Raw genomic sequence first — 144,179 nt, 5'->3', positions numbered from 1 at the left:
ACATCCTACCGATGAGTTACTGTCGCCTGGGTTGCACTCTTCAGATTTCCCCATTCGCTCCTCACATCTTTCACTGTGGTGCATCTCCACGTTTTCACGTGTCAGCTCAATCGCATTGGTCAAACTGTCACTCGTCTTGTGTCTCCCATTGCTGCTGTCTTTTTCCATCTTTTTCTTGGCAGTGTTGTGTTTCAGGTGCCTTTTTTTTCTCATTTCAGTCTCAGTCTCATTCTGCAGATTGTCAGGTGATGGCAGATGACAGAGGGCAGGCGAAAGACAAGAACGAACAGTGAATTTGTGAGGAAGGAAACTGGGAGGACAGAGAGATATAAAAAGGAGAGCATGAAGATTGGAGATATTAACTGAAAATTGCATAATGTGCGATAGCAGACTTCTAGTTTAATCCATGGTTATGCATGATCATCAGGGATTCTCCTGTCACCATGAATTTCAGAAATGAAGGAAAAACCTGTAGCCCTATCACACCAAAGTAAAAATAAGACAGCAACGTGGAAAAAATCAGTGGTTTCCCAGTGATTGCAATAACTTTTTTGTGGTCTGAGAAATGTTTCAAGTAGTTGTGTCGACAAACATCACCCAGAGATTTGAGCGACCTCTGGGTGACCACTTTCAATTGTAATGTGATTACACAAGTTGCCTGATGGTAGCAGTTGTTTTGTCCTACTCGTTCTGACTGCAATCAGACAGATTGTCCATCTAAATAGCCGTAATTTATAAACAGACAGGTTACAAACACATTGCAATCATTTGCAGCAGCCGGCATCAGATTTTTGAGTATTGCCAATTCATCGAAATTAATCTCCATATTGTTACAAAAGATTGCATGTAGTTTCCAACTTGACCCCATTCAATCCCCAAATGAGGCAAGCGCTTTTCCACGCTGTCAATCTCATTACTTTACTGTAATGTGTGCTTTGGCACTTAATTGTAACTGAATTGGAACAACTAAACATGCAGGAAAAATAAGGGACTTAAAAGAGCAGAGTAAATTAAAACTTTAACAATATAATAACGAAAAAGGAGCGATGCACGGAAGGAAAGGAGCAAAGTAACAAGGACAGAACAAAAAGATAAATTTAGGATGAGGTTGAAAAAAAGAAAGTGAGAGGTGACAAAGTGAAAGTTGACTAAGGGATTCTGGGTAAAAACAAAAATTGAAGAGAAGGAGGAAAGAAGGAAAGATGGATTGGTGGGTGTGTGGTTGAAAACGAAAGATCGTTACAGTGTTTTGCCCTCTGAGAAGGAGAGCGTCATTCATCAGCTTCTCTATTAGTCTATTTGTGTGTGTGGGTGTGTTTTAGTAGTGCTGAATTCCAGCAGGCGTTCCAGTTTCAAGAATGCATATGTGTTTGTGCAAACACTACTGGATACTTTTTCATGTATGTGTACGTTACATATGACATTCACTTTGTGTTTACACCAAGATCAATAGAGTATTAGAAACTGTAACTCACCAGACAGGTTTGGAGAGTGCTGCTTATCCGGAGGTTCCTTCTTCTGTGTGTGTTTGTGTGTGTGTGTGTGTGTGTGTGTGTGTGTGTGTGTGTGTGTGTGTGTGTGTGTGTGTGTGTGTGAGTGTGTGTGTGTGTGTGTGTGACTGTTATTACCAGCCTGGTTGACAATGATGTGCTTGTCTGTTGTTTATGTGCTCACTCTGACGGTGCAGTTTTCTCTCTGCTGAAGGTCATTCGAGGTTTGATATTTGGATTTTCTGTTGAAAAGCTCTAGAGCTGAAAGTCAAACCCTGACTACTGCATGTTGTCATATCATGCTACATGTCCTTTTATATTAAGACATATATAACATGATATGTGTGTGTGTATACCATGGTTAGACATCTTTGTGAAGACAGAAAATTGACATGCCACTATACGTACTATACCAACAGGCCTTATTGGGACTAAATGCCCATCACCACAAGTTTGAAGGCATTTTTGAAGCTCAAAATGTGGTTTTAGTGACAGGGTTACAATTAGTTTGTGGTTAGATTTAGGGCTGATTTAGGCTGAGGGTTAGGCATTCATCTTTGATGGTTAGGATAAGCAGCTAGAGAAAGCATTTTGTCAATTAGATGTCCTCACTAAGATATGAAAACGAGACTGTGTGTGTATATTCAGTTCTTGGTCACTTAATTAGGTACACCTGTTTGTTGAACACTTATTTAATAAGCTCAGTGCCTATACACATGGTCAAGACAAGGTGCTGAAGTTCAAAAAGAGCATCAAAATGTAGAAGAAAGGAGATTTAAGTGACTTTGAATGTGGCATCCGTGTTGCTGCCAGACGGGCTCGTCTGAGTATTTCAGAAACTGCTCTCCTGCTGACATTTTCACACACAACCATCTCTATGGTTTACAGAGAATGGTCTGAAAAAGAGAAAATATCCAGCCAGCGGCAGTTCTCTGGGAGAAAATGTCACGTTTGATGCCAGAGGTCAGAGGAGAATGGCTGAGTAATTACTCGAATAATCAGTTGTTGCAATCAAACTGTGTCGCAAAGAATCTCTGAACGCAGAACACATTACACCTTGAAGCAGCTCGGCCACAGCAGCAGAAGACCACACCCGTATCAGCTAAGAACAGGAAGCTGAGGCCACAGTTCACACAGGCTGACAGAAATTGAACTGAAAAATGAAAACATGCCACCCAGTCTGCTGAGCTGTCAAAGCGTCTGTCCACCGTCCCCCAGTGTGTAATTCTAGTAATTTAACAACTCTCTGTGTAGTTCAGAGGTTTCAGTTTTTTGAACTTTATGGTCTTTGCTTTTGTCCATTGGATGACCTGCTTACATCCTAAAAAATGTTAATTTAATTGGCCTGAAGCACACTTTTGGAACATGACACTTCTTTATGTTTTTTGTCTGCTCCACCATCAGCTTGTCGGCCCCTCTGTAGGAGAATCTGCAGTGACATTTGTATCGGGCTCTTCAAACGGTGCTTTATGTTGGGGCTCCTCGTTGTAACATGAAAAGGCTCTGCTGAGCTGTCCAGCTTTGTGTTGGATTAGGTTTTGATCTTTAGTCCCTTTATGGTGGCTGAGCGTGAGCCCCTCGTCCTTCCTACATTACTTCAATCACAAATTTCTCTTTTCCCCCCTGATTACCCCTTTCAGTATTTTTCTTACTCTCTCCTTAAAACCTCCTTTCCTTTCTTTGTCAAGTACCTTTTATCACCTGTTGATTCCTGTTATAGGATGCATTCATTTCTAATTCATTTATTTCCTTTCCTACTAAACTTGTTCACTTGTCCTAAACATTTGTTTCCTTCCCCGTTTGCTCTCCTTTCCTTCGGCCTCCTTCCTTCTTTCTGTCTAGACAGACTCAGCAGTAGATATTCTGTAATCAGCCTCACATGTTCCTCGGCTCACACAGGGCTGCTGCTGTCCCCACACAAACTGACTGGACCCGCGTATATATGTGTGTGCGCACCTCCTTCCAGACCTACTTTTTGATCTAAGTGCCAGTCTATTTCACATGCAAATGATTTAAAGTGTATCTCTCTCTCTTTTCCTCTCTTCTGTCATCCCTCCCTTCGTCCAGCTGCAGCGTGAAGCAGAGAGAGGATGCCTTTATGTTTGGAAAGGCTGTCACCCCAGAAATTGGGCCACAAGATTTTCTGCTCTGTGTCAGGTCAAATATCTCTAGAAATAATTGTGTGTGCTTCTTAGCAGTTCGTGAAGTGTGACATCCTCATAGTGAGGTCACAGGGAGGTTGTTTGGGTGGATGCTGCTGAGCATACAAATCACGTGTTTTGAAGGTTCAGGTGAATTTGTGTTTGAACCACGCGTGTTTTGAAACTTGCCTTGGTAGAGTTATGTTAACTAAGCACAAAGGTATCCAACTGTGCCCAGTCATGGCAGGATCTTTGATGTATAGTGCTGTCAACTAAACCTAATAACTGATATGGCAGCAACAACTGTTTGTGATAACAGGCAATGAGTCTTTTACAGCGCTGTGGAGGAGTTTTGGCCCACTCTTCTTTGAGAAATTCTCTTAATTCAGCCACGTTGGAGGGTTTTCTACCATGAATGACCTGTTTATGGTCAACTGTTGGTCTGATGTTCACTAATGAAATGCTGTGTTGGTTGTACGCCAGATGTAACAGGACTCAAACCTTCCAAAAAGTCCCGTTTTGGCCTCATCAGTCCACAGAATGTTTCTTCTTATTCAGTTATATTATTAACCTGCAGTAACTGTCCAGAGCTGTTGCCAAATTGGACTGAGTGGCTTCTAGTCTTACGTCTTAGTGAGACTTTAGCAGCAGTTATAACATCAGAAACTGCTTCACGGTCATGATGCTAATTTGCGTATCACAATTGTTTGGTATTTGTTGCTTAAATGTTCCAGAACAGAAAAACACTTAGAAATCAGACTGTCACACTAAAGTCTTGTTTCCATTACCCAGAGAAAGATGCAAGAAGTTCCTAACTAACCAGCCCCATCCTAATAAATGTATCTATAAAAAGTCATTAAAAGAATCTAGAAATATATTTCCAGTTCATAAAAGCAGGATTAGAGCATACATAACACCACTTATTAAACCAGGCCATGCAAAAATATATCATTTTAATCAGTGACAACTGAGGAAAATTATTGATGGGTCAACTGGCAGTCTTGAGGCAAACACTATAACAGGACAGATATTTTCTATTGTGATGGTGAAAAATATAATCACGGAATGAAGCCATTTGCTACAAAATATTTGCAAAATAGGTTTGTTGCTGGATCTTTTCACAAAATACTTGTGAAGCAGTTAGGTGGAGCACAAACACATTTCGCAGCTACAACCTCAGAGGCTGAAATCAGTCCTCAGAATCACATTATTACAGCACAGTCTGTGTGCGCGCATTCACAGGTAATTATGTTTGGTTTTAAAGTTGATTTCAGTCTCTGGTGACTTTTTATTTTTAAACTAACTGGGACAAAATTCTGTTGCCAAGCAGTTCCAACCAAAATGCAGCTTTCTGATTGGCTGAGCCTAGACACTTTTGCCTGACAACACTTTTTTCTCAGGAAGGAGTAGGAAGCCACTGAGCCTCAAGGGGAATTTTACTCTACAACTCTTTTAGCAAAGTTGGCGCAGCACCCGGAAAAACAAAACCAGAGCAGTGCAGGCCCCCACTCTAATTTTTCTCTCTTCATTCCTCATGCTCTCCGCCTCTCTGCTTTCCCAGTTCACTCTGGCAGCTGTGCCTCTTCTTCTGTTTTCTCTTTTAATTTTTCCAATCGTAAATAACACTGTCACTCCCTAATTTTATCTCCACCCTTTATGTTTCTCACAGCTGTCTGGTGTCCATAAATGAGTCTAGGGTGATACACCCATAAAGGTACAGTTAGTCATTTTTTGAGGTTATATAATTTACAAAAAAAGGTGTTGTGGCCAGAAACTGACTACATATGTAATATGCCTTATAAGTTACTTTCATTTAAAGATCACAACACAAATAACTCGTTCAAATCACGCATGAAACCTCCCATCTCTGAAGAGCTGACAACAACCAGGCAATTCAACAACAGTAATACACTGAAAAAGGGCCATGTTAGATTTACTTAATTAGGTAGTGGACATTGGTTGCACACAGATGTTTTGCTTTCGCAGCAACTTAAACAATTGAGTTAAATTAACACTTAACTTTAAATCATGAGGCAATTATGTTAAGTACACAAGAGATGGCCACTCTGTGTTTTTCATTGTTGCTCGTAATAAGCTAATGTTATGCCAGATAATGTTAGGGACAAGTTTTCTAAAAATCCTACTTTCAATCTGAAAAAGGATTATTACAGTCTCATATTGTATAAGAGTTTATTTACTAAGTGTCCCTGTCCAAAATTGTTAGATAAGAAACTTTTATTTACGCCAGCTAATAACAGCTAAGAGAGGCCAGCAGCCGCTAACAGCAGCCGCTAACAGCAGCCGCTAACCAAGAGAAAAGTTCTGAATATTCTCAGCAACTCACCTCATTGCTGTCATGAGACAGAAGTTAGCTTCACTGATGATTTGTATCACACTTCTTTTAAAAAGTTTTACAGTCTCCTCCAGAGTAATGGATACATATTGACAGCTGAGGTAAACAGCTGACTGAGAGGCTACAGTCACTTAAAAGCAGGCAGAGTTGTTCTACTACAGCTCCCACCATAGCTACTATTGTGCACTTGAACTAGAATGAATAAGAAAACAGAACACAGCTGACTGCAGTTTGCAACTATTGACATCTAGTGGTGAGATTTTACACACTGTAGCTGTAAATATTCAAAATTGACATTTGGCATTTGCAGTTATAAGTCAGCCAGAAATGACCATAATACAGTAAATTAAACTGGGAAAGGACAAAGCCATTGAATTTGTATTTAAACGCATAGCGATTTGAATCTTTGTTGGGACAGAAACAATAAATCTACTGAATTGTCAGAGACACAAAATCAATATAGTGGATTGAGGATTCTTTCTGGTGGCTCATATCAGGATTTAAATCTCAATGCTTTTGCCTGTGCCTCCCCATCTTTCATCTTATCTCACTTTCGGGCCCTCATTTTTAATCATCTTATCTTACTTTCCGTGTCCTCCTGATTCTGATGTTATCAACCCATTCACTGGCTCTTATCAGCCCAATCACCAGTAGAAGCCCTCCTCTACCTGCTAACTCAGCTCAATGGGTTGTTATCATCCACTGTGATCAGTGTTAAACAGAGAGCAGCACATCTCCAAAGGTTGATTCTGTTCATCTGGACGTAACGTTTTCAGTGGGAGAAACGTTTCGTCACTCATCCAAGTGACTTCTTCAGTCTCAGTTGACTGCAGGTTTCCCCAATCTTATAAACCAGCCCACTGAAGGAACAATGGGCTGCAGGTCAGTTCCTTCATCATGATTATGCAAATTCTCATGACCACTGATCAACAACCACTGATCAACAACCACTGAGCGGAGAATACGAATCTTCAACTTGATGGTAAACGTAGTAAGCTAGCATACATGACTTTTTAATGTATAGTCTTGTGAAGGAGAAATAAATGTAAACATGTTGGTTCCTAATCCTAACCAAACAACAAGGAAAACAATAGCAAACATTAAATAGAAAAAAACAAATGAAAAAATATTAAACTTTTCCCCTAAAAAAAGTTGAGTCCAAATGCTGGCTGTCAAAGTCCCGTCCACTGTTAGCTAACCCTCCTGCTTCCAAATGTAAAGTTGCTATTTTTGCTGCGAGTTTAATGTGGAAGCATACCACACATTACTGCTTCTGTTTAGCAGGAAAAACCACCATGCACTGAGGTGATAAGGACCTCCCAATAGGCAAAGGAAGAAGTCTTGTAGTGATAACCATGGGACAGATAGCTGATAACATCCATTTAGTAAGCTAGCCTTTAAAACAAGAAACAAAACAGGTTGTTTTTTTCCCCCAGTACTCTCCTCAGAATTTCCCCTCTCCTTCTGTTTTCTCTCTTTAGGACCATTAACAATAATATCTTTCAATACCTTTCAAAAGAAACATTCTGGTAGAATTTTTAAAAAAGTATAAAAAAGTTGGAACTTGACTCCAGGCTATAGAGTGTTTTCTTGCCTGCAAGTAGTTATTTTAATTTCCCATAATTTCTCCATAAATAATTAACATTCTTAAAGTGTGGGATTTAAAATGTATCCTTTGTTAAAAAGTGGGCCTCAAAATACATTTTTAGTGCAACTCATGAATCTGTGAGCAGAGTGGTGTTGGCGTGAAATCAGAAAAAGATGCCAGTGAATTTACAGTACTGGACTATGTGTGTGCGTGTGCAGATCTTAAGTTGAAGCTGCGGTCAGATTAGTTCAGGAAGTCTTGCTTTGGATCCAGGAAATGAGCTTTTATGTGCAGCTTATCCAGCTCCTGCACTGCTTGGATATTATTTTGAATGAAATTAAGACCTTCAAAGTAACACTATAAAGGTCTATTAGTCAAATCTCCGACTCATCTGTTGCAAATATCTGTTTAGCCAATCATATGGCAGCTACTCAGTGTATTTAGAAATGTAGAAATGGTCAAGAAAGGTGATTTAAGTGACTTTGAATGTGGCGTGGTTGTTGGTGTCAGACAGGCTGGTCAGAGAAAGCCTCCACAGTTACAAGGTCTCAATCCATTAGAGCAGCTTTGGGATGTGGAGGAACGAGAGATTCACATCATAGATGTGCAGCCAACAAATCGGCAGCAACTGCGTGATGCTGTCATGTCAACATGGACCAAAATCCTTGAAGAATGTTTCCAGCAACTTGTGAACATCCATAATTTACAAACTAATAAGAATTATTAGAAATAAAAGTCATACCCAGCTCAGAAGAGAACTTTGTATTCCTAAAGTTTTTACTGTAATTTCATCACTCAAATGATGCACTTTAAGCTCATTTCGCTGAATGTTTGCTGCTGTTTTCTGTGTTACATTGTGTCAGCTTGGTATCCTTTTATTAACTCAACTTCAGCTATAAATCTGACTCGTAATGTGTCTGCTCATCAAGGTGTAAAGCTGCCAGGAGGAGCCCACAGGAGAAAGACTACATGTACCCATAAAACAAGCAAATCGTTTGTGTTTGTCACTAAATTGTTTCAGTGTTTAAACACACAGCAGCAGAAAACTGTAGAAATAAGCCTGCTTCCATGTAAATTCAAACATAATTCTGCACCTTTTTTCACCAAAGCCATGAATAAACTTTTAAACATTTCATTTCAAACGATTAGAAATACAAAACGAAATCTTGGTCTGTACTATGCATAAACAGAGTTATATTTGTCTAGACTAAAGATGCTATGCGTGTTTACCAGCAGTCAAGTTAGGCCTCATTTGTTCTCATTAAGCAGCTGAGTATAAATTCAAAATAGGTGAAGGAACAATGTTGGCTGACAGTTTGAAGCGGAGCTCTGAGTTTACAGTTCGGTTAAATTTAGCTCAGACAGGCAGAGCTGAAATGTGTTCTGGCTGCAGAGAACGTCTTCCTCGCCTCTCTTTACGTTCTGCTGCTGCCTCTGCTCACGTCCTCTGTCAAGGAAACTCTGGATTTGGCGATTTATCCATGCATATTCATTCTCACAGGTGTTCTCTTCTGCAGCGAGGAGGCTCTGAAGTGTAACTTCATTTACTGCATGTTTCTGTTACTGTGACACGTACAGCACAGCTGTTCTGGAGCTTCCCACAGGTCATATATCTAAATGGTCATGCAGTGTGTGTACAGTGTATGCAGTGCAATGTGCTTACCTTGCTAAGCAGATATGTCAACTTTTGATTTTCATCCCCTATTTTTTCAACTTATTCCCTCTTAAACGGAGAAGTTTTGTATAGTCTCCGTTATTTCAGAATAAAATCTCACTTTTAATACCTGCTTTTTGCCTCGTGGTAATAATTCAGTCACAGTATTCTGTATTTCTTCTAGTACAATAAGTGTAATCTTGCTTTTCACACACCTATCTTGTGTTTATCACAGCAAGCCCATATCTTGGCCCTTAATTTCATTTTTGTCTCATCTGTAAAAAAGTCAAATTATCCAGTGCAAAATAAAGCTGTCAGTACTTGTTATAGCCACACGGGGTCGCTAGAGCTCAGATATTATTATGAAGCTGCCACTGCTTCCTCACTTGAGTTTGAGTGTTTGATAGAGGCAGAATATGTTACACGTTTTACGTCACATCTTCCTGCCTCTCAGTGTTTCTCACCCCCTGCTTTGCGCTTTGAGTGTGGCTCTTGTGTCTCAGTGGGTGAGAGCTGCAAGATCAAGTCTCTGCTTTTGGCACGTGTCGTCCTTTAACTGCCTGTTTGAAGTCTGCAGACAGCGTGTTATAAGGCCCTTTAACCAAACAATGCCTCTATTACATTAAAATATTATATATGTAGTAGTGGTGCCTATTATACTTATTATAAGGACCTAATATAAAGCACATCCGTATTATGTTTAAAAATGTGAAAACCTGGTAGCATAATGTCTTGTTTTAGCCTTCTTTTGCGATCACATGCTCGCTTATGGTCACATTCCCCAATGTGGAAATCGTTCCTCTTGTTATACGTGATTTAAAGTTGGAATATATTGAATGATTTTTAGATAATGTGCTGTATTTTATTCCTTCAACTCAATGCTGTTCTCTATTGCTCAATATATTGCAAATAAATGTTTTTCCTGACTAACCTAGGTCAAAGGTTACACCCACATCTAAACTTTCTCTGCCTTTTAAACTATTCCTCCAGCTTCAAGAGGAGGTGGAGTGTTCCCTGGAATTTTTTCAGTTATAAATAAATTTTCCAGTTGTTGCTCATGAATGCACAATAAAAACACAAAGTTTTTGTCTTGGACATTAGACTACAGGCGACAGAAAAAACACTTTCTCCACTGAATGGCGTCTTTCTACCTTGAAGATGGAGATTTTGCACATGCATTCCTTTAAATCTCCGCCAAAGACCGCAGAGCGAGTGCAGCGTGAATAAGATGAATGCTGTGCCACCTGTTGACTGTTACTGAACGGAGCTCCTCACAAAAGCAGCCTCAGCGAGCCGGATCAGCCGTACTTTTAATTTGATTTGAACCATTGATGGGCACTGACTGCAAATAATTCAGCAGTGTCTGGCTTCTCTCAGCCAAATGCGCTCTGGCTGAGTTTCTCTCAATCTCTCAGCTCAAGGAAATGACTTTGATGATTGCTTTGTTGAATACTGCATCAGGGTGAGAGGTTCAATTTCCTCCCTGACTCACAGTCAAACTGGAATTTTCTCAGGGAGTGAAAAAAGACTAAAAAGTCTGAAAAGCTTAAATTAACACGAGATTTTTAGATTTTTACTGTCAGTCTTTAGATTTCAAGAAAAAATCAGCAACTTCAAGCAGCCTGAGGGACAAAAGGAGATAAATTGGTACTAACAGAAAGAAAAGGAGCTGGTCTCTTCCTCCCTTCCTTCTTTCCACTCCTTTTAGGGATGACAGTGTGGCTGCTCTCTGCCTTCATTATCTACTCCGGGATGAAGCTTTGCAAAGCCATAACACACTCACAGAGTCAGGAGTGTGTGTGCAAAAGTGTGGGAAAATGTGTATGTAATGTGTGCGTGTGTGTGTTGGTCGGCGGTGCCGCTAATAGTTTTATGCGTGCTGTGTGTGTTTATATGCAGTTTTCTTATGTGTGTGTGTGTGTGTGTGTGTGTGTGTGTGTGTGTGTGTGTGTGTGTGTGTGTGTGTGTGTGTGTGTGTGTGTGTGTGTGAGTCCTCCAGGCAGCTAAAGTGTTTACAGGGAGAAGAGGATAATGATGAAGGAGGGAGTGGGCTGCGGCTTAGAGAAGGAGAGAGAGAGACAGAGAGACAGGCGCTATTAGAGGCTCCCTGCAGAAGAGGAAACCATGGAGTGAAATAACAACAAAAAGGAGTAAAATAAGAGCTATGTGGAGTTAAAAAGGTAAACGAAAAAGAGACAGTAAGGAAGGGAGAAGGTGGGATGAACGAAGATGGGAATGAGACAAGACCAGAAGAAGAAGCGAGGGAAAAGAAATATAAAAATGGTGAAATGAAGGGAAAAGGCAAGTATTAACAGGAGAAATCCAAAAAAGAAAGAAGGGAAGAGAGAGGCGAGGCACGTGGAGAGTGAGGAAAGGAAACAAAACTGGGTAAAAATGATTGATTGCATAAAATATTAAAGACAGCAGGTGGAAAATGAAACTAGTGAGACAAACCTTCCAAGCCAAAATAAAACTTTATACCTAATAATTGTGGAAATAGTTCCGATCCATGCCAAGCTCCGACCTTGGCACTGTTTTTTCTACTCCGACATTACTGAGTTATACTTACCGGTAACTCCAGTTGATAACTTAAAGAAAACAGCCATTATTGACTTGTTGAATTTAAATAAAGAAGGAAAGTAGACTGTCAGCTGTAAATGAAATGCCTTTTAGACAGTGGCGTTCCTAGAGTCTATTAGGGCCCTAGGCAAAAACTTCACAAGGGGCCACTGCAACTGCAATTTATCACCATTATGTTTTAAATTATCGGCTACCAACAACAGCCAAGAACCTTTCGAAAAACAAGTAAAAGTTTACTGTAGAAATGGGCGAGACTGATTATTTCAGTAACAATACATATGACCAGGTTGAGCGTTTGCTATGCTACACTCTGAGCTGCTCTGCTAGCTAAGTCGACTAATGTTAATGTCAAAGCAGATAGTCTAAGGAGTTTGGGAACAAAGCCACCGGACTTCATCAAGTTTCTTCAAGACATTTCAGCTCTCGTCTGAGAGGCTTCTTCAGTTATAAAACCGTCTGCTGGAGATACGGTCTCTCAATCACACCACCACACAGTACTGACCCACACATACAGTTCTTACACACACACTGGACTTTCTGGACTTTGGTTTTGCACAACACTGGTCACTATATTCTTCATTTCCGGTTAATACTTGTACAGCTGCTGTTATTGTGTATATATTTATTTATATTTAGATTTCTTCATACATTCTTATATAGTTCTATATTGTGTATTTTGTTGTACAGTTATTTTATTTTCAACTTTAATTTATATATTTATCTTTATCTTATTCTTCCCAGTTAAATTTACCCTTCATTCTAATTTGTGTTGTACAGTTATTTCATTTTTAACCTTAATTTATATTTTATTCCTTCCTAGTTAAATTTACCCTTTTTAATTTTTCATATTTATTTCCTATCTTATTCATAGCCTTTTCCTTTTTTGTTCTCTTTAGGTCACGAGCAGTTGTTCAAGCATTTCACTACATATCGTACTGTGTATGACTGTGTACGTGACAAATAAAATTTGAATTTGAATTTGAATTTGAAAAAGAAGTCTAGTTGCTTTTTCCCAAGTTCCTTACACTACCATGACCTGGATGACTGAGAACCTACACAGTTAAAGCAGATAAAGAAATAATGTGATGCTAATTGGAGTTATGTAGTACATGTGTCTCTCTGCTACATTATATTTAACTGCTGCCTTCTCCAGTCACCGCTGTCTTGTTTTTTCCTTCCTTATTTTTCCTCTTTCATTGCCAACATGAATTTTCTCCTGCTATCACTGCACATTGCCACTGTCGTGGTTTAAAGTTTGTAAGCCCTTGTCCCCTGACCCACTGGCCTGGGAGGCCCCAAGTAGTGACCCACCTAGCCTGATGGCAAGTTGTACCTCTGCATTTAGACATACTACTAAACTGTTCCTTGCTAAAGTCAGTGTAGAAACCATATACACCTATGTGTTTTGGTGTGTGTCCATGTTTGTCCAGGTGGTTGTTTTAGTGGCCATGTGGAGGGAAAAAAAGATGAAGGAAATCTTTATAGCTGAGCTTTGGAGCTGATCTTATACTTTAGGATATGTGTGGAACATCAGCGCTTCAGGCTTTCCTGCTTTTCTTTGTACACTGGAGACGTATGCTTCTTGTCTAGGCTAGTAGATGTCACTGAAAATGTTGCTGAAAATAAAAATTAAACATGATTTTAATGTTTCATTATGTTCATTAAATTATATTTAGAGGTGGTTTTAGAAACACTTTAAAAACTTACAATATAAGATAAGATAAGATAAGATAAGATAAGATAAGATAACCTTTATTAGTCCCACACGTGGGAAATTTGTTTTGTCACAGCAGGAAGTGGACAGTGCAAAAGTTATGAGGCAAAAATTAGGATACAATAAGAATAAATACAGTACACAACTGTACAGAATAGAATAAAATAAAATACTATATACAGTAGAATATAAAATAAAATAAATATACAATAAGATAAAAATAGAATACAAATACAAATACTATATACAACTGAGTAAAAATACAACGATGACAGAAAGGATTATTGCACTTAGTATTATTGCATATGTATGGATGTGTGTGTTTGTTCAGTTAAAGTCTTTATTATGGAGTCTGACATATGTCTTCAAATGAAGAATAAATACCTCTAATATTTCACAGTTAGCGTTCAGTGTTGGTTTGCTTTGTTTACTCCCCTTTTTATTTTAAATGTGATATTCGTTGTGTCCTGTGTTAGTTTTACTTCCTGTTCGTCTCCCCTGATTGCCCTGATAGTCATTACTTGTGTCATCACCTGTGTCTTGTTACCCTACGTGTATAAATAGTCTTCGTCAATTACTATTGTGCTGTTAGTCTTTCTTCCAGAGTCCTATGGTTGGGGTGTTATGGTTTCTGTTACTTTGTTTTGCCCTAAGTAATACTTGTCTTTATTTGTAGATTTTGCCAGCATTGTCCTGGATTAGGGTCCTCCCCACATTCAACCATGACAAATTTAAAACCCCACCACATTTTAAGACCCACAAAGTTCCCATTGAAGAAATTAAAGATGCAATCCTGAGTTTTCAAAATAAATTTCAGGGCTTCTGCTGTCATTTATGTATGTTGAGCACTGGCCAATTCAACTTAAGCACCACAGCTATCTGTGGCCTTTTGTTACCGAACCAAAAAAACACAACTTTAGGGAGTCCATGCTTTTGATAAATCCGTTTGGAATAGGATGGGCTGATACCCTGTGATGGAAGTTTATTATGTTTTCACTATATTTGTGTGTAAAATAAACAGTGACTGAAACTGGATTTTACAATGGAGCCATAATCATGTTCAAATATAATGCACAGATGTGTAAGTCTGCTTGATTTATTCGACTTACTCCCCGTCTTCTTCTGAGGAAAACAACCAGTGCCCCTTCTCTCAATCCATCTCCATCACTCTGTTTTCCTTGACTCTCGAGTCACATCTGAACCAAACATGTACATACAGAAGCTGCTATAATGGCTTGCTAACGTGTATCTTCCACTCTCGTTTCCACTCCATCCACCCTTTCTTTTTTTGTCTTCCAACTCTCATCTGTTTTTACTTAAACGTGTCAGATCTCATTTTCTCGTGCCCACCCCTCGTGCTGCAGTGGGAAGGAGGGAGGACTGGGATTGTTATTGTCACACTGTGGAGAAACCAAATAGAAAGACAGCAGCAACTGCGGTTTGAATTGCAAATTTGCTGGCGGATTGGATTGGACAGCTGCTTTTCATCATCCAACACATGAAAAAATTCGACTGCCTATCATATCTGCATTTTTCTTTATTCATGTCTCCTATTCCAGGTTTCATACAAACAGGCTGTGAAATGAGGTGTATGAAGTGAGGGTTTTATTTGTGTGCACACATGCATGTAAGTCTTTAAGGCACAGAGGAATGCAGCTCTAATAACAAGAGGAAGATTTGAAAACCTCTCTTCTTTCACCACCCCTCCTTCGTCTGTCACCTTCAACCTCCTTAATCCACTCACTATTGTCAGGAAGCAGCTCCTGCAACAGGAAGGTGACGCAGAGACCCCGTGTAATTTTCTTACACTGGTGTCTTATTAAACCAGGTGTGGCATCATGTGACATTATTTGAGAACTAGTCACTTGCACTACAAAGGGAAGATAAGGATAAATACCAAGAGGACAGAGGCAGATAACTGAGAGGAAACTGAAAAATGAAAGTCAAATAGTTGACACAAAATAAAAGAAGTAGTAGAAATTCCATTGTGTGATGTGTTTCTATAGTAAAAAGAAGTTCATTTAAACAGCCACTTAAGTCAAATATCAAAGGTCTAGTTGGAAAAAACATCTCAACAAACCCTTAAAAATGAAAAATAAACAATATCTGTGAGTGTATGGGCTTATCACATGTGCAAAACCCTTTTAAAGGAAAAGGTTCACATAAAAATGTTTAAAATGGCATTTATATTGACACATGCATTTTTCAGATATTTCACAGCTAATATGGGACAAATTAGAGCAGTCAATCAACAAATGTCTAAAGTGCAGACTTCCAGCTTTACTTCAAGGAGTTCAACTCAAGTACTGATTTAACAGTTTATTGCCATTTTTATTCAGTTTATTTATATATTTATATAACGCCAAATCACAACAGCAGTCGCCTGAAGACGCTTTATATTGTAAGGTAGACCCTACAATAATACATACAGAGAAAAACCCAACAATCATATGACCCCCTATGAGCAAGCACTTTGGCGACAGTGGGAAGGAAAAACTCCCTTTTAACAGGAAGAAACCTCTGGCAGAACCAGGCTCAGGAAGGGGCGGGGCCATCTGCTGCGACCGGTTGGGGTGGGAGATTTTTATACATAGTCCCCCATCAAAAGTGAACTGATGAGTAGTTTCATGAGCAGGTGAGGCCCATTCCCTTATTGAGCAATGAATGAAGCAGACATAAAATCTGAAGTTCATTCAAGGTGTCCAAACTATCGTTGTAATTACAGGTTTGCACTGTGCTTCTACGTGCGAGTCCCAAAGAGATGTCAGTGCAAGTGAAGGAAGTTATCAGGCTGAAATGAACAAAATAAAGAGTATCACATCATCTGTCGAACATCTTGGAGGCAGTGTTATGGTACGGGCGTGTATAGCTAATGGAAATGGTGTCTTTGTCCTGAAAAGTATGAAACCTCTGCTTCTGCTTCTTATTTAGCATCTTTTGTCCACAGGACAGTGTTTATGAATAAACTGACAAATTGTTGTAAGATATTTTTGTTGTGCTTCGCTTGACGTTTACCTGCACACACTAAAGCTCACTCAGGTGGAGAGCAGTTATGGTAATATTCACATCTGGGTTTGAGGCATTTAGTTGTGAAGTAAGTAAATATGTATTTAATGTGTGCGGTCTTGTAGGTGGAACGAAAACCCACAAAATTTAAATGAATCAATGTGACTTAAACAGGCAGTGTATTATATCAAGATTGATATAAAAAGGTCAGGGAGATTTAATATATTTAAGAGATAATTATAGCAACTTAACAGCCATATGAAGTGTATCGTTTAAGTGCTCAAAAATTACACTTAAGGCCTCCAAAACATCCCAGTAATGAGAAATGCAAATATTCACCTCATTAAGCTTTAGAAAGAGACAAATTGGAAACGTGTAAACTGGGTAGAGAGACGAGGAAAAAGTGAATACACTGTGTTTCTGTGTGGCAGTTTGAGTTTACCTACTGTGGCTGAAAAGTCATTTGCTGTACACTGTGAGGGAAATGTGGAAAGAGAAATGACAGAAGACGAGCTGAGGGAAAGAGAAGATTGATGGAATTAATCTTTCGTCTGTGCTGATGTTTGTGACTCTGAGACGATAAAGATATTCAGCTTGTTTAAAGGATAAACATTTTCTTTAGTTTGTGCTTTCGTTTCTAACAAGGTTTTAATCCCTTTATTGAGTTCTAGTATTGCCACTGTGAGTAAATCTAAAATCAGTTCAATGGGAGAACAAAACCAACCAACTTTGTTTCATTTTTTTCCTACTCTGGATCTGTATGATGTCAAAGAGACATCTCAGGGATACAGCTCTAACTGTGTGCACATAAGCTCCTCCCACTTGTTTTGTTTACAGCCAATTGGAAAAAGGTTAGCATTAAAGAGAGGCAAATGGTAAAAATGGTAAATGGCCTGTATTTATATAGCGCTTTACTAGTCCCTAAGGACCCCAAAGCGCTTTACATATCCAGTCATCCACCCATTCACACACACATTCACACACTGGTGATGGCAAGCTACATTGTAGCCACAGCCACCCTGGGGCGCACTGACAGAGGCGACCTGAAACTGCTTGTTTGGAGGGTGATCTGAAGGGCTGCAGTTCCTTATTTTATGCTAAATAAGGATCATTTTGAATTGTGAAACTGCAAAGCTACTCCAAAAATAAAAATATAGAGTTGAAAATGAGTACAACAGCTCATCTTTAATGACTACATTTTGTTTGTCCTGTTGACATATTGTGGACTTCCTCTCAGTTATCTGAGATACTACCTTATCCACCACAACCTTATGCACCACCTCGTTCCTGCTGCCTCTGTCTTAAAGTCTTGTTGATTGAGATCACTGTTAACTGCTATTATCACTGTTTAGGCTTCTTATCTTCTTATGGTTACATGTAGTCAGAAATGAGATAATATGGCTAAAGTGCTGTTAAGGGTCCAGGTGCAACAGCCTAATATACATTGATAGATAAATATGTACCAAACTGGAACTTAGAAAAAAGATGTAACAAATACGATTTGGATTAAAAGTGCCTCGAATTCAAACGTGAAACCATAAAAACTGGGCTGCTTTGATGCTGCAGTGTTTGGAATAGCACACTCTGTAAGACTCTTTAACATTTGCTGGTAAAATGTCACTTGATTTATTCTGACTTGAAAAAGACTGAGTGCGTCTGGGAAAGGGGAACGAGCGAGGCAGATGAAGAAAGATGGAAGAGGCCGGAATGACAGAAGCTGTTATTTAATAATGTCACAGAAGGAGTGACGCGAGGATAGCGGCAGAAAGTGGGAGAGAAAGCAGAGTTTAGGATAGAGGGACAAAGGGAGGGAGAGTGAAGCGATTGCAGAGTGACATGGGGGGGAATGAGGACAGGGAGTGAGACAGACAGAGAGAGCCCTCCTTTTCCCCCAGGGGAGCATGAAAATCTGGCCTGAGTTAGCCATGCAGAAGAAAAAGAAGAAGAAGAGGGACACACACAAAGTCAATCCATCACTCTCGTCCCCTCCCACCCCAGCACCCCTCTCCGTCCTTCTCCCTCTGTTTGGTACCTGCAGGGAAAGACGGTGCAATTACAGCTCCTCTCCTTCTTTTCGGTCTATCCTGCTGCTTTTGTTTTGTTTGTTTGTGCTTGTCTGCAGCACAGTCGAGTTGAACCGCACTCAGGTATGTGGGAGGTTAAAGTAGGAGAGGAGGCAGGTGGAGGAGGAATGTTTTTTTAAAGCCTTCCTCCTTCTGCTTGTGTTCGTACCCATCTGTCTCTGAGAAGACATTAACATGAATCTTTGCATTTTTCGAAACTTTACTGACTCCTGTGAGCTGGAAGACGGTCAAATACAGTTAAAAATGTCAGTGGAAGGATGTTTAAAAGATACTCGGCTTTATATCAGTGACTAATGTTCCACTAATCTGTCTCAGTAAAGCGAGGACATGGGTGTTCTCTACTGTGTCCTTACAGTGGTCTGACTTGTCAAAGCAGTATTCTCATCTGTGGTTATAATCTTGTTGATTTTTAGGAAGCTGCCTAGTGAAGCTTGAAGGAGGACTGGATTGTACTTCAGTCGGGCTAGGAAGTTATAGCCCACGGGTGACTTGAACCTGCACTCTCTTTGTCAAGTGTACATAAGATGTACACAATTTTTGGCAATCTCCAGACAGAAGCATTGTTATATGTTATATATTGTTATATATGTAGTCAACAGTATCACTTATTCACTTAATGTCAAGTTGTAGATGTTACCCGAGAGCTAGATCACATGTTTATCTGCAGGGACGTCACATAATAATTGTAGTCGGTGCCAACGGCACTGAAATATCCTGATTCTTGATACAAAAAGAATTAATCAAGTACATTTATTTCAGCATTTCTGTCTCCTTTTCACACGCATGCAGGCATTTCAGCAGATATCCGTGTATGTCACCGCAGATCTCTGCCGTTCACTGCGGTGACATAAATGTGTCACTTTGCATTTCTTAACTCCAAGGCACAGTTACATACACACACACGCAAATCTTCACTTTACCCTTCAAACGTACAGATTTGTATTTTATACGTAGGGTAAAAAATGTCTCTGATTGTTCTCAGTGCATCTGCAGGCCTCCACAGTCCACAGTGCCTATGTGTAGTATTGAATTTGTGCGTGCGTGTTTAACAATGCATTTATGCGAACAGGCTTCTATTTGGAGCTAAAATGGGAATCCCAGAGGAGAACTGTGTCAGAGCTCTCTGTCTCGGTAAGATTCAAAGTTCACAAGACTGCCTCGTGTTTCCCCAACTAGCCTGAAACTCTTTACGCTAGAGCGAGCAGTCAAATCTGAACCGCTTTATTCATCGAGCAGGATAAGTTCAGACAGAGAGCTGCAGAGATGTATTGATGAGCAACGCTTACAGTTGCACACACTGACTCTCACACAGCCTGTTAGATGCATCAGGATCAGAGCTAGCGTTGTTTAAAATGAAGCAGAGCTCAAGAGTGTTTAAGACAGGCAAAGATACAGTCTGAGCCAGAGTTCACTTTGATGAATATATGTTATCAGTTTTCTGTCTAACACCCTTTCAACATCAGCAGAAAAACTGTTGAGCTAAATGAGAACTTAGAGCAAGCACTGGGAATGTCAGCGTCGAAAGCAGAGGTCTAACGGCTTAATTATGTTTTTGATGCTCCGCAGTGTGCTCATGCTGTAGCCACTTTTAAAATGCTACTGTGTGTGTGTGTGTGTGTGTGTGTGTAGGTCTGCTACGTTGGGTTATATGTATAAGCAAACACTTTCTGATCTGAAAAATATGAAAGCTAGAAAACTACAGTTTAAAAAGTAGTCACAGTTATGTATTTTAATTACACATTATTTAATTTGAAGAAGATATTAGAAGGATGAAATCCAGAATGTCCCGACTTAGCAACTCCTTCTTCCCCACTGCTATCAGACTCCTGAACAACTGCAATTTGCACATCAGGACACTTTGCACACTAAGTTCATTTTGCACATTCAACTCCTTTGTACATCCATCTACATCTGCACACCTCACTTGTCTTCACTTACTTATTTTTGCACTTATTTATTTATCTTTCATTATTTTTATCTTTATATATCGTGTCCTTTCAACCTAACTTGGCATTTGTGTATGGACAGCAAAGGAAGAATTTCATTGCACAGAGAAATGCTATTTCTTCTGTACACATGACAATAAACACTTTGAATCTTGAGTATTTTTAATATAGTAACAAACACCAACCACCTCATTATGTTTGCCTTTACAAACGTGCTGTACTGTATTAGGATGCCACCGTTAAACAATTCAGATTGTGGAATTTATTCCCTCTTTGATTTTCCACGATCATCTGTATGTGGCAGTATTGCAAAGATGAAGCTTTTAAGAAGAACCATGAAGAGGCAGAGAGTTATAGAGCGGGGTCAGTGAGTGCCAAGGTGCACAGCATGTAAATGTTGCTAAAGTCTTGCTGCAAAGACAAACTCTAACTAATATTATAACAACAGCTAAACAGCACATAATAATCTGGAATAAAGAAACCCCAAATCAATCAGTCAGAGTACTGTTTGACAGCCCTGGGAACAGACGGGCATTGTGACAAGTTCATTTACAGGGAAATAGCCTCTTTGCAGTTTGTTCACTCGATGCATGATATGCATGGACAATATGTGACTTAATAACTGCTTCTATAGAAAGTTGTGCACCGTTCCTCCGTGTATAATTCCTCAGGCTTTCTGGTTTTTGTGTCACATTAAGCGTTATTTCGGGATCCCGCTGGCACTCCTGTAATTATTCTTTCTACGGTGGGCTAGCTTGTGATAAAAGTTACATGTTGAGCTGAGCTCATAATTATGATGTCACTTTTATCCTGCTGCTTCTCAAAGAAACTCCGCTCTTTCATTTTTTTTTTTTTTTTTTTTGGGGGGGGGGGGGGGGGGGTTCTTGAAGGTATTTTGTTATTTAAGTGTAGATTTGCGTCCCATCAGCGTGTCTCAGCACCTCCCAAAGAGATCAGGGACAATTTCACAGCCAAGGATTAGGCTTCATCCCTGACTAAACTCATTTTTCCCCCCAATGGAAAGCCCCATTGAGACAGAAAATTACTCCTTAGCATTTGTCCGCGATACCTCCTAACAGCCGTACACATAGACACACTCTTTTCTTCATAAGTTTGACAATGACTAATCATCCTTCAGCTTTTCCCGCAGCAGACTTAATTTAAGAAAGTTTTAAAAGTGTTCATAACTGCTTGCAAAATGAGAAGTCTACCTCGAAATTTTAATGTAAGAAAGTATACATATGACTGCTATTATTATTATTATTATTTACAGTAATAATAAGCAATAATATTAAAAGCCAGCATGCACATGGAGGGCTAACATATGCTGTGGCACTGTTTCCTGAAGCAAATCTGCACTGCTGTGGAAGTCTTCTTTAGTTCCAGAGTTCAGCCCAGAACGTCTTGTCCCCGGCGTCGGACCGTAGCGTGTCCAGCAGTATTAGGTTATCAGCTCTCGTTGGATTAGTCGATTTTCCCTGGGCTGGAGGAATGCGTGAGAGTCGAGCTGCTCTGGTAGAGCAGAACAGGCTGTGCTTGGCCCGCCTGAGGAAACTGTGATCAAGTTTACATTAATGGACATAAATATTCAGCAGTGATGTCTCCACCCTGCAGAGGCATCAGAAGTTTAGGACTGTCTTATTAGGAGATAACAGATGCACAGTGCAGCACTGAAGTAACATATTTTTATGTGATTTTTAAACAATCAGCATGTTTTCTGCATCTGAATAAAACCTGACGATTAATAGTTCTTGTAGTGGATCCTGGAGTGGTCTAATGGTCCCATTACACTCTCTGGAAACAGTGAATGCAGATGTTTACTCTCTCAAAGTAAACATCTGAGTTCACTTTATTCTCTCTCTCTGCAGGAATAATGGTGTTTTTCAGAGTATGAAACAATGATCTATGTTTAGTCACCTTCTTGTATTCCTGTAATTTGGAGATTATGATTTTGGTGGTTGAGCAGAAGAGTTTGGATCAAGTCTGCATAAATATTGGTTGTTCTGTTATCTGCAGGTTCAGATTACAGATACACATAAAAGATATAAGAGCGATGAATCTGGACCTGTCTCTTAATTAGCTCTGATTGATACAGTTAACTTTTGAAATAACGTTACTCAAATAGGTGTCGATCACCACATCTCTCAGCTGAATGAAGGACATTTATGAGCTTCATAAAAAATATTTTTATAAGTATTTTAGAAAGTTTAGTCTCACAAAAGAATTGCATTAAAACAACCCTCACTCTTTATGGCGGCTCCAACATAAGGGTCGGAAGACTGGAGCAAGAAATTAGCTGATCCTGGCTTTAGTAAAGCGTACTTATCTGAAATAGCCAAACTGCTTATACACTGTCTTCAGTCCAGCTGCACAGCCAGGAGGAACGACACTAAACCACACCTCGTTCCACCATCTGTGATATCACTTTTGGCGTGCACTGCTGTTCGTAGCCGAGGGGTCGGCAGACGTTACTATTAAAGGAGTCGTTTTTGACTTGATAAAGAATTACTTTGAAGAGTTGCTGTAAAGTCATGCAGGTATGAGTTCTGCCCACATGATAACACCATGGGAACTGGCTTGACTGTTTTCCCCTGATACTTTTCAGCAAATGCAATATGCCTTTATATGAAGTGCATTTCCATATTACTTATTTTTCTTTGCTGACTGCTTAACACAGATCAAGCATGCTATTAATCCAGCAAAAATGTCTATTTGTTGCTGATTTTTCCTTTTTTGGATGTGGAATTTGAGTACCAGGGGACTCAAGACTAGCTATTTATATGTATACAAGTACTCGCCACCACTCCTGAGGTCCAGCAACACTAAGAGGATAAGGCACCAGGTTACAGAAATAACATATGATGCATATATTAAAACATTTGTTTTAATTGCTGCACATTCTTACAGCCAGAAAATATAAAGAATCACTTAATCCTGTAGCATCGACGCTACAGGATTTCAAACGTCTACACCAACAGTGTGATTTTTTTCTTATGCATTTCTGTTTGTTTAGAATACAGCAATAATATTGCTGTAGTAAGATGATACAGATTAAAACTCATTTGCAAACTGATATTTAAATTCTTGCTTGTTTGTTTTTTCAGTAAGAAACTCTGGTTTAAAAAAATTGAATTCTTTACTTCACAGTTCAGGTTTTTTAGTATTAAAGAAATGAAGCACTGAATAAATACATTTAAAAATAGATCCCTCCTAACTAATTTCCAGAGTTTTTTCTAGATCAGAGCCACATGGACCCACTGGAAATGTGCAGAAGACGCTCATGTGGCTCCAGACCTGCAGGTTTGCGACCCCTCACATAGCCTAATGTCCCCATAGGACTGTTGTTGTTGTGAGATAACCTTTTCCTGCCTTTTTTCCAGTATTTATTTACCAAACTAAAAAAAAGAAAATAGTGTTCACAGAATGTCTTGTTTCCCTCAGTAATGGGTGCAGATTTGGCCTCAGTCTCCTGCAGCTGGACAGGATTACTCATCTCAGCTAAAAGCTTTTATCAAATTACACCGTGCGATGTGGTTTCCCACGCTTCTCATCTGCGCTTGTTATGATGACATGAAGCAGCAGCGCTGCATCTCAGAGTAATGACATCATGTTGTTGTTGTTGTTGTAGCTTCGGGGGCTCCCTGAGGGCAAGTCTTCAGGGTGCACTTTACAGGCGACCAGCACCCGGGGAGAGATTACGTGCACTTTCCAATGTTGTGACATAGCTGGTGAAAGCTCGGCTGGGATCAGTGACGTTAGTGTTGAAGTTTTCAGCCGCCAGAAACAGAAAAATTAATGTGCTTCCCAAACATCATCAAATCCATGTCCCGATCATCCAAAACACTCATTTGTATGCTTCCTATTCCCCTCTCTAGGTTTAGGAATTAAATGTTGTTTACTTTTATACAGTAAACAACATTTACTGTTGATAAATGACCTTTAAATGGCGCCTTCCATTCCTAACCTTGCTTTGGTATTACAGTGTCCCCAGTGGCTTTAAGCCTTAAATTATCTCTTCATGCCACTGTTTGAGTAAACCACGAGAAAGACTTGGTTCCGAACTCCCTCCCGAAGTTCGTACTTTCAACATTGTTCCAGATTCATAACTCGTTTTCTGTGAGAGCTAGCTGTTCTTTTCTGTAACTAAATCTAAACAAAAGTGACCCCGGTGCAGACATCGCTGCAGACTCGGCGTCCCTGTTCTTCGGAACGAATTGATGGCGGTTTCTCTTCTTCGTGTATTTGCATTGTTCTTTGGCTTTGAGGGGAGTTAAATGTTCTAACCACCAGCTAACAGCACTGATTATTATTTGATTAAGGGACTACAGGGTAAGACAGCAGGAGGCAAATGAAATTAAACAGCATAATAGAGCAGAACTAAACACCAACACACTGGGTAGGCCTAATCAGCAAAACAATGCCGAGTTTAGCTTGTGTCGCTGTGCTGCTTTATATGTATGTAAGGGTAAAAAACGTCTGCCAGGAATTTACAGCAGAATATCTTCTGCCCTTCTTTGCGTTATCAAAGAGATGATTAAAGGTTAAGGACTTGGTCCAGGGGTAGAATTAGCTTCACAGGTGGCCTTTCCCTAATGGGACTATTATTTAACAACAGGGGTTGAGCTGACTTTGAAAGCTTTGTTTAAATACCCTTTATTATCTCACATCCCTGTGATCCAAAGTGTTGCCGGGGGTACTTAAAGTGATAAATGTGGTGAATTAATTTCTTATTCCCTCCATTTTTATTTTAAACAGGGGTCAATGTGAATATAAACAACCACTTTGTAAAACAGTCCGTCTTTTCTCGCTGCTTGTGTTAATGCATTCCTGCGTCAGGTCAGTTTTGAGTTTTTGTGTGTTTTTAGAGCAGATTATATTCCCAGGCTTTATTATCACTCACTGTCGGCCTCTCTCAGTTTTTATTACCAATATTCATTTCAAAGCTCAGTTTGATACATATGATGTAACTACAGCCCAGCCCATGCAGCAGTATAATAATGACTAACCTCGTATTATGGATGGATTATCTCAGTTGTTCTCCTGAAGTTTGAAGTTTCCGTTTACAGCATCCTGCCATGTGACTGTATTTGTCCCTAAGCATTGGGAACCCTCACATTAACTTCTATCCAGTGGAAAAATGTTAGCATTCATCCCCCAGCTTCACTGTGTTTATGTTACGCTAGTGATCATGTAGCACATCAGTATATACCAGCTAGCCTAACTTCAGCAACTCTACAAACATCACTGCTGTTTAATTTCCTGTCTACATTTATGTTGGAAGTGATAGCAGAGCTGTACATCTTAATTTGTTTCAGAAATCTCTCAGTCAGAACATGCTATATTATGTTTAGAAGGAAACTAGTGAGCTAACTCCCTGCTAACTTCTAACTCTGTTAGAAATTGGAGTTTGGGGTCCAGACACGGCTAATGGCGTCAGACTGGATTGCTTTTGGACTCTGGGTTTTGAAGACTCAACAACTGCCGTGTGTTTGTTTGTTTTTTGGTTTGTTTTTTTTAAACCAGAGGCGATGATAATCGGGTGAGAGGGTGGAGCGTCAACATATCAGCTCAGACTAGCCGGCTTGCTAACCTGTAGCTTCCTGGATGGTCTGCACTGTACAGGAAGCTGTAATACTGGTTAGATAGCGCCATTAAAAATGCTCCAAATAGCACCAGCAGCACAAATGTTGACCCCAAATGTCTTTTTAGGTCTATTTCTTACCAGTTATTTACATTGGCTTCAGCTCTAGAGGGTGCTGTTGGTGTCTGTGCGTGTGTCAGGCTTAAGTACAAATCTTTTATCTTTTGGAAAACTCTCCAGCTAAACACACATGTTTTTTTTTGGTTCTTTGTAATCTGCTAGGTGCACCAGCTATGAAGTAATCCTAGTGCATTCTTCCCCCTTATTGGCTTACAGGAGACCCACCCAGAGAGAAAAGAACACCATCAGCTGTTTGCTCAAATTCCTAAAGGCCTATTTATTCATGTTTAACAGAAGTGGACTTGCGGTTGAGCGAGTTATGTACATGTTATTGTTGGTCACAGTTCATTTCTGAGTCAGGCAAACACATGCATCATCTAACAGCTCAAGCAGATTGCGTTTTCTGGCTAGCTGCAATGTGAGGCCCATCTTGTCTAACAGTTTAAACTGAGGAAGGAAGATGTTCTGCTGCCTGTTAGTTTAACCTGAGGGCCATAAACTGAATAATAAATTACAAAAGCTGCTCTCAGCCAAATAAAACATGTGAGAGATTTGATACTCCCAGCTGAAGTCAGCTTTGTTTCTACAAAAGCAGAATGAAATCCCAAGTCCAGCGTCTGGCTCGCAGTCTTTGAGCATATTAGTAACAATCTGGACTGCCCGGCTTTACCAAAAACAGGACGACAGCAGTACCAAAGTGGGATCTGCCATTGCATAACAATCTGTGTTATAGACTGAAAGATAATAATACAATTGATCTGTTTTCTCTGTGAGACCTCAGCTCCAGAAGAAACAGATCTGCTGCAGATGTGAGCTATATACAAGGAAATGTTAGAAACCAAAAGCCATTATAATTTAATCCCAACCACAAGCTTTTTCTTGACATAATCCAGGGTTTTATTGGCAAAACACAGTAGCAACTAGTGATCAGTATAAATTAAAATTGTAAAACTGAAGGGAAGCTTCAGTTCTTCAGTTTGACTTCAAACTAGTGACCCCATGAAGCCACCAGAGAAAAGGAAGGTAGGGTTAATTAGCCCTCCATCCAACCAGAGGAGTCACCTTGTGCAGGTTTAAGACACTTTGGCCAAATCCAAGTGTGCTGTCTACAGTAACAAAGATTAGCATGTGTATTATTAAATCTGTTTTGATTAAAATATGTCATCTTCATTAGAGTGTGTAGGGACCTGTCAAAAACGCAAATTTATAGACGTTTGAGATTAACCTCTTGACGCTCTAAGATTTCAAACCCCCCCAAAAAACAAAACAGAGAAGATCCTTTTGTGTGTACTGAGCCTATGAAAACAGTTATGTAACACTTCGTGGGGATCTGGAGGAGCTTTGGGAAGTCACAGTAAATCTATCCCACCCTGATGATGCCACAGTGATGTCATTAGGGTTATTCTGGCACGTGTTGGGGAAGTGCAGTTTTGTAATAGCTGTACAGAGTGGGCTGAGGAGGGTCTGATGCATTAGGTGGAGTGTGGGATGTGGAGATTTGGGAGCTTGGTACTACAAGCCAATAATCAGATGTACTTTGTGATGTAGTTTGAGTTTAGGAGAGTGGTCTATCTGAATCGAGGGTAACAGTGTGCAGGCGAACAAAGTGTTTCACAGTATTTAGATGTTGTGTGCAGTTGTTGCATCAGGGTTGCCTTTGGGACTGTTACAGCTTTAGGCAGACGTGGGAACACTGTGAACTGGGTGATTTAATTTTGAACTTTTAGGATTCTACATCATCAAACCTTCTTGGTTGTTTGTTCCCAAACTGCCACAGTCCTTTTCTCCTTTTTTGTTCATTCTCAATGCTTTCATTCTCTGATTTTATACCCTTTTCTTCTGGTTTCTGTCTATATATGGATAGTTATGCGAGTTTGACAGATGTAGGGTGGGATGAATAAACACTTCTGTGAGAAGGAAAGAAAGGAAGATGGAAAGAAAGAAGTAGGAAACAGTTTGCTGAGCTTGAGGGATGAATTTCGGGGGGATACAAGAGGGTTGGATGGAGATGTAAAAAAAAAAAGAAAAGAAAGAAAGGGTCAGAGATCTAGAATATCTGAAATGTTCCCGTGCCCCATGAACCCCCCCCAACCCTGTGGAAATTTTTTCTCCACGGTCCCCCCACCCTCCACCATCACCACGACCACATTTATCTCTCCCAAACCAAAGTTACGTAACCAGATTGGGGTTCGGAGCCAGAAATGTCCTTACATAACCCCCCACTCTCTCACACTGCACTGTAGCAACACTGGAAATATTTAGTTCTGGTAGTAATTGAAGGATTTTATTACAGTTTTAATGAAATCGAAGTCTTTAAATCTCTTAAAATGATTTTTCTTTGACAGTTTTTAGTATTTATGTTGCTCTTTAGTCAGACCAAATCAACCAATAGAGGCAATTAACTCCGAGCAGCAAGTCCTGAGTGATGCCGCATTTATGTTGAACCATGGAGACAAATGTAAACATGACCAGCTGGGAATAATTTACATTACAGATTTGAGGCATGTCTGATGGAGTCTTCCTCAGTTCTTGACAACAACTACATTTGCAGTATGATATTTGCAGTTTTGCCATGTGCAAATTTAGGCAGTTCGATATTTTTTTCGAACTTCTGTCTTTTGGGTGAGTGTTTCCAAAGAACTTTTACCAGGTTTACACCTCCTCATCTGGTCATTCGAGGGCACTATGCTGCACATTTAACAACTGGTGCTAAAGAGTTGCATAATGAGTCAAATTATAAACATGACCTGGTGTCCAGCTGTTCCCAAGCTTAAGACAGCTGCACTCCTTTCGGACATCTGAAAATCTTTCATTGCAACTCTGAGGCTCAAACAAGTCAAAACTAAAGTATTTCCTTTTTGTGTGTGTTTTTGTGCATTAATTTCGACCTTCTGGTGATTTTCTTGTGGAGGTTGAATATCCATTAATAGCAACTGAAAGCCACGCCTCCCTTTTGGTTCTTTCCCACAAATCAGTTGAGCCGGTACTTGTGGACATCTGTTCTACTATATAGTCTGTTAAGCAAATTGACATGTTATGAGTGGGGTTAAAGTTCATGTCATGTAACTCAGTGGTAATAAAGCTTCCAACGATGAGAAGGTGTGTTGTCTTACGAGGTAAAGGATGTGTTGTGTTGTTCCTTCTGTGGTGAGCTCATGATCACTGGTATATTTTAATGTCCGGCACATTTCATTATTAAACTAGCAGTAATCTGGCTCTGTGGGTGGTGGATTAGCAGATTAACAGCCCCGTATAGCACTCATACACACACAACATACACACACAATGACACACATATCTGCTTACAAATTAGTGCACATCTGCTGTGGGATTAATTAAGGCTGCAGGTGACAGTGGTCAATCCAGGTCCCTGTCAACGAACGAAGATAAAGAGGAACACGTTGTGGCAATGTGCTGTCTTGGAGCTGTTCTGTGATGACACATTGTGATGTCACAATGGAAAAACACGAGGATGTTACAAATGTGAAGACAAATTATTTATATGGCGTTTGAATGTTCCCCCTGTGCCTGCATGGGTTCTCTCCGGGGAGCCTGGCTTCCTCTCTCATTCCAAGGACTTGTTGGGATTTGGTTAGTTGGTTTGGTTGGTTAATTGTGAATTGGCTGTATCTGTATCCGAATGGAAGTCAGATACACATATGTGTTAATACTGTGATAAATTGGTGACCCTGTCTGGGTTGCACCTTGCCTTTTCAACCTGTAACAGCTGGGATAGGCTCCATGCCAAACCAAAGAGGACAGAGTGCTGGAATGAATATGGAGTATCCACAGTTGTGATAGATCTGGCAATCCCAGCAGATAGCAGCATCAGGAAGAAAGACCACGAGAAAACAGAAGTACCGGGGACTGAAGGAACAACTAGAGTAAATGTTTAAGATGAAGTCAAGAGTGGTTTCAGTGGTAATAGGAGGATCAGGAACTGTAACCCAGACATTGGAAGCAGCTCCAGTAGATTCCAGGCACAAGACCAGATGTACTTCTTATTCTTAGTATCTAGTTTTTTCTGTTTAATCACTCTATGTTTCATTTTTAATTTTTGTTACCTGTCTTGAGTGTTTAGAAGTGTGTTCCTGCATCTTATTGAGACTTCACCTCTGTTTTTTTTTTTTTTTTAAATATCCTCTGTCTCATGTGCTCTTTTATAGTTTTCCTGTGTTTTGTGGGCTATCGTGGCTCAAGAGTTGGGAGTTCGCCTTGTAATCGGAAGGTTGCTGGTTCAAGCGCCGGTTTGGACAGTCTCGGTCATTTTGTCCTTGGGCAAGACACTTCACCTGTTGCCTACTGGTGGTGGTCAGAGGGCCCAGTGGCGCCAGTGCACCCCAGGGTGGCTGTGGCTACAATGTAGCTTGCCATCACCTATGGGTGAATCACTAAATGTGTAAAGTGCTTTGGGGTCCTTAGGGACTAGTAAAGCGCTATACAGGCCATTTACCATTTTACTTCCTTTGTTGTCTTGAACAGTTTCAGCTGATGTTTCCGATTTCCCCGATTTCCCTCATGTGTCTGTCTAAAGTTTGCATTAGCTTGTTGGTGAGTCACCCTGTGCTTCCTTTCCCTCAGTCGTGTGTGCACTCATTAGATTTATGTTCTTTCCTGTCTTTTGTAATAATTTCTTTCACTACAATGAAGATTTGTTGCATTTAAGAAGTCTGCCTATGAAGTCTTCATTTGGGGCCACGATCTTCATATTATGACATATCTGTATTATACATTTTTATGCTACCTTCCTGTTAAAAAAAGCAGAGAACCAAGATAATTTGCAGCTACATATTTTTATATTTAACACATACTGAAACAAAGCGCAGGTGCCTTACACAGCTCTCAAGCACAAGTGCCCCCCTCCTCCACCTCCCCTCCTGCTGGTCTGCACTTATGCTGTGCTTAACAGGCAGGGGCCAAGTGGCCTCCAGTTTGTGTCAGCTCCTCTGTTACATGCTCTCTACCCATCTCTTTCACACCCACAAGTGCCTTTGAAATGTTCTCTTGTTGTGGAGTACAGGTTTAATTGGGGGAGTGGTAAAACTCTTTCCTCTAAAATATTTAGCAAAGTGATTTTTACAGAGGCCGTTGTCGTTGGAGATCTATGCTGGGCTGTGGATAGTGACTGCATTACATACGTACTGCAACAGGGTCCATACTTTTAAATAGGTCAGGGCACGGTTTGCTTATTTGTTCTTGGCAAGCAATGATCACACTGCTTATTATATTATTATGTATTTCAGTGGTCAGTTGCACTTGGGCATGGTGTAGTTTATGCCCTTAGCTGCTTTGTAGCTTTGCATAACTCACAGTTCAAAGAAGCCCTTGTTTATCTTATTCCGGGCTTTGGTACTGCCCCCCAGTTCATCCTCTGTCTGAAACAAGAGTTGTAGCTCCTCTCTATCTAAAGCCACCTTCCCTTTAAGCCAACTTTCTTCTTAATTGGCTTTCCCTCACAAACAAATGATTTGGGAAACATTTGGGCTTCCCAGCTTGTGCTTGACGATCCAATCTTCTCTTGACCTCAAACCTGAAAGTTGGAGAAGTCCTACCAACTCTGACTTTGCAATTTACTGTGGTAACATCAAGCATAAACAGCAGTAAAGCTGTAGAAGCTGTAATCTGTGTTACCACTGTTGTGCTTTTGTGACTTTCTGAATAAGCTATAGAAAGACCACTGATAATGTGCTATCTGTGAACACAATACCCAGAGATTCAATAGCAATACCTGGTATTGCTATTGAATCTCTGTACCTTGCTGGGAGCAAAAAGAAGTCTGTGATCTTGACTCAGTGTGATGGCACTCTCAGCTACAAGACCCAACTGCTGAGGTAAAGCCAAGCATTGAATAACCACCGCAGATACATAACAGCAGTCTGAAACTTAAGCTTTCGGTTCACAGGAATTTCTTGCACATTCACTGATCTCACTGATACTTTACAGAGAAAAAAGCCTAATAGCATAAAAGATTCATTTAACATCCGTTTTAATCATTTCTTTTGACAACAGGTGCAACTGTCATCAAAAGATAATAAAATAAGAAGTCATCCTCGAGTGCTTGTAAAGAAGGCAGCTTCTTTTTGATTCACAAAGACTTTTTTGTCACTCAGGAGGCTTCTTCAGTTCTACAACCTGGAGATTCCCATGTATTTAACCTCCTGTGTGTCCTAATCATTGATCCTCATCATTGATTGTAGTAAAAAAGTACTTTGAGTGCTAAATTGAAGTAGAAAAGTGTTATGTAAGCACCAGACTGTTCACCATTTACCATGACCTGGATGACTGGAGAACCTACACAGATGCAACTAGAAGTTGTTGTAAGGATTTGTTGATGATTTCAAAGCTGTACTGAGCTGAGAGCTGCCAAACCTTTTTAATTTGGAGCAGCTGGTGAGTTTTCTTTGAAAGCCAAAAGTCACATTTTTGCTGGTTGAAGTATTTCAGTCTGACTGTAATCAATCAATCAGTGAACTTGTTGCATCAAGCAGCTGAAAAACTATTGTGACCTTTGTTAAGGTTGTTTATTCAGTTTAGTATTACATGACTTTTTCATGCCATTTTTTAAAAACTAGATAAAGAGATTTCTTTTCTATCAGATCGTTTATTTTTTTAATAATGACTAAATGAAAGACATGAAGGTGAGCAAAGCTTGCAGTAGGATATGAGCTGCATTATTCTGCTTTTATTAAACTATGACCCTGTGCACCCCGTGTTTAATTAAGCTTTTGCATTTAATAGATGAACGTCACTTTTCTTTCTTTCTTTCTTTGCTCACTTCTTCCTGTGCATTGCCAGATAGGTAACCATATCCATGCCCCGCCTTCATCTTTTCCCTCATTTGCTGCCTCTCATTGTCCCACACTCAGATTTCCTCAGGTGTGTCCGTCTCTCTGTTATCATCCCAGCACCTGTTGACTCGCTGGTTGCGGTCGATACCATCGTTAGTGTTTGGCTGCGTGAACAAACGGCCTTGAGATTGTGAATGAATGAATGTGGACTTGTGTGCCTTTCATCCTGATACAGGGTTGATTTAAAGGAGAAATAAAAACATTTTCACATGAGCAACTGAAACAACAGGTCAAATAACAACTTTAATACCTGCAGGATGAAGGATGAAAATCTCTGAAAAGCAGCACCGGAGGCTAACCAGGGCGTTTGCTGTGTGTTCAGTTGCAAATGAATAAATTTCTGTTGACATTTATGCCACTTTGTGTGTGTGTGTGTGGTCCTTGTGGTGGATTACAGTGTAGTCTGAGTTATTGCCCTGACTTGCCCTCTGAGGGAATGACCACACACGGACACACACAGAGCTACAAACACACATTTTTACGTATCCGAGTATAATCTGCACTCGTCCTGTCAGAGTCCTCGCTCAGCGGGGATCATTAAAGAGCAGTTAATTACCCATAATCCTCTCTAGGCCAGATGTCTGCTCTGTTGGAATGATCTGAATTTGTGAGCCTCCCGTTTCCTCATATTTTCAGCTCCAACAATCGTGCATGTGCTTTGTTGTTTTTTTTCTAATCCGTCGTTTCCTCCTTTGCGTTTGCGTTGCTCCTCCCACTTTAAAGCCTCTTTCATACCTGCTGTCTTTGATCCTCTGTTGGGAGTTTGTACACTTGATTTGTACTCTCTGTGTTTCTGTCTCTCTCTTTCTTTCTGCTGGTTTCTCTGCCCACAAATCCTCCCCCCTCCTCTCGCCTCCCGCCTCCTCCTTGCCTCTCTTTTCTGTGCACACTCGCTCGGATCCAGAGGCACTCGAGTGTTGTTGACTTGTTGCAGCCACCCCAAAACAAACTTTAGTCCCACAGCCTGCTGTTTGAGCCACTATAAGGTACTGTAGCAATCGGAGCCAGTGTGTATGTGTGTGTGCGTGACTTCATGCATTTATTGCCTTTAATTAGTTTGTAGCAGTGAGTGTGTGCACAGCGTGCAAAGGTGAAACACTTTGAGTCTGTGGTGACTGCTGGATTTGTGAGGCTTTTACTGTCACACGTGTTTTGTTTTTTAACTGATTTAAATCTGCATCAGCTTATTTGGTCTCAGGGGAAAAATCTTCCAATTATCTCTGTTTCCAAAGAGGCTTTGAAGTGATAAATTACTCTCACTGTAAGCTGACAGCCGAGTGACACTCAAAGATGATTTTTACTTTGCTTTTTTTTTTTTTAAGAAATCCAACTTCGGTGTAATTAAATAAACCTTCATTTGTCCCTTTTGTGACTTTGGAAACATCATCTGACGAAAGCCAGTAACTGATTTTCATCTCAAAGTGAAGAAGTCCCTAAATATAATAACTGTGGCACAATTTGATCCTTTTTTGTTTTAAAGTCATGTTTGACGGTTTCATTCATTAGTTGTTCTCTAATTTTTTGGCTTTTATATTCAATTTTAAACCCAGATTACAATTTAAAATGAGTTTTAGACACAATAGGTGAATTTCAATCCACTATCACGGTCCTGCCATCAAGCTTGTGGGGACGTCTTTGAGAAGAAAAGTGTGTTAATGAGTGAGGAGAGCTGACTGAGCTTTCTAGAATCTGTGTGTCAGCTCATCCTCGTTAGCCGTAGTTTTTAGCAGCTGGCACCAGGGCCTGGGTTTGGAATCCATGTTTAAAAAATGTGATCAACATCCTCCTTCAGTCCAATTAGCAGCTATTGTCAGTATTGTGGAAGTTTGTGTGCATGTGTGAGTGGGTGGTTTGCAGTCGGTTGTTGTAAAAAGCAATATGATCTCCCTTTTGTTTGTCTGTGGTTTCACTTTGGAGAAATCTTTCATGCTTTCATCTTCTCCTTCTTCTTCATCCACCTTTTCCTCCTCATCTCCACCTAATCCTCTTCCTCCTCTCCCGAAACACCTCCTGAGCTGAAGTGAGGGCTCACACATAAGAAAATCTGCATAAACAGGCTCATTTATTCCTGATATTGTTGCAGATTAGACATGTGATCCTGCTGTCTGTAGCTAGCCATAATATCAACAGCCTTTTATAAGCCAATAATATGCCAGCTAATGTTAGGCTCAAGTAGCCTAAAAATCCCACTTTCTGTCTAATAAACAGTTTGGTTACATTCTTACATCATGTGAGAGTTTTTGTGCAGGAGTCTGTTGCTCCACTTCCAAGGAAGCTTCAGAAACACTAACAACGGTGTCTTTAAAAGTACATTTTTAATGTCAATGAGACTTTTTACCCAAAAACTGAAGCTAAAATATGGCTTAATATCATACATAAGAGATATTTTAGACAGATTTTAGGCTAACAAGTCATTTAGAACAGTTTAAATACCAGGAAATCCTTTTTCTGGCACAACACTGCCATTATGGAGGGTAACAGACGGTTAAATAAATGAAGCAATCCAATAATGGCACTTATTAAATAACAGTGCACAACCTGAAACATATGATGGCATGACTGAAAACCCAGTAACCTGACTTTTAACTGTGCTTCAGTTAAATTTTTGCTGATATGATTTCTCAACCCGGCAAAAAAAGAAACCCAAAATCACCGCCATAAACCAACCAGCGAGTTGGACGATCACTTAAACTTTAAAGTTGTTGCTCTGCTTTCTGTGATGAAATAATCTCAGTGGATAAAATACAACCAACCTTTTATCAAGAGTGACAGCGAAGATTTATTTCTGTTAAAGCCAAAGTTCAGATCCAGCCAGATGTTGATTAAAGTCGTTTGACTGAATCAGGAGCAGCTAAGAGGAAGACGGCAGTTCATGGCTGTCACGTTTGGTGGAAACCACCACTGGCAGGATGAAGTCACCAAAACTCAGGCAGCTAAAGACGGCCAGCGTCTCTGTACAACTTCTAGGGCTCTGACATCAACATCATGAAATACAAATCAAAGGTTTCTCGACACTTTTTCAGCCTCGTTTGAAAAAATCCCCCTCAACACCTCGGTGAGGTTTCCTAACTTGGGGCGACTCAGCTGGAAAATGGAGCTGCTCTGATCGGAACGAGCTCTGTGGCCCGCAGCAAATAAAACCCACAGACATAATATCAGATTTAATTTTCTTTCTCAACAGAGGTTTCGCAGGTTGAAACAGAAAACAAATCGGAGTTGCACCTGTCTCTCATTCGCTGGAACAGGACAAACAGGTAAAATCGCTTCCTGGCTCGTGGCAAAGGGGGAAATATGTGCTGAGCAGAGCACGGAGGAGGTAAACAAATGCTTGACTGCTGAAAAAGAACTTCTGTTTGCCTTGTTTTGATCCTTCGTTTCTCTGAAAGCGGCCTCTCTCTTATTATGAGAAGGTTCGGCTTGGCATGCTCTGATAGCTAGTTCAAGGCTGGGCCAAGTTGAGAGAAGGGTAAATATTATGGATGCTGTGGTGAGATTTGAACAGCGAAGGAGAAAAGAAACCACACTTTCTATCACGCTTTGGTCAGCTCATGTGAGAGCTGCAGGGATGTAGAAGGCGAAGTCAGGTCTTGTGGTCGTCCTCGTGTGAATACGACTTGAGAAAGAAGGCGAGAGACGAGAGAGAAATCAGCGGCGGGCAGGGAGGTGGAATTTTCTCACCTTGCCTGACTTTTCTGGGACAGAGACAGTGATAAAGGGGAGGGATGGAGAGTGAGAGGCTGAAGTAAGACTGAGCCTGAAACAGAGAGAATAAAGAGAGTGTGCCTGTAACTCAGAGCCGTAGCTGACAAGATGTGGCCACCTGTGTGAAATTGAGGCCAAAAACCCCCCAAACAAACAAACAAAAAAAAAAACCAGGCAGTATCAGCAAGAAATTGAATGGTTCACTCTCTAACGCCACTCTCTGTTTCACCCTCCGGGCCTCACAGCTGTTACATAACTGGTGGTATCAAGATTTGAGGTGGGGGGAGGCTAAAAGCAATCTTTGTGGTAGGTCCGGGGATGAACCTGGATTAGTGATGGTTTAGGGATATTGGTAATAGGGAATCCCAGCAGATTTCATTGAGCAAATATGCCAGAGAGTACTAAATGCCAGCAAAAGGGAGGGAGAGAAAAAAGACAGGAGTTCAGCTCTGCTGACAGCATCCATCCACCTGCTTTAAGTGTCTGTGAGAAGGCTGTGAATCCAGCTTCAGTGCTGTGGTCGTGTCTGCATTTACAAATACCTGTGTCATATCTTTTATGCTTCACCAGTTTTTGCATGCTTGGATGAAGGATTGTGATATTTAAGATAATTTCTAATAAAGGCAGATGTTACAAACAGCTCACACCCTCAACAGAGGAAAAAATACATTTTTTAGTTTAACTGCATGCTTTTCACAACTTAACTTTTCATAACTATCTGACTGGATCTGCATCTCGAATTTTAGTGACTATTAGAGGCAATATTCTAAGGAAAACCCTTTCCCTAGCTCCAGCTCTGGGTTAAATGAGACTATACAAAAGTATAGATTATAGACTATATGCAAAGATGGCCAGTAGCCACATAACCCACTGGAGAAACCAGAACCCTCATCAGGCAAGTGTTTGTTGATGTCATTAAGTGAGAGGGACGGGAGCCATTCTCCCACAAATTATCCAACTGAAGGTCCTTTTGAAGCCACTGGAGGCGCCTCCTGCTGGCTATTATCTCTGGCCACCAGGGGGCGATCTGACATAAAGTGCATGCCTTGCCTTTTGCAATAGACTGCATATAAAAGATTAATTTAGTAACTGTGACATCCCCCAGTGGTTACCAAAATCCTGCTGTGGAGCTTCGAGTTGACATTGCCATCTTGGTGTTTTGACACCAAATGGGACGAGTGAGGGCGTATCTAACTGACACAACAGGTCGTACTCCACACTGCAAGGCTAACAATTCACCATACAATATAAAGCGCTATGAGGCAACTGTTGTGAGTTGGTGCCATACAAATAAAGCTAAATTGAATTGTAGTTGTCATTCACGTTGTTAAGCATAGCATGCTTTTTGGTCTTCCTGGGCGCTACTAGCTTACAAAATTAGCATCATGTTTTATTCTGGTTTAAAGCTAGACAATGAAATTAAAGAGGGTTCACCCAGTGAGTGAGCTGAGGGAGTTTTCTCTATAAACAACATGAGTCGCCCCCTGCCGGCCATTAAAAAACATGTTCTCTTTATTCAGTACCAGAGGTTGTGTCCAATTTTTATAAAGAGTCTATGATATGATATTTTTCTCTCATTAAATAAGTAAACTTTAGATTTACAAAAGCTTGATGGATGTTTTCCCTCGTGTCTATAAATTTATGTGGTAATATCTCATTGTCAGTCCTCGACTTTGTTTGCGAGTGCGAGCCAGCATCGTCTATTCTCCAGCACACCCTTGAAACACAATGCTCTTCATTAAAGAAACAGCAATAATGATGCTAATAAAGTGGAAAATAATCTACTAAAATGTGCCTTTAGGGAAAGGAGATGAGCTGTGAAGTCATTTTTCTCAGTTTTACTGCTCGGGCTGTTAATGCTGTGATGGCTTCTGGCAGAAGAAGCGTACAAGTAAACATTCCCATGAAGCCACAGAGAGTCCGCTCCCGTTTCTCTAGAAGTAAACAGACGGAAGTTATTGTGCTGGAATCTCATCTTCATTTCCTCATTGCTGCTCTTAGCTGTGTATCAGCTTGCAGAGAAATAAATGTGACCTGGATCCGAGTGACATGCTCACATAAATGCAGTCAGTCGAGAGTTTATTTAAATATTCTTGTGTCATGTGCTAAAGAATGGGAAACTGAGACTCAGACTCACTAAACCTTGACAATAGAAGACTGGAAAAACATTATCTGGTGTGAGTCTCAATTTCTGCTGCTACATTCACATGGTATGGTCAGAATTTGCAGTAAGCACCATCAAAACATGGCTCTGTTGTGCTTTGTATGGAAATTTATTTCAATTCAATTTTATTTATATAGCACCAAATTGCAATAAAATCCCCCTCAAAGAACTTTTATATTGTAAGAAAAAGACACCAATTGAGAGAAAACCTCAACAATCAAACATCCCCCTTTATTACTACAGTGTAGAATCTCACAGCAGCACTAAAGATAGTTTTTCTCAAGTCTTGATAATTTGGAGAAGAGCTCTTCATCGCCTTTCTCTATCAGGATTTTATCAGGATGTGCAATGCAGCAGAGAGGAAGAGGAAGAGAGATGACAGAGGAGAGCAGGACAAGAAGAAGACGAGGAAGGATCGGGTGGGTTTATCAGGCTGTACGCTCGTTCTGACGGACCAAGAGAGACAGACTGCAGTCTCCAGTCAGACTTCTGCTCTGTTTGACGAGCACGCAGCTGTTCTTCTGATATAAATTAAGTATAATATATTGAATTTAATTGAGCTGGACGGGCAAATAAGGTTAAAAGATGTAAAAAAACAAAAGACAGAAAGAAAAAAAAAATCAGTGGTATGGCCACGTGGTCATGAAATATAATGGAGAGATAGGAGTACTTAGTTTTGGAATATAAAAGAACAAGAATGGCCTCCAGTGCTCTTTACTCTCCGCTCCTGACAAATGGAAACGACCTGCAGGCTCCGTGTGTGTGTGTGTGTGTGTGTGTGTGTGTGTGTGTGTGTGTGGTGGTCAGTTTGCTTTTCCCTTTTATTCCGTAGTCAACAGAGATGTAACACTGCACCATCTGTCTGCTTTACCTCCAGAGGTAGAGTGCCATCGTTCCACTGCGGTTTTATGAGTTATTATTAGTTTTAGATCTAACCCAACAATGATGCAACAGTGAGCAAATATGATGGATGAAGGGTCCATCATTCTTTGATTTTGTTACTTATCGACACATCCAGCAGCTGTGGGGCAACGTTATTTTTCATTTGGAGTAGTGTTTCTGTCTTTCTTATTAAGTCCAAAGTTTCCTTTAGTTTTTTTGTTTGCTTTGGTGTCCATGTACTGCTGACTGAATCCATCACGTTCTCAGTTCAACTCTTCACCGAGTGACGCTCGGGCGGGACTTTTCCTATTTGGGACCACAGACTGTATATAAAAGATGGACTGATGGCATTTTTTTTTAGGTAATTTGTATCATTTTTATTATTTTTAATAAGCTATTTGCTGCCATCCACTTTATCCCACCCACACCTTTTAGGTTCATTATGCTCAATAGCATCATTACAGGAACTCAGAAATTCATAATTTATACCAAGGTTTGAAAGATGAGACTTTTTTGAAAAACAAACAAACAAACCAAACAATAAAAAAACTTCCAATTTGGAGTTTTCTTCTCTTATAGCAGAGCTGATGTGGGGATTTTTGTCAGAGTGGCGATCCCTGTCGTACAGGAGCATACTGCAGCATGTTAGCGCTGTAAAATGGTGCGGAGCTGTGGTGAAGTCACCGTTGGCATGCAAAGTGACTCTACTGGACCAACTTGCATACTGCCAGATGACACCAAAGGAGTACCAAGAGCACATGACTATATAAGTAGCTGCATGTGCGATAACTGTTAAATGTGACACTGTGTTCAGCAGATATTTGCTTGGTGTGTTTTCTTTCCCTTTTATTTTGTTGGTGAGCTTATTCACCTGACAGCACTGCCCACTGTGACCCCTGAGAGCAGTGAGGAGGAACCGGTGCAATAGTTATGAACTGGACAGCTCAGCAATGTGCTGAGAGCTCAGTAAAGCCAAGCGGAGCTGCACATCCAGCTCATCCTCTCTAACTTCCTCCTTTAACACTCTGATACATTCTTATAATTAAAATACTGATTGTAGCTGCTTTCAGTTTTTGGCTCAAAGTAATCATCAATGTCATGCTTAGTAAACACATAAATTAAAGGTTTTGAAAAAAGTAAGTCAAACGTGGAACAAATGTAAGTTTAGCTCTAATTTTTAGTTATTTAAAGGGTTACGTGATGTTGTGCTGCGAGGTAGCCGTGATACGCCTTTTTCAATCTTGAGTAGAAAATGAATTTCCACTTAGTCCCTTCATAACTGTGTCTGGGTGACCTTGTCCAACCTCTACATCTGTGTGTGTATTTGTGTGTGGGTGTGGGTGTGTGTGAGACCTGTGCTTTACGAGATCGAGTGTGCAGACTTGATAAAGGGAAGGGAAGATGTGAAGGAAAATGAAGGGAGCGAGGAATGAGAAGAGAAATCCTCTCCTCATTTTGTATTCTCCCCGCTTCCCTCTTTCACTCCTTCACCCGCTCAGTCTCATTCCCTTTGCCGCTCACTTCACTTTCAATTTTTCTCCCTCGGTCTGAGCCCACCCAGTTTCCCCATCCTTATTTAGTCATCTTGCTTTCTTTTTTTTCCATCTCTTTCTGTCCTTCTCCTTCTCCTGGAGTCCTTCTCCACACGTCTACCCCCATATTTTTCTCTGTCCTTCCACTTTATGGTTTGGCCACCTTACTTCAGATGTTTTGTACGATTCGTGGATCGTATCAGATGTTTTATTCACAGCATGAAACAATGACATCTTTATTCCGGTGCAAAAGGCTGCAACACATGAGGCTGTTAGTGCATCAATAATTCAGTGCATCAAGAAAAATTGAAAGATTATGATTGAAAATTATTTAAACAACTTCAGGTGTTCTTAGTAGATGTGCAAACCCACTAAAAAGTCTTGATTTTCCTGGCTGAAGACGTATCAGCTTACACCTTTTCCATTTCACAATGATACCAACCTTTTTTTTTTTTTCTGCAAGAATAAACTCAGAGCTGATTCATTTCCATTACTTCTTTTTATTTACAGGTTAAGCCACACAAAGAGACATGAATGTCTGTAACATACTTGAGCATTTTAAAATAGATTTATTAAACTGGGGCAGCACGGTGGCACGGTGGTTAGCACTGTTGCCGCACAGCAAGAAGGTTCTGAGTTCAATTCCACCATCAGGCCAGGGTCTTTCTGTGTGGAGTTTGCATGTTCTCCCCGTGTTTGCGTGGGTTCTCTCCGGGTACTCTGGCTTCCTCCCACTGTCCAAAGACATGCAGCTTGTGGGGATAGGTTAATTGGATAATCCAAATTGCCACTAGGTGTGAATGGTTGTCTGTCCCTGTGTGTTAGCCCTGCGACAGACTGGCGACCTGTCCAGGGTGTACCCCGCCTCTCGCCCTATGACAGCTGGCATAGGCTCCAGTGTCCCCCGCGACCCTGAAAAGGATAAGCGGAAGCGAATGGATGGATGGATTTATTAAAATGATTTCTTCAAAGCCACGCCCACACAGGGACCTGACATTCCTGTTGCCTAAGCAACCCTCTAATGCTTATGTGACTATTAGTTGGAATGTTGTCTGGATCTGGTCCAGACGTGTTTTTAGAATTCAGTGAACCATTTCTGTTTTAAAATGTGCAACTTATCTTATATTTACAATAGTCAGTGCTCGTGTACAAGAAGTCAGAGACCAATCTCAGGCACTGTAACTCATCTCATGTGACACAACTCAGCCAATTCAATTCACTTTCAGCAGAATTCTGCCTGGGACTTTTCGAGGTGGAGGTGGAGCCCAAAGGAAGAATGGGATTAGTCACAGGTTAAAGTTATCATGTTTCACCCCAGCAGCAATGTACTTGCTGGTTTACAATTTGGGAAATGAAGTCTGCTGGATTAACTTTGCACACTTACTTTAGCTGTGTTGCAGTGAAAGTGCTGACAGCAGTCACTGGATTACTGTGATAGGGAAAAGGGGAAGTTTTGAAGCCTCCGCACCCCGGTCCCAGAAGCTCGGGAGACAGAGCGGGTTGTCTACTAATCAGAGGTTTTGGTCAACCTCTGGCTCACAAAGTGGTTAGACATAAAACAATCGACTTCTATAAATGTGTTTGAATGAGGCTTGTAGTACGAAAATGCGTCCAGATTAAGTAGAAAAGCAAGGTCCAGCTAATCTATTTACATACCTTCATGTAACAAGTTGCCAAGGCAACTGTTGTTGTGATTTGGCACTATATAACTAAAATTGAACTGAATTGCTTAGGTTGCTGTCTCTGTGACCCAGGTTAAGATTCAAAACGCTTCCTCGTCATTATGCAAGCATCGACAAATTAAGGCAATAAACTGAAGAAAATTGACAGACGGCACAAGTGTAGTAAATTTAACAGACTGTTTATTAGTGAAATACTATATGATGATACTGAAAGTGCAATGACAAAGAGGACTGACCTTTTCGCTCTATGTCAGCTTGCGTGATAACAGTTTGCAGTCAAGTCCAAAACTTCTCTACCAACATACAAATAAAAGCTGTCGGTCACACTTGCACGACATCTCATCTCTTGTCACTGATACCAGTCCAGCTTTCTGACTCATTATCAGACTGACATCTAATCCTCACACTGAATTGGCTCACATCCTCCTTTCAAGCCTCAATGCTGTCGCCTTACCGGGTATCTATCTCTCCTACAGCTTTTCGAGTTCCTCAGCTCACTAAAAAGCTTTTATTTTGTCCTAAACGGCAATAAAATGAGAGTAAAGGTTGTTGTCAGCCAAGTATGCAAAAGTATGTGGACAACAGCAAAAAGGGAGGAAGCAAGGTTGTCCAAATACTTTTGGCTGTGTAGCCAGTGTCTCCTCAGTTTTCTGGTCACATAGCTGATAGTGGACCAATCTATCACTTTCTCCTTCTCTGCACCGACCCCTCCTCTCTCTTTTCTTTTCTTTTCTCCCTGATTTCTCGCTCTGCCTCTTTCACTCCCTCTCCTCTCTCTCTCACTTGTGTTCCTCTTCCTCGATCTCTCGTCTGTGATTGCCTGCATTCTTTCTGAATTGAACAGCAGCGGCTGGATTCAACTGGCTGGGAGCTAATCAAAGCAATGGATGCTCTCTCTGTCTCTCTCTCTCTCTCTCAAGACACACAAACACACACATGCGTAACGCACATGCTCACTGGCTGCACTGAAACCTTACACTAAAATATGCACAGCTGCTTACGCACACTTTGTTTCTCTCACACACAAACACGCCGGTACCCAGGCTGCTTTGTCACCAGCTCACGTAGCGCTGTGCACTCACCCAAGCTCTCTCTCACACTCACACATATATACGTAGAGTAGGACACACACACTCATCTGCAATCACACGCCGAGCTCCCCTCACACACCACAGACATGCAGTCACACACTTCGGGACGCAGGCGGCTTCGGTGATGCTGTGACGCTCAGTCCTCCCTCTCACTCACACACTTATCGACTGTCACTCGTCTTGCACATGCTTTAATCCGGGAGACGAGCTCACACCTCGACCGTCACTCTCTCTCTCTCTCTGTCAGTCAGTCAGTGTGTGTGTGTGTGTGTGTGTGTGTGTGTGTGTGTCGGTGGCATGAAGCGGTGATGTTTTGGGACAGGAAGAATAGTATGGGCAATTCCCAGCGACGGCCCAAAGGAAGACACAGACCCAAATCGGCAACAGGTACTTTATCCCTGTATCTCTCTGGTGCATTTTTATGATTCCCGTCTGCCTCTCACTCTGTTTCCCTTCTCCATCAGTCCATGCATGCACTCATTTGTCCCCCCCAGTCGAACCTCACCTGACTGGACTCTTTTCACTCGTGTATTCATGCATCTTTCTCGTCCATTCATCCTCCACGCTTCCCCAGCCTACGTGCATTTACCCATCTGCCTATATGCTGTTGTCATGTAATTCTGTTTATTTTTCTGCTGATTTATGCACCCATTCATCCTAAATTAATTATTTAATGCACATGCAACCCTCTATTTGCCCCTTTATGGATCCAACCTTTCAGTCCGTCTACGTTGTATGATTTCCATTCATTTGCTTTTTGGATTTCTGCCACCAAATTTGTCATATTCAGAGCGTCTTATCATAAATCCTTGCATTTTGCACTAGCCATCCATCCATCTTTCCCCTTCTCTGTCCAAACCTTTGCTGACTTCCTTCCATTTATTCACCTGATCTCTTCTCGGTCTGTCCACCTTTTGATTTTTTTTTTTTTTTTTTTGCCGTCCTTTCATCTTCCGATTTCTGCCACCAAATTCGTTATAGTCCAGGCAAATCACATCGCCCAAAAAATCCTTCCATCCATTCATATAGTCCTGCACTGGTCCATCTAATATCGCTTCTTCAATCCATTTGTCGTCCAATTTTACCGTCCATCTCTCCAAACCGTTTCATAGCCACATCTCTCGCATCTAAATAGTATTGATATTATGCTCTTCTTCCTTCATTTTAATCCCTCCAGCAACTCATTCATCATTTCCTTCCCATCCACATCTTTTTAAACTGGCCCTCAGTCCTCTTTTCAATCTCTCCATCCATCCTGGAAAGCCTTCATTCGTTTTTCTATCTATTTATCCTGTATAGTAGTGCCATTTGGGCCATTGTTCCATCCATTTATCTCTAACTTTCCCCATCTCTCCATCAGCAAAGGCTCCAACCCATTCACACCCCCATTTATATCATTTGTGCTTCGATTCATTTATCATTTAGCTCACGTTCATTTACCCAAACATCCATCTCTCCTTCCAGTTTCCTTCATCTTGGCTCTCAGGTTTGAATGAACTAGGTCAATTTGTTGTATAACTCTTTGCTGATAAACTCTCTGTGTGTGTGTGTGTGTGTGTGTGTGTGTGTGTGTGTGTGTGTGTGTGTGTGTGTGTGTGTGTGTGTACCCTATACACTTTAAATCCAAAGTGTGTTCTTGTGCAAATTCTAATGTTTCATGTTTTACACATTTTGAGTACAACTTGCCACATGCTGCAGTGTTGTGCATGCACAAGTGTGTGTGTCTGTGTGTGCAACTGCTCGGGTGCACTGCCCAGTCCTGCACGGTTGGATGGGATTACTAGTGGTCTCTTTAATTATCTCTGGGGGCGAACGAGGTAGAGATAGTGTGCAGGAAAGAGAGAGAGCGAGAGAAATGGGAGATGGGGAGAAGCGGAGATGACAGCCCTTGTAAATCTGAAGCTCTTACTCGCTTCCTCATCGAATGATTAAGGGGGAGAAGGGGAAGAGGAATTGGATAGGAAAGGATGGAGAAAGAGAGGGATACAAGAGAGGCGGCAGTGGGAGGAAGATGATGAAGCAGAACAAGAGGAAGATTGGCTGGGGCAGAAACGACGAAGAGGAGAAAGATAAGGGAGCAAAATTAGAGGAGGTGAAAAAAAAATTGATGATGAAGTGCTTGGAGGGGAGGAAGAGAAGGATGTTGCGCTGCAAAACACACATGCAAAGTGTTTATGCCGCTTTGCAGAGCTGCATAGAGCCGAGCTGAGAGAGTAAACACACCCATATGCTCAGTCTCCTTCTGGAGAACAGTGTATGTGTGTGTGTGCGTGTGCGTGTGTGTGTGTGTGTGTGCGTGTGTGCGTGTGTGTGTGTGTGTGTGTGTGTGTGTGTGTGTGCGTGTGCGTGTGCAGCATGTATGTACGTTTTAACAGAAGCCGACAGCCAACTGGCCTCCGTGCACCTGCAGTGGTGCAATAATCAGCACAAGACGTTTCCTGATATGTTTGACCTTGACTTTAATCGGCATCCAGAGCACATTCATCATCTTTCACACCACAGTGACGGTCACCAGGTGCTGCATCACATACACTACTGGTTCATTTTCTGAGATTACTGGTGTGATGACGACACGGTCAGACACACGAGGTGTAATTGCTGCTTAACGGGCAAAAAGGAGGAACCGTATTTTTTTCACAGTGAAATGAAAGAAGCTTTGGTCAGGACAGCTGGTCGTTTGGCGAGGAGGAATGTGCGAAATTCCTCGTGAGGATTTCTTTAGCAGTTCTTGGCTTTGAAAAATGAAACCTAAAATGTTGTTGTATTGCAGGAAGTCCTCAGACTGATGAGGTCAGATTGGATGTTTCGTTAAAGGTCTTAGAAGCAAGTCTTGCTGTCTTGAAATGCCTCCAGGAACTTACTTGGGTGGCTAATTATAACTTTAATTTCAGGGAAAACTGGTACGCAGTGGGTCAAAGCTCAGTTTGACTGACTGATCTTTTTAGAAGTGTTTTTAACCTGGACATAGAGGAGTCAATTTATATAGTTATCAGTACAATGTGGGTAGAGTGATGAATGGTTGCTGCTAACAAGTTGAGTGGATTATGCTTACAATTATAGATAAACTACTTTTTCTTTATGTTTTTTCTATTTACCTATATAGTATTTTTTCTTTTCTTTTAATGTTTATTGAAGCTTTGTGAAGGCAGTGTGAGAGAGAAAACCCAAACAATCAGACAATCCCCTACAAGCAAGCACGACTGTGGAAAGGAAAACCTCCCTTTCAACAGGAAGAAACTTCCAGGTTCAGGGTGACCATCTTATGAGTTGAAAAGAGAAGAGACAAAGAAAAGCACAGGAAAATGGGACAAAACACCAAGTATGGGCAAGGGAAGGCAAAAATGAATGATGTAGTGGTGTACATAAACACCTGATGCTATGAAGTCACAGACCTGCCCATGATGTACCCCACATGTTTCCCCGTAACAGCTGGGATGGACTGGGATTGTACTATACTACAAGATCTTTAACATACGACAGAGCCTGATTATTTATGACTTTGTATGTGAGGTTTTGGAATTCAACACTATTTATAATGAAGAGATGCCAGTTACAGGAGAAACATGTATAAGGAGGAGGAGTGACACTCAAACAATCCTCAGAACAAATGTTTAAACCTATTTAGACAAAGAAATCTTTTCCAGAAACAGAAAACATATAAGGCTGGATCTTTGTCTCTGTATTCATTTAGATAGAGGACTTTGAGATTGATTTCTATCGCCACCTCTGCTGGGATTAAACCACCAAAGATTTTTGGAGACATTATTCAAAAGCCAAATATTGTAAACTATGAATGGACAGGGTTAGGGGTACTTGGACCTGACAGGTTAAATATCTGTCCGGAGGTTTTACCAAGATGGCTGCTTAGGAGTTCATTCAAGTTCAGCGGGTAGAGTGTGTCATTTGCTAATTGGATGGTTGGTGTTTCAATCCCTGGTCCTCCAACAAAGGATCCTTGGATAAAATAGATCCATTGGAAAAGCATTTGTTTGATTAAAGCTTGTAGTAAAAACACTTTGAGTCCTCAAAGTGAGTAGAAAAGCACTATATATATCCATTTACCTCAGCTTGGATTTTTGTTGTCGAGCGGGTAAGCTGACCCCAGCAGCATTATCATGTGAAGTCTGTGCATACATGGCCTATGACATTTTTATTTTGGTGCACCGCAAATCTCAGTGAATACCTGTTAGTCAGACGGTGTAGGCACATCAGTAATTTCTGCCTTTGGATGTTCCGATGAGGGGAGTTTTAATGTTGTTAGACTATTTAGCTGCTAATTTCTCACATTAACTTCCAATTTCTCCTCCTTCTGATGTTTTTTAAATGCCTTCCCCTGTTTACTTCAAGCCAATTAAAACTCGAATCGCATCATATCCAACACAGATTTTCTTCACGTGGGAAACCCTCAGTGGACAACCTCTGTGTAGTTTTCATTCTTTCTTTGAGTAAATGAAGCCTTTTCCAGTTTTTAACCTTCTTTTATCCCTTTATGTTTGCTCTCTGTTTCTTTTTCTTTTGGTGGTATCAATTAGAGGGATGTGGATCAATTCATATATTCATATATCGTTACCTGCGCTGGCATTGGTATGGGATCGATGCAGTGAATGCAGGTCTCTTTGTTATTTGTAATCGCTGAAATGAAATGGCTCTGACTTCAGGGCTTATGACATTCCTAATCACCAGAGTTTGTCTTTGTTTGTTTTGCTGTATCACACTTACACGTAATGAAGGCTGTAAAAATCCACAAGCTGTGATTATTCAGACTTTAACTGCATAGATGGGAATCTCTTGGCCAAATCGTGGCACCGGCGTAAGGGATGATGGTGGTTTTGACAGAGAGATCATCTAGTCTGAGCCGGGATTTCTTCCTCGTTCCCATCTCATCGCCTTTTCCCTGTCCCTGCTTTTACCTCTCCCTCTTTCACCCATCAGCTGTCTCCTGATTCTCCAACTTTTTTACCCCCTGGCTCTTCACTCGCACACACATCTCGCTGTTGCAAACGCATGAATGAACAGAGTGGTTGTAGATTTTCTCTGTGATCACTCTGGCCCATCGCACCTCAGCTGCTATGCAACCGATCACATGATGACACGTTTCCTTTGTTCCTGTCTCCGTGCTCCAAAACATCCAAAACATTCATTTTTCCCACCTCTTGCACTGCCTTTGTTTGCTCTTCTCACTTGCTTCTTCGCGTCGAGAGATGTGACCGACCATGCAGACGCATGGCGGACGTGTTCATTCATACTAGAGATGGCACGATACCACTTTTTTATGTCCGATACCGATACCGATATCATAAATTTGGATATCTGCCGATACCGATATGAATCCGATATAGTGTTTTTTAATCAACAAAACTGTTTTTTAAATATCTTGCTGCATTTTGCAAGTCTGCAAGTTCATACTCAAGTTTAAAACAACAACTACACTAAAGCTATTCTGTTATACCTGTATACAAAAAAAATATTTCATAGTTCAGCAATACTGATCAATCTAATAAACTTAGACCTACACCATCCTCCCTATTCTGGTATTTTAAAGAGTACTTAGCGTAAATATTAAGCAACCTAACTAATAGGGTTCCAACTCCCAGCAACAACAAACATAAATAAATAAAAAATAAGGAACCACCCCTCACGCGCCACCTCATGATGCTTAATCGACGTAATCAACCTTAATTTGATGCAGTGTGAAAAAAAATGCACAGAAATCAATTATTTTTCAAGAAATATTAAATAGATTCAACATCTTTCTTCAACAAAATTGCAGACTGCACAGATGGTACCTTCCCAAAGTAAAAAGTACTATAGCTTACTAGGGTATATATTAGACTTAATAGTCACTATATACAGTAATTGACTTCTATTCATTTTACATCAAATTAAAACTTTGGGTGTCAGATAATTATTTATTAAAAGCTCGACATTTTAAATGAGAATAAGAAAGAAAAGTATGTCTTTGTGCCCCCTTTTCCCTGTTCATGCCTTATCGGCCCCCCTGGCTAAACTTTGCTAGATCCGCCCCTGCACAGTTACCAGCGTCAGCTACGTAGAAAAAGATCCTGGTGTAGAAAGTAATATTAAATAAATTCTAACAACAGCTGATCAAGCTTAAACGTTCTGCTGTTGTTCAGCCGCTGGTTTCCTCTTTCTGGTGCAAAGTGGGCCAAAAACAAACAAGAGAGACTCACGACAGAAAAGCCGATCAGCTGATCATTTAAGCAGTTTCACGATTGAAGTAGCAGCCGGAGAGCGAGAGGCAGTCACTTGTTAAGCTTAACGTGGGAATGCTTTACAAACATTCAGAGATGGACTTACACACTTGCTTTACTTCTCTCGGGGATAACTTTGTCGGAGATGAAATGCCGGGTTGCTAGCGAAGCTCCACATGCTATCCAGACCACCGACAGGTCCCGCATGCCACAGCCGCTCTATCACGTGATGCATACTGCTCCGACTTGCTAACGTTCTGAGGTGAGTTACGGCGTGTTGCAAGTTTTGCGAGGTGCTTTCGTGATATTTAATGGATCGGATTACATTTTTTATTTTTCTCCGATATCCGATCCAGTAATTTAGGTCAGTATCGGACCGATACCGATACGTAATATCGGATCGGTCCATCTCTAATTCATACATTTTCAAAGCGGTGATGTCATTCCCAGCGCTGGCAGGCAACCTGCAGCAGGAGAGGGAGAAGGAGAGGAAGAGTGTGAGGGATGGGGAAAGAGGGGTGTGTGGAGATAATTAGATGGAGGTGAGGAGGGAGGGTTCTGAGAGAACGATTGAGAGATCTGAGGTTAGATACTTGATGTCAGAGAGAGAGACAGAGAGAGGCAAGAGATGCAGGGAGGATAAAGACACGGGGAGGAAGAGGAGGGAACAAGAGTTTCTGGAAAATCGACAAGGGAAGCAAAAAAGAGAAGATGAGGAAGATGAAGACGAGGCAGATGAATGTGAGAAGACAGGAAACAGAGCCTGGGAACTTGTGTTTGGAGGGGAGGGTGGAGTGGTGGGGGGATAGTGTTGCTATGGCAATTGTACAGGTGTTAAAGCAGGTCAATCGAATGCCGGTCGGCCCTCTGCCAGTGGCCAGTGAGCACGTGGGTGCCTCTGGATGCACTCGCTGGTTTGTCCATTCATTAGCAGCCGAGTGTGCGTCGCCTGCTGATCGGTTAGAACAGCGCATCTTCATCCTTTGTAACTCTTCTTCTTCTGACAGTTGTACTCAGTACTGCATCATTTAGGCAAGCGCACATAAACTCATAAACATTTCCCCCGTCTGAGTTTAATAGTTCAATATCTGCTCAGCCTCCATCGCATTTCAATAAACCCAACTGTTATACTCTGAACAACAGAATAAAGACTATTGAACAGGAAGTGCTGGTCTTGACTGAAATTGGGCCTCTAAGTTGCCTCTAAAATGCATCCACTGTGGTATTACAGGATGGCATTGGCTTTTATCCCTCTCCTTGCTCATGAGAATTAATGTTTTGCTGCTACTCACGAGGATGGGGATGAATAGGAGCTTCAAAACGGGACTGAAATCTTCAGCTGAAGTCAGAAAGAATGTCTGACTTCAGGGAGGCAAGAACAGATAACAGCCTCGCTGCTGCAAAGTAAGGACCTTATGATATAAAGATCACTGAAAATATGCTTTATTATGCATGGCCTTCATTGTCAAATACATATATATGAGGGATTAGTTAAACCTTGCGAGTACCGTCCTGGGCTCTCTTTTGCCTTTAGAACTGCTGCAGTTCTTCCTGACACAGATCCAACAAGGCGCTGGAAGCATTCCTCAGAGCTGTTGGTCCATGTTTCCATGACAGCATCATGCAGTTGCTGCGCCCTAAAGGTGCAGCATCTGTGTATTAGACTGAGATATGGTGACTGTGGTTACCATATGAGTATTTATATATTTTACCAAAAAGCTTGGCAGATAGTTTTGTAAGCAGGGCTCTAAACAAAGTCCTTAAAGTCATGTTTTCAGGGTTAATATTACACTACAGGCAACTTTAACCATGATTTCACATGTCAAAGAATCAGCAGCAGATAATAAAAGTGAAGTCTGATTTATTCACCCATTTGGAAATAGACACAATCAGGTGCATGTAGCCTTCACATCAGCTTTCATCAGGTTTTATGCAAGAAAAGAGAGAGAATATCAACAATATTTCAATTTAGTTTGGTTTAAAATCTTCATACCTGCAAAATGTAAAATAAAAATCAAAGCTTTCCTTCTTAGAAACACGTGTGAATATGTCTTCAAGTGTATTTAAGTGGTTGGACAGCTACCAAACCCTCAACTTTGCCGTTCTCTGACAAACATTTTAAAGTGGATATATTAATAAGATATATTAATCTTTAAATGTCCAGCACTAGTATAAAGATACTTTCTGCACATTTGCATTTGACCGAGTTACAGCTGAGAGAAGGCGTACGAGTTTTGATGCAAATTGCAGCAATCAGGAGTCGAGAGTTTTAGAGCACCTTTAGTGCTCCTATTAGCTGTGAGTCACATCCTCTGTTACAACTCCAACTGACCTTATCAACAAAGCAGCCAAATCTGCGGATTAAACTAGCACTAAAAGAGAAAAAACAGCAAGAAAGTCTCATTTTCTTCTGCGCCTTCGTCCCTCGGAACCAGCTTGAGCTTTGTGGTTTGGTCTGCAGGTCGCTTTTCACACCATTAGTAGACAAAAAACACTTTCCAATAGTTTTTAAACCGCAGTGAAGTGCTAACAAAAGGTTCAAGAAAAACACATTTTTTTTAAACTGATTATTATCTTTTTACTTTATGGAGGGCTTGAGAAGAACCCTCAGGAGTTAGATGCTCTTGGGGTGGCTGTAGCTCAGGTGGCAGAGCAGGTCAGCTCTGCCTAATCAGAAGGTCGGTGGTTTGATCCCAGGCTGCCTCCTGGCTGCATGCCAAATATCCTTGGGCAAGATACTAACCCCATGTTTGCCTACTGGTGGTGGTCAGAGGGCCCGGTGGCGCCAGTGTCCGGCAGCCTCGCCTCTGTCAGTGCGCCTCAGGGCAGCTGTGGCTACAATGTAGCTTGCCATCGCCTGTGTGTGAATGTGTGAATGACTGAATGTAGTGTGAAGCGCTTTGGGGTCCTTAGGGACTAGAAAAGCGCTATACAAATGCAGGCCATTTACCATTACTCTTTTTGCAGGTTTTGTCCTAAACTGAGACGCTGAGATAAGGACAGCTGCATTAAACCCGGATTGAATGTGTTTTATCATAGAAGTTATTTATTTTGTGTTTGTGCAGCCACTGAAACACTCACGACGGCGTGCTAAACCGCTAAGACTTCAATCTGAGCGTTACAGACGCCAGCTCCGCACCCCTGCAGTTTTCTTGTTGTTTCTTGACACGGAGCCCGTCTTTGTTTGGAGAGCAGTTTGTGCCTGTGATGAAGAGGAAACATTGCTGCTGAGTCATCGTATACGAAGCTCTGAGGGTTACACACGCAGCGGTTGAGCACCTGCTTGTATGTGTGTGGGTGAGATCACGTTCCTGCATACTTAAAACATGTAATTAAGGACTTTGCGGAGCTTCACTGATGCTCTGGTGTCTCAAGAATATATCAAACCTGCTGAGGAGTCTTTAACCTTCAGTTATCTGAGTGATATTTGCAGCAGAGCTCCTCCTGAACTCCCAGTTTCCTTTGAGCCGCTGAGCAAAGCCTCAGACTTACTCACTGGTTACTGAGCAGCAGCTTCTCTGTCGGGGGTTTAGTGCCTTGCTGAGAGGAACCGGTGCTGTTGTATTTAAAGGTGGAGGGAGGATTAATCATATGTGCTCCCTGGGTGGCAGATCTGCATACTCAGCATCCGGGCCAGCGCCCAGGCCAGCAAATGTCCCGTACTAACAACACCTGTCCTTGAATTGGTTGCACTAATTCTTCCTTTGCTGTGCATCCATTGTATGTTTTCTCTCCATTGTGTGGTGGTATCTTGCTGAGGGCTTTGTCCATAATTTTCCTCCTGCAGTGATTATTTTGAGATCTACAGTTCTGCTGATGGTGAGTTTAGCTCATTTTGCTGTGGATAGAGACGTAAGCGCCGCTTTATTCCACAGTTAGCTTGTTTTTTTTAGCTGTGATAGATTTAACCCAGCTTAGTCCTTTAAGTCCACATCCTGTTACAAAAGTAATAGTTTAATAATCATATAAATCACAACGAAACACAGCATCAGCATATTTTGTTTCTCTTTTTATGCCATGTTGAAGCTACGTTAAGAAGAGAGATGAGGATCAGTGAGCAGCAGTATGGCTTCATGTTCAGACGGAGCACAACAGATGTGATGTTTGCTTTGTGTTGATGAAAAAGTATAGAAGGAGCTTTACTGTGTCTTTGTCGATCTACAGAAAGCGTGTGATAGGGTGAGAGAAGAATGTATGGTTTGGTGACAGTGACACTGACAAATCTAAGAATCGCAGTAACTCAACCACAAAGTGTCAGACGGCATAAAGCTACAGAGCGAGGTCGTTGAGTCACCAACACTCTGCTTGCTCAATAACTGCACTGATCCAAACCTCCATTGGGTTTAACATCAGCACAAAACTGTAGGCTGGTAATTCATGACAAGAATTTCCATCCTGCAGCTGCTGTAGGTGATCAGTATTTATTTATGTTTTCAAGATTTCTTACCTTACAGTACGTCAACAAAATTCTTTGATGAGAATGAAAAAATCTCCAACTACAGTGTTGACTGACTCAACTTTGGTCAGTCAAACTCTAGACTTGATTGTCTTGTCTTCAACCTTTTTTAGGAACAAACCAAAAATGGTGCTTTGCCTCAGCCACTAACAAAACACAGCAGATTATCTAAATCCACCAATTCAGCAATTCTGTAGCTTTTTCTTATATATTTAATTATCAAATCCATATTATTCTTATCAGTATCACGTTGGTTACATTTTTAAATGGAACAAACATCTAATTGTTTATACCTTTCCCCCCTTTTCCTTTTCCTCTGTTGGTTTGGCCAGGGTGCTTTCCTTCCTCTCTTACTTCCTGAAAACACCGGAGGTGGCGGCATAGGTGACCTGCAGCGCTCGCACACTTTGTCATTGCCTGAATGCATACGTGTGAATGAGGTGTGTTGTTGTGAAAGTGACAATCCAGCCAGGAAAACATCTTTCAGCTCTGGCATGTTGTGATTGTTTGGCATCTGAAAATGTGTAGCAGCAGAAGTAAAATGAGCTTAATAATAATGTTCTGATCTTAAATATGTTCAACAGGCTGATAAAGCTGCACTGCAAGTGTTCTGCAGCCTGTTCTAAATGACTGCATTAACCTGCCGTGCAGTTTCTATAGCCATGGGAATGTGGTGCATTAGCTCGCCGTGTGCACAGCTTTAAATATAACCAGCTATTATGACCGGAAACAAATATGCTGCTGGTATCAGAGACCTCGGGCTCTACAAGGACACACTAATTGGCAAGATGTTGAAAAGACGACTATAAAAAGACGTTCCTAAAATGGATCGACAAGCGAAAGGGCGCTCTTCCTCCTCAACATCACTGCCACCTCCACACACGAGTAGCACTCTGAAACCCAGACCTTTCTTGCTATGAGCTAGCAGCACTACACCATCATACTACCTTAGCGTACTTTTAAGACTTTTACCATCCAGATGCAAAAGGGCTTAATGACACATAACCACATCAGATCTATATCTGAACACAACCTTTTAACGTGGTTTTCTTTCGACTGATCCCTTTTGGATCATTTGCTTCCATCTCACTGTCTCCTTCACCCTGTCCTCCTTAGTCTGGCTGATAAACAAGAGACGCTGATCACATACGTCCGTCTCGGCTCTTGTTTGAAAGGTCAGGCTTCAGTAGGTGACACAGACAACACAAATTTGGTCTACAGGCAGAGAGAGAGAGAGAGATAAACTGCGAGGACTCTTAGATAATGGGGAGGTTTCCTTCCTGCAACAGTAAATGTTTCCCACCCTGCACTTCTTGTAGTTTGTGCAGTTTAAAGCATGAAATATCTGAAAATACCCTGGCATGCTGATATTTATTGATTTTATTCTTCACATGCATGCTTAGCTCATTAATAATAGTGCTAGTCATCAGTTGTAAAGACCATATGAATGTAGTCCCCAGGAATGCATGCAGGGCTGCAGGAAACGTGTTAGTGTTTTTATTTTCTTCCACTTCTTAGGGCTGCTGATCACCTCTTAAACACTTAAGATTCCTTTATGCTGAGAGCAGCGAGGGAGAAAGGAGGAGGGGAAGTGGCTGGAAGTGGGGGAGGAAGAGTGAGGGTGGGGAAAAAAAAGGAGTGGGAAGGCACAACACCGGGCACCATCAGTTTCCTCCCTTTCTCCTCTCTCACCCTCTGACAGAAAGCGTCCTTTTCCCCCTGCACACTATTCCGTCTTCTCCCCTCCGGTCCTGCTGGATCTTATTCCCCCCTCTCTCGCTCATATTTGCCTGCTGACACGCTCGGAGCCACAGCCTGAATGAGTCACTGGGTTTACCTCAACAGGCAGCTGGCCTCTCTTCCTCCTCCTCCTTCTCTTCTTCTTCTTCTTCTTCGCCTTTTTGCCCTCTCTCCCTCACCTCTTTTTCCTCCTCTGAGGCTACATGGGTGTGAAAGTTGGTGTGCCGGATAGACTTTAGAAGCTCGGACATGGAAGTTTTCTGGGCCAGACTGGGTAAGAGACGTTTAAAATGGTTTCTTTTTTTTGTGGAGGGATGAAAAGTGCAGAAAAAGTTGGAGCAGGGAGCGGAGTGGTACTGAAACGAGGAGCACAGCTACTTGTGATGATTATAAATTCTCAGGAATGTCACACTTGACGTTGGTGAGGATGGCGTGATTGCCGTGTAGCATGTGTGCCTCATTTCGGGGTGTTTAACTTAGCTTTGGGTGCGTTTCTTTGTAGCTGGGATGCTTTTCTGGCATTAGGAGGCAAAATTTTTTATCCTGCATGGAAGTGAACACTGTGAGGGGCAGCGGCACCGTGGTGTCTGGTGTTTGTCATTGCCACTTTGAATTTCACAGGATGTTAGAAAAGAGAAAACAATGAAAAGCAGCACAGAGCAAACTGAGGTACTGTTTTCCATTCAGGCTTTGGGATGAAAGCTGAATTAAATCACTTTAAAGATCAATAAATAATTTAATTTCTTCATTTTTCACCTTGATTATTTTTCAAGTGTTGAAATCGTGTTCTGAGCTTGTTCCAGGATCTGCATCCACTTATCAAATGGAAATATTCTCCATGTGTTTTGCATAATTTTACTCACATTTCCCCCCAGTTTTTGGTCAGAAGCATCAGAGCTGGGAATGTTAGCATTTAACCACATTAATACTGATGATAACTTTGTTTTTGAAGCCTCTTTGCTTGTCTAACAAACTGCTTTGTAAACTGCTTTCAAAGTCAAATTGCTAAATTCAAACAGGAAGCCAGCAATTAGGGCCAAAAACAAAACAGGTTAAAGCGAACGAAAAGTTAAGATAACAAATAGAAAATACTAATTGTTCACATTTGAAAAGAGTAATTATTTGATAAAATACACAAGAAAAATAAAAATGAGTCATAAACAATAAAAAACTTTCCATTTTAGACAAAAACACATTGTTTGCTTTGGAAAGAAATTAAATGGGTTTTTTATGTGCTTCACTTAAAAATTTAAGTTCTTAGTTTTCTTATCTGCTCTGATAGTGTACAAAGTATTGGATCTACACACACATTTATATGTAAAGTGTCATCAATTTTGATCATAAGCTACAAAGAGACGGTGCTCACCATGTATCGTCACTTTGTAGCTCTCGTGTCGTCCCTAAAATAAACACTAGACCATCCAGTCGTGCAGAAAACCCACCAATGTATTTACCACCAGCAATTAAAGGTGTGCTTCCCGCCCATCAGTAGTCGCTTCAGTCGCTCATCTCAGAGCGGAAATACGTTTAACTCAGGACCCGCCCACTTTAAGTCACAGGCAGTTATTTCACATTGAATTTTATTCAGGTTTGATTTTGGCTGCTGCTGCACTGAGTCTGTTTCTGTGGGGAACAGATCTTTGAGGGTCCTTTTTATCAGCTATGAGTTTCATATATTATCGTAAATAAATATTTTTGTAATTTTGAAGCAAGTGTTTTTTTATTTGGAGTGGACATTTCAAGCAAATGCACTACTCGGTGTTCATCAGGAACTATTTGAAGTTTCTCACGCACAAAGCACCCACTCTCAACTTTGACTGTGTGATAATGATATGGTAGACTTATGACATGCTAGCTTTAATTGACTTTAACTTTGCACTGGGACTCAGATTTAGTTATAGTTTTAGAAAAAGCATGCAGGGCTACCTGTAGTGACCCCTTTTGGCAAGGGAGAAGCTGGAAAATTTATTTATTCATTGTTGTAGGCAAGGTACAAGATTTTAGGTCCCAGAAACTGGTTTCCATTTGTTGTTTGAGTTCTAATGGCCAATCAAATTCAAACCAACTTTGGTTGCATTGCATGTAAACAGACTGTGTGACAAGCAAAAGAGCAATCTCCAAACTAATAGCAACTGTTACTTAATTTACAGCGCCGTGATTGTGTCTGTTTGAAGAGGTATTCACTCTGGAGAGGCGTTTCCAACCATCACAAATATGCTCCCTCTAAAATCCCAACTGCATGGTGTTTGCTGTGGATGACGCTGTGTGTCAGTTGAATGCTGATTAGTTGACAAACGGCTGGTAGTGACAACGAAGAAGTGTGAAAAGTGTGAAAAACGAAAACGTAACAATCAAAACATCCAGCAGTAAGAGCACAGACGGCTCAAGTGGACACTTGACTCTTTGTAACACTCTGGTGTCACTTCAGCTGTTTGTATGTCAGAACTTTATTCTTCTCCACAGCTGGCAGAGGGACCAGCAACATCACAATCAGACCATTTGTACCACATGACACTGCCAACACCTGACAGCAGACGCTTTCTGCAGGTAGACGGGCAGTCCGTAGCTACCACTGCTGAGCCATTATTCCCCCATTAGGCTTTCATTACCCTTAAAAACATATTAACGGCAATAACTGGAGAACAGAGCAGGAAGTCTTGGCCAGGATATCCATCATAAACTGTTCTGGATATCCACTGGAAGTTGGAAGTTTCCGCCAGCAGAAGCCAAATTAGCAGGCTAGCTGATGGCTTCCCAGGTCAGGCAGTTAGTACCGTTTCCTTCAACCCTAATTTTAATATATCAACTTGGTCTGTATGACATGAAGTTTTTCACCTTTTTCTCATATTTCACACAAAATTAATAATCACTTAACTCAAAAACAGCAAGAAAAAATAACTGCTAGAGTGCAATGCACATGACATTAGTCGAATTTAAGCAGACTTTGGTTTTGCTGTAAGAACTGTTGGTGTGACTTGAGGAGGCAGACTGGTTTGCAAGCGTCTCATCACCACTGAAAGGCTCTTTGTGTGTCGAGGAGTTCACACTTTGCACTTTGCGTGTCTTTTTCACCCTCAGAAAACCTCCGCACATGGCTGTTGCAGACCCACAAGGTCAGCCGAGGTCATCTGAGGATGTGTGTGTGTGTGTGTCTGTGTGTGTGTGTCTGGCTCATACACACACACACACACACACACACACACACACACACAAATATATTGGCTTGAGTGTGTTGCTGAAAGTGCATTTTTACTTTGGCTTGTGGTTTGGTACTAAGCTACTGTAGTTTCCAATAGCCATTACAATATCCAACACACACACACACACACACACACACACACACAGTTGTGGTTCTCTTTTGCACCATTTTACACTCCAGTGTGGAAAAATGAACGAAGGCATAGTCACGCGCATACACACCACACTCATTATCTCTCTCTTTTCTCCCTCTTCATTCTCTCTCTTACACTCTCGATCTTTTCCCTCTTCTGCCCAATTTAATATGAAAATGAAAGGAGAAAGAAATCATTGAATTTTTATGCAGATGAGTTGCTAAATGTGGCGCCCCGATTGTGGGATGGGCCGTGGCTTCGATGGACTGAGTGACGGCCATGAAGGGAGGAGGAAGGCAGAGGAGCGGGGGCATGTTTGTGCAGTGTTAATTTAAACTCAGTAGAGTTTTATATTTTTGGCGGCAAGCGAGCGACTGATGGATTTCTTCAGTGTGACAGATTACGGGTGCTGCTGGAGGCAGCAGTGGCAGCTTTGTGTGAAGTAATGGTCTGCTGCAGATACATAAAAAGTCTGAATCACATCCAAATAATATCAGAATTATAATGAGACAGCGTAACAGCTGCTAAGACACAGAAAAAACATTTTTTACTTAGTAAAATGAACAGTTTCCAGGTGTTAAAGTCAGTGGGGGAGCTTGGCAATTTTTTTAAGGTTTCTTGAGGTGAGACCATCACATTACACTGGAGTAAGTAATGGAGTTTCTCCTGCACTGCTCATTTGTTTTGGTCATTTACTTAAGCAGGCATGACTGATGTTTACACAGTTTCCTTGCGCCTGCCTGGCGCTCCACTCCAACTTCCTCCCACAGTCCAATGTACGGTTAGGTTACCTGGTGATTCAAAATTAGCCATTGGTGTGAATTTGAATAGCTGTCTTTTTCTCTGTGTTAGCCCTGCGACAGTCTGCCAAGCTGTACAGGGTGTACCCCATCTAATACCCCATGATAACTTGAATAGGAACATCTCTGATAACAGTAAAGCAGATATGGGGAAGATTGATGGATGGATGGATGGATGGATGGATGGATTATAAGATTATTACACCAGCTAATGGCTGATGGGGCAGTTAAAATCTGTCTAGGTGTGAGCAAAAACCTGCTAGAACATGGTTATTGATGTAACTACAGTTCTGTGAGTATCTAGGTAGACATCAAAGATTATTTTCTTTTTCTTTCTTTCTTTTCCTTTTCCACAAATGATGGAGTTTTATTGGTTTGTTAGTAGATCAAGGTTTCAAATCAGCATCACCTACGCTGAGCTACGTACTGTTGGTTTTTGCAGGACTGCATGCAAGCGCTGTTGCATACTCTCTCAACAGGCCTACAGAAATGGACCCAAACACAGTACTGTAAATCCTCCATATGATGGTCAGTCTAAATTTCAGAGGGTTTTTTTAGGTCTACCTACTTCACTGTGACATAGATTAGGAAAACAAAACAAACATATAATTAAGTCTTAATCTTGTTTCATTTCTCAACAATTATATAAGCATTGATATCAATTCGCAAAAGAGTTTTACTGAAAATTTCAGCTTTACAATTCACAAAGCTGCTTTTGAATGTTGGTCTGATTCGCTGTCCTCTAGCTGCTTAACCGCAGTCTGAACACACAGATCAATCATCTCTCTCATTCAACCATAAATTGATGGAGCTGCTGGTGTGAAATTGAAATGTATTGAAATATACTCTACATACCGATAATATACTTTGCTCCAGTGCGATTTACAGAAATAACATTTGCAGTGATGTTAGAAGAGCAGTAAAGAAACTCAAACTCTATTAATTTAAATTAAAGTTGGAGTTTTGGAAGCGTGTCGATGGAAATAATAAGTTTGCCAAAGGCTAAAATATGCTAGCATTAACCAGTAAATGTAAAGCCAAAAGTTGATTTTATTCCTGAACAGAGTCTTTTAGTGCAGCACCATGATTGCAATTATTTTCACCCAGCAACCAGTGACAGTGAACCAAGGAAGTTACCAACTGATCTCTAGTGCTTTGTGACCGAGGCCTAAATCAGTGACAAAATTAATTAACATAAGAAAGGAAACTTTATGTTTCTTTTTGTTTCAGATTCTATGTTTGTTTAAAACACAGTGCATTTATAACTTAACTTTAAAATAAATTTAAGTAGATTGAAAACATTACATTTAATGTTTTAACTGAAAATCTATTTGATTGATTGATTGTTGGTAATAATGTGAAATTAAATTCACATTAGCCTCATTTTTACAACATAATGAAAAATGTCAGGGTTTGGCTGGCCGGCTGAACTCCAAGGTCATACTTTGGTGATGTACTTTTTGGCCCATACTGCAAAACCGAGTGAGATGGAGGTTTGGTCTCTTGCTGCACATCCCCCCTGAGGCGGCCAAGTAATGAGTGATGAAGCAAAGCAAAAGAAAAGGGAGAGAAGAACTGAAACTCAACTTCAGATTAAGGTTACAGAAGAGGCAGCAGAAACACAGGGCAGGTGATTTGTGCAGTGATATCAGTGGACAGCGGGCAGCTGCAATAAATTTTCTGATGCAGGTGGAAAGTGCTAACAGCAGTGGCATCGTCTCTGTGTTCAGATCTCACTGCAGCACATGAGCCTGATGATTGTACTGCGTGCTTGTGTGTGTGTGTTTGTGCAAATCTGAATTAAATGGCTGTGTAAATGATGGCTTTGACCCATAAGTGACTTTCCCTGAAGTATTTTGGCTCCATTTCAGCCTTGGTGTTTGTGTCTGTGTTCCTTCTCACTTCTCAGTCCAGCAGTTTTTCCTTCAGTTTTTCAGTCAACTTTGACATCAATTAACCAACAGCTGTCAGCTTTCAGGCTACAGAACCTTTTTGAGGTGACGTGTGTATAACTGATTAGTTTAGCTTAACGTAACAACAGGAGTTTATCCAGTTCCCTTTGTTAGCAAAGCATTTTCTACATTTCTTTCTGAGATGAGTAAGTTAGTGAGGAAATGTTTGGTGTATTGTTAAAGACTGGAGAAAATAAAGGGCTAAATCACAACAACGAACACTTCAAGGTGGTTTATATTATAAGATAGAGACTCTTGGTGCTCTCTGTGACAAACAGTTTCTTTACAACTTTACGCACTCAGTCACTATTTTCAAGACATATTTAATAGAACCTGGTCATCATCATTGGATAAAACAGGTGCTGACTGGCTACAACATTTTGACTATAAAGTTTTAGCCAACCAGTGATCGCTGTCCTCTTTTTTTATTATTATTTAATTTCAAAACCCCAGTATGGCTTCATGATGGGACTTCACTAACGATTCAAAATTATGGTTTATTCCAGCTTGCTGCTGCTGTATTGTTGTTCCCCAGTAAGAAATAAGTTTGCTGTGGCTCAGTGGTTCATGCTAAATTTCCACTCTCCACCTCTAATATAGGAATTCTGGAAAATGAGGAGTTATGTGAAATGATGAGGGAGAAAAGCAGGGACCATAAACTACACTAAAACAGGAATCATTCTACATGTTCAATTTTCTGTCCAAAATAGACATTGTGCTAACTCGAGCGAAGCCTGCGAGCAGTTTCAGGTAGACAGCTTGTTTTCTTTCATTATTTCCCATTACTCTCCCTCTGCAGCAGTCCTATCTTTAAGTGTAACCCCTCCACCCCCTAGCATCCACCTGTAGGATCCTGGGGATGTTTGCTTGTCGATCCCCTAGTTTCTCTCGGTAAAGGGAAGTCATGCTGAGTTTCGAGCCTTTAGCAGACACCAAACTCAAACTACATTCTGCTCCTATAATGAACCGTTTTGCCGCAGTAATACTTTCCATTTGCACCGATCCATACAAGCTGTTCACGTCTATCAGCTAAAGATTCTGTGTGCAAAAGTCTTCTTGTCACATTTTACCCTTAAAAGGCTGATCCCTTCGTCTCAAGGAGTCAACATGCCAGGTGGCTCCACATGTTTGATTTGGCCAAGTTTCTGTTTGGTGACTTGTCTCCAGCTGGAATCAAATCAGAATCCTTTTACCCACCAAGCTAATGCATTAACTGTGTTAGTATACAGCATGAAGGGCTATTTGCTCCTGCCCTACCTCTGTTTAAATATAATCTCTGAATATTGTACCTTTTGTTGCTTTTTAAGTCGTGTGGGATATTTTGCAACAAAGATTCAGTGCTGTCTGCTGAGCTAACTATAAACTTTTGTAGTGACCTAACATTTATCTTTTGCTTTGAATTGAAACAAATCCATTTTTTAAAATGTCCAATGAAGTCAAATTTGTGGTTATTTATTGTTCATCTTCAGGCTCATCGGATCATGGCGCAGCACAGGGTCTCATCTGTGTTGCTTACGTTTATTAGAGCTGTCTGGGGAACAGGAAGAGAACAGGAAATAAATGGAGTGCTGTTTCCTGTCAAGCTTGCATCTGAGACAATAGCTGGTGGAAGTAATCTGACCAAGCCACAGCCCTCCAGGGTTAATATGCGCATGTGTTGGCTGGTGTATGGCGAAGGTGTCCTGTGCACTGTCAACCCAATGAGAGCGCCATACGTGCTGACACAACGTGGAGATAAGCTTTAAAGAGGGGCAAAAGGAAAAGTAAACACATTCTTTATGGGGAGAGCTGTGGATGTAAGTCTCAGTGGGAGCTGGTTATCGGTCACCTGGTCCTAATGGGGCTTGTAGTCTGCTGTCAGACAAGGTTAACTCTATTAGAGTGGGCTGAAAGTAGAGGATGTGTGCCAAAACAAATGTGAGGGCCTGGCAACCGGCGATAAGGAGACTCTGGGGACTGTAGTCTGCTCTGACAGATGAGACCAACTGTCAAAGTGCCAGACAGGAAGCACAGCACAGCCTTGGATGGTTTTATTCTGACAATTAATTTAACTGGCGACTGCAGTGATTTAATAAAACATATAGTCCAGTCCATTTACAGTAATTTTGACTTGAGTCCCAAAACAGAGCAGAGGAAGCAGATAGGATGAGAAACATGGCACCAATTAAGGCAGACACAGCTTGAAAAGAGGGAGCTGAGGTGGAGTTGGGTTGCAAAGCAGCTTGAAGGGACAGGAAAGTATTAGGTAGGCAGTGTGGCAGTATCAGCCAAGTGGATATGGGCTGACTGGAGACCAGTTATTGTCAGCTGATAAATGGCGGCTGAGCTTGATTGCGTGGCCGGAAATAATTCTGTGCTCACTACTTTAATTCACCTGCCCTGAGATGATACACAAAGGAACAGTGCAAGGAATACAAGCACAAACCAAAACATTAAATTTGGGGGTAACAATAAAGAAACAGTTTCAGACTTGAAATATATGTTTTGAATTTTTAAAAATCCGTCTTCTTGGGAATTTTACCCCAGAGTTGCTTTTTGCTCTGTTTTGGTCTCCACCATCTCCAATGCAAAGCGCTCTTTAGCTACAAATGCTTCACGGTTTCTACCAGCCTAACTGTATTTTATTGTTTGATTCATTGTTTTTGATACTTAATCTGTTTATTTTTATCTCATTTGAATTTTTATCATACGTTATTTACTATATTAGAATGTCTCTATGACTGCTGCGTGGCAGAAGTCCGTCAAAATAAGAATTTAATTGTACAGCATAAACTTCCTGTGTTTATCTACATGTGCATATGACAACAACACTATGTCTACCTTAACTTAATTTGATTCACAGTAGATGTATTGCACTGAAAGCTGGATTTGAAATGGTATTATGCTTGCAGTGTGGGCTGTGGTGGATTAGAGGTAGCTAAAAGCTGCAAGCTTCTTTGACAAGCATGCAGAAAACATCAACCTTGCTCCTTTGATTTCATTTAAAATTAAGACTGGAAATCTCCAAAGCTTCATCTGTTGCCCACTCTCTTTTACGCAGTAAATGTCCACATCTGTCATCCGGCTGTTTGCTCCCACTAGAGTACAAGAAAAGCAGCCACTGCATCGTAGACCTGGTGGGAAGTTTATCCGAATCCAGACTAAACACTAAGTAATTCCACCATTGTTATATAAAGAAAAGACGGTGTAGCTCTGATCACACCTCCAACTGCCTCATGTTTGTACTGCTCAAGTCAAGCAGCGCGGTATCAGCTGGAGGATGACGGCTTTCTCTGTGACAGGAGGCCAAAATAAAAGCGCTGGGATATACCGTCGTTTTAAAGCAGCAGCTCTGACGCTTTGCAACATGAAATATTAAATTCACGAGCGAGTGTTACTCGGTATAAAATGTTAAAGCGACATCGTGTACTGTGGCTGTGATGCAGTAATAGAAAGTAAGTGTTTCCTTGTAGCGTCTTCTTACATTTAGAGGAAACAGTCTCGGCAGTGAAACAGGATTTCCTTCTGGCTGCTGCAGACCAACTGCTGCGTGTTGCCAACACTATCACTTTCTGGCTTATTAAACTTTTATTTTGAAATTTTGTGTTGCTCTGGGAGATTTTTTTTTTTCTTTTTTTCCCCCTTGGATATGAATTAACAGCTGTTTTGGGTGTTGGTGTGTGTGCACAGTATACCTCGGACCATCTGTGTCCTAGTGTATACGGCAGTAGGACATGTGTATCTGCTACAGGGTGTGTGTGTGTGTGTGTGTGTGTGTGTGTGTGTGTGTGTGTGTGTGTGTGTGTGTGTGTGTGTGTGTGTGTGTGTGTGTGTGTGAGGTAAAGTGATAAAGGAAGATTGATGGTTTACAGCAGGACGAGTGTGCATTCACCTCAGGTGATAGGGTTAAAAGGTCGCAGGGAGGGACCTTGGCAGAGGAAAGTGTGTGTGTGTCTGTGTGTGCGTGTCTGTGTGCATGCTTGTGAACTGGCGAGAGCAAAAGTGTAGCATGAAAGCTTATTGGACAGGAATGGGTGAAGCCACTGACCTTGGAAGACCTGTGACATCACTTCCTGTCATTTCGCCGCAGTCCTGTCCTCAGGGGCGAGAGGAGGGACACATCGACAGATATACGGACTCTCCGTCTGTCTCTCGTGTTCACACATAAACATGCACATACTTCCTGACCTCTGCCAGACAACGCTGAGTCAGCCCGTGTTTGTCCTGCGCAATGATATCTGCTGTGTGTGTGTGTGTGTGTGTGTGTGTGTGTGTGTGTGTGTGTGTGTGTGTGTGTGTGTGTGTGCGTGTGTTATCAATCAACCTGATAGATGATTTGTGACTCTGTTGATTCTGAATTTATAGCCATGAGTGTAAAGGTGACACCCAGTCCATTATAACAATATGGATATGAGTAAGCAGAGAGTGGATCAGGGCGTGGACTGTTTTAAGGGCTGATGTTTTTCTTTCTCAATTTTTAGAGGCCCATAGTTGCTTAGAGAAAGGGACACCTATATATATATCTAAGTTAAATTATGACTGTCTACATTTTGCCAATTGTCTGAAAGGCACCATCTGATGGATCACTTTGGATTTGAGTTTAGAAAGCCTTCATATTAATCATAATGCAAGATGTTTGTGTTTTGTTTTCCTTTTCAAGTTCCACTTCCTAGATTGAGATACTTTGAGGGTCAGTTCCTTGGTCGTGATGGCCACATTCCTTTAAATCTTTACCCCTTGTAAGCTTACTGGAGTAAACACTGAGCTGTTTTCCAAACTGAGTTGTTCTTTCGTGTGTTTTGGCCTGCTTCCACAACAACCTAAGTGGATTTGCATCAGAAGTTAGTGAAGGTGGTCTCTGCCTATGCAGCTACGCTTGGAAAAACTCGGAAACTATTCTAAAGGTGGTCAAACTTTGCCTTATTTGATATTTCCTGAGAAAACTTGTCATTAAGGGAGCAGAGGTGGCCATCAAATGAGGCAACGGTATTCAAAGATGATGGTTGCCATGGTTGTGACATGCCAACAGTCCATTTTCCTTCCGCTTATCTAATCAGGGTCGTAGGATGGCTGGAGCCTACCCCAGCTGTCATGGAGCAAGAGGAGGGTTACACCCCGGGTTTATCGTAGGGATAGAGGCAAAAGTGTGCCAAGAAAAACCTTCCCCCTCATAACAAAGCATTTCCATCTGTCTACTAGTTGGAGGGTCAGAGGTTTGATCCTCAGCTTTTCCAATCCACAGCTGTCCAGCTGTTCCCAGGCAAAGATACTGGATGCCTGCTTGCCCTCACGAGTACCTCTAAACGTCAATCAGTCTCTGATTAATAAAAAGTGTTTTAAAAATCACAGCTTGCTTGCAGTTTAAAAGACTTCTTACCTTCTTTGTGTCTAGTGCTTGTTAAAGTTACCTAGCTTTTATTAGCAAAGCATACACTTCCTAGTGTTTCTACTTTTGTCTCTGTATGAACAACATAAATGCCCAGTATGAGATAAATGAGAATTATTTTGAACTTTCAGGCACACAAAGTTACTCTTGAGAAGTAGTACCTTCTAGATCTCAACTAATATAGAGTTTTATAGACCAATACCAATATTTAATTATTTAAAAATCTGATGAATGAATGTTTTTTTTCTTTTAGACACTAGACACAGATGTGCAAATAGCCAATACTAACTGATAATATCGATCTGCCAATAAGCCAGTCAGGCTCTAGTCTCTCCTTTACAGAGCAGACACCTGCCCTGCTTTTGCGCTGTGAGGTGATCCAGAAAGTTCCTCTGTAAACTGAAGGCAGTTCAAATTGGCTGTTGGTCATATTTGGTCTAATCTAATTTCTTTATGGAAATCATCGTTGTGCCTCAGCATGACGTGTTGCTAATTTGTTGTTTTCAAATCCTCCGCTCGCACCTTCAAACACTTTACATGCCTGCAAAGTGTGTGTTAGTCGGGCAGCTCCTGACCTTATTTTCACTTAACTATGCAAGATTAGCGCCGAAGGAGAGTTTTAAGGGGATCTGAAGGGATTTTGTAGTTGAGAGAGGAGCAGAAATGAGATAAAGCTCATATTTGGGTCGGGACGCTCAAATACGCTCAAGTGAGTTGCTGGTACACAGCCCGTGGTGTGGCTGCAGAAGATGAATGACATGAAAGATTAGGAATCTTGCTTTGGGAAATCAGCCTTTTAACTCAAACATTTGACTGTCAGAAATCATCTCCTTTCCTTTTTAAGGTGGCACTCACGGCTGATTACAGCTCAGCAGGAGCTCTAATGAATGTGACTCACTCGTTGGCAGCACCGCCAATGTTAGATCACTGTGGGTATTAAATAGTCCACACCATATTACTGCCATACCAGCGAATGTGAAACAAATCTGCATTTGTTTGACATTCTTTTTAATATATGCAGAGACATTATGCATGTGTGGCATACACAGCAGACTGCTTTGTATTTATAGAAGTTACGTTTTTCATCTGCCGGGAGCAGCTGTGTTTATTAAATAAGACCTCGCTGTTTTGTTTTTGTTTATATCCACAGAATTCACAAAATAGCACTGATGTCTTTGGCAAACACTGGTTATACGATATTCACATTTATATTAGTGGTTTTTATGAGAGCTTTACGTTGTGTAGACTATCACCCATTTATCACTTGCATTGTTGTGAATGTCACTAGAATTGTGTGCTATATGTTGTTGCCTCACCTGTGTGACAGAGGAGGATGCTAGGTGAGATCATCATCAGTAACCATTGCTGGATTATTGGGATTGTGAACACAAAAACTTGCCACATGCACATCTACTTACTCATGCAGCTACATGTGTCCTTAGCACACTGAGTTTGGTCTTTATTCTAAAGAAAGGAACAGTAATTGATCAAGACCAGCAGCCACAAAGTCCAGATTCAGTGTCCCTTGGTAACAGGCTGTGTGTGACACATCGTGAGTTCATTTCTAATCCTAAACATCTACAAACGGTCCTTTACTGGCAGGTGATGACTGGAAGATTCGTTTTAACTGTTTAGGTTTAGAAAATGTTAAATGTTACCCGTTATCAGGGACCATCATCATCCACAGGCAATGTCAGAAGGCACAAATGAATTTAAATTTCTCTCAGTTTTAAATCTGTTGACTGTTTCACTTCATTTCCATAACAATTCAGTTTCCATTTAGCCCTCTTGCACTCTAATCTGTCACTGTGTTTTGAATAGCATGTCGTGAATGAAATTATACTTTAAGAAAAGCTCAAAGCCTCACGAGTCAAACGGCGCAAAGCATTTTGGCATACCACAGAAGCAATGACGTTTTAAAAAGAGTGCATACACACTGAAGATCTTACATTTTTGTGCCATCTACAGCACTGGGACACATTTCTGTTTGTTGCTTTTACCGTATAATGCAACATGTGTGAGTTTCATGTGTCTTAATGGAGTGGATGTAAAAATGTTCAAGAATTACAAATTTAATCAGCTGCTTTTGAAGTTCACAGCACTGAGAATTTCCAAAGGTACGCCTATTCGTTAACTGGTGACTTTACATTGGCTGTCGGTGTGATTGATTGTTACGTCAACTTTATTTGCCAGCCCTGCGATTGACTGACAACAGAAGCTGTGTCATGTTACTGCGCCATCTGCTGGATAAGGTTGACTGACTTTCTATGGAGAAGTTTGTGTGGTTGAATTTTTTATGTGTCCACTAGGCTCCACTCAGATCTCAGATGATGAGTGTGAGGTCTGTACATACGGCCATGTGCTTGCCCGTATTTTGTGACTGCACAGACTTGTCTGAGGAGAATTTACATTACAATGTACCAACTATAGCAGCACAGTGGCATGGTGGTTAGTCCACCAACAGCATGGGGCCTTTTTGTGTGGAGTTGGCATGTTCTCTCCTTGTCTGCATGGGTCCTTTTCAGGTACTCTGTCTTCCTCCTACAGCCTAAAGACAGGCTTAGCTGGTGATTGTTAATTGTCCATAGGTGTGAATAGTTGTCTGTCTCTCCCTCTTAGCCCTGTGACAGAGTGGCGACCCGTCCAAGGTGGACTCTGCATCTCGTCCTATAGTAGCTGGGATAAGCTCTTGCCCCCTCGTGACTGTGAATGGGATAAGTGGAAGAAAATTGATGATGCATCAACGACAGACGCGCTCCAGGTGGCAGATCTCAAATGGAGTTCAAAGGAGTACAGCGGAAATGACTACTAGGCCATCGGCTTGCTTGTTGTCTGTGTCTGCATCAGAGTATTATTGAAAGTTTCACAAAGGAGATTTAAAGCAGTGACTTCTCACTTTCACGTCCATTTCTGTTTGACAAAGTGACTAATCGCCTAAACAATCAAGACACTTGTAGGACAACGCAGGCCTATAAAGCTGCACTCAGAAAAATAAAGGTGCCAACTGGAACCAAAAGTGGTTCTTTAGACTGATGCCATAGAAGAACCTTATTTGGGCCACAAAGAACCTTTCAAACAATTTCAGTGGTTCATTGAAGAACCATTAAAGGTGCCCCAAAGAACCATCAAGAAATGGTTCTTTGGGGCACCTTTAATGGTTTTTCAAAGAACCTTTTTAAAAACTTCCTTTAAGTGGTTCTTTAAAAAAACATTTTAAAGATTTAAAGATTATAACTTTGGCCCCCACCCATGCCACCAGTATATTTTTAAGCAAGTATTTCTAATTTTTATTTGAATATTCAGTTTCCTACCATCTGCTCTTAAAGGGTAATTGCCAGGTAACCCGCCCTCCCCCTTCGCACACACATGCACACAAAGAAAACACGCAGTATAATTCACACTCTAATTATAGTGAATAAATATTTATGCCATTTTACACCATCAAACTTAGATAGCTGATGAAGAACCTTTTGTTCTTTAAAGAACCATTTGCAATAGATGAAGAACCATCTACAAAATAAAAAGGTTATTTGATGTATGATGGTTCTTTAAAGAACCATGAAGACATCTGAAGAACCATAGGTTTTCTGAGAGTGGGGGCAGAATGGCAATGTTTCTAGGCAATGATGGTGCATACAAGAGGCAGGGTTACTGGGACCTCCCTTAAAAAGCTGAAAGTAGAGTCACTCCTCTGCATAAAAAGGAGCTGGCTTCCTGATCTTTCCATGTGATCACCTGGAAAGATCCTGGACTGGTTGGAGAGATCATATCCTTCAACTCGCTAGGGATGCCGCTGCAACTTTGACCCAGATAAGTAGTAGAAAGTGGATGCAAGGATGGATGGATTACAGTATTTACACATTAACAACATTAACAAATCACAGGAAGTTCTAGTGGGTTCCAAACATGTGCTACAGCTCTCTACAGCCCTCTTTAGTTCCATCTACACTGCAGACAGGACAGGTCTTCCCTGCGTCGTTCAGTGGGGATCAGAGGCATTCAATCAACGTACAAACAAAAAGGAGGCACACTTCTTCCTTATTAGCATGAACCTAGAGATCCATAGAATTCTAAGTCCTACATATTAACATACAGCATCACACACAGGTGTGCAGCACAGTGACTGAGAGGCTGTCATTACGTGTGTGTGTGTGTGTGTCCACCTGCTTGTGTGTGTAAATCATGTGTCTCCACAGTTTCCAGCCAGGCTGAATTGGCTGAATAATAAGAGCCTGCATAGAAAATAATGGCTATTAATTTTAAAAATACAGACGGGGGTCTCCGTGTGGCGGGTTTGGGAGCCGAAGCCAACCAACGTGTGTGTGTTTTGTCTCTTGTGACTCATGATAGCTACCTCCCTGTCTCGCTAACCATCGCAATCAAAGTGACTCAAATCTATGCGTCAGTAATTAGCATAAAATTGGATCTTTGTTCTTGTTAGCAAACGCGGATGAACGCATCCGGCTCTTCAATTAAACTCCGGCTGAGGTGCACGCACATACATGTGGATGGAATCGGGATGTGGCTCCATCGCTTTGTCAGAATGAGAGAATATGACCTTTAGGCTACTCGATTGTTAGGTTTTGCCATCATGGCAGACCCAAGTGCATTAGGCATACACACATACACCTCTCCTTTTCCACTCAATTCCATTACTCCACCCTCTCACTTATCCCCCATTTTTTTTTGTGTGTGTAATGAAGGAGATATGATAGACGACGGAGAGGGCGGAAAGCTTGGAGGGAGGGACGAGCCGGAGAGAAGAGTAGGGGCGAGTTTAAAGAAGCAAGTTAAACGAGGGAATAAAGGATGAAACCAGGCGAGACGTGGAAAGAGAGAAGGAGGAAGAGCGATGAGTGAGAGGAGGGAGGGCGAGGATGAATTGTGGCTCATATCACTGTAAATTACTTTCAGGGTGTAATTACTGCAGACAGCCAGGTCTCACTGTAGAGCACACAAGAACACACACTCTTGTACTAAGCGTGTGTGTGTGTATTGATTTACTAACTGTATTTGTGTGATTGCATTTGTCTTTGATTGCCTAAATTAGCCGAGACACAGCGGTCTTTTAATAAACTGCCTCTCAAATGCTTATCGGGGTAAGAAGTCTGCAAAATGGCAGGAAGTCCTTTCACAGGAAAAAGAATTTCAAGTATTTACAAGTGTCGAGTGGTGTTTCCTTCGTGGTGACACAGCTGTGAAATTTAAATTATGTTCATAGATTGTTTTGCTTTGTTTTGGAGTTTTTTTTAACTTGCTGTTTAAATCTGGAGTATGATTCGGCCTCCACAACATCTTTTCTGTTTTGTCAGATCCCGTTGGAACAGCAGCACAATGTTTTTCCTGTCCTGTCTGTGGCTCCGAGTCCTGAACCCGGTGTTTACTACTCAAGGAACAAATCTGTGATCTGAGCTCTGCTCTCAAAAAGCTGACTGACAATTTTCTGCTTCGTGCTTTACTTCCTGTAATTTATTTCTTTGATTCTTTTCTTTTCTTCCTTCCTTTATTTTACTTTTCCTTTCTCAGTTTTTCATTACTGTAACTCTTTTCTTTCCTTCCTTCTTTACCTTCCTTTATCTCTTCCTTCTCTCAGTCTTCCTTCCTTGTGTGCTCCTTTCCTCCTTTCCTCCTTCCTTCCTTCCTTCTTTACTCCCAGCATTTCATCTTTACTCTCTTCATTTCCTTCATTGACTTCTTCCTTCTTTGTTTTTTCCTTTTCGTCCTTTCTTCAGTTCTTCCATCCTTTAAAATCAGGTTTGTAAGAAAGCTCCACTATATTAACAATTACAATATAATAAGCAGCTGAATTCTCTTTAGTAAATCAGGATTCAATAATGGATGGTGTCTGGTCAAATGCAGGATAGATAGGTAATAGTTTCCTCACTGCTGTCTGTGTTTTAAGGCTAAATTTCCTGCAGGGGGCAGCACTGAGCTATGTAAAAACATGACAGGTTGCAGCAGTCAGAGCATGTATTTAGATGCCTGCTCAACACTACTCCTTGCACACGAATGAGATCCACATTACCAGTCGACATCTGCTTTAAAGAGGAGTCTTGACAATCCTCTTAACGAGAATTTCATTACATCCTCATCAATGTCTTCAAGAAATATGTTTACACCCTTTCCTCCATATTTCACTGAGAAATGTCCCAGACTTCCTGCACGGATGAAAGTTAATGGGCACTCAGGAGGAAAATGTACTTTCGAGTTAATAGAATGTCGATGAAATTAAAAGTTATGAGGCAAACGTGGCCTCGATAATCAGCAGAATCCAATTTTTCATTTCATTCTATTCGGGGTTGTACTTTGAGTTGTCACAGTGATGCATGAATGTGAGTGTCCCACGCAGGCTGCTCTAGGTGATTTGTGGCGCTTATAACCAGCCAGGTTTTTGAAACGGCAAAGATGGCAACTTGGGCTAAAAGATAAAAAACAAATGTGGATTAAATCACAAGTAAATATTGGATTAAATAGCTTAACTTAGTAAATATTGTATTGTATATTGTACTTAAATGTGTGAATATATTTTATTCATTAGTAACTGATGATTAGTAAACACTAAGGCTCATTATCATAGGTCATTATATGAATAATGTATATCCAGATGTGTATAACAAGGTTTTACATGTGTTCTCTAAATCTAACTAACCGCAGTTACCTAATTTCTGCTCATTGTGCTTCATCATAGAGCTGCGATAGCAGAAAATAACCTCCTGCTTTAGTTAATTGCTCATTTGGCCACCAGGTTGAATGGGCTGCTTTGCATGAGCGTAGCCATGAAAAGTCCCAGTGGTAGAACTTCACATGGCTGCCGGTGTGACTCAGATTGGGATCGCTATTTTAGTGTTGCTCATTCTGTCACCAGGTTTTCTTAATTGACGTTCATCAAGCTGATTGGGATGTTTAGCTAAACTAATGAGTCACAGAGGACAGAGAAGAGCAAGCATGTGGTACCTAACAGTTTTCAGTACCTTGGACAGCACGACCAAGACGTAAAATACTCAGGCCTCATTACCTGCCTTTACTTTTCAGCAGGTAGTTTTGTGTTTTCACACTCTGGGGTTCTATTACCTTAATAGCACAGAGACTTAGAGGTCACTTTCCTGACCTTTATTGTTTGGTCATAACAACAAAGGTCGGTATGGATAATGTTGCGGCTCAGGAAGCCTGCTGCTATTGGATAACGATACCCAGGCGGACGGCAAATCCTCCATCTGGGTCTCAGAGTACTCGCTAAATCTGATTTACTGCACACCTTTTATTAACAGGGAGGAAACACAAGGATCACACACACACACACACACACACACACACACACACACACACACACACACAAACATCTAGTTTTAGCCAAGCTTTTGCTTGGTGGTGACAATGTTATTTAGGACTCCCATAAATGAGTCTGCTGAGGACCAGGCTAATGCTAACAGCCGCTCATAAGCCTGTCATTCACAAATATAAACACACGCACACAAACAAGCGAGCCAATATTTGGTGTGCAGCACTGCGGAAGCTCTTCAGCTAACAACCACATTACACTTCCTCACAAGTGTGCGAAGGACACACTGATGTATTTTTGTTACGCATGCGTGAAATCTCTGCAAGCACTTGAGCGATAAAATGTTAAATATGAGGAATGGATAAGTTGTGTTTTAACCGTCCATCTGTGAATGTGTGTGCGACAGAGAGTGTGTGTCCGGTGATAACAGCTTGTCTAAACCTGCATCCTCCCTGCTGACACTCCAACACACACACACACACACACACACACACACACACACACACACACACACACACACACACACACACACACACACAGAGGGGAATTAATTAGTAAAAAGGCATCAGAGGAAAATAACTTCACCCAACACCTCGCTAATGCACGCGGGCGTGTGTGAGTATGAGTGTGTCAGTAGGTGTATTGTGAAAGTTCCTCTCTATTTTGTGCAAGTGTGTGAATGCAGAGTTGTGTTTTTTTGGTGCTGGACTGTTTTGTCTTTGTAAGGATGTGTGTGTCATTTCTCTCTCTTTCCTCGGTGAAAGTTATCACTCTGGTGTTTTCTCTGCATCAGCTAGAAATGAGGGAGGGCGTTTCCCACCACCCACTGCCCTGTTTGTTTTAGTCTGTCTTGTTCTTCTTCTTGATGGTAATTGTCTAACACTGAAATGCTACAAGGCTCCCCTGATTCTAAACCTTATCTTAGATGTGACTGATGATTCCACAGAGAAGCAGAGAGGCTTCCCCTTATTTGGTGTGAGGGAGACTCTAAGTGGGTTTTCATTTTATTGCTCTTTAGGTCATTCTTCCAAACAGTTGTGTGTTTAGACTCATGTTGTGTTGAAAGTAGGCACGCTCTGATCAGATATTTGGATATCAGACCGATTCTGACTCACTTTATTTCTTAGGATAAAAGAATCTATTCAAACCTATGGTTTATGTGAAGAAGTAAACCCTGTTAAATCATAAAGTAGTTGTTATTAACCACATTTTTTGGAAAGCTGAAACCTCCTGAATCACGAAACCCTTGAAATAGAACCTGTCTGACAAAGTGAAACAGGCTGGCAGATCTCAAAAAGCAATACGTCGAGCCACGATCTAAAGAGAAGTAAAGCCACTGATATCTATCAGTCTGGAAAGGGTTAAAATCAATTTCTAAGGCTTTGGGATTTCAGCGAACCACAAGGAGAGCTTTTATTCACAAATAGAGAAAAACGGGATCAGTGGCGAACCTTCCCAGGGGTGGCTGACCTACCAAAATTACTCCAAGAACGGATCGACGACTCCTCCAGGAGGTCAAAAAAGAACGACTAAAGAACTGTGGACCAATAGGGCCTGAAGTTCTGGCCTAGTCAAAGTCTTTACTTGGATCCAGTTGAAATGCTTCGGCACGACCTTAAACAGGTTTAAACCCTGCAATAACTGTGAAATAAAACAATTCTGCAAGGAAGAGTGGGCCAAATATCCTCCACAGTGATCTAAAAGAGTCATTGCCAGTTATCACAAATGCTTGATGGCAGTTCTCGTTTCCAAGGGTGTAACAGCCAGTTATCAGTTACCAGGGACAGTTACATTTTCACAGGTAGGTTTGTATAACTTTTTCCCTTAATAGATAAACTGCATGCTGTATTTAGTCAGGTTATCTGTGACTAATATTAGAGTTTGTTTCATGATCTGAAACATTTAAGTTTATGGAAAAATCCAAAAGACTGAGAAATCAGGAAGGAGACAAGCACTTTTTCACAGCTCCGAGAGCTAGAGCCAGCCGAAATTAGTTTTAGGAAGATGGAGATTATCACAAAGAGTGTAAAATAAGTTGAGTAGGGTAGGTCTGTGATCGTTATTTGCATTTCATGGGAATTAAAGCTCAAACACGGAGCTGGCTTGACGTTGCACTGCATTTATTTCCAGAACAATCTTTTTTCTTTTCCTAAGAGCACTGAGGAGATTGGCTTTTTTTTTTCTAAATCTGCCCAGTGATGCCCAGAGGCTTGTGTCTCTCCTCTATCCAATCCCTCCATCTTCCCTCCTTTTCATGTCACCGTGGTTACATAAGGGAGGAAGGGAAATAGTGACATCTCCACTGAGGATGACTGCGGGTGTGCTCTGTGTATATGTGTGTATTTGGCTGCTGTTCAACTTTTAATCAAGAATTAATTGTTAACCTGAGAGGAAACAAGTCTCCCCGAGGACTGGTGCGTCTCTCGTATCCGCCAGAGCAGACTCTGTCATCAGCTGCAGGTCTGAAAGTCTTTTGAGGTCAGATGCCATGACTGTGAAAACAAAGCCAAATCACAGTTATTTCTCTTTGCAAAACAGGGATGATTACCCAGACTTTGTCCTCCGTCACTCAATACAAAAAAAAGTTTAAGGTGACCATCTATTTTACATATTATTTTATATGTTACTGGTATTTAAAAAAAAAATAATTCTCATTTAGGATCCAAACACTTTTTAAAACATATTTCTGTATATTTTTTTAAACCTCTGAAAGTATTCCCAAATGCTCCTCCTTTAAATGACGCTACCAGCAGTGCAGGTTAGAGGCTCCGATTACCCCTGAGAAACTTATAAAAATATAAACACTCATAAAATATCCCTGTAGCACACTTCCCTTAGTAAAAAATACAAACTTATTCTGACAGTGAGACCATATTTTGCTAATTTCTCACATACAAAGGAGGCGTCTATAGTATTTGCCAGGTAAATAAGAGATAAGCAGTCCAGACAAGAAAAATAATGTCAAGAAAAGTTTCTATAATACAATAGGTTAACTCCACAGAATGAATTATAGCTTTCCCATAAAAGTTAGTACTATTTACAAGATTGGCAATTCAGCTAGCTATTTTATAGGTTTTGTAAATTCCTTTGAGACTATGATTCAGCTCTTCTTATATTTCTAGTGTTTTTCTACATCTATAAGCATTTAAATGTGGGTGGATTCTAATTGTAATAGTAGTTAGCTCTGCCTGCACAGACAATGTGTGATTTAGTCATTGTAGGCTGGTATGGTGGACGATTTTTAAGCTTCTTCAGGTAATTCTTATTTGCAGGCAGTTGTTTTCAGCGTTTTTTCATCTAATGAAGCATTTGTCATTTGTCGTGTCACCTGTTTCTCTTCCAATTAAAACCACTGCTGCAGCGTATTCATGGATAAAGCCTCCTCAGTGCTGTGCATGGATTATTTAGTGAGGCACAAATACCCAACAATGGCAGTAAAAATTTAAAGTTTTACAGTTTTACTACCTTTTAAGTTTACTCCTGTCATCTTGGATTTTTAACTCAACTCCGAGTTGAGGGGGCATTTCAGATGAAAATTCATACTTTTTAATTTGAATTGCGCAATATGACAGGAGCAGGCTCATTTCAACTCTGCCTGCTAAATCTAGCTTTAAGTGCTAGCTAAAACTGGTTTTAGCTAGCACTCACACTCACAGGTTTTAGCCATAGACTGTTTAGAACATGGACATGATTCCAGGTCTAAATAACTAGGTGAAAATAACTGAAGCTATGGGCTCAGTAGGCACTGAAACAAGGGATTAAGTTAATCTAGTAAACAAAAGGAGGATCATCTTGTGTGCGACATTTACTAACAAACGGTTAATGTCATCACAGATGAGAGGAAAATACAATGTATGGTTATGGTAACAGAGGAGGCAAAAGTAGCTTAGTTAGTGATGACTTTTAGTGTTTGCAAAAGCACAGATCCTCTATGTCTATGTGATCTGCCACTGAGTCCACTGAATAGAGAGAACACAGAGAGACGTGTGGATGTGCACTGACTCGCTTTTTTGTTAAGAGCAAGTAAAGTTGCAGTAAATCTGTCAAATTTGCCAGCAGTGTAGCCAAGTTAGCTCATTTGCTGGTTTCCATTAACACCACTCAGATCTCCATTCATTTATCATTTTTATGAAAGAGCTTAAAAGCATTTTATTAATCTGATGTCAGTAATATATGAATTAAAATCCATAGATTATTAAAAAAGCATTAAGGTAACACTACTTTCTTTATTAGTCTGTCTTCTAAGAGCCAAACAAGCAACCTTGCATGATTTTTGTTTCAGGTGTTAGAAGCTCATACCATCGTCCTGTTTCCTAGCATCAGCACACCTCAAAAGCTGCATTTCTTCAGAACTTGCTCCCTGATTGGCACATCACGACCATGTTGCTTTGATTTTTTTTTTCTCTTGGAAGTGACAGGTCTCCGTTTTTTATGGTCTTGAAACAGGTGACAGGTTGTACTCTTCTAATGTGGCGTACCTGTCACAGCAGACAGACGACCTCTGTAATGGTAGAGTATTACCGACCGGAATCTGGCCTTTTTATAAACTCAGCTGCTCCGTGTTCCTTTTTGCAGTCAGTGTTTTGCAACATTCAGTATGGTTTCTATAATTTTTAATGGCTCTTCAGCAAATTTTGTTGTAGTGGCAGTGGTCTGGTTTGGTTACTAGCTTAACTCCTGCGAGGCTTCAAGCCTGTGAAAAACCTTGTTGGATTGATGATGACTCCTTCCTGTGCTGATGTGCAGTGAGAGCAGTGTGAATTCGTTTGCACACAGTCACAGTAACAGTAATGTCTCAAAGGTATGACAGTAAGTAAGGTAGTTAAAACGCCCCCCCTCTGTTTCTCTCTTTGGATTTTCTATTTACAGTAATGTGTGCCACATTTTTAGAAACTCCCGAGGCTTCTGTGACTTTGGCACATATTACCTAATCCTCACAAGTGCACACATACACTCGCAAACACAGGCTCACAGATTTGACTCACACACATCTCCAAAAAGTCAATGTTTGATGTAGCATCTGTGAAGCTAGAGCTGTATGTGTCACTCAGTAGGTATATGATGCATGATTTTGATTCATGACACAGACTTAAAGGATGTAGTGAGAAAAACGTCCAAATCCAGGACACAGAACCTCAGGATGGTGAGGAGCTTTATTGACTAATAGGCTTGAACACAAGGCACTGAGGGAGAGCTGGCAGAGTAAACCTTGTAATTCAAGCCAAGGACAGAACTGACTGAGGCCTAATGAAAGAACAGGGAAAAGGCAGGACACGAGCCTGGAAAACAGGGAGAAACATGGAGCTGAACTACAGCTGACTCAAAAAGAACAAAGGGGAGCATGACTATTTATACACTTTGACTGACTGGGGGATGACAACCAGGAGGGGGAATGAGATACAGGTGAATACAAATAGATCAGGGGAAGTCCAGAGAAGTAAAACTAGCACAGGGAGACTAACCTTGACAGTGAAGCAGGATGTAATAACGAGAAAAATACTTGGAAAGAGAGTCTGTAGGTTCTCACTCATCCCGGTTATGATGGTCTAACGTTTTTGAGTTTAATACAACTTCATTTAAGTTCTTGAAAACCTGTACCATCTCCCCCAAAAGTGTCTTGATGGATGCTCAATCATCCAGGTAAGGAAATCCCACAAAGTTGATTTCATTCATCTGGATGTAGTATTTTCTGTGGGAAAATCCAAGTGAGCCTAAGTCTTCTGGTTGTTTTTCCAAGTGACAAAACGTTTCGCCCCACAGAAAACGGCACATCCAGATTAACAGAATCCACTTTCTGGGCTCTCTTTCAAAAGCTGATGGAGAGTCTCGGGTATTTGACCTGAAGTGGCTCCATCACTCCTGTTTGTGAGTCACTGCCCCAACCTGTGAGTTGTTAAGGTCAAATGAGTTCAGGTTTGAATGGCGGTTAAATTGTCCGGGAAGGGATCTCAGGGCTATATTTTTTAGGTTTGGCATATGGGAACATGTGCACATTGCAAGATTTGTCCACCATATCTGAAGTGCACTGCACTGAAATGCTCAGAATTCAAAACTAACTCTACAACTGCTTAAAAAATTCAAAAGTTCAGAGAAAATTAAACTCAAATAGAACAATAAAACTAAAGCTCAACATTACTAGACTAATGAGCAGAAACTCACATATGTCAACAGAGGGTTCAAAACTCAAAATGAAGACAAAAACTATTTACACGGTAGTGGAGAACTTCTTGCCTGCTTTTATCAGTGATTTCCTTGTTCTTCTGCAGTTAAATACAGCTCATTAAGCCAGTTTAATACTAATTTTCAAATCACGACAGTCCAGATAGTTTAAAAAAAGTATTACTAGCATTTAGAGTAAAGCTTTTCTATCGAACTATGTCACTGTTTTTCTTTATCTTTGAGGAAGGTGTGGTGACACCCGAACATGAATAACTGACAGTAAGTGTTTCAACATCTATCTGACAACATTTTTAAAAACAGTTTTGTGCAGACGTGAACAGACTGTCAGCTGCTACTGTTTTATGTAGCTGTACAAAACCTGAAGCTCTTTGCTTTTACAAGGCTGGAGGATCTTTTTTTTTTCCACTCCTTGTTTAGGTACTTTCTCTGCTCTGAGCAATCTTAAAAGTGCATCCTTTTCTATTGTAAACAATGAGCAAAGGAACCGAGCACTTTGAAAAGATGTTCTTAGAGAGCACTCATCCCTGTGCTGGTTTTCTCTCTGTGACAAGGATAGAGTATCTCTCACTGGATAAAGTTTTCTCATTTTCTTTATGCATATTTCAGCAGCGCTACTTTTTGAAATCAACTTCAAGTTTACATGGCGTTCGACCTCTGTCGACGTCTGCGAGCTTTGTTGTGCAAATTCTGTCTAATGACCAAAACTTCCAAAAGGTATACGGTGCCACAAACAACTAGTCTGAATTCTTCGGATAATTTAAAAGTGATGTACACCTGCGACACAACAAGCTTCACAAAATGAAGCAGTTTTGTGTGCCGTCAACCTCTGGGAACATTTCGAGTCCACTAAAGATCCTCTTGCACCCTGCAGATATGGTTTTACTTCCTGTCACAGACCCTTGTTACACACATACAGGCTTAGACTTTGGTTACAAAGGCTTTGTGTGCATCTTTTCAAGTGGCAACAACAGCTAAAAATGAATTGTGAACATAGTTCGGATATATTTTGCACAGACGAGTCAAAACATATGCAGTAGTGTAGATAGGTCTGCCTGCTACCTATTCTCCAAACAACTGAGGGGGACAAAGTCAAACTCTTTAATGGGATATTTAGCTCGCAGCAAGACAGATTTAGCCAGTAAACAGAACAACTTCAAGAGCAGGCAATCCACAACGGAGCGCAGAAGACTTTCTCACCGTGTTCACAAGGATCCAAATAAAAATTAAAATACCAAGGGCTCCATGGTGAGAGTGTATGTCTGTTATAGAGCAGGTTATAAATCATGCATGATCGCCTTTCTTCCCCGCTCTGAGACTGATGCTAACTGACATGCACTTCTGTATCATAAACAGTAGCTCTCTCTGGTGGGAGCTGATTGTGTGAAAGCAGCTTAGGAAGATGAAGCCGGTAGCTGGGAGGGTGAAATTGTGATTCCATACAGCGCGGCGGGTTTTGTGAGGAGAGACGTCTGCTTCAGAGCAAACAAGACACGATAGTGCCGCTGGATTCTCGGCAGAATAGCGTCTGTCTACCGGGAACTGAGCGCACTTTAAATTTTAACCAGTCTTTCTCAAATCAAGACGTAGTTCCTGCACAGTCCCCTCAGAAACGCATCCAAACCCACACATGTTGGTGCTGATATTTATACTTTGAATTCTGGATGTTTAGCTGCTGTTGATTTTCCCGAGCTGAAGCTTGGCAGCGAGTGGGAGTAGCTGCAGCAGGATTTGACATTTCTGTTAGAGGACAGTCTGTCTCCAAGAAACTGCAGATCACCTTGACACTAAAAGTCTTGTGTGAATCACTGTCATTTACTGTCAAAAGAACAAAGTGAACTGAACTGAAGCCTGAGAGACGGAGCTCTGTTTTGGTCTCTCACTCTTTTGGAAGCTTGATGCTTTAGATGCCTTATGTAAATGCAGTAGGTTCGGTGGTGAATGAAGCTGTATATCAAACCTGGGTATATTGTTTTATAAGAAATAACTCTCATGTCAATGCACCTAAATAATTTAAATTTATTCTTTGAAGTATTTCTTCCGGATTTCTGGATTTGGATATTGCTTGGAGTCACCTCTGCATGTGGGCCTTTTGATTTCTTACCATTCCAGTTATTAATTCATTTCCTTCTTAGCTCAGACTTTTCTTTTCGTCAGCTTGTTGATCATGAGATAATTTATAGTCAGATGCTTTACGTAACGGGTCAAGTCATCTGCTCTTTTTGAGAATGTTGCAAAGTTTTGATGTTGGGATGACGGTGATGGAAAGCTTTTATTCTTTTACTGAGTCAGTGCTTTCATTTTCTGTGATTTTGTGGTTTGGTCTAAAAAGCAGGAAAGAACTGGAGAAAATTGTTGTGGTGTGCCGTGCGATTACCGGAGCCACTCGTAACAACCTCCAGCCTTTGTAGATGAAGGTCCTCTCGATGACGATCATCATTTTGGGCCCTCTGTGACTTGCAGATAGATTCAGACTGAAATTTGTTCGTGCTACAGTTTACTTAATCACATTTTGAATTTTTTCCCTTATGATTAATGGTGAAAGTGTAATGTTTTGATCTAGTATTGGGTTTCATGTATGTACTGTATGCATCTTGGACTTGGACTGTAATTTCACAGCAGTGTACCGAGAAACAAAATATTATCCTAAGAATAATCTAATTTAACCATAAAAATTGCATAATATAATTATACTACATTTTCTTTGAATATTTGACCATGAAGTTGTAGTTACAAAGATACGGTGAAGGCTAAATGCCTTACTCTACAATAACTGTATTAGGCTTCACCCTCCACTCGACCCTGAAATTCATAGGTGATTAAAAATATTAATGGATGCAGAAAACATTGCTAGGATCATAGCTGATTTCTTAGCTTTCTACAAGCTGTCTGTATATCTGGTTCTCTGAAGGAAATGTCTCAGCGTGTAATTTTGAATGTAGTTAGACTAAACGGCAACATAGCTGCAAGTAATTTAACAGGGGAGTTTGTAACTGTGTTGTGTTTTGTGTTTTTATAGCCTTTGCTGAAATTGCATTGGAGAAAATGGAAAAAGAAAAACGAGCAACAAAGTCTCAGAAGAAATACTGAAAGAAATGCTGTAAATGTCCACTGTGCGATGCGTACTGATAGGCGAGTTCCTTCTGTTTTCGGTGGAGCACATCCTGTACCTGAAAGATACTCGCATTGCTCAAAATGAGAACTCACTGTGATTTGTCCTCAGTAAGGCAGACCAAAACATAGCTAATGTGAGTCTATAAAAGTCTTGACACTTAGCAGCCAGCTTGGTGGCAGCAGTTATTGTAAAGCCCGTATCTAAATGAACAGAGAGCCAAAACAAACTTCAGTGGTCACAGACACACTAAAAGCATTAGGTCTCCACTCAGATCGGATAAGAAACACTTTAAAAGTTTACCCACTTTCGTCCAGAATTTGGGCTTGTTTCCCCACGTTGTGCCTCTACTAGTTTAACAACACTGTGGCTTCATTACACTTTAATATAAAGAGGTCACGTGGTCATTGTGGCTCATCCCACAAAGGCAAAGGCCAAGTGAAATTCACATTATGGATACAGAGAACGAAGATGCAACATATGTAGGCTACACATAAATCTTTACTGATCTTTAGCGAGTGGATATGCCTCCTACTGATAGCGATGTGAACCTCTGTTGTCCACATCCATGTGTGACAACATTACTGGCTCAGATATTTCCTTGTTCACCCTCTTAAATGGTTCTTTAGGGGGGAAGCAGCGTGACAACCTACACCTTTAGTGTCCTCTTTTGCCAAGTTAGCTTCCAGAAGCTTGACAAAGTTTAACCAGTTTGTTAAGTAATTGTTACCACAGACTCAGCAACAAGACAAATGCTGGCTGTAATTGCCTTCTCCTGCTGAGTCTGTGACCCCTCGCCTGCATTTCCTTTAAGAGCCTGGCCTTTCATTTGGATATCATCTGCTGTCACATTTCCCGTGTTTGTTACTCGTGTTTTATCAGCCACTGGATGTGTCAAATTACTTCCTCGATGCTGATTCAAGGCGACGTCTCATTTATGTCGGCACTGAATGGCCATTTGTGATCGCTGTGGATGATTTGTTTTGATTGTCTGTTTGTGTTGGGAGGGTTGATGGTGACAGGGACCGACGTTTCCTTCCCACTTTTTTTTTGGCTTTTCCCTCCTTTTGCTTTTTATTTCTCCCCCCTCTTTACACGAACACACCTCCCTCTTTTCTACATTTCTGCCTCTAAATGTCATCCCTCCTTCCTTCCTCCTCCCACTCATGTTCTTCTTTTTTTCCTAATGCCACAATCCCTTTTTGCTTCTTTTCTCTCATACCTCCCTGCCCTAATCCTTCTCTTCTGTCTTCTCCGTCCACTGTCTCCTTCCTTTTCCTTCCTAATTAAGCTCTCCTCTCTGTTTCCCCTCTAACTCTCAACCTCTCCTCCATGGTTTCCACTCTAATCCCTCATTTATCTTTTTTTTTCTTTTTTTACCCTATATCCCGCCTTCCTTCCTTTCTTCCTTCCTACCTCGGTCCTTGTTCTCCCTGACAACACATACTGCGTTATGTAATCTACGTCTCTGGGTATTAGTTATGCAAATTCATACATTTTTATTTATGTATATTTTTTCTCTCCTCCCTCCATCCCCTTCTTTTATCCTCCCCTACCTTGCTTCCTTCACTTCCTACACCTCCCTTCTTCTCTGCTCCTTCTTTATCTTTTTATCTTTTCTTTTCCCCATCAATCTCTCTTCCTTGCCATCCTCCCTTTTTCCCTCCAATTCTCTTTGCTTCTCTTCTCTTCTTTCCCAACCATTCCTCTGTTTTTCCCTTTCCCCTTCCCACTTTACTCTAAATAATCTTGTTTCCCTCCCTCTCCCCTCTCTTACCCGCTACTGCTCTCTCCCTCCATCCATCACTTCCTCTCCACATCCCTCCCTCCCATCCTTTTTTCCCCTCCCTCTTCTCCTCCAGCCACCAGCGGACTAGAGGCAGAGAGCGGCAGGCGCGGTGGCAGCAGCAGCAGCCACGGCGATGGAAACCACAGCAGCAGCAGCGGCGGCGGCGGAGGCAGCAGCAGCAGCGGCGGCACGGCCCACTTCAGGTCTCCATGGCAACAGAGCGTGAACGTGTTCGGCTCGTGGAGCAGGCCGGAGTGTGTCGAGGAGCTGCACCAGCAGGCGCAGCTCAACCTCCAGAGCCTACTGCAAGGTAAGGATGCATGGAGAGGAGGAGGAGAGGAGGGATTGGATGGATCGAGGGAATGTGTGCGTGTGTGTGTTGTGTTTTGAGTGGGTGGGAGAGGCATGGAGGAAGAAGCGGAGGTGGGTGGGAGACTGTTTACACGCGCGTGTGTGTGTATGTGTGGTGTTGGACTGCACTGATATGGGTGTGTGTCGGACACTTTAAACATGCATGTGTGTGTTTGCATGCAGATATGCCGTGCGGAAGGGTGTGCGAGTTAGATTCCCCCTCATATGTGGTGCTTATGTTGTGCTGTAGAGTGTGTGTGTGTGTGTGTGTGTGCGCGTGCTGGCTTAGAGTAGCACTGCTCATACGTGTTGGATTCACCTTGCAGGGTTGTTCTTAAGAGTAGTATTTTATCATTCAGTGTGTGTGTGTGTGTGTGTGTGTGTGTGTGTGTGTGTGTGTGTGTGTGTGTGTGTGTGTGTGTGTGTGTGTGTGTGTGTTGAAGGAATGATCACTACTGCAGAAACGGGCATGTTTACATTATAGTTGGCAGTCCATGTTTGTAACTCTGCCATGGTGTTATTTTTTTAAGGTGAATGCTGCCATCTTAATATTAATCTCTTGTTTACTGAAGAAACTGCTCTGGTTGTATACACTGTGCAACCTCTGTGTGTGCGCGCGTGTGTGTGTGTATGCAAATTAGCCCTCAGGGGAACAAGGTTTTCCATTTGTTCTCAGGTACTGTTTCTCTTCTGTCCCCTCCTGCCAGTTGCTTCTCCATCACTCTCTCTTTCTCTCTCTCCCTCTTGTTCTCGCTCTGTGACTCATACTGTCTCGCCCTTTGCCCGGCCCTTCCATTAAAACAATCAAAGTGGGTTGTTAGCTGAATGAACGAGGGGGGGGGGGGCTGAATGGCAGCGAGACAACCTTGAACACCTGAGAGAAGGAATGAATGAACAAGTGGGATCTTACAGCACATTTCATGTCTTTTCATTGTACTGATTTTTTTTGTTGCATTTGTTCTTAGTTAGTTGTCTAAAAATTTCCAGATTTGGCAACAAATCTATAACCAAAGCAAGCAAAGTAACTACATTTGAAATCCATCTCTCGGTACGCTTGCTTTTCTACCCATCTTTGGTCAATTTGCACTTGAGTCGAAGGCAAAGGACTTCTTTTTGGGTTCTTGAAAATGTTTTACTTTGCAGTGGAGAGGCTGTTTCTTCTAAAGCTGATGGGAAATCCTGTTTAACATTTAGTGGGCCTTTCACTAGACATCTCATAATCATCCTTGGAATAATCTCCATCAGGGTTTAAATACTCTTTACTTTTCCAAGGAAACTTTTCAGATGAGAGAAGAGGTCAAACTGCTTTCAGCTCACGCGCTTAAGACCACTGAAGACAGAAAGATATACCACTGTTATACATTATAGAGATAAATATTTTGGGCCAGGCCTCTTAATCTTTGAGTTCAGGTGATTTCACTTTCGTTGTCACAGATCTATAAAATCATGGTGTTGTAACAGGATGTGACAGGATGTGAAATGTCTTCTCTCTCTAAGAGATATTATTACATAGAGGAAGGTTTTAGGAACTTCAGCAGCTCTGACCACATAAAGGTACAGAGCATGGCTGCTGGGCGCTGAGGTGCATAGTGTGTAAAAGACACCAGTGTTCTGCTGACTCAGTAACTCCAGATCTCCAAACCTTCTCTGGCATTAGCATCAGCACAAAAACTGTACACAGGGAGCTTCGTGGTAATGGACTATCATGGCTCAGCAGCTCTTGCAGTACTTTGGTCGTTACGCTCTATGTCAGTTGTTGCAGATTTAACTTTATGAAGAGTAAGTAGTACATACAATGTGTTCAGAACTATTTTTCATTGTGGATTAATACACATTTGGCACTCCAGTGATTGCAGGGTACCATGCCATATGTAGTTAAGCTAAATTCCACTGTTACTGATCTCTGTTGGAATAGACTGGAGCCCTGGTACAGGCATTTGGTATATATGTTTTAGAAATCAAAAGCTTTGTATAACACACAAGAATAACTCAAACAAAAGCTTCATATTGAAAGAAAATTTACTGTCACAGTGGTGCATTCTGTTAAAAACCGAGGCAAATGTATACTGATGGATTCTGTGTTTTGCACATTCCCTAAACATAAAGTTACTGACCACGGAGAAATTAAAAGAAACAAGTAAGCATAACTCAAGTCAAAGTTTGTTATAAATATGCTATAGAAATAATCTCAGTTGGCCAATGTTCTCTGTATTATACAAAATATCCTATGCATAGCAGCCACTAAATCCACATTAAGAATAATCAGATAAAGTAGTACTGTACTATAAATAAGACTGTGTTTGCATAATAAAACCCAGATTACAGAGAATAAGTAGGTTTTTTAACACTGTTTTAAAATGACAGAGACTGGGAGCTTACATGAAAATGCCCAAAGATTAGGAGACGCCATTGAAAAAGTCCTGTCGCCTCTGCTTCTGCTTTTGAACCACACGTTGGTGCAACACTTGCTTCCAGAACAGCATTGGCAATGATTCTAAAGGTCTGAATAAATGGAAGACCATTAACCTGAAACCTAATCGCTTTTGAAGATCCCACAGTTTTCCAGTGGGTTGAGGTCTCATAACTGCACTGCATATAATTAACATATTTATATATGTCCATTTCTTATATTTAAATCTGATAATTTACCATTATCTGGTCTAAGTACTCCCACTGAGATGGCCAATGTGTACTGCCCAGGATGTACTCTTTTGCCCTTTGACAGTGATGATAGGGCAAGCACACCCTCTTCCTCAGCACAACATCTCCACTGATCCAATCCACTAGCAACTCTAGGCAGAAAACAAGACTGGGTCTTACCTTTACTTTACATAAACCTCACTGCAGACAACTCTAAAGCTGACCCAGCTGCTACAACCTGACATTAGAATAGCTGCATCGCAAGAAAAGGAACTGGTTACCCCGGTAACCGTCAGACTTGGTCATAGTGTGAGCTTCTTCTTTTAAGGTAGGATTGTCCAACAGACTGTAGAGGCAAGGAGGTAATAGAAGCTCCTGGTCTAGTGTCTCCTCCAAGTTTCCCTTCCTCGTGTTTCTCCATATAGTTTCCATAATCAGCTGTCCCACCCATAGTTCCACCATGCAGCTGCTAAAAGGCCCACAGCATCATGCTCCTTGGTTTAGGTTTGGCTTTCCAAACCTTTTGTCACATTGCTCACTCAGATCAGTTATCCTTTATTTAGTCTGGCATGGTGTAATTAGACAACTATAGGATCTAAATAAACATGCAAGATACACATTGAACCCAAATATTCCGCCTTGTGACTTTGAGGCTAGAAATCACTCAGTTTGTTAAAGGCATCCGCGAAATTCTGGCAAGTTCTCATTTTACTATCTGGTTAAAGTTCTTAATACATAAAAAAAGTTATGGTACACATTTACGTTAAACGTTAAACATAATGAGTCATTCATTATCAATTAAGCCACAGTTTTTCCACTTTTTGTCTCTCCTGCTGTCTGCTAGTGCGACTGCTGCCATTACAACGAAATGATACTTTAGCGAGGCGAAAAAACCTAGCCGGGCTTTCATGTGGTAGCAGTTCGGACCACAGCTCTCACAATGTGAGCGATTCTTAATTTGCAACACAAACTGGAACAAAACACAGTGAATGTGCAAAACTTACGTTTACTCTGTAATTTTCACACTTTTGTGAGTCTACAGTGAGTTTCTGGCTCCACAGACAGCATGTTCGACACCCCCTGCTGTAAGTGACAAGTCCTCCCAGACTTCAGCAACAAAACGTCTCCTGTAGTTTAAGAGAACCACCAAATCCCTTTACTGTAGAGTTCAGGTTTTATCTATTAGTCTTATGTCATTCCCAGCCATCTGTGGCCATCTAGCTAATGGCTTGTCCTGCTGTCATCTATTTCCTTAGCAGCCTGTCTAACTTAAGGTCAAGAGGGCTGGAGCCTAGCCTGGCTGTCATACAGTGAGACAAAGATGTGTACCACCACTATATACCATTGAAAGAAACTAAAGGACAATACTAAGATCTATAGTGTATACATGTAAGCATGTATTTTCATGCATTCTGGCTTTTTACTCTATTAGAACAGTTCTGGTCGGAGTCGTGTGAGACCTGTCCAGAGTCCTTAGCCTCAGCATCCCACAATCCCCTCTGTTTGACCTATAAGTAACTTATCCTCATTCACCATACCCAGAGACCTTCAAACTTAGATCTCAATAGCTTTAACCATCACCAGAAAGAACAATTTTATTAACTGGAAATAGAGAACAAAATCATCAATAAATCAGTAGCTCGATTTTCCAACAGATCATGCAAATTTAGAAAAATTTACTTCATGTATTTGGAACAAAAACAAGCAAAAATAACATAAAGACTGCCCATCGTGAGTCTTACAAACAACTCACCTCTTCACTGTACTATTTCTATTTGTTTGTTTGACCACTGCTTGATCCACTGACCCCCCCTGTGGTCCCTCATATGGGTCAGCTTTTTTGTGCAAAGTCCTCCACTGGAGGACGGACCCAATTAACTTCTTTGGCCTAAGCCAGGCTGGGCCCCATGGGCTACGGCCTCCACCCCAGTCCTGGCTGCATGGTAGGACCCCGTAACCCTGTCTCAGCCAGGTTACACTGGATGCTTGTTTTTTTTCCCTTAACACAGGGGGTCTTTGAGTCACTTTTTCTGGTCCTTTCTGGACTAATTTGCATTGGAAGATCCTACCAAAGTTTAATTGGCCCTGACAACATAACTCCTGGGATCACCAATACACATAAACCCCTCCATCGAGATAAGGTATCGATTCATGTGGTGGGTGGGCAGTAAGGAGCTTGGACATTTCAAGAGGGACTCGGTGTAGAGCCACTACTCTTCCACATCAAAAGGAGTCAGTTGAGGTTCTTAGGGCATCTGACTTGGATTCCTTCTGGACACCTGCTAGGTGAGGTATTCTGTGCATGTCCTAGGAGGTCCCAGGGCAGACCCAGGACTCGCTGGAGAGATTATATCTCTGGTTTGGTTTGGGAATGACTTAGAGCTGGAAGAGGTGGCCGGGGTGAGGGAAATCTGAGCTTCTGTGCTAAGACTGCTGCCCCTATGGCCCGAACTCAGATAAGCAGTAGAAAATAGATGGATAAATGGATGGATGGAAAGACGAAGTCCACCCTGGGCAGATCACATGTACGCCTACAGACAATTTACATTTACCCTAACATGTGTGACGAAGTCATGCAGGAGAAAATGCAAACTCTGCTCAGACAAACCAGAAAGTTTCTTCATGTAAAGCAGAAGGTGGATAACTGATGCTAATGGATGCTATCTTGTATGTTTAGCCCATAACAAAAACTAGTTCCTGCAAGTGTTCAGTGACGTTTGAATCAGTTATATAATTCTGAGTCATCCTAAAGCCAGAAAACAGAGGTAATTTCTTATTTTTGGCTGCGTTGTCCAGCCCTTCATGTAATAGATTTTGGAGAAGAAAAAAAGAAGAAGAAGGAGAAGCTTGAGGGCCGCAGAGGTTTTGGCTACTCAGGTACTCGGATCAGTGTGCTGCTGGTTTCGATCTTTGCACGGGATTTGTTGAGAAAATATAAAACATCATGAGACTCATCCTTTAATTCCTACAGATTACTTTATTGACATCACTTGTTGATCAAAAGGAAACGTCGAAAAGGCAGCATAACAGAACAGCTGACGACACAGGAGGCGGTTTGTGTTGCTTCTCCGAGTCTCTTTCCTACTGCATGTGTGTTTATGTGTTTGTTAAGCCGGTTATTGTCTCAGATGGGCTGGCATCTTGTGTATGATGAAAATAAGATGGATGAACACAGTCGTGGGTGGACAACAGACACCGGTGTTTGTGTGTGTTTGAGAGAGATGGAAACAGACTGTGTGTGTGTGGCCATTCATCTTTTTCTGTCGTCTGTGCTCATTTATGCTGCTTTGTGTTTATGCCTCTATCTCTGTGCGTGTGTGTCCTTCAGTTTGTGTGTGCGGGTGTGTGTTATATAACACCAAAGCGTCCAGCTGTACCTTCTCCCTCTCTCTGGCCATCCTCGCCCTCTGTTTCCCACTGGCCTTAGCTCAGTAAAATATTCATTCTCCTTCTCGCTCCTCCACGCTCTGCCCTCCATATTTATGAAGCCGGCTGTCGTCCGGTGTTAGACAGGTCTGCTGCGTCTTCTGCCGAGCTTCAGCTCCCCACGGCACCAAGATTTATGTGAGATTTATTTCACTGTTGCTGCTAAGTGGGCAACAACAATCCCCTCCTCCCCCAGCTCGTCATCAGCGCACAACCACAGCATGATTAGCACACTGTGTTTTCACAGACTTGTACCTCTTCTTTTTTTTCCTGATTGGATTTGTCATGTGTGTAGATTTGCCACAGTGAATGAGCAAATTTCATTCAATATGCAAGTCCAGTATAATTAGATAGGTCTTCAGTTTCATCCTCATTGTGACTCCCACGTTCAGAATGTCCTCTTAACTAAATGGGAAAATATGTTGTTTCTCATTGGCTCTAAAGCCAAACGCAGCTTTGCTGTTATCAAAATGATGCACATAGTCTAATCCACTGCTCTCGTGGTGAAGGTTTACTTAGGTTTAGCCACACACGATGGGCAAATACTCAGTTAGGATAGAGTTTCAAAACAACGGGGAGAGTAAAGGGGAGCTGCTATAGTCACTTACAGTGGAAGCTCATTTTAAACATGGCCAGAGGTTTGAAACAATGAGGTCAGTGCACATATAAGTATTCCCTGTGAGACTCGGGTTTCATACTCTTTCTACTTCTGGGTCTGTATGATGTCAGAGAAAGGGGATATCCCTGATATGCTAACCTCTATGCCTTCTGTTTTTGAGGGGCAGCCAATCAGAAGAGGGTAATTCTCTCCTCCATAAAGATGACATCTGACAAGCTCAACAGCACCTGTAATAACATGTTTTGACATGTGCTTTGTATGTGCTTTGACGACCACTGGAATAGTTTCTGGGTTTTTCCAAGGGTAGCCATGGCAAACTGTACTGGCAGTGACCATCCTCACTAAGATTTGATGCACACCCAGTCATTTTGTCCTGGAAGTACGCCTAAAATATGACAGAAACTGCTCAGTTCAGAAACGAGAAACAAAGCTTACTCTAGTAGTCCACCAAGGAGGAAGGAGCTAAAGGAACAGGATCCTTTGTGGGTTAAACTACGTGCTGCACTGAAGCTCAGCATGAGAAAAATCAAGATTATTTTGAACTGTAAATCCTGCAGAGATACTCTATTAGAGTTAGAATAGAGATATAGAACTGGTATGAATGTAATAGGTGATCTTTAAAGGTCACACTTTGCTATCTGAACCATGTTTGACCCCAAAAGTTCAGTTTGATTGTCTTGTGTGACCATTGTGTACCTCGCCCACTAGAAAAGAGGGGACAGTGTGGGTCTTCTCTGGCACCAGTCACTCATTCATTATTGCTGTAACATCCTTGATATAGGATCTCAACCTGGAAGCCTGTGACGTTTCACAGGCTTCTTCAACTGTCTGTGACGGCGTAGGGCACGATGAGCATCTGCTCAGTTGTAGAGCGACAGGATGGATCGCAAGACTGTTAAAAAGCTGACTTTCCACTGCTTCTTAGGTGTGTCATGATGACACTTGTATCCAGCAGCAAGTGCTTTGCAAGCTACCAAGCTCCATTCAGCAGACATGCCCACTCAACCTCAGTCAGTTTAGCTGAGAGTTGCAACAGTTGGTTGGTTTTCTTGGATTTCCGTGTGTAAATCGAGAGAAGCTATTCTCAGTTTATCCTGCATTCAGTACAAAATCTAAGATGGAGCAGGTCCACTGTTAAATCCAGCCTCGAATAATGCAAGGCTTGTCATCCTTTGAGTCTGAACTCATTGCCTTTTACTGGCACGATTCAGTTTGACTCAGCAGAGAAGCCCATGACTTCCCGAATTCAACCGCTTCTTCATTGACAGCTGCGTTGGTGCAAAATGACTGAAAATCACTGAGTAAATAAATGCATAAGGCGTGTGAGAACATTGCATGTCACTGCGCCAGAAAAGACTCCAAAATAAACCAAGACGTGAAGAGACTTGTGAACTCCACCGTACTGTCCAACAGCATCTGCAGCACAAACATTCCTATTTTAACGTCTTGCAGTCAGCTGAGACTGAAGAAGTCACTTGGATGAGTGACGAAACGTTTCTCCCACAAAACGTTACGTCCAGATGAACAGAATCAACTTTTGGAGATTCCCATTTTAACACTGAGGGAGGACTAGAGATGCTCTTTTCAGTCCAGGGTAGAAGTCAGACAGCCACAAGGGCAGTGGACTAAAAACACGCTGTGACTCTCAAGGAGAAAATTAACTAAAAAACCTGAGAATATTCAGGGCTGTAACACTGGTGTGTGTAGGCCAGCGGGGGGAGTCTGAAAGAGGTTCTCTGGCACAGTAATCTCTATAAATTTGCATAAGAGTATGCAGAATCTGCAGGCAAAGGGCAAGATTTAAGGTACCAGCAGGTTTTTGGTATATCTGATTCTAGAGATCTTTTGAGCAAAGTAGGAATCTCATTTCCTCTTTTTTATTTCAATTACTAACTTTTTACAGTGCATTAGCATTTATACATATATACATAATGACCTACAGACATGAAAGGAAAGCTTTGCTCAGATATCAGTTTTTTCCCCAATTGCCTGAAATCTGCATGGTAACATACGATGTATACAGAAACCCTCTTTAACCCTACGCCGTGACCTTCCAAGTTGTGGGCTGCGTCGACGCAATGTGTAGTTGCATTTCTTAGGAGGTGTAGGTCAGGTTGTATGGAAGGTTGTGGCGTAGGATTAAAAAAGGGGTTTCAGGTTACGTCTTATGTTATGATGTGGATTTCACACAGAAGTCTCAATTAGGTGGAAAACAGCAGACCTGTCTATGATGTGTTATAGTACATGTTATACTTAGGCATTTAAACAAGTGATAACTGTTTAACTGATAACTGGACCGTGGGTTTACCCTTCAGTAAACACCAGTAAGAAAATGAGCCTGTTATTATAAGCAGGATCTTATAAATCCATAGTTGCGGAATAAACGTGAGCTCATTGCAGATTGCAACTGAGAGCAGGGCTCGTGTTTTACAAGTGCCTGTTCTCCACCAATTTTAAGTCCCGTAGGGCTCCCTCACACTCCACAGCATGAGTCATAAGTGCAGTTTTGATTTGATTAGCGAAACTTATCAAAATGAACAAGAGAAAAATCATGTCATGTTTTAAGCCTGAGCTCCAATATTACACATTTAGTGAATTGAGTAGTGCTGTGTTTTTCTGTCGACTGAAATATTGCGGGTGCAGTATCATGAAAAAAAAAAATTCTACTGTTTCTAATTTTTTAAAAGAGAATATCAAAGTTTGCTTTTTTGCTTGCTGTGTTGAAATATTCATGTGCTGCTCCTTAGCAGTGATATATTATATTTAAAGCCTGGCGTTACACTCCACTGAGAGCAGACGTATTATATTCTGTACAGTTTGTTAATATAAAAACTTTGACAACACTGTTTTCCCTCCATCTGCACTTAACTGACTGTTTGTCCTTTGCTCTCCCACCTGCCTGTTTTCTTCCTCTGCAGACAGATTTATTGTTTTCTTCTTGAGATGTGCAGAAGCCACGTTTGTTTTCTGTATGTATTTTTTCTGCACTTCTCTAATCAGCAGCCAGATTTTCATATTTATTCCTTCACATTAATGGTGAACTTTGTATTTGAAGTTTAACTTATGTCAGCCAGACGGACTCAAGCATTCATACATACTTTACCACCTCCTTAACGCTCAGCACTAACAGTTTCTTCAGTGTGCGTAACCGCTTTGTATTAATTCACACATTTGCAGAATGATTTTACAGCAGTTTGAATTATGCAGATGTGTAAAACACTGTGCATGACTTCAGCCCTCGGTCTGATTTAATGCAGCAGTTATAATCTGCATAATTCTGCTGTTAAGTGCTGTCTGTTATTTTTGAGTGTTTTGTTCTCCCACTAACATTACACTGATGAAGTTCCCTCCTTTAAGAGGGCCACTTGGAGACCTTAACTGGAGTTGTTGACAGTCTTTATCAGAGTTTATAGTGAAGTTTTTATTTTAGTTTGATTTAGCAGCATGAGGCTTGATCTCTTGTACAGGGCGCCAGATGTTGTTGTACGACATTGCTTCAATTTAATAAGCATTCAGTTCTATTCTGTGGATCTATTTTTTTGTGTTTTTTGGTATGTAGCATAGCTTTAAGTTTATAACAGCTTGTTTTTCTGTTATTCCGTTATGGGGGGGAGTCAGAAGTGCCCTCATTAGCACCACAGACTGTAGGTTTTTATTTTGAACCCTGAATTAATTTTACATACTTGTTAAGTTTGAAGCTAATGCTAGTAACCTCAGTTAGCAAAGCTGCATCCACAGCTGCACGGGTGTTAGCGTAGTTGTCACAAAAGACAGATGTGGATTGTATATGTAAGGATGGATATAAACACCTTACATATTCATTGCGTTTCATTGGGGTTTTTTTAGTCTGGAATTTAGCTTTATGAATTTTCCCTTTTCTTTTCTTTCTTTTTTTTAATCAGAAGTGGCCTCATTAGTCGCACAGACTACACACAAAAGACAGGCGTGACATTGTACTTTGATCTTTATTTATGTTTTGGCGCCAGAAGTTGATCTATTTTAATAAGAAAATGGTGTGCAAAGTTATCAGCTAATGCTAGCAACCTTGGTTAGCTAGCTGCATCCATAAAAGGCAAGATTGATGTGGGTACTATGATGTAATCCACTAATTTAAGCCTCAAGCTTAGCATTTTCACTGTTGCTGTGTTGCAAGGCTTTTTTTAACCAGGATGGATCTGCCTAATAGTCTACCGTATTTGAACATAGACTTAGGGTCAGATTTACTAAACTAAAGGTCACCGACATAAGTTAGCATGTGACATAGAGCAGATAGAGATCAACTTCAGCTCCGAACAACAGGACACCTGTTAACCAAAGCAGCCACATCCCTAAATTTAGGTGTTAACAGCATAAGAAAAGTTATAGGAAAACTCACTCATCATACAGCTGAAAATGTCCTTAAACAGCCTCTTTTATTTTGTCTGTAGAGTTGTGCATTTTACCATGAGAGTCTATGGGAACTCACTCACTTCTGGAGCCAGAGGCTGCTTGATTCAGATGAACAGTTGGAGTATACATCACCCATTGCATGGACACAGATACGCATACAAATGAAATTTTCACTCGCCAAACCTGGATTGAAGATTTTCTTGGTAAACTGTTAGATAACTGTGGACCAAGCCGTATTATTATTCTATTAAAAATGCTCCAAAGGGCATCTGAAAGGTTGAGTTCAGTGACTCATATTAGCTGAGGTGAACTCAGCAGACAGCCGTCAGCTGTCTGCTGAGTTCTTTGAACACACATCATAAGCAACTAAACAGTGAGGGCACTTTGACTCTCCTACTAATGACAGGTAATCAAGAGTGAATTGAAGGCCTTGTTGATAAATTGCAGGCAAATAGTCTACGGCTTTCATAAATTAAAATAGATACATCAGGCACATCCAGCTCCTGATTTCTCAGTGTTGGACAGCTGATTTTTGAGGAGCTAAGTTTTATTTTCCTCCTCACTTGCTGATCACAAGGCTTGAGAATCGTTGGGGAAGCAGTTTTTTGCAAGACTAGAGGAGAGTTTCTGGAAAGATGAAGAAAAAGAGGGTTTTTTTAAAAAATCACTTATGCTGTAGTTCTTCCGTTGAGGTGGCACGCATTAGTCATCCACTAATTCAAAGCTGCACAATGTGACTTTAATGGATCCAGTCTGAAGAAGCATATTAGTAAACAGCAGACTGAGGAGAAATGTGCACATTAATGTGGCAGCTTTGTGACTTATTTGGCATTTGGTGCTTGGGTGGAACACGAGAAAGTTTGTTATTAATCCTCTTGTATGCATGACTCTCACAACACTCAGGCTGGAGTATTCTCGACATAATATGACCTGCAGGAATCTCTCCAAATAGATTCCCTCATAGTAGATAACCCTTTGTATTAAAGAGGATAGCTAATGGCTGAAGGGGTCAGAGATGGTGACACATACTTTGACGCTGTGTTGGCCAACAGCTCTAAACTGTCATCTAAATGCTGTTGGTCACTCTTATGGCCAGAGGGCCAGTGATAAGAGAATGTGAATGTGTATTATCTATGACTCAGGGCTGTGTTTAGAAAGCATTTACTTGTATATACTGTATACATAGCGGGAGAATTTTGTCTACAGGATTTAGGCTGTCTCAGGTGTTTCTGTCTCTTCATGTAATCCCTGACTGACTCCTTGATGTTGAGATCAGGAGACTGTGGGGGCATAGCCATCTGTTGCAGGGCACCTTGTTTTTGTTGCTAAAGATGGCTGAATTTCAGGCTCTTTGTCATGCTGCAGGATACATTTGGAACTCATCAGATGCAGTTTCTAGTCTTCCGGTTTTAGGCTTTGGACCAAATGCAAGATTGGCTGCAGGGATTTGCTCTCAATCTGCCACTTTAAAACTATTGTTGAGGTTTTCTTTTTTTCTTTTACAGTCTTTTTCTATTTTAACATGTTGCAGTCATGTGAAATCTGATCTTTTCCCTTTTGATTTGGGCCATTTTCATATGTGATCTGAAAGATGTAAAGACCTTCCTTGTTTTACCTTAATTCTAACAGTCAAAATCCAAAGTTAGTCAGCTGATCTGTGTCTTATGATGCAAGTCTTGTGGGGAGGCAGTGGCAGATGTAGCGAGAAGTAGCCTTTGAAATCCTGAAATGTTTGAAAAGTTTGTTTCAGTGAAGCCATTCATGTTGTGATCACTCCAGGCTTTATATCCACACCCACTTACATACGAAGTAGCAGACATTGCACCAGAACAGGCACGTAACTTAAAAGTTGGCTTTTATCTATTCAGAGATTTGATTCCTTGCCCTGAACATCACCTGAATTACAGAATTTACAAATTTAAGAAATAGCACTAATATGCAAATTGCTCAATTATAAATATCAAGAATATGGAGAAAGAATATTACAGAGGTGGAATATATATGATCGAAATTTGACTCTAACCCGTGAACTCTGTCATTTGCTATTTTACTGTAGAGTGTGTGCAAAAAGGGTGTAACTATTGCAGTGTTTACAGTGTGTTAGATGGAGGAGGTGTACAGGGAGATGGCCACGGGCAGGAGTGATTTCCTGTGTCCTTCAGTGGACGCTCTTTTGGATAAAGCTGGTTGCCTAAACAGCACAATGGTCCCAAACGCATTAAAAATGTATTTGGAATGGATAAAGCAGGCAAACATTAAGCTTCCTAAAGCCCTGACCTTAATTTAAAAATTGTGGACTATGCTTAAAAGCTAGGTGTGTACCAGGTAAACAACTAATTTAAATGAAGTCTGGCAACTCTGTCAAGCAGAGTGAGAAGATATCCAGCAAGATATATCCCAGAGGCTTGCTGATGGCTACCAAAAGCATCTTGTTGACATGCAACTTTCTAAAGGGATAGTTAACCAAATATTAGTGGGGGTCTATGTATTTGAGTCTATATGTATACTTTTGATCCTGTGTAGATAACAACTCTGGACAACTCTTGCGTAAAAACGCAAGAGTTGGATGCAGTGGTTTGAATTCATTTTCAGTCCGGAAGCATTAAAAGCCCCAAAATTACCATGACATTCATGATGAGTGGATGTAAACTTGATAAACTGCCCGTGTTGTGACTAAGCAGCACAGGCAATATGCCAAACCCTGAAATTAGAAAATGAATAGAAAATTAACACTTTAGCCACCAGAGTTATGTTTTGAACTTAACAGTGACTCATAAATCAGTAATCATTCAAGACTTCTATTTTTCACACTATTGCATGATTGTGGAAACACTGATAGCTTGAATATCTTATCACTGGTGGGCACAGTGTTACTAGATTGGTTCGCTGTCGGCACACAAACTCCGACTGCTCGGCAGTCTAACTTGATAAAAGAAAAAGAGGAGAACAAGCAGCCAGCTAAAACAAAGATATATATTGGTTCTCACTTGGGCATCCTTAAATCAGAAATCTATGTTTAAAAAAAAAGGTTGAGGACCTGAGTGAGACAAAGAAAATGTTTCCTGTGCCAAAAATAAATAAATACATTTCTTTAAAATTCTGGCAGTATCCTTTTACCCACAAAGTACATAAATAAAAATCACTATACAGGGTTGTGCCATGCTGCTTCTCCTGCTGGTTGACATAAAGATAACAGTGTTGACCAACTGATGGATTGTGTGGTCGGGCAAAGGGGCAGCTTAAAAAATATTGCTAGTGTGAAAGTGGCAACTGCAGTTGTTCTAGTGGCCACGTGAGGGCTAGCTCCAGAAGGGAGTCAGTAGCCACAGATTATCATGTTTAGAAAATTAAGGGCATGGCTTCATTGATTGACACAACTGGTAACAGTTGTGTGTGTTGTGTGTGAGTTGTGTGTCCTGTTGGTGCAACTGGCCCTAAACAGTAAATCTGAATTGACCACCAAGGTTTTCAGTGAATGTAGCCTCACTGGTTGTTGGGTTCATCAGCATTTCAGCTCATCCCAAAAGTGCTAGATGGCTATGATCATGCCTTCGCCCAGCAATTTCTTCCACACTAAAGCCTTCTCATTATAAACCTCTGTCTTGTTAAGACAGGATAAATCCGTCCACAAACTGTGGACACAAACACTAGAAGCAGACTTTCTAAGAAGAATAAGTTTAAGTTCTCCCAAAATATGCTTCCATTCAGGTTTTTAAAAGCAGCTGTGGTGATGGTAGCATTACAACATAACTTTCTGCTCTTTTTTTGCTACTATTATTTAAAACTCAAGGCCGTAAAAAGACTATCCTTATTGTTCACTTATTAATTTTATTTTTTAGTGCCCTTTTTTACGTTTATCTCCAAATCGGCAAACACACATTTCTTTCTTACCATATCTCTTCAGCTTTGTGCTTAAAGTGCCATTGTTACAACCTTTCCCTGAAAAGCTTGAACTCTGTAGAGGCCTCCAGATCCCAACAATAGGGACAATACTAAGTGACGTGAAACAACAAAACTGAACTTCAAAATGTCATCGTAGCCTCTTTCTGTCAGTGTGAATGCAGGCTGGGATTCAAAAAAGTAGATAAAGTTTTTTTGTCCATGCTAACCTGACTGTAAAATGTCGCAGATGCCCTTTAACTGTGTCAGAGAAGGCCCTGGTCAATGCTAGCTGTGATCTACACGAGCTGATAAGGTTTCACTCCAGTCAATACACATTACTGGACAGGTGCAGCATCGATCAAGTCCTGATGGAGGAGAAACACTCCAGCTTTTCTTATTTTCAGATGTGACTATTTTTAAAAAGTGACACCAAGTCCAATAAAGTTTGAGCTACTTGTTATAGCCTAGGGAAGATTATGAACTAAACCAACTTGCTAGGCTTTATTTTGTTCAAATTGACAGAGACTCTGAGTCCCAGTTAATTTTACATACTGTACTTGTCAACGTAAATGCCTTTTGTGCTATTATGCAAATGCTTTGTTAATGTACCATGAGATTAAAGCGGGCATTTAGCATTTAGGCCAGAATTGGCTCTTGAATGGAGAGCTCAAACGAGTTCTTGTGAAATCCAGCCTGCAGCTGTACCTTTGACAGTGAAAAGAATAGTTTTTAGGGGATTTATAGATTGTTTGAACTTTTATTACTGAATGACCTTTATAATCGGGTGCTCTGTTTGCTTCTGAACCACAAAGTATTGCCTTCCTCTTCAGTAAAAGAGTCATTTTGGTCCATTTTTTTTTTGTCTTTTTCAATCCTCTTTCCATAAAGCGTTTCTTTAGAGTGACATCGCTGTGAATCAGGCAAGACAAACTCACCCGTCTTGTTTCTTTCCTCAGGGCTTCTCAGAGAATTTTTCCAAATACAGGCTGAAGCGTGACGCGCTTAAATGCTGCGATTTGGTGGCATTTATATTCAAGCCAACCTGCCCAAACCGTAAATAAACCTGTTTGTGATCAAGCACCGGGCAGGTAGGAAGTAAGAGGAACAGACTTGTGACTGAAAAGTTTTACATTTCTAGAGGCCTCCGAATCCTGATAATTGCTGTGAGAGGGTCAGAGTGTCCTTGAAGAAAGCACTTAGCACACAGCTGCCCTTTGGCCAGAGAAGAATATAATATGGCATGGAACAGCTAATTTCCCAGAGTGCTGTAAATATGGATGCTTATTCTCAGCACGCTTGGAGAAGTTGATTTTAATCTATATTATACTGAAAACTCGGCTGAATCTCAAGGTTGTCAGTTTGGCTAGACTTGACAGCTGCTGAACAGTTTAAGCTCAGGTGTACTCTATGCAGTCTGGCCTGCCATTCTTCAGGGCTTCTCTCCAAGTTGCATTAAACAGACACACTATCCTTGGGCTTTGCTGATTCAAGCTTCTGGCATGAAGTTTGCAGACAGACTCATTGGATTTAGGACCCCTTTAGACCAGAGATCAATTCTAAACAAGCAGCTTATATCAGATTGTAGTGTAGGATTTACTATTCTGGTAAGGCAGCAGGGTAACAGGGTGTTTGTTTCAAAGTACCATTCAACAAAAAGTTGTTTTACTTTCCATCCTTACATTTTGTGATACTGATGTGCACAGCAGTCTAAACAGAGGCACCCACACTTTTATCTAGCCAATCACCCCCTTTCACTGTTCTGGTGGGACATCAATGCATCCCTGTAGTTTTACCTGTTTGTCTCGCTCAAAACGCCTCAAGAGCCTCAGCTCTACTCTGAGCCCCTTTCCAGGAACCTTACATTCACAGTCTCATTCTTTCTGTCACAACCAACCTACTCTTGCTCTTTCCTTCCCTTACTCATGACATAGATACCCCTCCACTTGGGGCAACAACTCCTCCCAACCCAGAGTGGGCAAACCTAATTTCCATAGAGGCTAATAATGAGGAGAATTTATTCCAGACAACTCCAGAACATCATCTAATCAGTGCAAGTGGTGTCTTCAGAGTCTACATCACTAATAACTGTTGCCAATTACACTTATGTTAATGAACTTAAAATTTTAAATCACTGCTTCAGAGGAAGAAAAGACTGGGACTAAATTAACAGTTGTGCAACTCAAAACAGTTAAGGCCTTTCTGTAAAGCTTGATTTAAAAAATAACTACATGTTACAGCAATCCAGACCAACACAACTGTGATTGGTCTGCTCGGTAATAACATTCACTGTAAGCTCAGAATATTATTAGCACAAGAATAATGCATATAAAGGCTATAACTGTCCACCGTGCTATTGCAGTAGTATTCTTCTAACATAGTTTTTAACAGCACTGTCAGTTTATATATAGACTCAATCAGTTCTGAAGTCTTTTCTCTTTCCTGAATTTCAGTTACAAAAAACGAGAAGAAGAAAGAGGAGCCTTAACAGCTCAGTCATCTGTTATAAAAATGTCTTTTTAAAAATTACAACAGAAATCCGCAGTGTTCTGAAAATTAATTTAGAAAATTAACTTGGACAGATAGAGACGAGGGAACGCAGAAAGAGGAGGCCTAAAAAAGCCAAACACATTGAAAGATAATAGGAATGTGAATCGGCCTTGTTGCACTACATGGTAACATGCAGGTTTTCTCATTGGCACGTTTATAACAGATAAGAATGGAAAAATAAATCAAGAGTGGATAAAAGGATGGATAAAATAGCTTTGTGTCACCCTCTTATCTAACATAATTAGGAGGCAACATCAAGACATAGTGTTTAGTGGTTCCTGAGAGATATCTGCAGTTGCCCAAGCTTGGAGAGCTCAGTGGAAAAGAGTAGATCCGAGAGTGGATTGCACAGCCTCAGCCACCTATTAAACTTCTCAGACCGGGTAGATGGTTTGTTTAATACCCTTGTAATGTTGTCTTAAACTGAAGGTAATGAAAAGACCGACCTAACCAACAATTTCAAGATGGGAGCGTTTTACCAGTTAGGACTTGCCTTCCTGGTGGGCACTCTTTTCCTATTTAAAAAAAAAAGCATCAGCTAGTCGTCCATTTATTTCACTTATATAAACATACATGACAGGAAATGAAGCCAAAATGTTTCCCTGGATAAAGAGGGGCCTGATAATTGGATCAGGACCCTAGTTGCGGTTTCTCGTGATCAAAGTAAACCAGGCCGCTAACCGCCAAGTGTGTCCTTCTAGGTCACCATCGTCCTCTTTCATTGTCGGGGCAGCAGACCTTTCTCTGTAATGGACTGATCAATTCTCCATGCTAAATCACAAGGACAGAGACATGACATGAATATGTGTACATGCAACCACACACGCACACACACACACACACGTACACATATTTGTCTGTGTACACAGACAAACATGTACTCGGGCTATGCTCAAAGAGGCGTATTGTTAATTTCTGTCCCCCGCCCCACCACCCCTTCATCTTCCTAGAGGGGAGAAGAAAGGGTGACCCAAATTTGACACGACCAGGGTGCATATTGTCGAGGATGGTTGGGTTTATCTGTGAATGGGTGCACTGTACGCAAACACACAAAGATGCAGATTTGTGCATGTAGGCGTTTTAATATGATCAATAAAGCTTAAATGGTGATTTGTGCGAATAATCCCCAGGTTAACACATACAAGAGGAGGATTCATTTGTACGCTCGTAGAAGATACTTATAGGCACCTGCCTGAAAGATACTCTTTCTCTCTCACACACACACACACACACACATGCAAACACACACAATGTACAAGTTAGTGATGCATGAGTGCATGGCCTGCTTGTCTGGACAGAGGAAGGGGGTGGGGTAAGATGCTCTTAACCACTCTCTGTGTGTGTATGCAAGAGTGGGAGTGACCGGCATACCTTTGCACCCCAAACGCCAATAGCATCCCTCCTCCCCCTCCCTCGTTTTCCCACCACAGTTCCCTGCAGTCATGTATCCGAGCTGCAGTCGTTGCAGCGGAGCCCGGCTGCTATCTGAAGCATGGATATACAGCAGCTGTTTAACTTCCCTCCTCTTCTGTTTTAGTGCTTCTGCCTTTTGGATTTGACCTCTCTCGGTCAGTTTTCAAACTCTTAATGTTTACTTGATTTCTATGTTGCTACTAGTGAGGTCATTTAAAATGTACAGTGGAAAGTGCTGGAGAAAGTGTCAGCCTTAAAGTGAGTAAAAGTTGCAATGCTGCTTGGGAGAATATTGTTAGAAGCAAAGGTTTTCCATTCAAGCGTTACACAAATGAAAGTGATGGTGTAGGTTTAAGGAAGTTTGCAAGGTAATCAATCTTATTCTGCATGTAAACTCTTGGTGATAGTCAAAGAAATGTAGTTTAGTTTATTTTTATTTTATCTTTGTGATCATATTTCTTTGATGTATCTTGGGTTTTTTGGAACCAGACGGTTTGGTGAAGAGGAGTAAACTGTTAAATGGTAATGTTAATGTCAGCGAGCTTAGTTAGGAAGCTACGAAATATATAAATGCATCCTACCGATTGATACCTGCTAATTAGTGCTAATAAATAACACTGAGATAAAATACTAGGATTTCACTTATTTAATCTGTGATTTACCAAGTTAGCTTGCAGAGATTTTGAGGATATTGTCATAAGCTCTCCACAATGGCCAGAAACTGGTGCCAGTTGGGCAGATTGGTTGGAAACACACCTCTAAGTTTGGAAAATAAAGCAAAGACCAAAGTAAAACTAAAACATACATCTACAATTGGAAGATGGGTACGCTGTAGTCATAAACGAAAGGCATGGTCAGCAGCAATACTTAGGTAGGCTGTGAGTTTTAAATAATGCACTATTGATACTAAGGGGCCCAAGTGTGAGTAGTTATCCTCCACACCATTGAACCACCAACATCCTGAAAACCTGAAACAAGGCAGGATGGATCCATGTTTTCAAGTTGCTTGTCACAAATTCTGACCCTGCCATCTGAAAGTTGCAGCAGAAATTGAAACTCATTAGACTGGGCCATCTCTTGTCCAGTTTTTGTGGCGCTTGTGTGAATTGTAGCTTCAGTCGCCTGTTCTTAGCTGACAAGAAAGGCACTATGTGTGGTCTTCTGCTGCTGTAGCCCGTCTGCGTCAGATTCAGAGATGCTCTTCTGCATACCTTGATTGTAATGAGTTGTTATTTCCATTCTCCCTAAACTCTCTTTAAATTCTCTGAAACTAGAGATGGTTGTGGAGAAAAATCCCAGTAGAACATCAGTTTTTGAAATACTCAGACCTGCCTGTCTCCATGCCACAGTTCTCCATTCTGATGCTCAGTTTGTCTACATGTCCAACTGCATCAAGTTTCTGACATGTGATTGGCTGATTATGTTTGCATTAATGAGCAGTTGAACAGATGCACATAACAAAGTGCCCAGTCAGTATATAAATTACACTAAGTTAAAAGGTCAGGAAGCCATATCGTCTATTTGTTCTGCAGGAACAAGTTAAACCTAAATGGATTTGGATGTTAGATAAATCAGAAGGATGCCGGATCCTATTTTTATCTTTCAATCTCCCACCCTTCGGTACTGGCTCAACTCTGCCAGCATCTTTCTCCCTCCCTGTTAAGGCTGTTAGTTTTGACAGATTGGGCCTCATTGGTGTGAATTCCCTTCCTCCTCTTCTTCCACTCTGTTCTTTTTCTCCACCTACTTCGTCTTTTTCGGTCTCTGATTTTCAGCATTGTGCCATTTCTCGATCACGTCTCCTTCCACTGTCTCGACTACACACCTTTTACCTTCTTTTTCTGCCACCCCCTACATCTTTTTCTGCATTTTCACTGCTTCTCCTCCTCTGTTGTTTGACATATAGTTCTTCCTGAACTATTTACTGCTTCCTGCATTGTCCTCCTTCTCAATGCTTTCTCATTTTATTCTCTCATATCTATACTTTCTCTTCTCAGTTCTTTTCACCTTCACTTCCCCCCTTTTTTGTTCTATCTCTTAAAAAGTTACCTCTGCTTCTTTTCCCCTCATTTTCCTTCCCTGCTTCCTTGCCTATCTTATCTCGTATCCTTTTCTTCCTCTGTTATCTGCTTCTCCTTCCCTGCAGCTCTTCCTTCTCTCCCTTTTACTCTGCTTTATCACTCTGTATCTTCGGACTCTTGCTGACACCTCACTTCGTTGGGCCACTGCAGCTGGATAAGTTTTGGCTTCTGCTCGCTGTTTACTAACCAGCTGATCCTGCTGTTTTTGCATGCAGCAGCCGGGCGATTTTGAATCAATTATTTTTAACACTGCAAAATCGACAGTTTTCTATCATGAGCGCCGGGGTTTGTAATAGGCCTCTATATGAAAACAAACTGCAAAAGCAAGCACTTACAAAGTGAAGCGTCTAATAGCTTTCAGAGGAATTAGCAAATCCAGCGAACAGGCCAATTTATCAAGACATCATTAGCATTTATGTCAAACAAAAAGTTCTGATATGTATATTATGAATGTTACAATTCCCTATATTTGCTGTCAAGAGGTTCTGATAAATCCTCTCTATGTGACGAGTTTCACCATTGCTGGGATGCATGCATCTGCCAGCAGGAGTCTCCCTCATATTTCAATATAATAATATCAAATAATTTCAAAATGCTTTCAGTTTAGAGAAAGAATGAATAAATATTCCACTACAGCAGATTCTTAAGAAAAAGGTCTGCTTTGATGACTTTGTCTGCTTTCCTGTTGAGCATCATCTGCAGCACATCGTCTCCCCTTTTACCCACATCTGTAAATCTCTGTAGAGGAATCCTGTCCTATTTCTAGGATCACCAGGAGTCGATAAAAAAATGAAAAACTGTGTGAAAATGACTTGGCTCATTATTTTTTTATTACAGCGTCATGAGCCGCAGGTTCTGTGAATGATGCAATGAGCAAAAGTCAGGTTTTGTCTGTTCCTCTCTATCGGTTCATCACAGCAGCTACAAGATCTTTGGCAAAGGTAACAAACTGTGTGTGACATTTTTCAGAGGTCCCTCTTTAACTAGTCTCTAACTGCAGGATGCCACAGGCAATAAAACCAATACAACGTTACATTACATACATAACAGTAGTAATGTAATGGTGGCAATCTGGGATATGTGCAGTGACATCACCAGTGGGATCACAAGTGCTGATAGTGATAGTCAGTTTCTGTGTTTATTGTTGTTTCCTATGTTTATTATTGTCTCAATAGACGCTATAATGCTAAAAATGAGAGAGCTGGATTAAAAAAAAAACATGTATGTAGCAGAGACAGGGACATTTAAGTGCACCTGTTTAAAAAAAAAAGGGACATTTTTGCAACAGCAGCACAGAAATTAATAGGAGTCATGTAGTAGTAATGTTTCTCAAATTGCTTTTGAGTTAGCAAGTGTGCGCATGATGCTTATTGGGATTAATGAGACAGACCACATAGGAGCATTAATACCAACCAGATTAAGTTGGTCAGTCTGGGCAGGAATGCTAGCCTCGGGCTGAGAGAAGGCAGGTTGTTTAATCGGATCCCGTGTTTTTTTCAACTTTACTTAAACAGAAAAGAATTTGCAACCTCATACATCTTAAACTCTCCAGCTTCTCAGCCACCTAAGCAGCTTTTATCATTCCTGAGCATTTTCCTGTTCTCTTTTCTCTCTTCTTAGTTCTCCAGTGTCTCATTTTTCCCAATTGTTTCCCTTTTGAAAGATTTCCCGCGTACGATAAAAGAGAATAATTGACAGCATATGTTGGAAAATGTGTTCAGTGTCACACTCATGAGTCTGATCTCGTAGAAGCCTTGTTTCTGCAGTTTTTCATTGTGATGGTTTCACTTCAGTTGAAATAATATCTACTATCTTTGAGTTTATAAAGCCCTTCAAACTCATCAGAGTAACTTTCAAAGTACTCCTTTATCTGAGCTTAAAATGACAGCTGACATACATTACTGCATCATCTTAATCCACGCTGAAGGTTATAAATGTTTGCTGTGTGTGTGTGTGTGTGTGTGTCCCGTTTCCTCTGATGTTTAGAGCCATAATTGCACTTAGAATAAGTGAGATCATACACAGTTTTCTGCTGCTGGCACTTTTTATTCCAGCAGAAGGAAGATGTCAACATCAATGATCCCAAATGCCATTAAAAAACTGCACTAAATCTGTGGGTGGACTGCCTACCCTCGCACAAAAACACATCATTATCTTTCTTGTGTTTTGTGGTTGTGCTGCTGTATATTAATTTCTATTCACAACTCTATATTCCCGACTCCAAACACTCCCACGTTGCGGCGCTCACTTAAATCTGACACCTGCTAAACTTTACGGTGAACCGCTCGCGTGTTTAAATGAGTTTACCAGGCATGAAAGTTGTGCAGCAGCCATTAGAAAGTCATAAAAACAGATCCCATCACCCTGCAAGGTCTACTACTTTACCATATGGAAGACTATTTAGATGGAGGTAGATAAGCAGCCTGAGGACACTCAGGATATTCCACACAAACAATGATAATTTAAAAAGCCTCAATTCCTTCTATTTTCTTATACAGTGGTATTAGTCTTGTTAAATACTTTGCTAATTAGATGCTAATTTGTCTGCTGTTTGGTGCTGGGAAACAGCTGCCTTTTGCAATTGGAAGTGCTGATGAGAGTGGAACAGAAACTAAAAGTTGTGAGCCTTCAAATTCAAGACACTGAGCTGACGGATGAAAGTTTAGACTTTAGGGGTTGAGCCAAGACATAATTTGTGCTTCTTAGAAGAAAAAATGTCCAACTTTACAGTAGAAATTAACATTTATAGGCTGAAACAAACAATAGTTCAGGCCTTCATAGCTTTTATTGTTCTTTGATTACAACTGTACATTTTACTGACTAATTTGTATTGAATCGTACAAAATATACAAGAAGTTTGTGCTTAGTTTTTGTTATTACTCAGCACAAATGAGTAGACTGATCTTCCTACATGTTGCACCTACTGGAGCTACTTGGCCATGGAAATCAATGCCATCAAGCTCCTGGTGCAGATTTTGTGCAGATGGCAGAGGAGCTCTGCAGTTACAGAGTGAGGAGAGTGTTGGTGACTTTTACACACTATGCGCCCCAGTAGTTGCTGTGGTTTCTAAACACGTCGACTTTACAATAATGCCACTTATGACTGATCTGAGTTTGTCCATATAACGTACAGATCTGGATCGGTCTATCAATTCATCTTGCTCACCCAGCTAGCTCGCCATATGTCTAAATGTGGTCGCACAGGTGTAGAGACTGGTCGGCGAGCTGGCCACCATAGGCCTCTGGGGAAAAGTGTGTATTCCATGACCAGTTGTGAAGTGGTTGCTTGCGGTTGATGGCAACTGCTAGGTGAAACTGGTAGAACAAACAGGTATAGAGTGCTGCACCCAAAACCTTCTAGCAATTGTTTTGATCACTTGCCTGTAAAAGATTGCAAAATAGTTGTGAAATGCACAATGTAAACTGGAAGAAGTGATCATTCACCACAGTGCAAAACTTCAGACTTTTGAAATATGCTGGTAATGCACAGCTATTGCTTTAAAGGTGACGTTTTGGAGAAGTCATCAACCGGGGATACACACTTTGCCCTCGCGATCAGAGATGAATGACCGGTCTTTTGATCTTCGTAACTGAGGCTAACATCTTTCATAAAGAGCCTGAAATCCTGAAAACAACTTTGTTTCTCCCAATTTAAACCTTAGTTTATTTATCTTATACACAACATTCATTCTTGAGACAAATATTTCACCATTTATTCTTTCTAGCTTGTTGTCATCTGCTTCCTTATATTGCTAGGCAACCATACATCACCAGGAAGGAATCCATATTGTTCCGGGAAGTTCAACTCCAAGCTTTTTTCACCTCACTGACACTGCTGTTTCTCTAAAGCTGCTCAGTGTCTGTGGGGGTGTGTGTCTGTGTGTGTGTTAGAGAGCTGAGTGAAACATGGGGAGTGTGTTTTGGGGTAAAGGAATAGCTGAAAGGGGGAGCGTGTGTGTGTGTGTGTGTGCACCAAGAGAAAAAGGGGGGAGGTGGGGGTTAGGAATCTGTTTACAATGGCCTGAGGGAGCTGCCGGAGAGGGAGAATCAGTCTGATATTTGGAGGTAGACTGCGAGAGAGTGCGTGTAACACAAAGAAAGAGAGTTTTGGAGAAGGAATAAATGAAAGAAGAGGAAGGGATGGAGCCCTTGGGAGGATTAAATACAAACTGAAGGAGTCATTTAAGGCACAAGTTGAACCAGGAGTCACAGGAGGGAGATTGCAGGTTGATGCAAAGCAGCAGCCTTTCCTGATCTCCACTTTCAACCATGCAAATAAGATTTAGTTTAGTTGCATGCATGCATGCATGCAGCAGAAAGCAAGTTTATGCATGCATTTATATCTTTTTGTTATTTTTGCTCTTCTGTGTTTTCAGAGTTTGAGGAGCAGTTGTACGACACCAAGCTGACCGGTCAGACTTTCCGGCATCCGTCCTCACAGAGCTCCGACGACACGTCCACCTCCCTCAGCCGATCGCCCATCTCCCTCAACAACAAGAGGCCCGACTTCATCTTTCTGGTAAACACACACAGACGCACGCATGCAGGCTCATGTTTACACCCATCTTATTTGATCAGGAGGCTCCGTCACACCAAAATGTCACCTCTCTGCTGAACAAACACCCAAGCTCAGATTTTATATGCAGCTATTTGAAGCTGCACATCTTTAACAAGCAAATGCAATAAATAATCTCCACCTTTCCTATTTTAAACTCACTCTTTTTTCCACCTCTTAAACCTGTGAAACCTGACTTCATCCTGCTTCTGCTAAATGCACACACACAGACACACACACACATACACTGTGTCCACTTCACTTATCATCTTCGTTTTTCTCTCAGAACAGCAAGACACCAGACTTCACATTCCCGCTAAACTCCTGCTAACCTACTCCACCCGACTCCATCTGCCCTTTTGTGGTCCTGTTTGCACTCTTTATTATTTCTTTATTGTTTCCAATCAGTGCTTGATATTCATTTTATGTTACCTGCCTCATTTTAAAGGCTCTTCCCCCTTTACAATAAAATTATAGGCAGTATAAATCTATCTCTTTTCTCCATTTCATTATTTTTCGATCATCCTCGATACAATATCCCACAAAAGCCCATTCCTTTGATTAAATCTTGTGTATCTTGCCATTTCATGCTCACTGGAATCATCATTTTAATTTGATTTATCGACCTTGAGAGTGCGGCTATAAATAAAATTGTAATCCTCAAGATTTTTTCAAAATATGGAAATGGTGAGCGTTTTTCTAGCAACAGCTTTTTATTTAGTTTATTGTTTTTTCTTTCTGGGGTTGTGCTTTTTATGCAGGACCTTTTGTTGTTGCTCTGGGAGTTAGCTTTGTGGTGCAAGATCTGAGATGTGCAGATTAGCCACAACGTTAAAACCACCTACATAAGTGTGTGTAGGTTTTTCTTCATGCTGCCAAAACAGCTAGCTGCTGGGGTATGGACATGGCACCTCTGGTGGTGTTCTGAGCCTGCACCAGTACTTTGGCAGTGGAGTCTTTATGTCCTTTGGGTTGCAGGATAGAGCCTCCATTCATCAGACAGCACATCTGTGCATGCTTGATCAGACTGGGAGCCTTTTTGTCATGTTCTTCTGTAGTATTGTCCTGCTAAGGGAGTGTCAAATTTTGACAGTTCCTATCTGAGTAAGATCCATAATAAGGCCAATGACCCAAGCAAAGGCAGTATAAATATTGTAGTTTCTGAATGTGAAATGGGAAGCCAATGCAGTCTTCTTCTCACCAGCAGGGGTGATACCTTTGCTTGTAAAAAGCTCCTGGTTTTTTAGAGACTTGTGGGTAAATGATCCCGAACCCTCAACATTCAAACAGAAAAATAACAACTTCTTCATAGTAGGACCTCAAAAACTAAAAGTTCACAGCAGCTATATCCATCTTTTATACAGTCTGCGGGCCTTAGATGGAAGATACATGGTAGCGTAATAAAATGATTAACGTTATTAGCTAAAGAAGCAATAGGCCAGTCCTGTACTGAGCTTCATGCAGAAGCTTTGCTGTAGAGAAGACATAGTAGACATAGTATCAGCAAGACGTACTTATAGAATAGATTTGTCCAACAAAATTTGTCACGTTGACCAAATTTCTCTTATGGATCTACACAGTTGTCCTGAATGTCCACACAAGTTATTGACGCAACTTGGTAGCTGATATTTCGACCTGTTGTATACAGTATACTGTATACAACAGGTCTCCTAAATATCTGGCAAATGATTGGTTGTATCGTCACCTTTGGATGGGATGAAACTCTTTCCAAGGTTGTGACTGATTGGAATCAGGGTGTGCCCACGGGCTGACAGCCACTGTCGCAAATGCTTGCAATCATTCACTGGCAACAAAAAAATTCAATGCAGTTCCTGAACAACCACTAGTTTTTCCTAGTTGAACATAGGTTGCCATCCCGTTTTTATGTTTTAGCCATTAGTGGCATTAAGGCTCCTAAAAGTCTTTAATTTCTCTTTTTGTTATAGTATGACATGCCAAATGGAAACTCAGTCTGCGTTTGGCATCTTCTAATTGCTGTGTCTCTGTTCACATTTACATGTCTGTGCTTGTGTGTGTATTGCGTCTGTATTATTTGAACTTCTGCGCGTTGTTTGTACTTGACTGATCACTGATGCAGATTTGCTCCGCTCAATGAGGACTGATAATAAAGACTCCATCCTTTTCTATTAATGATTGTAACTTGAAGTTCGGAATGAGCATGTCTTCTAATTGGCCGTTGGACAGCTTAATTCAGCAAATCGGCGACACAATGCACTATTCCAACAAATTACTGCTTCGGCATATCAGACGGTTTTACAGCTAAAAGTTGTGTTGTGACAAAATGCTTCACTGCTGTTGTCATCATCCCTTTATTTTTTTCCCATGAAGCCGAATTATCCGAGAACTGTTGCACAGTATATCCCGCCCCCTCATTCAGATTTCTCAGGATTAGTCATCGTCCTTTTCACACTCTCAGCAGGTTTCTACAAACAAATGCCAAACCATTTAGTGTCTTCCAGATGGAAGTATCATTAGCACTCGCTAAGAAATCAAAATAGCATGTGACGTAAGTGCTTTCTTGTCAGCGGCGCCTGCACATTGAGGACTTACTGACTGATTTTTGAAGGCGAGAAAGGGAATGCAAACATAGATGTTAAATTGCTTCAGGGTGTCTCAATGATAATCTATGATCACAATTTGTCAAACAGGCTACAGCTATACATAGAGCCTCTCTCTTTTCACTCTTTCCCTTTTCCATTAGTACTTCTCAGTCTATTTCCCCAGCTCATTGAACTCCCACCGTGATTTTACTGCAAGATGGCTGCACATTTCCTGCACACCGACTGACGCAATATTCCTTCAGCGAGCTGCTAAAGAGCTCTCTTAACTTAATGCCTTTCTCTCTGTTTGGGCTAATTTCAATTAGAGAATGGCAGATTCCCACGAGATAGCTTTACGTCTCTCACGAGGCGGAGGATAGACTGGAGTGTTTCCTGCATTGCAGCAGCCTCGACAGTTTCATTGCCTTGCTTAAGGGCAGAGATGCCTGATACTGTAGATCTAATGGCAGACAGTTGACAGATGCCCGTTCCCTCACAGCTGGGATTGCACCTTCCTGTTGCCATCAGGGACAGAACGAACAGTGTCTCTGCTGCTCTGTCAGTTTCCGTCCCTGTCAGCTAATCACGTCAAATCAATGTTTTTCTTTTTTATGTTTCTAACTCACTTCAGATTCACTTCTGTCGCTCCTCTGCATTAGCTCTCTCAGTTTTATGAGACAGGTGAAAATGAGACAGCATTTTCTCTCGTTCTCTGTTTTGTAACCCTGCTGTCTGCTTATCTACCCTACTGATCCTTCCTCTTACAGGCATTGAAGTTGCTTAAAGGGGACAAAACATTTAATTTTGGAGGAGGTTGATGAGTAGATGACCTCCGCCGGCTGTCTGGACTCCTATAGGATTTTGGTTCTATTGATTTTTACTGCAAATTGAATTCTGAGGTTATTTTGTTTTTCTTGTGTGTTTGAGCCAGTAACAGCAGTTTAAAGGGGAAAAGGGCTTTATTGGCTAATTTTCAAAACAGCTTGGGCAGAAAATGAGAACAATAACTTTTAAAGAGTTTGAGAGTACAATATGAGAGAAATGGAGATCTTGTAGTGAGGAAATTAGATTTGAACCATTGGATCTCAGGATGCATTACCATGACTGAAGGGGAAGACAATATTTTGGATTTCACTAAAGAAACTGACTAAAATTATTTGGATTTCAAGCAGCATGTTAGATTTTCTTTTACTCTGTAGGTAGCCTGAAACATTTTTCAAATAATCTCACTGAGTGCAGAATCTATGATTTTTTTTTTCTACATGAGAAACACTCACGTTTTGTTTTGTTTTTATTAAAAAGTAAAGCCTTTAGCCTCCAACATTCAATTTGTATGAAAACGAGTAACCATTATTTAGCCATGTATTCAAGCCTTCCATTAAACAGAGGCAACCAATCAGAATAAAGTTGGCCTAAAACAATGGATGAGCTGAAGAGCTACACCCAGTCACACCTCGTGACAAATAAGGATTATTTTGAGCTGGGATTCATACAAAGTTCATCATGTAATGAACAGGTCAACTTTACACTACCTGCCTAGTAACATGTTGTCAGGTTGCTCGACCAAACAGAGTAAAAACAAGTTTATGAGACTTTAATTTCACACCTCCAAATGAATACATATCTATTTCACTTTAACTCCTGGACGTGTAAATGTAAAAGCTAGCAGTCATTTATGAAGGATGCACAAATATAGTGTCTGAACATATTGGCATTGTTGACTGATGTAAGCTTATTGCCAAATGATGTGACATCTACTCACAGTTGCATTTATCTATTTCATTACATCAGCTTATAGCGACTAACTGTTCGAAGGTAGTGTGATGTAATTTGAACATGTCCAGCATTTTGACTGGTACTGTATGTAATATAATATACGATTTTTTTCAGCCCATAATTCCACAGTAGATACAGCCCTACTGTTCATAAAGGTGATTATGAGAACCAGTAACAAGTGGTTAATAAATGGATGAATAAATAAATATGCCGGCTCCATATTTATATTTACAGTACTAAAAAAGAGTATTTGCCCCCTTTCTGATTTCTTTGTTTTTTTCCATGTTATGTGGCATGTTTTATTTTTTAAATAGCTTTTTTATTATTTAGTTTGAACATGAAGCTAAATAATAGAACACCAGTTCTTGCAATCGCTTTCTTTCGAGCTGTCAGAACAATTTTGATCAAATACTGATCTTTCATCTGCACGTCCATCCAAATAACCAAGGTTTAACACCTATATGGCATGTTTTAATGCTAAACAAACATAACCCAACTAAAAATAAGTGATAATTCTGCCAAAATCAATCCAAAAGAACATGGACGACTCATCCAGGAGGTCACAAATGAACCCAGAACAACATCTAAAGAAGTTCATGATTCAAAAATAAGAAAGAGAGTGGGTAAAAGGGCTTTTTAAAGTGTCAAATATGTAAAAAACTAAGAAATCAAGACGTAAAAATACTTTCGACAGTACTTTCTAAAAGGTTATATCTTCCTGGGGAAATCAGACCCTTTCAACCATTCTCGACTTCAGTATATCAAACTGTGCATCACTATTTGATGACATAGCGGTTTTCCCTTTCTGCTTCTTCTTGCAGCCAGCATCAAAGCAGCTCTACGAAGATGAAACCACCTCCTCTGTGTTTGGTCTGAGGTCTGTTACCGACCTATCTCCATCCCCGTCTCCATCCCCCTGCAGCTCAGACCGGCCCCCTCTAGGCTGGAGCAGTAACAACAGTAGCAGCAGTACTGCCACGTCGGCCACTACTGGACCGCCAGTCGCCGAAAAACCTCGCTGGCACCTGGGAAGACGCACACCGGCACACTTCTTACCACTCGACGTCACAGGTACAAAAGTGAAATGCCCAAAATAGTCTAAGATCAGGTGTGGTTACAATTGCTAATGCTGTCAGTATATTTGATGCAGTCTTAAATGACCAAATAAATTTACAAATTAAGAATTTTGTTGAAACTGCAATGTGAAGGTGCACTTATAAGGCAATGGGAGTATTTCTGAAGTCTATTTCTTGCTGTGTTTCTCAACAACACTGTGGTGAACTGACAGGAAAGGTGAGTGTATGCAACTGATTGAAAGTCATTACTCTGACACATGCATCTGAGTCAGCTGAGCCTCCAGGATGTTTTCATGGCGACAGCATTACAGAGGTAGTGCTGCATGAAAATTGCGGACAAAGTCAGCATAGAAAGTGTGATACTTCCTTGATCTTTCTTAGAAGTTTTTGGACTGGCACAGCTACAGTACCTCTGAGGGAACACATGAATGTTTCATTGGCTGGACCAGAGTGATCCCGAGCCATCAAAGTAAAAAGAGTTTGCTGTGTTTTAATGGGTACGTGTAAACACAGAGACGATTGGCATCCAGTCTGTGAATAAGTGGTAATGTTTCCAGTCCAGCTGTGAGATGGTCAACAGCTCAAGTTGTGCTCATTTTAAAGAAGCGCTCAAGTGATTCGTGATTCATAATCAGCAGAGTTTGGGTCATTCATTTAAAAAAAAAAAAAAAGGCAAACATACTTTAGTTTCAACTTCTCAAATGTGAGCATTGAGCATCTTTGGGGTTCTGGTTGTCATTTAGCCAACTCGAAAACTCAACTTTGAGCCATAGATGGAAGATAGACACCCCTAAGCATACCTGTTAGTCAAATAATCATATAATAATGGAAAATGCCATTAGTTGGAGCCTTGTCGAAGATGTCAGATGCTTATTGAGTAGAGGGGTTAGACTGAGGTTAATTATCTGGGCTGATGAGAGATGTGCCGAGATGCTTGTTGATTGGTGCAGCCAGGTGCCTTTGAGCCTTTTTCGCATTTATTAGAATTTATGACTTCAATATGAAATTTCACTGAAAAATAATTCAAAATTAAATAGATTAAGCCTGAATATGAGATTCTATTGGAAATGAATGATCATTTGGCAGCTTTCAGATGGCTCCTGTCATGTTGAGAATAGAAATGATTTTATCTCCAAATAAAGATGGTTTCTGTGAGCAGTAAAACAGCAACACTGTTGGTTTTAGAGTCCTGGCTTTGTGAGGGCCTTCACTGTCACCTGTGCTGTTCTCGAAGGAGTTGTGTGACAGCTGTAAAAGTGAGAGTCATGGCAAATCAGACTCAAGGAAAGCTACAACATGCGGTAAATCTGAATTTTCATCCCTTTGGAGGTCACATCAGTCCAATTTGGCTTTAGCTTCTTTGTGGTTGTGTATTAAATGCGTGCTGGAAAAGCAACACAATCTTGTCTTCCTCCAAAGAAGAAGCTCCAGGCTGAAAAACAGTGCTAATATTAATCTTGCTCAACAAATTTGGCAGATACCTCTTCCACATGGTGCATGGTCGTCTTTGACAGTCCTCATAGTGTCTTGTCTTGCCACAGTGGATCATATTCCTCCATCTCACCCTACCCCTCCTCTCTGGTCATCTGTATTTTTCCAAATGGCAACTCCATACTCAAAATGCTTTGTCCAGGATACCCACTATCTCTCCTTTGCACATGTCCAAACCATCTAAAAAGGGGAGGCGAGTCCATGACAGCATTCATAATTCAATTAGTTATGACAACCTCTCCAACACGACTGGCTGAAATGCAACCATGACAGAGCCTCCACCATGTTTTATACATGGCTGCAGACTCTCGCTTGTTGCACCTCTCTCCTGACCTGCTCCATGCATACAGACGATAATTGGAAGTAAAGGTTTTAAATATGGATTGCATCACTCCATAAGATTTGTTGTCAATGAAATTACACAAGTCCAGTTCTTGTGTAATTTTCTTACCTCAGTCTTTTCTCCATGTTTCCCTTCCTTAAAAATGGTTTCTTGACAGCCACCCTTCAACTGAGACCATTTCTGATGAGGGTCCAGTGATCAGCTGAAAGACTAGATAAATCTCCCAGCTCCCGTGGCAGGTCTTTACTGGATCTTTTTCCCATTTCTTAAGGACAAAACTTCCAGATACTGTTTATCTGCTATAGATCGTTTTAGTCCTGGAAAACTATTGCTCAGGACCACTTTAAAAAAATTTACAAGACAGTCTTTGTGATGTTGAAGAGTGTGGCAGTGGACTCCCAAATACAGACCAGTCATGTGCTACAGTCCAAAAGAGTCCAACAGGTGATAATGGCAACCCTGGGAGTCCAGGGAAAAGCAGGAAAACAAACTGATGGGAAACAGAATTAAATAACCCACCAACAAAGAAAAAGGGAAAACTGAAGCTACACAAGTATGTGATCACACCTGAGGGGAACAACACAGGTGCAGACAATCAAGGAAACAAGACGAGGGGAAGTAAAACTGAACATCAGGCACAGAGGACAAACAATGGCCAAAATAAGACAGGAAGTGAAATGAGATGACTAAACATGAAAACACAGACATGAATTAACTAACTGAGAAAATACATAAAGAGCAATATACCAAAAATATTAGTGAGAAATAAGGAAAAGGAAAACTCAAGGCAAATAACAGCACAAACTAAGAATCACTGGAAGATGTTAAAAATAAAACCAAACTGTAAAGTCTAAAAACTCAGTGACCCAGGATCTTGACACTCTGGCTGCTTGGGAACAAAAGATTTTCAAGAAATCAGGAGTGGTTTGAGAGTTTTGCACAGCACCGTGTGTGTGCCTCATGCCGGGCTTGCTCTTTCGATAATTCAGAGTTAAAAGCTTGTTGTGTTCCTACAGCTGATGTAAGGTACTCAGCATGGGAAACATCAGTCACCTTTTGGAAATGTAATTGCACCACATCCAGTCCACACATTAAACTTGATTCCTTGACTCATGAGATTGGCATAGACAAAGCCATTTCATAACACAGGTGTAAGGAAACATTTTCAGGTGAAGTCTTCCGGTGAAGCGCCGAGAGAATCCATGGCATAAGATCACCGGGTGAAGACGTTTCACCCCCAGCCCCTTATTAAATTCTCTTTAGGTCATGAAGAAATAATTGGGAGTGATTTGAGAAGAGAACAGATGCAGAGTGTTATTAAAAACAGTGGGAAAGCTTCAGCATCAGCTCGCATGTTAATGCCAGAAGCCACAACTCAGGTGACGCTGCACGATGTGGACAGATTCCCTGTAGCTTTGAGGGAGAAAATGCTGCAGAAACAAGACTTGACATCGAGGACAATTTCTTCCTATGATCACATTCTCTATCGCGCTCGCCCATCTCTGGCAGTCAGCTCTGCTTGTGTGCATTGCCTGTGTGTGTGTGTGTGTGTGTGTGTGTGTGTGTGTGTGTGCTGTCAGAGCTGTTAGTATGCTGTGGTCACCCTCAGCAACATCGTTCTGACACTCCTGCTTCCACTCAGCCTCCTCCTTGTTTACTTTCCCTACGTTTGTGTGTGTGTATGTGTCTTTGCATGCATGTGTGGTCCTCCTGGTTTTTTGGCATAGCAACTGCTTCGTCACTGGATGCCTCTCTCCTCCTTCTTGCGCATATCCATCTATAGTTAAATATCTCTTTCTCCATTTCTCCTCACCCACCTCACCTCACCCACTGTGTAGAGGAGGAGAAGGTCAGGTATAATGATGCATGCCTGTGGCGTTGTACTTGGTGGGTATTCACTTCCTTCACACCGAGAGGAAGAGCAAAGAACTTTGAGTATAAGACTGACGTTTCTCCTTCTGTTTTCCTTCTTTTCCTTCCATCAAGCCTGTCTGTGGTTTCATTAAATGAACAGGATCAGGTTTAGCAAGCAGTGCCCCAACAGGGGTAAATAGCATGCTTCTCGGGTACTATTTTTTGCAGAGTATGCATACACATTTTTTGTAGTGTATTTCGGGTTGAGCCATATAAACTGCTGTGCTCTCATTAGCAGTAATGAATTATGGTGTCACCCTGTGCAAAGGTGCGGCCCAGTTATTTGTTTTAGACGCAAATGAAGCTCAACTACACAACAGAATAAGTCAGAAAAGGCCATTTGGATGCATGTAAAACAGCTGTTCTCAGGGCTTCTCACTGATTTGTTTTGGTCTTGTTATCAGATTTGGATAAAATGAGAAAAAAATAAGATATCGTCAGACTTATCCAACTTGTCACCATCCCTCTGTCTCTTTTACACTCCGTCTCTTGCTTTTTTCCCTCCTCCTCCTCCTCCTATGCCAGAGAACAGGTAGCTCTCAGCCAGCTTGCTGTTGCCATGGTAACTCACCACTCTTCCTCCTCCCTAGTCCCCCCCCCAAAAAAAGAAGAATTACAAGCAGCAGTGACAAAAAGATGGAGGGAAAGGTGGAGAAGTGATGAGGATGACAGAGGACAGAAAATGCATACAGTGAGATACACAATGGAAGAATAATGAATGGAGGGTAGTGAGAAAGCTTCTTTTTTTTTTTTGGTCGCAGCTCCCACCTCCCACTTTCCTTCCTCTCCCTCACATCTCGCTCCAGCAATTTTCATGAATGACTGAAGCACTTTAGCCTGTGAAAGATGTGAATGCAACAGAGGCTGAGAGACAAGCAGCGGGCAGACGCCATCGGTCTGTGCTTATTTTTTCTCGACAGAGTTCATCGGTAAAATTTTAATGTAATCACATATTCGAGAGTCCTCGGTGATTTGGAGGGTTTTTGAATTGCAGAAAGGCGGACATTATTGTGTCTGTGAGCAGCCCTACCAAACACCAGACGTCCACGGTTATCGATTTCTGAGCTAAATGTGATCAGACAGTGAAAAAGACGTTGCTGGTGTAATTTTGCATTTTCAGGCATTTCCATTCAGTTTCACATTTACTCACAGAATAATCTAAATTGATTGAGGAAAAGTGAACATGTATGTTTAGATCTTTTAGGCTCTAGCAGCCACTGTGATTGGATAAGCAGCGGAAAATGAATGGCTTAATTGATATTAACATACTTCAAATATATCTATCTATATATATATATATATATATGGGATGGTTAGCAAAGTGCAGTTTTAAGGGAAAAGAGCTGGTGTATTTAGGATCGGGGCATATACTGATGGTCGGTCATTCTCCTTCAGGATTTTCTGGTTGAGAGCATATTTCACGTTTCCATCAATTACAGCAAATTATCCAGCTTCTGAAGCATCAAAGCAGCCCCCAACTATCGCACCACCACCACCATGCTTGACCGTTATATGAAGATGTTTTGAGCGTTAGTTTTATGCCACATGTAACGGGATTTCAACTTCTGTCCACAGAATATTTTCCCAAAGGTTTGGGGAATCACAGAGATGGGGTTTTTTTAGCAAATGTGAGACAAGCTGTCCTGTTCTTTTTGGTCAGCAGTGGTTTTCCCATGTAACCTGTCACATTTGAGTTATTGCTGAGTCGTGAGGCAAAGGAGGCCTACAGTGCTTTTTGTGGTAGGATGGCCACTCCTGGGAATGTTCACCATTGTTCCACAGTTGTCTTAATTTGTGGATAATGACACAGAACGCTTATCTGAAGATGGACTCTTCAGTTTTTATCTAGTCAAAGTAACATTTTTTTAACCTCACAATTCAAATAATTTAGCAGTTGTTTATTTTGTAAATTTGTCAATAATCCTACAAAAATAACAGCTAATGAGGCTTGGACATAAGCGAGGAGTTTAGTGCAAATGCTGCTGTTTCCTATAAAAAGAGCAAAACAGTCCCAGACCCCGAATCAGATGGTTTCTGAATGCACTTATGAATGAAGAATGCAGAAAGTCTGAGAGCTTTAGTGGAGAGAGACAGAGAGTGAGAGACAGGCATTCCTGCTGCTGAGCTGCCGACGGTCTAATCCTCTTGGCTTACCTGGAGCCCCTCCAACTACAAGGAATCTGACAGGGGGTGGAACTTTTGAAAAACTTCTGAAAATCCTCTCAGCTCCACGCTGTGCCCTTTGTCACAAGATGAATCCATTTAGTGAGCTGCAATTTAGATGCATCCCTTGATGGCATTCAGTGCAAACAGTAAGATAGATGATAAGCCAGGGTCAGCAGTAGCTGAATAACACAGGAAGTTATTTGTTATTTATTCCAACACCGTAGAGGGTTAGATGCTGTGTAACACTTATAAACTGAGGGGGAAGGTGCTGATGTTAATAAGAGGAAATTATGAATTTCTGAAACACTTAATTTTACAGTTTTTTTCTAGTATAAACATATGGCACTGCTTCACCTTCAGTGGTTCTGTTTGAGCTTTAGAAGTCTTCATTGTGATAATTCATCTTTTGTCGGTTACTGTTTACAGAGCCGAAACTTCAATGCAAAGATGGGATTGTCATTTAAACCAACGCACCCCTACAGGTTGTTTGTTCAAGCTGTAAGATTGCTCATATTGATGTCATAAAGTTAGATATGTAGCACTGAACTGTGGTGAAGTGCTGTTTAACATTGCAAAAGGCTGTGCTATACCACAAAGCATTCTCTTCCTAAACCCTAAACCAAGTAACAACTTATGATGTTGAATTAAGACTTGGTTTAACAGACATAGTCTGTTGAGTCGATAACTGTTTGGCACTCGCTAACCGCTTTATGCTCGACTGGTTGGCGAGTGGCTGGAAGTTGCTGGCTGTTTCTGGGAAAAAACATTCATAAAGAAAGTGCTGCACCAAAAATCTCCTTGTGATTGTTTTGTCCTAGCAGATTTCTGCTGTCACCTGCATTTTGCCTGGAAGAGGCCGACTTACCTACAGACACTCGAGATTTACTCGCCGAGTTGTGCTGGAATGCAAACAAGAGGTGGAGAATATTCCTCTCCAAAGTTAAAGTTGTCCCTTATCACCACAACCACCTAGTTTCAAAGGTGCAGCTTTGATTTTAAAGCAAAGTGTCTTTTGTTTTAATGGGACAGCCAATGACTGTTGATCAGCACTTTGGAGAAGGTTGGATTTAAATCTCTGGGTTCAAGTTTTGAGCGTCTTTGTTAAAATGATTAGCTGGTCATGGGACACAGCTGAAAGCTCCAGACAAAGTTGCTCACTAAACCTCGAGTTTTAGAGCATTTTAATGCTGGTTTAGCATTCCCTGTCAAAAAAGTCACATTAGCAGTTGCTGTAATGTTTCCTCTAAGCAACTGCAGCAGCAGTTTGTTACTGTTTTCTTTATTTTTAAATAGTTTTTAAGCAGCGTCAAGATGTTTATGATCACATAATTTAAAACACTGTGTGCTGTAGACCGTTAGGGCAACTAGGCAGGAACAGTGGGCTACACATGTAAGTTTGGTTTTTTAGTTTGTGTTGTACTTTTCATGCTTTCACTACAATCTGGGACGCATGCAAACTTTTGCTGATGGTGGCAACCTGCTAGTGATAAAAGCAATTAGTAAAAGATTCATAGTGAAGCACCCAAATACCTCTTTGCAACAAGTTTCACACTTGCACTTTTCACACTTGCAACTGCAGCTGTTCACAGTATACTGACTGGTTTCTAGGTCTGTGTGGATGGGGCTTAGCAGTCAATTGTACAGTGACGGGCCAAGGAAACCTGGCTTAAAACGTGTTTATAGTGTGACAGGAAAAACTGTTTTTCTCTGAGTCTCTCTATGGATAATTTCTTCCTTCATAACAACTTCACAAGTTATGATTGAAAAAAAAAAACCAATTTCAAATCCATCCATTTGACATTTGTTAGCTTAAAATTAGGGTCATAGCTTTTCTGCCAGTCCTCACCTAGTATTCCATTAGCCTGTTCGCTAGCAGTGATTGGCTGGTGTTTTTGTGCATGTTTCCCTCATGCAGGTTATACATGTAGCTTGCTAGCCAAGCTTGCTAGCATTAGCCGATAACTTAGGAATCCACCCTTCTTTACAAATATATGGTCACTTATCACTCCAGAAACCATTATGGCATTAGCTGGAATGTTAATGTTGATTTCTTAAAGGTTTTAAGTCCAAAAGATAAAGTCTGAATGATGTGTGCTGTTAAGGCAACAGTCTGGTGCGTTTTTGCCTCCATCACTCTGCTTAGATCCCAACGTTGTCCTACTTTTAAACTGAAAACACTCTTATATGTTATTTTATGTCATGAGAATTGTTAGAAACTTGTAATATACTGTAAGGTTACGTGGTATTTTGTGATTGTCATGTTTCTCTCTCTTGCCCAAAGCTATTCTAACCTCTGTGTCCTTAAGACTCACTGCATGCAGGCAGCTGAGCAGTTTAACAAGGCTTATACTGAGGAGACATTAGGATTTGTAACTGGTGGAAGGCTGATAGTTTAAACAGAGTCTGTTAGTGATGCCCACAGAAGCAACAAGAAGACTTACAGCCTGCTAATAACAGCTTGGTGAGACCGATCTTGAAAGTGGGAACTGCTCTGAATATTCAAGTAGGAAAGTTAGCTAGCCAAGACTGGAGGATGCAAAATTGTCACTATGGTGTCGGCGTTACAGAGGGACCCACACCAGCAGGAAGTGGGTGAATGCATGACAGTCAGACAGGAAGTCGTATTTAGCTCCACTCCACGGCTGAGTCACAGCTTTAGCCTCTCTGCTGGAAAGCTGGAGATGCTCCGACTCAAACACTCGTGCTTATTCATGCACAGAGGGGAACGCAGATTGAGTGGCAGTCAGTGAATGAGCTAAATAGGGAGACTGTTGCAAAAATAAACAGAGGATGAATAACTGAAGGGAATAGGCTCTTGGAAAGATGGAGAGATAAAAGGACAGGTGGAAAAACGGGCAGGTTAGTCAATGAGTAAAGCAGAAGAGCGGAAGGAGTCAGGACTTTTTCTTAAATCATGAATCCAGGTTTGCTGTTGTTAGGGGAAAAAAAGATTTAGAGTGCCCAAAGATTTAGAAGCAGAAAGTGTCAGGAAGTTTTGATGATTAGAGTTATTAGTTTGATGATTTGCCAAGCAAAAGGTTTCCAAATGTTAAGATGGTGATAAAAGCATGTTTATTTCAGACATCTAAGTAACAGCAGGAATCATTATTACACATCCAAATACAGTTGTGCCATTAAAGAGAGTTCAAGTGTCCCTTTTAAAAATTATTAATGGGACAGCCAATGACTGTTGATCAGCGCTTTGGAAAAGGTTGGATTTAAATTTCTGGGTTCAAGTTTTGAGCGTCTTTGTTAAAATGATTAGCTGGTCATGGGACACAGCTGAAAGCTCCAGACAAAGTTGCTCACTAAACCTCGAGTTTTAGAGCATTTTAATGCTGGTTTAGCATTCACAAAAGTCACACTAGCTCACATTAGCAGTTGCAAAAGTTAGAGATACCTGCTGTAAAGTTTCTTCTAAGCAACTGCAGCAGCAGTTTGTTACTGTTTTCTTTATTTTTAAATAGTTTTTAAGCAGCGTCAAGATGTTTATGGCCACATAATTTAATACACTGTGTGCTGTAGACCGTTAGGGCAATTAAGCAGGAACATGCTTGTAAAAAATAATTACAAAACTTTCTACCTGCTAATGGAACAAAGGAATCAGCGGTCAATTTTCCCAGGTGAACTTATCCTGGAGAAACCAGGTTTCCCTAATACTCTACCTAGTTATGGAAACCTGGTTTCTTATAAAGGAAAGTCAATAAATCAGCTCACTGGAAAAAAAAAAACATTGTCACATGGAGCATGTCTTATAGTTCAGAAGCTGCAGGATTGGTTTATGCAAGTGTCACATATCAGGGATTTCATTGAACAATATGTAAGAAGATGTGTTTATTTATAAAAAAAAAAGTAATTAAGAAAAAAAACTCATTCAACCGACCTCACACACATTCATACAAAAAAAAAAGTTACGCTCAGGCATCTTATCTGACATTCACGGGCACTCGTGGACTGACAGACACATCGGAGGCAACTTAGGGTTCGGTATCTTGCCCAATGATGCTTCAACATGCAGGAGCAGGGGATCAAACCAGGGCTCGACCCACTCATCTTCCAGCTGAAAGAAACCGCTCTACCACAGTTGCTATATGAGATGACTTTGCTCAACCTACTGACAAATCTCATTCAGTATTGAATTTGCTGTGCATCTGCAAGCTGCTTTGCAACCACAGACAGTAAAACACATGGGCACAGCTTCTGGGTCAGAAAAAAGAAGCCAGTGAGGAAGCACATTAATCCTGCATTCTATCTCCAGGCCACAAGATGGTGATAGATGTGGTTCTGATTCGACCTTGTTGGACATTTTTCTGCTGGATGCATGAGCTCAGTCACTCATTTTGGATCACACTGAATAAAATAAACAAGTCTGTTTAGTAAATCTTGGTCATAAAGTGTTTCAAAATGTAGGATTAGCTGTGATATGAAACCGCATGCTCATTGGCCAAAGATCTGTCGATCAGAGGTTATTAGCCAGTTCGCTGTTAGACCCTACCCTTGTTGTCACATCGGTGTTTTTGCAACCAAGATGATTCTGGCAGAGACGCTCATCTTGAGGCTTCACAAACCAGTAGCACTATTCATGCTGGGATTTTAATCAGCTCTGTTGTCACTGATGTCTAAAACAGAGCCATGCCATCAAGTCTTAATCATGTTAGGTTCAGTCGCATTTCCTTTGTTGTTCTGCGCCTTTGAGCTTTGCATAATTCATCTTTATCTGTTGATTTTTCTGTAAATGTTTAGTTTGGGCATCAAATATCTGCCATTAGTTTTCTGTTTGCTCTCTCAAACAGATCAAAGGTTTGTAATTCTGTGTTGTTAAGTGCCTGGAGGCATAATTCGTACAGGCTGCTGCAAGAGGGACACAGCTGGGGGAAGAAAAATGGAAGGAGGGTGAGCTGGACTCATCTGACTTCCAAATGTGAAGGAGATCTGTTTTGAGTGCTTGGTGACAGCTGTCAGTGTCAGCGGTACGGCCATGTTCCTTAAGTTTGCTTTGGCACAGGGTGGGTAATAGTGGGCTGATTTGGCTCCAGTTTGTTTATTTGCTTTCTTGACTTATTGATTTTTAGTACCGCAGTCCTCTTAAAAGAGCTTCATCAAGTGGCACAATTTCATTGTTGGACATAAATTTTAGCAGCAGGCTGAGCCCGATATGACTGTTGCTCTAAAACGAGGCTGATAGCTTAATGGGATGGGTGAGAAACGGCGCTGTATGTCATTAAGGTAACCAGCTAGGTGCCTGCTGCCACCAGTGACTCACTGGATTCATGTTCTCACACAAAACACATTAGGGAGACGGGAAGTGCGCTAGAACAGAGCAGCAGGTTTCTCCGTCGTGTCTGCCTTGAGCCCGTCTGGATTAAAATGTAATGCATGTACAGGAGTCATTATGGTGATGATGAAACTGAAAGCTGCAAAGTCTTCTCCACTTGTTCAGCTGAGATGAACTCATCGAGTGTTGCTTATGCCACTTCTCAAACACTTGCTGAGTCAGAGGCAACTTTAAACAGTGGACACTTGAAGTATCAGCAATTGTGCGACAGGAAATAAAGAAGAGTGGAAACAACTACCAACTTCAGGCAACTCTGTGACATTAATTGTATCCTATTTTAGAGTAAACGTTAATATTAAAAGGGCAAATCAACAGAGTTCTTAATGCATCTTTAATTAGACACTATTTATGTAAACAGTCTTGATTTGAAATCTCTTTATAGTGAAAAATATTCAGGCGGTATCAACCAAAAAGCATTGTTGGGAGAATTGGACTTCCACTTGACTTTGTTTTACTCGCAAATTTGCCTAAACTGCTACCTGAGTTTTGAATTCTTTTCTTAGTCTTATCACCTGAAGTGTTGTCAATGCCTCTAGCAATTGTATGAGAGTTTTGTAAGCTGAGAGAATTAGACAGATAATATAGAAATTTAGAAAAAGAAATGTAGAAATACATCTTTCTAGTACTGGGTGTACTCCCTTTTTTCTTTAGAGCTGCCTTAATTCATTGTGGCAAAGATTCAACAAGGTGCTGGAAGCATTGCTCACAGATTTGGGTCCACGTTCACATGACGGCATCACGCAGCTGCTGCAGATTTGTCGACCGCACATGATTTGAGCTTTGAGATGCAGTGTGTTATCCTGCTGCAGCCATCAGAAGATGCCCAAAACCTACCATCCAAATGTTGCAGCAGAGATCATGACTCATCAAACCAGGCAGCATTTTTCCAGTCTTCTACTGTCCAGTTTTGGGGAGCCTGTGTGTCCTCTTCTTACCTGTCACCCAGTCTGGTCTTCTCCTGCTGTAGCCCATCTCCTTCGAACTTTGATGTGTTACAAATTCAGAGATGCTCTTCTCCGTATCTTGGCTGTAACGATCGGTTATTTGAGTTCCTGTCTGTTCAAAGCAGTCTTTTCTCCTCTGACCTCTGGGTATCAACAAAGCATTTTCCCCCAGAGGACTGCTGCTCAGTGGATATTTGCTTATTTGCACACCATCCTCTGTAAACCCTAGAGATGGTCATTGGAAAAATCTCCGCAGATCAAGATTTCTGAAATAGATCAACCCATCTGGCACCAACAACATGGAAAATCACTTAAATCATCTTTCTTCCCCTTCCTAATGCTCACTTTGAACTTCAGCAGGTCATCTTCACCAGGGAAGTGGCCACTAGAGAAATGGCAGTTCCCACATTTTCTTCCTTTTTCACCTCCAAAAGTTGCCTCCTGATGCAAATACAGAGTTATGGTTGACACTGTGTCTCACTAAAGTGACCTGAGTGAATGTTTAATAGAAGCAGTAAATCATGTTTGTGTTAACGAGAGTTGTGAGAGGAAAGCACTGCAGCCTTTTAAGAGAGACTTGAAATCATATCAAATGATCTGCCTTCACATCGCTGTCTCTCAAGAGCCATAATCTAATACTTTATTGCCATGTCAACAACATGATTGGATTTATTGTTTTATTTAATTTAATGCGTGTCAGGTAAAATTAGTCTTCCCACCCTCCTGCTGACCTTCTTGCTGCTGTCTTCCTCTTGCAGGTGAAGGGAGAGGATTGAAATTCCACGGTGTTGATCTTCTCCAGCACTCTCCGTCCCCTTCCCCCTCTCCCGGGGACCCTTTCCCCCACCAGCCCCACTCCCTGGAGCCTGTTACTGACACACCGCACCAGAATCTCCCACTGAGGAAGACACACTCTGACCTCGACACAACCTTACCTGCAGGTGTGTGTGTGAGACCATAATAGGGAGCTCTTTACCCTCCCTCCATGGTGCAGATCTTATTACTCCTCACATAAAGTGTGCCGCAACCTTCAAAGACAAGAGAAAGAGAGAGAAAAAAAAGAATCTGGGAATGTCAGAATGAAATTCCTATACTCATGAACTTCTCGTATTTCAGATAAAACTCTAGTATTGCTGTTAGTAGCACTGAACAGTTCTTGGCTGTGGAAAGACTATCATTTTTTTTCCCGCCCACTTTAAATACAGTGGGGCAAAAAAGTATTTAGTCAGCCACCGATTGTGCAAGTTCCCCCACTTAAAATGATGACAGAGGTCAGTAATTTGCACCAGAGGTACACTTCAACTGTGAGAGACAGAATGTGAAAAAAAATCCATGAATTCACATGGTAGGATTTGTAAAGAATTTATTCGTAAATCAGGGTGGAAAATAAGTATTTGGTCACCTCAAACAAGGAAAATCTCTGGCTCTCACAGACCTGTAACGTCTTCTGTAAGAAGCTTTTCTGTCCCCCACTCGTTACCTGTATGAATGGCACCTGTTTGAACTCATCATCTGTATAAAAGACACCTGTCCACAGCCTCAAACAGTCAGACTCCAAACTCCGCCATGGCCAGGACCAAAGAGCTTTCGAAGGACACCAGGAAAAGTATTGTAGACCTGCACCAGACTGGGAAGAGTGAATCTACAATAGGCAAGCAGCTTGGTGTGAAAAAAATCAACTGTGGGAGCAATCATCAGAAAATGGAAGACATACAAGACCACTGATAATCTCCCTCGATCTGGGGCTCCACGCAAGATCTCATCCCGTGGGGTCAAAATGATCATGAGAACGGTGAGCAAAGATCCCAGAACCACACGGGGGGACCTGGTGAATGACCTGCAGAGAGCTGGGACCAAAGTAACAAAGGTCACCATCAGTAACACACTACAACGGCAGGGAATCAAATCCCGCAGTGCCAGACGTGTTCCGCTGCTGAAGCCAGTGCATGTCCAGGCCCGTCTGAAGTTTGCCAGAGAGCACATGGATGATACAGCAGAGGATTGGGAGAATGTCATGTGGTCAGATGAAACCAAAGTAGAACTTTTTGGTATAAACTCAACTCGTCGTGTTTGGAGGAAGAAGAATACTGAGTTGCATCCCAAGAACACCATACCTACTGTGAAGCATGGGGGTGGAAACATCATGCTATGGGGCTGTTTTTCTGCCAAGGGGACAGGACGACTGATCCGTGTTAAGGACAGAATGAATGGGGCCATGTATCGTGAGATTTTGAGCCAAAACCTCCTTCCATCAGTGAGAACTTTGAAGATGAAACGAGGCTGGGTCTTCCAACATGACAATGATCCAAAACACACCGCCCGGGCAACAAAGGAGTGGCTCCGTAAGAAGCATTTGAAAGTCCTGGAGTGGCCTAGCCAGTCTCCAGACCTCAACCCCATAGAAAATCTGTGGCGGGAGTTGAAAGTCCGTGTTGCTCGGCGACAGCCCCAAAACATCACTGCTCTCGAGAAGATCTGCATGGAGGAATGGGCCAAAATACCAGCTACTGTGTGTGCAAACCTGGTAAAGACCTATAGTAAACGTTTGACCTCTGTTATTGCCAACAAAGGTTATGTTACACAGTATTGAGTTGTATTTTTGTTATTGACCAAATACTTATTTTCCACCCTGATTTACGAATAAATTCTTTACAAATCCTACCATGTGGATTCATGGATTTTTTTTTCACATTCTGTCTCTCACAGCTGAAGTGTACCTCTGGTGCAAATTACTGACCTCTGTCATCATTTTAGGTGGGGGAACTTGCACAATCGGTGGCTGACTAAATACTTTTTTGCCCCACTGTACTCTTTAAATAAAAGAAATGTATGCAATAGCAGGACATTTTCTTTTGTTTGAATTATGTTTTTTGTTCAACAAACATGACAAATGTGTGTTTATTTTGTCAATGATTATGGATTTACATACAGTTTTAAAAGAAAAATGTTCTCCTTTCTTGTTAAGGCATAGTCACGCAGGCCTAGAGACAGGCTGGTCCTTGACAAACTCAGCAAAAGCAAAAACCTGGACTGCTCGACTGGTTAGTGAGTGGTTGCTGGGTTTTTTGAGGTGAAACTGGCTGTAAAAACCTCCTTGTGATTGCTTCGGTTGCTAGCAGTTGCTACTGTTGCCCATAGTTTACATGGAAGACACAAACTTGTTTGCAGATATTAATCCTTTAAAACTGGTCAGAGTGGGCGTAACTATTTTTAAATCCCTGTAGAACCGAAACCCTGTAAACTGGCACAATAATTTGTTTTGCATATGAAACCGGAGGAGTTGTACTTACATCTTATGCCATCAGCTTGCCCTAGAACACGTTTTCCTTCCACATATAGCTTTGCAAAAATTGCATAAAAAGCACTTGCAGCAACAAAAACATAATATTCCAGAAACAGGCTTTGCCGATCCAATCAGCTGTTCAAAACACTTCCTACGTTGGAATAGACGTCAGCGGGAACTATCGCATGCTCCCCATTACTTGCCCAAAACCGGAAGTGATGTCATTTTTGCGGAAAATGTAGTTTTTTACCTTCGGGGCCTTATAAGCCTATACTGGTATTTTTAAGAGTCATGTTGACTTTATGCTTTTCTGAATAGTTTCTGGGATGCTTAAAACTCATATTGCACAGCTGGAAATAGTTTATTTTGATGCACATGCTGTTTTCTTTGCAAATTTGCATTATAATATTTATTTTCGTTTTTCCTGTAGTATATAAAAATTGGTGTATCTCAAAAATAAAATTATGAAGACACTCAAAATAAATTTCCTGTTGTTGGAAACTTTTTTGTGCAACTTTTTTGTATTTGCAGTTTTGAGGGATAAACCTCTTAAATTTCTCTAACTAGAAATGTAAAAAAACCAAAAATGATTTTCAATTTTTTTGTAGTTTATTGCACTTTTTTGCAATTTATGTAGTTACTATGGACTTAATGCATACATATTATTAAAATTTGGGCTATAACAGTTGTATTGATGTATAGCAACTTGAAACGCTCCCAAAAATGGCACTACAGCATGTAAAAATATAAAGATAAGCTCTGGCAGACTTGGTTCTATGGTAGGTCTTAAAGGGTTAATGATTTGCTCCCTGAGCTGTAGTGAAAGTTGAAAATTGTGATGTAAACGGTGAATGGAGAAGGTTCTTCTATGAAGCTGGACAGTCTTCATTTCAGTTTCACTTCAACTTGCAGAACTAAGTGAAACCGCCTCCACCAGCTAGCAACCAAAGCAATCAGAAAGAGTTTTTTTGCAAGTCAGTTGGCAGAATACACATTTTTCCGTAGTAACGGGTGGTTGCCATGGGGTGACTAACCAGTCTTTTAGCCTGTGTGAGTGGGGCCTTTTTCACTTATTCCCACAATGTCACCAAGATTGTGACACCCAAAATGGAAGTTAACATGTTAACAAGTTAACATCACATTGTTAGTTGTCACACATCTGCAAAACTGCAATACCTCTTTGCGACCAGTTTCCCCTAGTGACAGCTAGCACTCCCCAGCAACCGCTTGCCAACCAGTCGGAGAAAGACCCTTTTTCAAATGATTACCATGGGATTTTGATGGTTGTTACTAGCCTACAGCACCAACACAGAGTAACGCTAGCTACCACATTAAAAACAATCTACCATAAACACAATATTTAAACTCAAAAGAGAGCTAAGAGTTATTTAGCATTAGCTTGCTTGTTTGATTGTTAACACTAATAGCAAAAGTAGGCTATTAGTTAAGCTTGTTTGCCAAATACTTCACCAGCTAATTTTATTGGGCTATCTGGTATAATGTTGCAGATTTTAGGCTATAATAAATAATGTACTGTAAATCCCGGACTACAGAGCGCACCTGATTAAAAGCCGCATGCTCTAATTTTAGAAAGAAAATCAATTTTGTACTTGTACAGGCCGCACCGGATTTTAAGCCATATGCGTTTCACTTGTAATATGAGATATTTACACAGAAATATAACACGTGAGGATTTTTAATGTTTAATTTATTCCGTAGGGTAACATAACCATGGTAACATAAACGTTATGGTAACATACAAAAATACATACTGCAAATGCTTTTTTTTCCTCGAACAGCACCTGTAACACAGCTACCTTTAAGTATACGTACGTATCGGTAACACACAAATTACGTTGCTTATGGTTTTTTTACGGAACGGTGCACAAACAACATTACAACGTTTCTTAACAACACGTAAAAATATATACCGTATATTTACTACTTATCTATTTTATTGGTCTACTGTTACCAGGCAAATTGTTTTTGGCCGCATAAAAAAATATATGCATTAGCCGCACGTCATTATAGGCCGCAGTGTTCACAGTGTGGGAAAAAAGGGCGGCTTATGACCCGAAAACTACGGTAATGCCCCAAAGCAAAGGTGTATGACTAATAACTGCTTTCTGCAGTACGGCCAATATACAAAGGTAGTCAGCTATCTATCCACCAAAGGTTTAATTAAGCAAAGAAAATTACACAAACTAATGCTGAATTAATAATTTATTTCCCCTGGATTTGCACTAATCAATGTTTCCTAGTGAAGAACAGCTATGCCTTTAGCCATTATCTTTTCATTCCTTGCTGGTTTATTTACTTCAATGAGGACATTTAAACACAGGGCATCAAGGGTTCATTTAATCAGCTTCATCTGAATAAGCCCATAATTTTGGTGAGAAGAAGACAAAAGCAGAAGAAGCCACATTTGACATTTAAAAATGTGTTTCAGTTGTTCTTGAATTAAGAACTAATCCTTTGTTGCAGGACGAATATGCATTGTTGAGAATGTACTATTAGGCCTATGTAACAAATTAAGGGGAAAAAAACTGACCCCTCAATCCTTACAGTGGGTGAATGTGGTAGGTTTGTTGCTGTGAAGGGGCATTTGGTTGGCATGATATGGTAACCTGTCACACCAGATAACTTGTTACAGAACCATCTGTGAAGCCATACTTGCAAAATGGCACGCGTTCGAAAGAACCATCTGTCTATTAACTTCAGCCAGTCAGTTGAAAAATCAAACTCTTGCCAAATCCAGTCAAGTGAAGATGAAAAACATCTTTGCACATCAGACAGTGAAGAAATGCTCTCAACTTTTCAGTTCTATAAGTTATGATTTAGCATTTCATCTCGAGGAACAGCTAAAACATGTCCATAGATGCTTATTTGTTCTGTGGTTATACCACAGCACATAGCTTAAAGCATGGAATATTGGCTTCTGACCAAGTTCTGGTGTGATTCTATCTCACTTGCAAAAAAGAATGTTTTTGATCCGCTTTCCCTCCTTAGAAGGAAAGGTCAGAGAAGTTTATATATGTTTTTCTTGTTAATATGTTGCCTTGTATGTATCTTTTAAGCATGGAGGTTTGTTAGGCAGGAAAGTATGTCTGTGAAGGTGCTTGGTCATCTAGGTCATTGTAGTGTAAGGAGCATGAAAAAGAAAAGAGTCTGAAAGAAAGAAGTTCTAAGAAAGAACTTCTTTCAAAGAAAGTCTGAAACTTCTTTCGTTAAAAGAAGAAAACTGGTGGAGAATCCCAGATTTTAAGCCCTATGGGAGTGTCTCCAAGAGGGTCATGGACTCCCTATTGATCCTCTACCTAATCACACGAGCCTGTGTAAAAACAGGTGTGGGTCACAATCAGCCAAGGTTTAGGGTAAACCCATTGCAAAACCTAGCCCCACTCTATCACGTGATATCCTGAGGTCAAATGGCCCAAGTGTCTGGGAGCGGATCTCAAAACTGGATTATAGATGGCAGACAGTTGGTGTTGTAAGTCATCCCTTCTGTTCAAAGATGGTGGCTATTCTCGTCAGGCAGTAAACAAATGATACACACTGTGTAGGGACTAATGCCAGAGGCTACAGATGTCAAGGCAGGTTGTGCCTTTTCTGGTCAGAATAGTTTTCTGAATGGGTAGAGCTAGAGATAGATATGTGATGTTTAGAAGTTTTTATTATAACCTTTTATTTTAGAGTGTCCACAGTCAGTGGAATTTGGTGTGATTAGTTTTGGAGTATTGATTCTTTCCCTCTCTTCTCTACAGACAACCGTTTGGGGCTGCCTGCCCCAGATCACCTTCACCCAGAAACTATGGACCATTCTGGGCTGCTCTGCTCAAATACACCCACCGCTTCCTGGAACGGACCCAAGGGTTCCACCTTTTCTCCTGGAGCGTGGAACGAGCCTTACAATTACAGTAAGAGCAAAGGACCAGCGGTACCACCCAAACAGCACAGTATCATCGGAGGAGGGACCCAGGAGGGGGTGATGCTGGTGAGCTCAGGACATTCAAGCTCATTCAAGACTGTGACAGACCCTTCTCGGAGACCATTGAATAACATGGACATAGGGAAGCGGAGTGAGACAGAGGGGGCTGCAGTTGATGGAGGAAGAGGGGGAGGAGGCGAAGCAGTGAGAGGACGGGAGAGGTCGGCACGTTCCATAGCAGCACAGAATGCTTTCAAGTTTCGAGAGCGTTCCCTTTCCACACCCACAGATTCTGGATCTTTTTGTTTCACAGAGGGTGTTATAGGCCATCCGGATGGTAATATAACATCTACAGGAAATGGGAATACTATGGACCACCAACAAGAGCATCACAACTTCCTCGGCTTAGGTGAGAATTACGCCCTTCTCTACCCTAGAGGGAGCTCAGAAGACAGCGCAAGTACAACTGACACAATCTCCATCACAGCTTCAGACTACAGCACAGAAGGTCGTTTGCGCCTACGTTCCCGCTCCATCTCCCTTAAAAAATCCAAACGAAAGCCACCACCCCCTGTGAGGAGTGTCTCTCTTATGAAAAACCTTGGACAAGCTGAGGGCAGAATACACCATCAAGGTGGTCTTTACAGAGATGGCCGACCAAAGAGCCTGCACATTCCCAGGGATCACTTCCCTGACTTTCAGCCAGATTTCCTTCTGCCCAACTCGTCTAAAACCAGTATTGGTGAGCGAGAGCCAGGCCAAGGAGGGAATGACAGACCTCCAAGTCTAGAGGTCCAGGCACCAGAGAGGGAGGGGGAGACAGAAATTACTTTTCCCACGCACTGGCAGCTAGGGGAGTGGAAGAGCAATGATCCATACAGGTAGGAAACTACACATGGATGTTTAGTACTTGTGCTACAAAGTTATTATTATTGTGTCATCTTTATTATGTCTTCTCACATCATTTCATAGGTATCCTGGATGTTTTGTTGTCAAACGTGTTTGGCAAACTTTGATTTAGCAAAAAAACTTCACATCTCTTCTTTGCTCTTCCTCAGGTCTCTGTCAGGCTCCAGCACAGCAACAGGTACTACAGTGATCGAATGTATGAAAGTCAGAGGTAGCTCAGAGTCCCTTCTTGACTCTCCCTCCACCTCGAGAGCCACATCACCCTCACAGCTTTCCATGGAGACTGACATCAAGGCATCATCCCCCTTCAAACCTCCAGGACTTATGTCCCCATCAAGTGGCTATTCCAGCCAGTCAGAGACTCCCACCCCAACTGTTCCACTCAGTCATCTGGCAGGTCAGGGGACTGTGGGTACAACAGGTACAATAGGTTGTAAGATGCGCCCCAAAATCCCAGAGAGGAAATCATCTCTACCATCACCCAAGGATCCAGCTGCTAGGTCTAGACTGTCCTTTGAAATGCCTGGGAATGCACATCTGGAGCTTTCGTCCATCAAGCCAAAACAAAAGGCCAGCCGGCGGCATTCTGACACTTCGACAGCAGCAAAGCCAGGAAAGATCAGCCCGAGTTCCTCACAGGCACTGCCTATGGTTACCCAGAATGAGCTAAAGACTGTTCGGCTTCGTTCAGTTTCTCGTGGAGACCTAGAAGACTGCCCTGATGGAGCCTCTGACACCATCGAAGAGGAACAGCATGGCCGCAATATAGGCGAGGATCCCAGCCCACCACCCACTCTACCAAAACCTAAACCACCTGTTGCAGTCAAGCCTCCCTTACCTAAACGGCCCATGAACCTTCTTCTCAAGTCTCCTTCTCCTTCCTCCACTTCCCCTCTGGCGCTTGACTCGCCTCCTGCCTCACCTGTAGACCGACCTGTGCCTCTAGGCAACATCTACAAAGTCATGAAAAAGCCAAAACCCAAAAAACCTCCACCACAGGCTCCAACAAATCCCACTATTCTGTCAGATTCAAACTCTATGGCTGCTCCACAAACTGCCTATGATCAATCGTTCCTCCCCCTATCCCAGTCCCTGTTTGATCTCCCTCCTCTCCCAGACCCTCAGCCTCTCCTGGAAGACCCAATTTTGGAGCCTGAATTTGATGTTGACCAAGAGATTCGTCTTGGCCCCGAAGATGGAGGCTCACTTCCTTCACCTTGCAGCAATCAGGAGGCCCCAGAACTTCAGGACAAGAGCAAGACGCTACCCTCAAGGATGACAGTCTCCTGTCTGGCAGAGCTGTCAGACAAAAAGAAACCCAAGGTAACCAAATTAAATATATTGTTCTTTTACACAAGTCATGGTTAAACATCGAGTATCTTCTAAAGGCAAACAATTTAAAAAAAACATATTCACAGTTCACAGCTCTCCTTATTTCTCATTCTTTGAAACCTTCTCAATCCTTTCCAGGTTCCACCTCCAGTCCCCAAGAAGCCAAATGTTCTGCTTCTTCCCACCTCAGTCCACTCCTCCACTAATGGCAGCACAGACCGTCAGACGCCACAGACTGACAGCCCCGTGGGCCTTCGGTCTCCGGTAGGAACATTCCCACCAGATGATATTCTCAATGCTCCCAGTGTTCCCGACATGCCTGAGCAAGATGAGAACCACTTGGGAACAGATGAAGAAAGTTCCAAAGAGTCATCACTACAATCCTCTCTTCAAGATTCCTCTCTCACAGAGCTGGAAGGGAAGATGGCTGGTACTGGGATTGGGACAGGTATGCCTTGATGGGTCCACTTTATTAAGCTTTAAAAGTTGGTTTTCACTGAATGGTGGTCTCAGAAGACTCATAAGACCAGATAAAAGGGCTTTTATGCATCAATTTATTTTTTTAAAGATGAGACACTACACACTACATGTAAGGCAAGGCAAGTTTATTTGTGTAGCACAATTCAACAACAAGGTGATTCAAAGTGCTTTACAGAGACATTAGAAACAAAAAACACTTTTGGCCTATTTTACTTCAATGACATTTCTTCTGTCAGACTACTGGAAAGAAACCACCGAAACTGTGTTTTTCTACTTAACATTTATACAAAGCTGTTCGTGTTTAATCCAAGACTTACATCATTTGCACATTTTAATCCAATAGTCTAAAAACTTTTAAAACAAAAGCACCGTTTTTAAAATATTGTCTCTTTTTCAATAACTGACTGAGGAAGTGTCATTGTGATATAGGTTACATTTTAATAATTGTTTTAATATTGTAAAATTTTACATTACACACACATACTTACTTACATCAAAAAGTTCTAGTTTGATTCCCTTCTATAGTTTGACAGAGGGCTTTGTTTATATACCATCCAGAGCCTGATTTGTAGAAAAATGGAAAAAGAAAATATCTTTGTGTAAAAAATTTACTTGGACAGTTTGATGGAAACATGTCAAAGTTAAGTAGTTATTTTCCCTTGGTTGTCCACACGCCTCCTGCAGTCCCTCTATTCTCCACCAGTGGTCCCTGTCCTACAGAATCACCGCTTCAGGGTAGGGGTAGTTGTACATTCATTCAATGATGAAATACAAAAATATACCATAAATCTTGTACTGGAGTTTTCTGGCCTTCTAATCGTTTCTAATTAAAAACATCCCAACACAAATGTTGCATTTTCTAACATATATTAGCTAATAGTTTGCTTTTAGTCTTGTTTCACTGCAGACATTGTTTCTTGTGATTTTTTTTTTTATGTGCCTGTGTTGGTGATAATCGTCTAGCAGAGCTTCTACATTTGATTAGGACTCATACCTGCTAATTTTGATACATACCCTCCTGATTCTGCTGTGTTTTGATACAGGCCCATTGCTCTAAAATGAGCCCAAATCAAAACACAGAATGGTGCACACTGTTTTTAACAGTGAAGATGACATTTATCATCATTATTTCATTATCACCTAATTTTCTCTGTAGCCAAATCAGATTTACATATGCGTTTGCACAAAGCCAGCTGATATACACCTATCAGCTGCTTTATTAGGTATACCTACATGTAGTAGTGCCCTTTGCCTTCAGCGCTCCCTAATTTAACAAGGTGCTGAAAACATTCCTCAGAGATTTTGGTCCTTGTTGATATTATAGCATCACAGATTTGCTGCAGATTTGTAAGCTACACATGCATGATGTGAATCTCCCATTACACCATGTCCCAAAGGTGATCTGTAGCTTACAGTGGAAACCAATTTGAGTATAGTGAACTCATTTTCATGTTCAAGAAACCAGTTTGCGATGATTTGCACTTTGTGATGTTGTGTGTTATCCTGCCTGAAGAAGCCTTTTAGAAAATGGATACACTGTGGTCATAAGAAACAAGCAGTACTCAGGCAGGCTGTGGCATTTAAACAATGTTTAGTTAGTGACTATCCTGTACATCATTAAACCACCAACATCCAGAAACATTAATTCAAGGAAGGACTCATGCATTTATGTTCCATCCATCCTTCCATTGCCTATCCTTATCAGGGTTGCAGGGGGGCTGGAGCCAGGGTACATCCTGAACAGATCATACAGTGGTGCAGTGGTTAGCACTGTTCCCTCACAGCAAGAAGGTCCTGTTGTTTATCCCAGATTCTGCCCTTGCCACCGGAATTTTGCATGAGAAATGGAAACTCATTAGACTAGACAACATTTTTCCCATGTTCAATTTTGGACCTTGATCAGTCCTTGCAAATTGTAGCTTGACATCAACAAGACATTTTCATCCATGAAACTGCTGTTCACTGGGTATTTTCTCTTTTTTGGTCTATTCTCTGTAAACTGTAGAGATGGTTATGTGATTAAATCCCAGCAGATTAGCAGTTTTTGAAATACTCAGACCAGCCCACCTTGTGCCAACAACTAGGCCATGCTCAGAGTCGCTTAAATCACATTTCTTCACCATTGTGATGCTGAGTTTGATCTTCAGCAGGTTGTCTTGAACATTTCTGCCTGAACTCAATGAGTTGGTGATTGGCTGATTAGCTGTTTGGTCATTAAAATTTATAACATCTAAGGTGCATGAGAAAGTGGCTGGTTAGCATTTCTACTTTATATGTTTTACCATGATTTGTGTGCCTTGCTTAGATGAACCAGCAGCCAGTGAAAAGACTGTACTGCACATCGAAGAGGAAACAGATGACGACTTGTTGGCCAGCACACCTACAACACACACCACCGAAGACCTCTTCACTATTATACACAGGTTTGAGCATGCACACAGACACAACCAAGGCATATTTTAAACACCAAGATCGGTACAAACTCTGATATTAGAGCACATAGTTTCCTCAGATGGCAGTTAAAGGTTAAGAAGTGCTTCACAGTTTAGTCTGTTTTGACAGGACAGCACAAATGCTTTGAGCCATCACCAAACCTGCCTGGCAGCTTTTTATAACCTGGAGCATGTGACAAAATACGCATTGTCTTGTTGAAAAGGTGTGAGACAGATGGAGTATAAGGTTCCCTAGCAACAGTTACATGTAAAGTGGGTTTGCTGCACGACCGCTGGCTCTCATTTCGTCCTTTTTTTTTCCTCGTCCCTCTCTCTCTCACACATGCACGTACGTGGATATGAGTACACACAGAAACTGACAAGAAATCTAGTCACTAAGCAACAAGTGTTCGTGATTTTTACCTTGCGTGATGCTGAAAATAGCTTAAAAGGCTCTGAAGAATAAGTAAGGATGGGGAAATGGAAGATCGGTAATCAGTGTTTTCATCTCCTACAAGAAAGAATGGAGTCCCTTCTGTAGTTACAAATTTTAGTTTTTCTATTCTCGAGAAACAAATGTCAACTAAAGTGTGACTCATCACACACGAGTAGTAAATCTGAGAAGTGAAACAGCTGCACACACAGTTTTGGCTGATAATCTTCTCTCTCTCCTCCAGGTCCAAACGAAAGGTCCTGGGTCGCAAAGAACCTTCCGACTCGTTTGGCAGTCGCCAGAGTTTGGTGTCACCGGTGAAGCACAGCACCAGCGGTAGCGACCTCAGAAATCTAACCTTGGGCAGCAGCCAGAGGTCGAGCTCCCGCAACGAGAACTTCATGGCCCTCCTTCAGAAGAAAGGCAACAAGTCTTCCAGCGGAGGAACCAGAGTCTCTGCCATGGAGCTTCTAAAAAGCACAAACCCCCTGGCCCGACGTGTCACGGAGTTTTCAGCCAACACGACATCGAATGCCGAGGGAGGAGAGACAACGGCTGGGAACGACAAACCCAGCGATCAGTGAATGGAAGCGTCTACGCAGATGTAAACCAGGTCTGTTTGCTGTCGACAAAGCTACCAACCATTTCCATGGCCTGCCACCCTATGGGGGACGGGGCCATCTGACGAACATGTCCAACCAGATCGCTCCAACTACTGGTTGACCATTTGCACTGTCCAATCAAATTGGAGCACACTTTTGGACAAAATGGTCCCTCCCACGGTTGGAGCACTGTTGGTCCGAGTCAAACCAGCCCCTCTAGGAAAGCAAGACATCAACGGAGAGAAAAGTAGGTTCTCACAATATATTTAATGGAAGGTGGAGGTTTTGAGGTCATGCTTCTAAACTGCACTGCACTATCTTTTCCTCATTGGGAATTTGTTCAGTGTGGAGGCTAGTTGGGTGGAGCAGACACTGGGAATGTAAAGATACACAGCAGGCATCTTTACTCCTGGGCTTCTTCCAGGTGAATACAATAAAAAAAACCCTGATGACTACGGGGGAGTGTATCTGAACCTGTGACCATATTAATCCCCCCTAAAGAGGAATCCCATCAATCCACAAAACAAATGGAATAAAAACACTGAAAATACAAGACTTTAACACGATTTACCCTCGATTCTACCAAACCCCTTGAGCTAGCAGCATTACAGGTCCATCACCTGTGGACCACTGACAAAGGAAATATTCCCAAACCTTGGACCTTGTGGTTCCGTCTTCTCTCCACGGTGAATGCGACACCACAGCAGCCCTCTCAGCTCCAGACAGACAGGATTACATAAAAGAGCAGGATTTACAAACAGAAACCACAAGGCGGGGGCACGCTTTTTGCCACCAAAGATGAGGCATGAGCATACCACACGTGTTATCGCTCGTGCTGTGAACACGAACACGGACCTTCACAAAACATTCCACAAAGGCGCTCGGCAAACGGACCACAT

The 144,179-nt window shown here is 41.2% G+C and overlaps 1 protein-coding gene across 2 annotated transcripts; it reads left to right on the top strand.

Annotated features, from left to right (window-relative positions):
- Positions 1–43,724: 43,724 nt before the first annotated feature.
- On the top strand, positions 43,725–143,937 carry nhsl2 (NHS-like 2). 2 transcript variants are annotated; one of them, XM_026162568.2, is made up of 10 exons: positions 43,725–44,545; positions 86,446–86,682; positions 112,097–112,239; positions 117,434–117,683; positions 130,640–130,822; positions 136,929–137,973; positions 138,151–139,324; positions 139,472–139,781; positions 142,119–142,236; positions 142,923–143,937. In XM_026162568.2, the coding sequence occupies exons 1-10, from the start codon at positions 44,467–44,469 to the stop codon at positions 143,260–143,262; spliced, it is 3,879 nt and encodes a 1,292-aa protein (XP_026018353.2). In that variant the 5' UTR covers positions 43,725–44,466; the 3' UTR covers positions 143,263–143,937. The 2 variants fall into 2 exon arrangements, with proteins under 2 accessions (XP_026018353.2, XP_026018354.2); XM_026162569.2 differs by lacking the exon at positions 43,725–44,545 and adding an exon at positions 56,493–56,840.
- The last annotated feature ends 242 nt before the right edge of the window (positions 143,938–144,179 follow it).

Source organism: Astatotilapia calliptera, chromosome 3, assembly GCF_964374335.1.
Source record: "Astatotilapia calliptera chromosome 3, fAstCal68.1, whole genome shotgun sequence".
In the NCBI taxonomy this organism is placed as follows: domain Eukaryota; kingdom Metazoa; phylum Chordata; class Actinopteri; order Cichliformes; family Cichlidae; genus Astatotilapia; species Astatotilapia calliptera.
This window is presented reverse-complemented; position numbering and strand designations above follow the sequence as displayed.

Excerpts from the sequence above, each read along its gene's own strand:
- nhsl2 (XM_026162568.2), top strand. The coding sequence starts at position 44,467 with ATGTTTTGGGACAGGAAGAATAGTATGGGCAATTCCCAGCGACGGCCC. Across the intron at positions 44,546-86,445 it reads CAGACCCAAATCGGCAACAG|CCACCAGCGGACTAGAGGCA; the intron begins GTACTTTATCCC and ends CTTCTCCTCCAG. Across the intron at positions 117,684-130,639 it reads CTTACCACTCGACGTCACAG|GTGAAGGGAGAGGATTGAAA; the intron begins GTACAAAAGTGA and ends TTCCTCTTGCAG.